The sequence below is a fragment of the Carassius carassius genome, chromosome 27 (genome assembly GCF_963082965.1).
Source record: "Carassius carassius chromosome 27, fCarCar2.1, whole genome shotgun sequence".
Taxonomy (NCBI): domain Eukaryota; kingdom Metazoa; phylum Chordata; class Actinopteri; order Cypriniformes; family Cyprinidae; genus Carassius; species Carassius carassius.
Window position 1 is genome coordinate 28,069,617 of NC_081781.1, and position 136,300 is coordinate 28,205,916.

Consider the following 136,300-nt stretch of genomic DNA (forward strand, 5'->3'; position numbering starts at 1 on the left):
ACGGGGACCGGACGGGGTAAGGGGCTGTCGACAGCATGTGCACAAGGTGAATGATTGAGACGGAAGTGGTACTGCTTGTCGAGCTCGTCCGGCTGTCCACACGAAAATTACATAATGCGGACGGCGCGCGGATGCGGATGGTTAAATTATACTTTGGCCTTTATCAGTGGCACACGAGATGCAATGACAATAATAATAATAATAATAATTTTTTGTTAACTTATACAGTTGAAGCAACTAGATGCAGCACTGCTGCAATGTTCATTCAAAATCGGAAAAAGAGAATGTGGAGAAGATCTTGTTTACGTCATAACTGAAACCAAGCCATTCACACAGAATTCATATTTCACAAATTTTCTACAGAGGGATATCTTCTATCAGCGTGGCACTCACGTCTTGCACGACAGAGCCGCATGTTTAGAAAGCAGATGGGTTAATTTTTTTTCAAAAACATATCTTGAGACTTTATGGTGGGTTTTTCCCCATCCCACTGCTTCTCATGTTTAAATGAAAAACTTACTCTGTGTGTTTGGCTTTCATCCCTTTATATTAAACTATGTATGCACATATGATGCTGTTTGGTTTATAGTTCTTTAAGCTACTGAATTACAATTGGTTTATAAACATATATTTTTTTAAATTATGCACTTTTTTCAAAGTCATATTTTCTAATGCTTTGAATTAACGTGCATTAGTCATATTTTGCCCAGTGCGTCCTCTTGTGGCCTAAGAAGAGAAGCCAAAGGCTTTTCTTCACCCTAACTGAAATTAAATATTATCAAAATTCTAATTATATTCGAATTTAAAAATGAATAATTACATTCAAATTTGGTTTTTCAGCCATTTTGACAGCCCTAGTACATCTTGGCTGGCGAACCGTGGCGTTGAGACAGTATAGCGCATACCTCAGTGTTAGAAGCATCAACCTCCACAATGAATGGGCATTCTGTGTCTGGATGTCAGAGGATTGGGGCAGTGGTGAACAGAGTCTTTAGTTCTTCAAAGGCTAGATGAGACTCTGGGGACCAGCTCAGTCTGTTTGTGTGTCATTTAGTCATGGCAGTCAGAGTGGCAGTGACTGATCTGAAGTTCCTAATAAATTGTCTGTAGACGTTTGCAAACCCCAGGAAATGTTGTAACTTCTTCACCATCTGAGGGTGTCGCCAAATCCAACACTGCCTTGACTTTCTTCTTGTCCATGGCTACTCCCTCCTGACTGATAATGTACCCAAGGAAAGAAGTTCTGGTTTGAATTAAATCACATTTCTCAGCCTTGGCGTAGAGTTGATACTGGATAAGGCATTTCAGCACTGACCTCACATGGACGTGTTCCTCCAGATAATATGAATAGATCAGGATGCGGTCTATGAATACGATTACCCATCTGTTGAGCATGTCCTGGAATATGTCATTCATGAAGAACTGGAAAACTGATGGACCGTTTGCTACGGCGAAGGGGATAACCAAGTACTCATAGTGCCTCCCTCACGAATGCAAATCAGATTGTAAGCATTACGAAAAAATCCAACTCGGTATAGTATGTGGCCCAGCGAAGCTGTTCTAGTGTGGCTGCTCCAGATGAGGCAGGAGAAATGGAGGGCCAAATGAATCCCTTGGAGAGTTCTTTGCAATGTAACACTTATTGACTTCGGATTCAGGTTGGGATAACAGAAATATCTGGCCTTTAGGAGGAGAGGTGCATGGCATAAGATCAATAGCGCAATCGACAAAGTGATGAGTTGGAAGTTGTGATGCTTTATTCTTACTGAAGGTGTTGGTAAGGTCTGAGTATTCTGGGGCCAGAATTATTAGTGTTGGGAGCTGAAGAGAGAGAGGCATTACTGGTTGTTCGCATAACCCTTGACAGGCAAGGTTCTTGACACGTGGCGCACCCTTGAGTGATCTGTCCTTTTCTCTAAGAGATGAGCGGATTGTGTGTCCGTAACCATGGAAGTCAGAGGATGATGGTATGATTGGTGAGAGGATGACGTAGAATCGAATGAGTTCTGAGTGCAGGGCTCCAACATGCAGTTTGACCTCCTCGGTGATGCTAAGAATTCTCCCCTCTCCCAGGGGGCATTCGTCTAGCACCTCCACTGCCAAGGGAGAGTTACAAGGGGTCAATTTCAGTTTATGGTGCTGAGCGAATTCATGTGATATAAAGTTACCCACTGCTCCTGAGTCTAAGAGAGCAGTGGTGGTAATTGCAACGTCATTGACAAGGATTTTAACAGTTAAGTTTATGCTTGATATGGAGGTTGTAATGAGAGATGTCACACTCACCATTCTGGTACTGGATGATGGTCAAACTGGGCAGGAGATTTTCAGGTGACCCGACTGACCACAGTAGAGACACAGTTGATTCTGCCTACAGTGTTCTCGTTCTTCAGGTGTGACGTGAGTGTATCCCAATTGCATGGGTTCAGCTCAACTCATGGCTTCATTGGTGTAACGAAGCATGTTTCGATCTGAGCATTGAGAACGGATCAAATTGTCAATTTGAATGGCCAGATTGATGAACTCACTCAGACTTCTTTCTTCATCTCCGAAACAATAGCTTTAATGTGTCCTCAACCCACACAGTTGCCGACCTCTTTCCTTAAGTCAGGTTTAATAACTGGTCACCCGCGCCTCTCGCCTCGGCTGGGTGTTTGAAACCTCGCTGAAAATTTGGAGAAAGGCTTCGAAGGTGGAGAAGGATGAACCGTCAGTCCTCCATACAGCGGTAGCCCAATCCAATGCTCTCCCATTCAGCAGTGAACAAACAAAAGCAATGCGGCTGGAATCTGTAGGGTATAACAATGGTTGCTGGTTGACAAAGAGCAAACACTGAAGTAAGAAGCCAGACAGAACCTTACCAGGTGAGAGATCAGGGCAGGCGCTATACAGACAAACACAGGTAATAATGCTCAGAAAAGGCAGCCACGGCAAATCAAGACTTCGCAGTGATTCAGCGTTTGGTGACTGCTTATTTGTGTGTGTGTGGTTGTGTAAATGAGGTGCAGGTGTGGAGAGTGATGAGATGTGATTGTAGTCAGGTGTGGTGTGAGTGATCAATCCCAGGCATGAGAGATGATGGGAAATGGAATCCGAATCAGAGTTCATTCATATTTAGGGGATGGTTCCCTCTGGTGGTGAGGAGGAGGCAGTACGGGAACCTCCTCTGTAACAGCATCTCTATTTCTAGAAAAGGTAGTATCCTCACAATTATATTCCTTCTTAGAGAAAAATGGTATCTGTGAGGTTTTCCAGTCAGGATTTAGACCGTATCATAGTACTGAGACTGCTCTCCTTAGAGTTACAAATGACCTGCTCTTATCATCTGATCATGGTTGTATCTCTCTATTAGTGCTATTGGATCTTAGTGCTGCGTTCGATACTATTGACCACAACATTCTTTTGCATAGACTAGAACACTTTGTTGGCATTAATGGAAGTGCATTAGCATGGTTTAAATCGTACTTATATGACCGCCATCAATCCGTAGCAGTGAATGAAGAGGTATCATATCGATCACAAGTGCAGTATGGAGTACCTCAAGGTTGAGTACAAGGGCTGTTACCCTTCACGCTTTACATGTTAGCCTTGGGAGATATCATCAGGAAACATGGTGTTAGCTTTCACTGTTATCCTGATGATACTCAGCTCTATATTTCTTCGCAGCCCGGTGAAACACACTGTTACGTCTCAGGCCCTACTTCAGTGGGAGTGTCTCTTTTGTGTATGTGCCTTGTGTGTTCTCTCTCTCGCCCCCTCTCAAGTGCTGATAAGGACTAAGAGGTGGAGATCAATTAGTGGATGATTCCCTATCCTGATTGGCCCACTACAGGAAATGCTTGGAGACAAAAGGCAGAGCTGAGATGTCTGGATTGTGATCAAGATCAAGATCAAGCATTCTTGGTCTTTACGTCCGACTACAGGTGTACCCATTCAGTGCCGCAAGCATCGATCTCCCACCGAATGCCAGCGAGAGCCTTCCGGCTAGACAACCTTACCTTTTCTATTTACGGCCAGCATAGGCTTACCCGTTCGATGCCATGGGCTCCCACCAGATGCTGACGAGAGCACCCCCAAAATTGATTTTTTTTTTAATTGTGTTTTGGACGGGGACCGGACGGGGTAAGGGGCTGTCGACAGCATGTGCACAAGGTGAATGATTGAGACGGAAGTGGTACTGCTTGTCGAGCTCGTCCGGCTGTCCACACGAAAATTACATAATGCGGACGGCGCGCGGATGCGGATGGTTAAATTATACTTTGGCCTTTATCAGTGGCACACGAGATGCAATGACAATAATAATAATAATAATAATTTTTTGTTAACTTATACAGTTGAAGCAACTAGATGCAGCACTGCTGCAATGTTCATTCAAAATCGGAAAAAGAGAATGTGGAGAAGATCTTGTTTACGTCATAACTGAAACCAAGCCATTCACACAGAATTCATATTTCACAAATTTTCTACAGAGGGATATCTTCTATCAGCGTGGCACTCACGTCTTGCACGACAGAGCCGCATGTTTAGAAAGCAGATGGGTTAATTTTTTTTCAAAAACATATCTTGAGACTTTATGGTGGGTTTTTCCCCATCCCACTGCTTCTCATGTTTAAATGAAAAACTTACTCTGTGTGTTTGGCTTTCATCCCTTTATATTAAACTATGTATGCACATATGATGCTGTTTGGTTTATAGTTCTTTAAGCTACTGAATTACAATTGGTTTATAAACATATATTTTTTTAAATTATGCACTTTTTTCAAAGTCATATTTTCTAATGCTTTGAATTAACGTGCATTAGTCATATTTTGCCCAGTGCGTCCTCTTGTGGCCTAAGAAGAGAAGCCAAAGGCTTTTCTTCACCCTAACTGAAATTAAATATTATCAAAATTCTAATTATATTCGAATTTAAAAATGAATAATTACATTCAAATTTGGTTTTTCAGCCATTTTGACAGCCCTAGTACATCTTGGCTGGCGAACCGTGGCGTTGAGACAGTATAGCGCATACCTCAGTGTTAGAAGCATCAACCTCCACAATGAATGGGCATTCTGTGTCTGGATGTCAGAGGATTGGGGCAGTGGTGAACAGAGTCTTTAGTTCTTCAAAGGCTAGATGAGACTCTGGGGACCAGCTCAGTCTGTTTGTGTGTCATTTAGTCATGGCAGTCAGAGTGGCAGTGACTGATCTGAAGTTCCTAATAAATTGTCTGTAGACGTTTGCAAACCCCAGGAAATGTTGTAACTTCTTCACCATCTGAGGGTGTCGCCAAATCCAACACTGCCTTGACTTTCTTCTTGTCCATGGCTACTCCCTCCTGACTGATAATGTACCCAAGGAAAGAAGTTCTGGTTTGAATTAAATCACATTTCTCAGCCTTGGCGTAGAGTTGATACTGGATAAGGCATTTCAGCACTGACCTCACATGGACGTGTTCCTCCAGATAATATGAATAGATCAGGATGCGGTCTATGAATACGATTACCCATCTGTTGAGCATGTCCTGGAATATGTCATTCATGAAGAACTGGAAAACTGATGGACCGTTTGCTACGGCGAAGGGGATAACCAAGTACTCATAGTGCCTCCCTCACGAATGCAAATCAGATTGTAAGCATTACGAAAAAATCCAACTCGGTATAGTATGTGGCCCAGCGAAGCTGTTCTAGTGTGGCTGCTCCAGATGAGGCAGGAGAAATGGAGGGCCAAATGAATCCCTTGGAGAGTTCTTTGCAATGTAACACTTATTGACTTCGGATTCAGGTTGGGATAACAGAAATATCTGGCCTTTAGGAGGAGAGGTGCATGGCATAAGATCAATAGCGCAATCGACAAAGTGATGAGTTGGAAGTTGTGATGCTTTATTCTTACTGAAGGTGTTGGTAAGGTCTGAGTATTCTGGGGCCAGAATTATTAGTGTTGGGAGCTGAAGAGAGAGAGGCATTACTGGTTGTTCGCATAACCCTTGACAGGCAAGGTTCTTGACACGTGGCGCACCCTTGAGTGATCTGTCCTTTTCTCTAAGAGATGAGCGGATTGTGTGTCCGTAACCATGGAAGTCAGAGGATGATGGTATGATTGGTGAGAGGATGACGTAGAATCGAATGAGTTCTGAGTGCAGGGCTCCAACATGCAGTTTGACCTCCTCGGTGATGCTAAGAATTCTCCCCTCTCCCAGGGGGCATTCGTCTAGCACCTCCACTGCCAAGGGAGAGTTACAAGGGGTCAATTTCAGTTTATGGTGCTGAGCGAATTCATGTGATATAAAGTTACCCACTGCTCCTGAGTCTAAGAGAGCAGTGGTGGTAATTGCAACGTCATTGACAAGGATTTTAACAGTTAAGTTTATGCTTGATATGGAGGTTGTAATGAGAGATGTCACACTCACCATTCTGGTACTGGATGATGGTCAAACTGGGCAGGAGATTTTCAGGTGACCCGACTGACCACAGTAGAGACACAGTTGATTCTGCCTACAGTGTTCTCGTTCTTCAGGTGTGACGTGAGTGTATCCCAATTGCATGGGTTCAGCTCAACTCATGGCTTCATTGGTGTAACGAAGCATGTTTCGATCTGAGCATTGAGAACGGATCAAATTGTCAATTTGAATGGCCAGATTGATGAACTCACTCAGACTTCTTTCTTCATCTCCGAAACAATAGCTTTAATGTGTCCTCAACCCACACAGTTGCCGACCTCTTTCCTTAAGTCAGGTTTAATAACTGGTCACCCGCGCCTCTCGCCTCGGCTGGGTGTTTGAAACCTCGCTGAAAATTTGGAGAAAGGCTTCGAAGGTGGAGAAGGATGAACCGTCAGTCCTCCATACAGCGGTAGCCCAATCCAATGCTCTCCCATTCAGCAGTGAACAAACAAAAGCAATGCGGCTGGAATCTGTAGGGTATAACAATGGTTGCTGGTTGACAAAGAGCAAACACTGAAGTAAGAAGCCAGACAGAACCTTACCAGGTGAGAGATCAGGGCAGGCGCTATACAGACAAACACAGGTAATAATGCTCAGAAAAGGCAGCCACGGCAAATCAAGACTTCGCAGTGATTCAGCGTTTGGTGACTGCTTATTTGTGTGTGTGTGGTTGTGTAAATGAGGTGCAGGTGTGGAGAGTGATGAGATGTGATTGTAGTCAGGTGTGGTGTGAGTGATCAATCCCAGGCATGAGAGATGATGGGAAATGGAATCCGAATCAGAGTTCATTCATATTTAGGGGATGGTTCCCTCTGGTGGTGAGGAGGAGGCAGTACGGGAACCTCCTCTGTAACAGCATCTCTATTTCTAGAAAAGGTAGTATCCTCACAATTATATTCCTTCTTAGAGAAAAATGGTATCTGTGAGGTTTTCCAGTCAGGATTTAGACCGTATCATAGTACTGAGACTGCTCTCCTTAGAGTTACAAATGACCTGCTCTTATCATCTGATCATGGTTGTATCTCTCTATTAGTGCTATTGGATCTTAGTGCTGCGTTCGATACTATTGACCACAACATTCTTTTGCATAGACTAGAACACTTTGTTGGCATTAATGGAAGTGCATTAGCATGGTTTAAATCGTACTTATATGACCGCCATCAATCCGTAGCAGTGAATGAAGAGGTATCATATCGATCACAAGTGCAGTATGGAGTACCTCAAGGTTGAGTACAAGGGCTGTTACCCTTCACGCTTTACATGTTAGCCTTGGGAGATATCATCAGGAAACATGGTGTTAGCTTTCACTGTTATCCTGATGATACTCAGCTCTATATTTCTTCGCAGCCCGGTGAAACACACTGTTACGTCTCAGGCCCTACTTCAGTGGGAGTGTCTCTTTTGTGTATGTGCCTTGTGTGTTCTCTCTCTCGCCCCCTCTCAAGTGCTGATAAGGACTAAGAGGTGGAGATCAATTAGTGGATGATTCCCTATCCTGATTGGCCCACTACAGGAAATGCTTGGAGACAAAAGGCAGAGCTGAGATGTCTGGATTGTGGAGATTTGGAGCGAGAGTACCTTCTGCTTACTTCACTAGTGTTTGTGGTTTGTGGTTTGTGGTTTGTGGGAGAATTTCTATTAGTTCTCTTGTGGGAGGATTTATTCAACCCACATGTGAGTTATTTTCTTTTGTTGTTAGAACCAAGGTTTATTTTGATTGAGTTTGTTTTCTTTAGTTTTCATGGGAAGCTGTTGGGAGGTGATTGCCATTTATTTTGATTATGCTTTTTCTCCTGTTTAAGAACAGTTAGTGTAATCTTTTGTATTTTGTAATTTTTTTTTTTTGCAGGTTAGTTAGGTTGTTTTTGGGAGTTAGTGTGTTCTGTTTGTTATGTTGGCCTGGACCCCTCCGGAAGTTATATTTGCTTCCTTGTGTTTAATAAATTATTTTCTGTTTCCACATTAATTACGCTGTTGTGAGTCAGTAGAGGGAAAAAACTCGCTCCATTTTCCCACCATTTTTTATTACTCCTTCCCATCCCTAGACTGGGGAGGTATGTAATACACACCAATTTAAAAAACTAATGGAATGCATAGTCGATATAAAAAAAACTGGATGACGTAATTTCTTACTGTTAAATTCTGAAAAAAAAACAGAGAACCTAAAAACTCATGTAATAACCTAGAACACTGTCTAAGACTTGATGGCTGCTCTGTCAATTCTTCGTCATCAGTTAGGAACCTAGGTGTGCTATTTGATAGAAATCTTTCCTTTCACGAGTTCACGCTTACATATAATTAGCTGAGGTATGGTATGCGTATTTGGCGTGCTGTCTGGGGAAGGGCTCTGAGCTCGGGAATGGCCCAAACCTAGAGTACCGCCCCTTCCCCTTCTATTTATAAAGTGAACTCGAAGTGAGGAGATGGGGTGGAGGAGGGATGCTGATTAACAGTCAATGGATAGAGGTAAATCAGCGATATTTATATTGTGGGATTGATTACTAGATTGTGGTCCAGCTGTGTTCATTTGGCTAAGTATCTGACACGCTCCTCCCGAACCTTGTTACGAGAACATCATTTCATGAGTTCACGCTTACATATAATTAGCTGAGGTATGGTATGCATATTTGCCGTGCTGTCCGGGGAAGGGCTCCAAGCTCGGGAATTGTCCAAAAAGCAAATGGACAAGAGGACAGCTGCCAGATTAAGAACGCCCCCCAAAATAGCATTGAGTACTGGCAGGGGCTGATTTTATTTTCTGAGAAGTCATCTCATTGGCGGGTCAGAAGAGCCTACGACTTAAGTGTTGGAAGGGTAGGCCCTATCGGCTGCAGGTACTGGACTATGAGGTTAGAGGCACCCGGTCGGTAGGGCTCGAGCCGATGCTCAACGGGAGCTCACAGCGTTGGAACAGTGAGTCCTACCGACTGTTGAGGAGGAGCAGCGTGGTTGTATAGCCCGACCGGTAGGGCCTGAGTTGCCTCGACTGGAATAGGTCACAGTGTCGGCGTACGGGCCCTACTGCCGGCCGTAGGAAGGAAAAGGTAAGGTTACCTAGCCTGGGGGCTCTCACCGACGACCAATGGGAGCACATGCATCGAACGGATACGCCTTGCTGGCTGTAGAGTAGAAAGGTAAAGATGTCTGGCTGGGAGGCTCTCGTCAGCATCTGGTGGGAGCCCATGGCATCGAACGGGTAAGCCTATGCTGGCCGTAAATAGAAAAGGTAAGGTTGTCTAGCCGGAAGGCTCTCGCTGGCATTCGGTGGGAGATCGATGCTTGCGGCACTGAATGGGTACACCTGTAGTCGGACGTAAAGACCAAGAATGCTTGACCAGGAGGGCTCTTGAAGCGTTTGACGAGAGTTCAATATTAGCGCACGGACATGTAAGCGATGCTGTTAGTTGGAGGGAAACATCTACTCGACCGGGACAGCTCTTGCGGCATCTGACGGGATTTAAATACTCATGGCATCAGATGGGTAACTGCGCCAGTAGTTTATCAGAAAAGGCAAGGTTTGCTCGACCGGGAGCAATTTGAGGGGATGCTATGTCTAAAGGGGATGCTATGAGGATTACTTGCTTAGTGGTTTAGCAAATCCAATAAGCTGCTTCTGATAATGTCAGAAAATCTTTGATCGGTTTGCATTCGAAGTTAAGCGTACGACGAAATAGAATTTCCTGTCCTGTCAGTGTACCTCAAATAAGTGCCATGAATTTGGATGCATGGGCATAGCTTAAAGCAGAGGTGATGTAATCCTTTCCCAGCCAAGAGCTTAAGAATTATTATTTTTTTTCCTCTCTCTCTCCATATTGATTGCATGATCATTGTTCTACAGTTGGGAGAGAGAATTCATCAAGAGCCATTGAGGTGATTATGCTTTTAAACTGCAAATTATATGGAGCTGACAGATTGGTTAAGAGTTTCTTATCCCGGAATTTTCAGATTAACCACTCCAGTGGGCTAATGAGAAACCGAGAAGGCGGGGCTTTTTTTGGCCACCTATAGGGGAAATCTGAACAGATTATTTCTGTGAATAGCTGAAACATAATAAAAAAAGGCAACATTTGAGGTCACATTCAAGGACTTATGATTGCTGTAGCATGCCTGTAGTAAAGAATTGTCCAATATTAAAGATGGTGGACACTTGGGTTAAATGTTTAACAAAACGAGGATTAGGTTGTACAGTGGCATGTAGAAACTATTGTCGGGACGTTTGAGCCCTTGAAGACTTTTGATATAATAAGCATGTACATTAGGTTGTTAGCGATGCATTACGTTAAGTATGTTCCATGGAAAAGTATACTTAATTGTTTTTTTTCAAGTGTAGTGTCAAGCAGGTTTTTTTTTCTTTAAAGGCTCTTGCGGCAGCGAGAACTGCTACGGCAGTAGGGAAGGATGGAAAGGGCTCCTGCGGGAGCAACTACTGCTGCGGCAGTAGGGAAAATGCAGAAAAGAGATACGGACACTTATGCGTTAGTGGAGAAATATAGATAGAGGCTCCTGTGGGAGCAGACACCGCTGCGGCAGTGGAGAAAGCACTCGTTAGCTTGTCACTCGTTAGCACTCGTTAGCTTGTCATTAGCGTTTTCATTCGAACCTATCGCTGTTTTCTTTTCTCCTCTCCCTCGCTCCAGTTTTTCACAAGTTCATCAAACAACCGCAGTAAGAATATTTCATCAAGCACGGTGAGTAATGGCTTCTCCCGTCATTGTTACTTGCACCTCTTGCCACATGTACAGTTTATCTATCTCTGTCGCTGATGAGGGATTCACATGTGATAAATGCAGGGAAATAGTTAGGCTGACAGAGAAGATTTCAGAATTAGAGACACGCATCCAAACTTTAATTGAGGACAGTAAGAATGTTAGGGCTCTAGATACGGCTTTGGATGCTTCTAGCTCAGGGATTCCTGTACATTGTTCGGTTCCGGAAACAGAGCCCCAGCAGCAGGGCAACTGGGTGACGGTGAGGCAGCGTAGTCGTGGGTCAAAACACTGCTCTTCTGTTCCGATCAAAACATTAAACAGGTTCTCCCCACTCAGTGATGCACCCACTGAGAAACCTTGATGAAAGTGCTCTAGTTATTGGTGATTCTATTGTACGGAACGTGAATATAGAGACACCAGCCACCATAGTCCAATGTTTACCGGGAGCCAGAGCGCCTGACATCTTGGCAAATTTAAAAGTGCTGGCTAATGCTAAACGTAAATACAGTAAGATTGTTATTCATGCCGGCGCTAATGATGTTCGACTTCGCCAGTCGGAGATCACTAAAAATAACATTAAAGAGGTGTGTGAACTTGCAAGCACGATGTCAGACACTGTAATATGCTCTGGTCCCCTCCCTGCTTACCGTGGTGATGAGATGCATAGCAGATTGTCATCACTCAATGGCTGGATGTCTAAGTGGTGCCCACAGAATAACATAGGTTTCATAGACAATTGGACGAGCTTTTGGGGCAGACCTGACCTGTTTAAAAGAGATGGTCTTCATCCCTCCTGGGATGGCGCCACTCTTCTCTCTAGAAATATGGCAAATAGTCTTAGTGTTTATACTTGACTAACTGGGGCCCAGGTCAGGAAGCAGACAGACTGGCTAAACCGACCGTCTGCTGGCTGCCTCCCGTCACAGAGGTCAGTTAATTCTCAGCACATAGAGACTCTTTCACCTAGATATCACACTATAGAGACTGTGTCTGTTCCCCGAACTAGAAAATACAAAAAACGTCCAAACCAAGTGAAGATTAACAATTTAATTGAGGTTCAACAAATAAAAAACAGAAGCAATATGGATAAACAAATGATAAAGCTTGGCTTATTGAATATCAGATCCCTTTCTACGAAAACACTTTTTGTAAATAATATGATCACTGATCATAATATAGATGTACTCTGTTTGACAGAAACCTGGCTAAAACCTGATGATTACATTATTTTAAATGAGTCCACCCCCCAAGATTACTGTTATAAACATGAGCCACATCTAAAAGGCAAAGGTGGAGGTGTTGCTTCAATTTATAACAACGTTTTCAGGATTTCTCAGAGGGCAGGCTACAAGTATAACTCGTTTGAAGTAATGGTACTTCACATAACATTATCCAAAGAAACAAATGTTAATGATAAATCCCCTGTTATGTTTGTACTGGCTACTGTATACAGGCCACCAGGGCACCATACAGACTTTATTAAAGAGTTTGGTGATTTTACATCCAAGTTAGTTCTGGCTGCAGATAAAGTTTTAATAGTTGGTGATTTTAATATCCATGTTGATAATGAAAACGATGCATTGGGATCAGCATTTATAGACATTCTGAACTCTATTGGTGTTAGACAACACGTTTATAGGACCTACTCATTGTCGAAATCATACTCTAGATTTAATACTGTCACATGGAATTGATGTTGATGGTGTTGAAATTATTCAGCCAAGTGATGATATCTCAGATCATTATTTAGTTCTTTGCAAAATTCATATAGCCAAAATTGTAAATTCTACTTCTTGTTACAAGTATGGAAGAACCATCACTTCTAACACAAAAGACTGCTTTTTAAGTTATCTTCCTGATGTATCCAAATTCCTTAGCATATCCAAAACCTCAGAACAACTTGATGATGTAACAGAAACTATGGACTCTCTCTTTTCTAGCACTTTAAATAAAGTTGCTCCTTTACGCTTAAGGAAGGTTAAGGAAAACAGTTTGACACCATGGTATAATGAGCATACTCGCACCCTAAAGAGAGCAGCCCGAAAAATGTAGCGCAACTGGAGGAAAACAAAACTAGAGGTATTTCGTATTGCTTGGCGGGAAAGTAACCTATCCTACAGAAAAGCATTAAAAACTGCTAGATCAGATTACTTTTCCTCTCTTTTAGAAGAAAACAAACATAACCCCAGGTATTTATTCAATACAGTGGCTAAATTAACGAAAAATAAAGCCTCAACAAGTGTTGACATTTCCCAACACCACAGCAGTAATGACTTTATGAACTACTTTACTTCTAAAATCGATACTATTAGAGATATAATTGCAACCATTCAGCCGTCAGCTACAGTATCACATCAGACAGTGCACTATAGACCCCCTGAGGAACAGTTCCACTCATTCTCTACCATAGGAGAGGAAGAATTGTATAAACTATAAATCATTAAATCATCTAAACCAACAACATGTATGTTAGACCCTATACCATCTAAGCTCCTAAAAGAGGTGCTTCCAGAAGTCATAGATCCTCTTCTGACTATTATTAATTCCTCATTGTCATTAGGATATGTCCCCAAAACCTTCAAACTGGCTGTTATTAAGCCTCTCATCAAAAAACCACAACTTGACCCCAAAGAACTAGTTAATTATAGACCAATCTCGAATCTCCCTTTTCTGTCCAAGATACTAGAAAAGGTGGTATCCACACAATTATATTCCTTCTTAGAGAAAAATGGTATATGTGAGGATTTCCAGTCAGGATTTAGACCGTATCATAGTACTGAGACTGCTCTCCTTAGAGTTACAAACGATCTGCTCTTATCATCTGATCGTGGGTGTATCTCTCTATTAGTTTTATTGGATCTTAGTGCTGCGTTTGACACAATTGACCACAACATTCTTTTGCATAGACTTGAACACTTTGTTGGCATCAGTGGAAGTGCATTAGCATGGTTTAAATCGTACTTATATGACCGCCATCAGTTCGTAGCAGTGAATGAAGATGTATCCTATCGATCACAAGTGCAGTATGGAGTACATCAAGGCTCAGTACTAGGGCCGTTACTCTTCACGCTTTATATGTTACCCTTGGGAGATATCATCAGGAAACATGGTGTTAGCTTTCACTGTTATGCTGATGATACTCAGCTCTATATTTCTTCGCAGCCCGGTGAAACACACCAATTTGAAAAACTAATGGATTGCATAGTCGATATAAAAAACTGGATGACGAGTAATTTCTTACTGCTAAATTCTAAAAAAACAGAGGTGTTAATTATAGGACCTAAAAACTCTGCTTGTAATAACCTAGAACACTGTCTAAGACTTGATGGTTGCTCTGTCAATTCTTCGTCATCAGTTAGGAACCTAGGTGTGCTATTTGATCGCAATCTTTCCTTAGAAAGCCATGTTTCTAGCATTTGTAAAACTGCATTTTTCCATCTCAAAAATATATCTAAATTACGGCCTATGCTCTCAATGTCAAATGCAGAAATGTTAATCCATGCTTTTATGACCTCAAGGTTAGATTATTGTAATGCTTTATTGGGTGGTTGTTCTGCACGATTAGTAAACAAACTACAGCTAGTCCAAAATGCAGCAGCAAGAGTTCTTACTAGAACCAGGAAGTATGACCATATTAGCCCGGTCCTGTCAACACTGCACTGGCTCCCTATCAAGCATCGCATAGATTTTAAAATATTGCTTATTACTTATAAAGCCCTGAATGGTTTAGCACCTCAGTATTTGAATGAGCTCCTTTTACATTATAATCCTCTACGTCCGCTACGTTCTCAAAACTCAGGCAATTTGATAATACCTAGAATATCAAAATCAACTGCAGGCGGCAGATCCTTTTCCTATTTGGCGCCCAAACTCTGGAATAACCTACCTAACATTGTTTGGGAGGCAGACACACTCTTGCAGTTTAAATCTAGATTAAAGACCCATCTCTTTAACCTGGCATACACATAACATACTAATATGCTTTTATTATCCAAATCCGTTAAAGGATTTTTAGGCTGCATTAATTAGGTAAACCGGAACCGGAAACACTTCCCATAACACCCTATGTACTTGCTACATCATTAGAAAAATGGCATCTACGCTAATATTTGTCTGTTTCTCTCTTGTTCCGAGGTCACCGTGGCCACCAGATCCAGTCTGTGTCCAGATCAGAGGGTCACTGCAGTCACCCGGATCCAGTACGTATCCAGACCAGATGCTGGATCAGCACCTAGAAAGGACCTCTACATCCCTGAAAGACAGTGGAGACCAGGACAAATAGAGCCCCAGATACAGATCCCCTGTAAAGACCTTGTCTCAGAGGAGCACCAGGACAAGACCACGGGAAACAGATGATTCTTCTGCACAATCTGACTTTGCTGCAGCCTGGAATTGAACTACTGGTTTCGTCTGGTCAGAGGAGAACTGGCCCCCCAACTGAGCCTGGTTTCTCCCAAGGTTTTTTTCTCCATTCTGTCACCGATGGAGTTTCGGTTCCTTGCCGCTGTCGCCTCTGGCTTGCTTAGTTGGGGACACTTCATCTACAGCGATATTGTTGACTTGATTGCAAATAAATGCACAGACACTAGTTAACTGAACAGAGATGACATAACTGAATCCAATGATGAACTGACTTTAACTATCATTTTTGCATTATTGACACTGTTTTCCTAATGAATGTTGTTCAGTTGCTTTGACGCAATGTATTTTGTTTAAAGCGCTATATAAATAAAGGTGACATTGACATTGACATTGGAGAAATATAGATAGAGGCTCCTGCAGGAGCAGACACTGCTGTGGCAGTGGGGAGATGAAGAAAAGGCTCCTGCGGGAGCATACACTGCTGCGGCAGTGGGGAGATACAGAAAAGGCTCTTGCGGGAGCAGACACTGCTGTGGCAGTGGGGCGATACAGAAAAGGCTCTTGCGGGAGGAGACACTGCTGTGGCAGTGGGGAGATACAGAAAAGGCTCCTGCAGGAGCAGACACTGCTGCGGCAGTGGGGAGATACAGAAAAGGCTCCTGCAGGAGCAGACACTGCTGGGATGGCTGGAGTGAGGATTGGCTGTTATAGATGGATATGGGGATGTTAAAGAGGGTTGGCTATGGTAGATCATTGTTTTGAGTGAACGGGGTATGGGCTGGCGTTAGAGGGGTTGGGTTATGAGGGTTTGGTGAGCTTCTTTAATAAGTAATTGGTCTGACCGCTAATAGGACTTAAGGATGGTTAGGGTGTGGCGGAACATAGAAGTAAATGGGAGCATGAGAGGAGGAGGAGAGATAGCTGCTTGAGCCACTTGTGGAGCTTGCTTCAGCTGCTGTAGTTGTTGGCTGCAGGAAAAGTAGACGTTTTTGTAACAATTGATGGGACAAGCTAAACATAAAAAAAGCCTGGGTGGCCTACTGTGTTGCCAGCTTAGCAATTGGTTACCTGGTTTGACAATTCCTCAAGCCTTGTCCGCATTATTACCTTCCTGCTGGAAAAGCATGTTCCTTTTCAGGAACTTGAGCTGCGTCAAGTGCTTTGGGGAACGTCCCTGACGAGACAGACTCTGAATATCATGTGCAATCTGTCCATCGGAAGGGTGTGACGTCACGGGCGGGGTGACATAGCGACCAGGAAGCTATAAAAGCACGTGCTGTGCAGCTGGCTTAAGCTTCGCATCTGTCAGCAAGCACTCTGTGTGTGCATGTCAAAAGTCTGTCCCGTTGGTCCTATTTATTGTTGTCTGTCCCTTAGCCATTAAAAGATCGCTAAAACAGCTCAATATGCCTAAAGTAAAGCAAAAGGCCAAACATATTAAGGGGCGATTCCAAGCCACGTTATAGATTGTGTGTTCCTCCCTGCCCTCGCTACATCACGAGTGGGGATACACACAGTTTATGCGTGGCTTGCCTGGGATCGAAGCACGCTGAGTCAGCTCTTGAGGGGGCCAACGATTGCCAAAGCGGACGCTTCGATCCCGGAGGGCTCTCTTTGAGGAGGAAGCCTTCACCAGAGTTCCCTGCGGTGCGGCACCCGCTTCTGCCGAGGCAGAACGGCTGCTGCACTCGTGGGGTTCGCAGGTGGATCTGTCAGAGGGAATGGAGATGGACCAGTCCTTATCTCATTCCTCATCTGCCAGATCCGGCGCCCAAACCCTGGGTTCGGAAGCACGCTCGTCGGTTTCTCTCGTCCTCCGAGGAGGTCGATGTGGAGACGGTTGCTGGGGATTCGCCACCCCTGTCGCCCCAGTATGAGGAGCTTTTGGAGGTGGTTAAACGTGCAGTAGATAAATTAAAAATCGAATGGCCTGCTGAAAAACATTCTGAGCCGCAGAGAAGCAAACTAGATGAACGCTTTCTGCGGCCGAGGCAACCACCTCCACGTCGGAGCCTACCTTATTTTCCCGATCTCCACGATGAGATATCGAGATCGTGGAATCACCCCTATTCGACCCGCCTCTTTGGCCCTGATTCACTTTATTATGGCAACGTGATGGGGCTGGGAGAGCGGGGTTATAGAGCGATGCCACGGGTTAAACAGACGCTCGCGGGCTATCTGTCACCCGGATCGGCATCGTCTCTAAAGGCTCCGACATTGCCCACCAAGCCTCTTAGAGTTACATCATCACTGGTGGGCAAAGGTTATGTGGCAACAGGTCAGGCTGGGGCTTGCCTTCATATTATGGCAGTCCTTCAAGCTTATCAAGCTGACCTGCTGGGAGATATCGATGAGGTAGAGGGGATTAAGTCTGAAGATGTCGAAGAACTTAGAAAGACCGATGATCTCTCCCTCCGCGCCACTAAAGAGACCGCTCGCACAATTGGCTGGTCTATGGCAGCCTTAGTGGATGTGGAGAGGCATTTGTGGCTGACCCTGTCAGAGATAAAAGAACGAGACAGGGTCTGCCTCCTGGACGCCCCGCTTCAGCCTTCTGGCCTGTTTGGCGACACAGTCAATACTGTCGTCGACAGGTTCCAGGAGGCACGTAAACAGGCGGCTGCGTTCCAGAATTTCCTCCCTCATCGCTCTCGTGGTACATCTGGGCGAGAGATGACCACGCCACATACCGGCTCCTCATACCGGGAAGCAGAGACAGAGTGTCGCTGCTCGTGCTCCCCCACGACAGGACCGAGGGCCTCAGCGACGCTGTGAGTCGGGGGCTTCCAGGGCTAAGCCCGATTTAAGATCTGTTATTGAAGCCCGGAAGTCCTCGACGAAAAGATCCTGACGCCAGGATCCAGAGGGTAGCCCCTACTGGGGTAGAGCACGGTCCACCTCATTATACGGTGCTCACCTCTCCTCAGTGCCCTCAGGAGGTCGGTCTGCCAACCCTGCCAGAGTTTCAGGGCGCAGCTGGGATGCTCGCCGCCCCTTCGGGGGCCTCTTACACCAGAGGTAAGTCTCGAGAGACTGATTCCCTTAGTAGATTATTTAGCAGCGTGGAAACTACTGCCAAATGTATCTCATTGGGTCCTGCATACAATAGAAAAAGGCTACTGCATTCAGTTCGGTCATCCACCGCCGAAGTTCAACGGGGTTACAACGACAGTAGTCGGCCCCCCGGCAGGCTCTGGTTATGGAACAAGAAGTGAATACCCTATTAAGGAAGGAGGCCATCGAGGTGGTCCCTCCTCTAGAAAGGGAATCCAGGTTTTACAGTTTGTATTTCATAGTTCCAAAGAAGGATGGGGGGTTGCGTCCGATCTTAGACTTACGTCACCTGAACCGCTCAGTTATGCCACTGAAGTTGAAAATGCTCACTGTCAAGCAGGTTGTAGCTCAAATCAGATACGAGGACTGGTTTGTCACAATAGATCTCAAAGACGCATACTTCCATATATCCATCCTTCCACAACACAGGAAGTTTCTGAGTTTCGCTTTCGGGGGCAAAGCTTATCAATATCGAGTACTTCCCTTTGGCCTTGCACTCTCACCCCGCACGTTCACGAAATGTGTAGATGCGGCTCTGGTATCCCTCCGTATGCAGGGCATCCGCATTCTAAATTATATCGACGATTGGTTGATTCTAGCTCAATCATAGCAGATGGCGGTTCGACATCGAGATGTCGTTCTCGCACACATGGGGGAGCTAGGTTTGAGACTAAATGCCAAGAAGAGTGTACTTTCTACAGTTCAGAGAACCACCTATCTAGGCATAGTGTGGAATTCGACCACGATGCAGGCACGTCTGTCTCCTGCTCGGATCGAGTCGATCCTCACATCAGTCGAGTGAGTCAAAGAAGGCCAGTCACTCACTGTCAAACAATTCCAGAGATTGTTAGGGCTGATGGCAGCTGCGTCCAACGTGATACCTTTTGGCCTGCTGTACATGAGACCCCTACAGTGGTGGCTCAAGTCCAAGGGCTTTTCCCCGGGGGGAAATCCACTACGAGTTATCAAGGTCATGCGGCGATGCCTTCGTGCCTTAGACATGTGGAAGAAACCTTGGTTCTTGAATCAGGGCCCGGTGCTGGGAGCTCCTTGTCGCCGTGTAACGCTAGCAACAGATGCGTCCCTCACCGGTTGGGGTGCGGTCATGAGTGGCCACCCTGCCCGCGGTCTGTGGAGTGGTCGCCATCTGACATGGCACATCAATTGCCTAGAGATGCTAGCAGTCTATTGAGCATTGAAACATTTCCTCCCAGACCTGAGAGGTCACCATGTGTTGGTGCGCACCGACAACACATCAGTGGTCTCTTATATCAATCACCAGGGGAGTCTGCGTTCATACCCCTTGTACAAGCTGGCACACCAGATCCTTCTGTGGTCCCAGGGCAAACTCCTCTCGCTCAGAGTAGTGTATATTCCTGGGAGATTGAATGTGGGAGCAGACTTACTGTCGAGGCAGGGGCCGAGGCCCGGGGAATGGAAACTTCACCCCGAGGTGGTGAAGCAGATATGGAGAGTGTTTGGAACAGCCCAGGTGGACCTCTTTGCGACTCATGAGACATCGCAATGTCCCCTCTGGTTCTCCTCTGGGACTGGACGCTATGGTACAGACCTGGCCGAGGCTTCGCCTGTACACATTTCCCCCTATCGCTCTGCTCCCGGGAGTTCTGGCAAGAGTACGCCGGGACGGGGTCCGTCTGTTATTAGTAGCCCCGTTCTGGCCGGGGCCAAGTATGGTTCGCAGATCTATTCTCGCTCCTCGACAGCTCTCCGTGGGAGATACCGATCAGGACAGACCTACTCTCACAGGCGCAGGGCACGATAATTCACCCTCGCCCGGAGCTGTGGAAACTGTGGGTGTGGCCCCTGAGGGGGCACAGCTCATAGAATCCGGTCTCTCAACCGAGGTTGTTGAGACCCTCCTCCAATCCAGAGCTCCCTCTACGAGGAAACTGTACGCCCTGAAGTGGAAACTCTTCACCTCATGGTGCAGAGTCCGCCAGCTTGACCCTGTTAACTGCCCAGTTGGTACAGTTCTGGAGTTTCTACAAGCTAGGCTCTCTGCGGGGTTAACCCACTCCACCTTAAAGGTGTACGTGGTGGCCATAGCTGCTTACCATGTCCTTTCAATGGTCAGTCAGTGGGTAGAAACCCACTAGTAAAGCATTTTTATACCCTCGAGCGGGTTATGTTCTGAAGGTTCCCTCTGTTACACCACAACCTATCGTACTGCAGGCCTTTTGTCCTCCTCCCTTTCGGGAGCCAGACCAGGAAAAGCTAAATTGTATGTGTCCAGTGCGAGCACTGGACGCATACGTCCACAGAGCTGCCCTGTGGAGAAAATCCGACCAATTGCTTGTTTGCCACTGTCCTCCTAAAAAGGGTTCTCCTGCCTCTAAGCAGACCCTTAGTCGTTGGATAGTCGAGGCTATCAACGTCTCCTATGAGTCCTCTGGTCTTCCCCTTTCTTTGGGAGCCAAGGCTCACTCTACTCGGGGTATGGTGGCCTCTAAGGCCTTCTCAGCAGGTGTGTCCCTCTTGGACATCTGCAACGCTGCGGGGTGGTCCACGCCTTCTACATTTGTCAGATTTTAGGACCTTCTGTCCTCTCGCCTTAGCTGTGCTCTTCGGATACACACTAGGCAGGGATTTGGAAGTCTGGCAGCATGGGGGGCCGCCTTCCCGTGGGCTCACCACCTACAGGAGGGACCGTAAGGGGCCGGTGCTTAGACAATCGGGTGGCAGTCGAAGGCGGGGGCCTCGACAGCCCGATCCCTGGACACGGAAACTAGCTCTAGGGACGTGGAACGTCACCTCACTGGCGGGGAAGGAGCCCGAGATTGTGCGTGAGGTAGAGAGGTTCCGACTAGCGATACTCGGGCTTACCTCTACGCACAGCTTGGGCTCTGGAACCACACTCCTCGAGAGAGGATGGACTCTTCACCACTCTGGAGTTGCCCATGGTGAGAGGCGGCGGGCTGGTGTGGGTTTGCTTATAGCCCCCCAGCTCAGCTGCCATGTGTTGGAGTTTACCCCGGTGAACGAGAGGGTCGCTTCCCTGCGCCTTCGGGTCGGGGATAGGTCTCTCACTGTCGTTTGTGCCTACGGGCCGAACGGCAGTGCAGAGTACCCAGCCTTCTTGGAGTCTCTGGGAGGGGTGCTGGAAAGTGCTCCGACTGGGGACTCCGTCGTTTTACTGGGGGACTTCAATGCCCACGTGGGCAACGACAGTGACACCTGGAGGGGCGTGATTGGGAGGAACGGTCCCCCGATCTGAACCCGAGCGGTGTTCAGTTATTGGACTTCTGTGCTAGTTACAGCTTGTCCATAACGAACACCATGTTCAAGCATAAGGGTGTCCATCAGTACACGTGGCACCAGGACACCCTAGGCCGTAGGTAGATGATCGACTTTGTGGTCGTTTCATCCGACCTCCGGCCGTATGTCTTGGACACTCGGGTGAAGAGAGGGGCGGAGCTGTCAACCGATCACCACCTGGTGGTGAGTTGGATCCGATGGCGGGGTAGGAAGCTGGACAGACTCGGCAGACCCAAACGTACTGTGAGGGTCTGCTGGGAACGTTTGGCCGAGTCTCCTGTCAGAGAGATCTTCAACTCCCACCTCCGGCAGAGCTTCGACCGGATCCCGAGGGAGGCTGGAGATATTGAGTCCGAGTGGACCATGTTCTCCACCTCCATTGTCGAAGCGGCCGCTCGGAGCTGTGGCCGTAAGGTTTCCGGTGCCTGTCGAGGCGGCAATCCCCGAACCCGGTGGTGGACACCGGAAGTAAGGGATGCCGTCAAGCTGAAGAAGGAGTCCTATCGGGCCTGGTTGGCTTGTGGGACTCCAGAGGCAGCTGACAGGTACCGGCAGGCCAAGCGGACTACAGCCCGGGTGGTTGTGGAGGCAAAAACTCGGGCCTGGGAGGAGTTCGGTGAGGCCATGGAGAAGGACTATCGGTCAGCCTCGAAGAGATTCTGGCAAACCGTCCGGTGCCTCAGGAGAGGGAAGCAGTGCCCTACCAACGCTGTTTACAGTAGAGGTGGGGAGCTGTTGACTTCAACTGGGGATGTTGTTGGACGGTGGAAGGAATACTTCGAGGATCTCCTCAATCCCGCTGTCACGTCTTCCATTGAGGAACCAGAGGCTGAGGGCTCAGATGTGGACTCGTCCATCACCCAAGCTGAAGTCACCGAGGTAGTCAAGAAACTCCTCGGTGGCAAGGCACCGGGGGTGGATGAGATCCGCCCTGAGTACCTCAAGTCTCTGGATGTTGTGGGGCTGTCTTGGCTGACACGCCTCTGCAGCATCGCGTGGCAGTCGGGGACGGTGCCTCTGGGATGGCAGACCGGGATGGTGGTCCCTCTTTTTAAGAAGGGGGACCGGAGGGTGTGTTCCAACTACAGGGGGATCACACTTCTCAGCCTCCCTGGGAAAGTCTATCCCAGTGTACTGGAGAGAAGAATCCGGCCGATAGTAGAACCTCGGATTCAGGAGGAACAGTGTGGTTTTCGTCCAGGCCAGGCAAGGCGAAGCTCTCGATTTACTGGTCAATCTACGTTCCTACTCTCACCTATGGTCATGAGCTATGGGTCATGACCGAAAGGACAAGATCCCGGATACAGGCGGCCGAAATGTGCTTTCTCCGCAGGGTGGCTGGGCGATCCCTTAGAGATAGGGTGAGAAGCTCAGTCACCCGGGAGGAGCTCAGAGTAGAGCCGCTGCTCCTCCACATCGAGAGGGGTCAGCTGAGGTGGCTCGGGCATCTGTTCCGGATGCCTCCTGGACGCCTTCCCGGGAAGGTGTTCCGGGCGCGTCCCACTGGGAGGAGACCCCGGGGGAGACCTAGGACACGCTGGAGAGACTACGTCTCCCGGCTGGCCTGGGAACGCCTCGGTGTCCCCCCAGAAGAGCTGGAGGAAGTGTCTAGGGAGAGGGAAGTCTGGGGTTCTCTGCTTAGACTGCTGCCCCCGCGACCCGGCCCCGGATAAGCGGTAGAAGATGGATGGATGGATGGATGGATGGATGGATGGCAGCGTGGGCACATCATTCCCCAAAGCGCTTGACACAGCTCGAGTTCCTGAAAAGGAACGTCTCAAGGTTACGTATGTAACCCTGGTTCCTTGAAGGAATGAGACGCTGCGTCTCAGAGCCATACTCCCAGCACCCCTGCCGGCGCTTGCTTCCCTACTCGAAGCTGAAGCCAGCTGCAAGGCATGTGCTTTTATAGCTTCCTGGTCGCTACGTCACCCCGCCCGTGACGTCACGCCCTTCCGATGGACAGATTGCACACGATATTCAGAGTCGGTCTCGTCAGGGACGTTCCCCAAAGCGCTTGATGCAGCATCTCGTTCCTTCAAGGTACCAGGGTTACATACGTAACCTTGAGACGTTTTCCACTCGTTTTGGCCTTCAGGCCTTTTTAAATGGTCTCCAGAGCGGATAAATTTGGAATGCTGTTTTCACGTTGTAGTATGGACTGTGGAAACAGAGGCTTTTGAAAACAATGGAGCATGTTAATCTTGTAAAACATTGTACCAATAGACATGATTATAACAGTAACGATAATTGCAGTTATATGCTATTCACTTTCAGGCGGTTTCTAAAGATATTTACTTTGCATGCTTTTCGTATTACAGTCCTGAAAAGACAACAGAAATTTTACTCACACTTGCTGTCCTGTGGCAAAACACACATTTTATTGAGCTAGTAGCTTTTCTCACTTTACTAGCAATACATTGTATTCTGATGCATTGGAAAGGTCCTCATGTCACCTCTCACACTCAGTGGAAACATTTTTTTAAATTTTATATTAAATTATAAAAAAAAACTAACACTTTTTTCTTACTCAGTCTTCATGGCTCCATGGTCAAATTCTCAAAAATTTGGTTATCCTTCCTTGAGTATGTTAGAACTCTGCAGCTGGATGCAGTCTCTCTTGATTAATTAATCTTAATTAATCTACACTGTACTATTATTGCTCCATTTATTCAGATAAATTGCATGTATATTTTCATCTTAGTAGCACACATGTGTAACTAAGCTACTTGTTATTTATTTATTTATTTATTTACTTAATTATTATTTTTTTTTTGCTTTAATGTTTGTAATATTTTGGTTGTTTTGAAAATTCAATAGATAAATAAAAAAATAGGAAACCATTATTTTAAATATTTTGTAATAATATTTCAAAATATTAATGTTTTGTGTATATATTTTTTATTAATTAAATGCAGGCTTGATGAGCATATAGGATAATTTTTTTCAAAAACATTAAAGATAGTAATTGTGTCCACACTTTTGACCAGTACTTCCGTACGTGTATGAGCATTAACAGTAAATGTGTATAAAAACATACATAGCCTACCGACATGTACACAGTATGTAGTGTGTGTGTGCATTTATTAATCCGTATGTAGGCTATATTTTTATCTTTAAAAAAAAAATGATAATAATACAGGTTTATGCAAAACACTGTAGCCAGCATTGAATTGCTTCCACCATGTTTATTTGTGACCTCATGATGGCTCAGATAGAGCATTCAAATGCCTTCTCCCACTGTTCCAAAGCAACAAACTTGTCCAAACTAAGCACACATTTTAAAATGAATGAAATCATTAATAATGGCATGTACTGATTAGTATCCTAGCATTCATTTAGTGTTGTAATATGTCACCTTTATTTATATAGCGCTTTAAACAAAATACATTGCGTCAAAGCAACTGAACAACATTCATTAGGAAAACAGTGTCAATATATGTCAATATCCACATTATTCTTCAACGTGAAAGTAAGCCTATGGGTGAGACTTACAATTAATTAGATGCTATAGGTAAATAACGAGGAGAATAACAACGTGCAGTAAACAGTAAAACTGTTTTCACTACAAATAATACATTAAAATAATATGATAAGACACACCAACTTTTACTAGTGGCAAAACAAACGGTTTAAAATCATATAGATTTTAAAATCTTACTTATTACTTCTAAAGCCTTGAATGGTTTAGCACCTCAGTATTTGAAGGAGCTCTTGTTAAATTATAGTCCTCCACGTCCGCTATGTTCTCAAAACTCAGGCAATTTGATAATACCAAGCATATCAAAATCAACTGCGGGCGGCAGATCCTTTTCCTATTTGGCGCCTAAACTCTGGATCAATCTACCTAACATTGTTCGGGATTCAGACACACTCTTGCAGTTTAAATCTAGATTAAAGACCCATCTCTTTAACCTGGCTTACACATAACATACTAATATACTTCTAATATCCAAATCTGTTAAATGATTTTTAGGCTGCATTAATTAGGTAAACTGAAACCGGAAACACTTCATATAACAATGTACTTGCTACATCGTTAAAAGAATGGCATCTACGCTAATATTAGTCTGTTTCTCTCTTATTTTGAGGGCACCATAGCCACCAGATCCAGTCTGTATCCAGATCAGAGGGTAGATCGGCACCTAGAAAGGATCTCTACAGCCCTGAGAGACAGCGGAGACCAGGACAACTAGAGCCCCAGATACAGATCCCCTGTAAAGACCTTGTCTCAGACGACCACCAGCACAAGACCACAGGAAACAGATGATTCTTCTGCACAATCTGACTTTGCTACAGCCTGGAATTGAACTACTGGTTTCGTCTGGTCAGAGGAGAACTGACCTCCGACTGAGCCTGGTTTTTCCCAAGGGTTTTTCTCCATTTTGTCACCGATTGAGTTTCGGTTCCTTGCCGCCTTCGCCTCTGGCTTGCTTAGTTGGGGTCACTTCATTTACAGCTTGATTTGACTTGATTGCAAATGATTGCACAGATACTATTTAAACTGAAATGAGATGATGATATAACTGAATTCAATGATGAACTGCCTTTAACTGTCATTTTGCATTATTACATTTACGTTTACATTTATTCATTTAGCAGACGCTTTTATCCAAAGCGACTTACAAATGAGAACAGTGGAAGCAATCAAAAACAACAAAAATAGCAATGATATACATTATGCTCGATAGCGCCACCTATACACTTTCAACATAGCGCGCCTCGAGCTCCGTTTCAAGTACATGTACAAAAATCGGTACACACATGTAACACACCAGTACCTACAAAAAAGTCTCTTGGTACGAAATCCTAATCCCAACAGGAAGTCGGTTATTTTGAAATTTCCCTGCAAAATTGGCGTTGTTTTTGCCATTTTCAGGGGTTGTACTTTAACGAACTCCTCCTAGAGATTTATTCGGATGAACACCAAACTTGGTCAGTGTAATCTAAAGCCATTTGCGATGTTAAATTGCGAAGGACTTGAGGTTTCGTTAAAGGGCGTGTCCATGGCGGCCTGACAAATTTCGATGTTTCGCCATGAAAAAGGAAGTTGCTGTAACTCAGACATACATGTCCAATCTGCCCCAAACTTCACATGTTGGATAAGACTCTTGACCTGAACAGATCTACATGCCAATATTCAGTTATAGTCATAGCGCCACCTATTGGCAACAGGAAGTGAAATATTTTACACTGCGACAAACTACTCCTAGAAATTTTATGACATCAATGTTATTTTTGTGGTCAGTCTAATCTAAAGACCTGTGTGATGTTTAGTTGTGAAGATCTTGAGTTTTCGTTAAAAGGCGTGTCCATGGCGCCGTGACGAAGTTCGATGTGTCGCCATGGGAATAAAAGATGTTATAACTCAGGCATAAAATGTCCGATCTTGCCCAAACTTCACATGTGTGATAAGGGTCCTGGCCTGAACAGATCTGAAAGACAATATTCCATTGGGTGTGGCAAAATGGCTCGATAGCGCCACCTATACACTTTCAACTGAGTGCATATACACTTTCAACGGAGTGCACCTCGAGCTATGTTTCACGTACATGTACAAATATCGGCACACACATGTACCACACCAATATCTACAAAAAAGTCTCTTGGTACGAAATCCGAATCCCAACAGGAAGTCGGTTATTTAGAATTTTCTCTGCAAAACTGGCGTTGTTTTTGCCATTTTCAGGGGTTGTACTTTAACGAACTCCTCCTAGAGATTTATTCAGATCAACATCAAACTTGGCCAGTTAAATCTAAAGGCCTTTGCGATGTTAAATTGCGAAGATCTTGAGGTTTCGTTAAAGTGGATGTCCATGGCAGCCTGACAAATTTCGATGTTTCGCCATGAAAAAGGAAGTTGTTGTAACTTAGACATACAATGTCCAATCTGCCCCAAACTTCACATGTTGGATAAGACTTTTGACCTGAACAGATCTAAATGCCAATATTCAGTTATAGTCATAGCGCCACCTATTGGCAACAGGAAGTGAAATATTTTACACTGCGACAAACTACTCCTAGAAATTTTATGACATCAATGTTATTTTTGTGGTCAGTCTAATCTAAAGACCTGTGTGATGTTTAGTTGTGAAGATCTTGAGTTTTCGTTAAAAGGCGTGTCCATGGCGCCGTGACGAAGTTGGATGTGTCGCCATGGGAATAAAAGATGTTATAACTCAGGCTTAAAATGTCCGATCTTGCCCAAACTTCACATGTGTGATAAGGGTCCTGGCCTGAACAGATCTGAAGGCCAATATTCCATTGGGTGTGGCAAAATGGCTCGATAGCGCCACCTTTACATTTTCAACAGAGTGCATATACACTTTTAACGGAGTGCGCCTCAAGCTATGTTTCACGTACATGTACAAAAATCGGTACACACATGTAACACACCAATATCTACGAAAAAGTCTCTTGGTACAAAATCCGAATCCAAACAGGAAGTCAGTTATTTAGAATTTTCTCTGCAAAATTGGTGTTGTTTTTGGCATTTTCAGGGGTTGTACTTTAACGAACTCCTCCTAGAGATTTATTCAGATCAACATCAAACTTGGTCAGTTAAATCTAAAGGCCTTTGCGAAGTTAAATTGGGAAGATCTTGAGGTTTCGTTAAAGGGAGTGTCCATGGCGGCCTGACAAATTTCGATGTTTCGCCATGAAAAAGGAAGTTGCTGTAACTCAGACATACAATGTCCAATCTGCCCCAAACTTTGAATGTTAGATAAGACTTCTGCCCTTAACAGATCTACATGCCCATATTCAATTATAGTCATAGCGCCACCTGCTGGCAACAGGAAGTGACATATTTTACACTGAGACAAACTACTCCTAAAGATTTTTTGACATTAATGTATTTTTGTGGTCAGTCTAATCTAAAGGCCTGTGTACTGTTAAATTGTGGCAATCTTGAGTTTTTGTTAAAGAGCGTGTCCATGGCAAAAATGACAAAATTTGATGTCTCGCCACAGCAAGAGAAGTTGTTGTAACTCGGGCATAAAATGTTTGATCTTCCCCAAACTTCACATGTTCGATAAGAGTGCAGCCCTGAACACATCTGAAGGCCAATATTCCATTATAGTGATAGCGCCACCTGCTGGCAACAGGAAGATTTGCACATATATGGAATAAACATTGATATATTCTACTTATATTTATGAGTTTAAACGCATATTTCTCACCGTTCACCTATTTACTAGAGCCACTCGCTGCCGGTGAGCCCGGGTGCGAGGGCCCGTTCATCGCTGCTTGCAGCTTTAATTAGGGCCCGAGCACCGATGGTGTGAGGACCCTCTTGGAATTGCTCAGTTTATTATTAGGGCCCGAGCACCGATGGTGTGAGGACCCTCTTGGAATTGCTCCGTATTATTATTATTATTATTATTATTATTATTATTATTATTATTATTATTATTATTATTATTATTCTCTAAGATGAATCGCATTTTTGAGAGCCTAAACATGCTCGAAAAGTCATGAAACTTTGCACACACCTCAGAACTGGCGAAAATTTACGTCTGATATGGGTTTCAGAAGTGGGTGTGGCAAAATGGCTCGACAGCGCCACCTATACACGTTCAACGGTGTGCGCCTCAAGCTACGTTTCACGTACATGTATGAAAATTGGTATACACATGTATCTCTCCAATACCTACAAAAAAGTCTCTTGGAGCAAAATCCGAAACCCAACAGGAAGTCGGTTATTTTTAATATTATGAGCAAATTTTGTGTCATTTTTGTCATTTCCATGCGTTGTATTTTAACGAACTCCTCCTAGAGATTAATTCAGATCAACACCAAAGTTGGTAGGCCTAATCTAAAGGCCTTTGCAATGTTAAATTGCGAAGATTTTGAGTTTTCGTTAAAGGGCGTGTCCGTGGCGGCCTGGCGAATTTCGATGATTCGCCATGAAAAATGAAGTTGCTATAACTCAGACATACAATGTCCAATGTGTCCAAAACTTCACATGTTTAATAAGACTCCTGACCTGAACATATTTACATGCCCATATTCAGTTATAGTCATAGCGCCACCTATAGGCAACAGGAAGTGACATATTTTACACTTCGACAGACTACTCCTAGAAATTTTTTGACATCAATGTCTTTTTTATGGTCAGTATAATCTAAAGGCCTGTGCAATGTTAAATTGTGAAGATCTTGAGTTTTCGTTAAGGGGCGTGTCCATGGCGCCGTGACGAAATTCGATGTGTCGCCATGGGAATAAAAGATGTTATAACTCAGGCATAAAATGTCCGATCTTGCCCAAACTTCACATGTGTGATAAGGGTCCTGGCCTGAACAGATCTGAAGGCCAATATTCCATTAGGTGTGGCAAAATGGCTCGATAGCGCCACCTTTACACTTTCAACTGAGTGCATATACACTTTCAACGGAGTGCGCCTCAAGCTATGTTTCACGTACATGTAAAAAAATTGGTACACACATGTAACACACCAATATCTACGAAAAAGTCTCTTGGTACGAAATCCGAATCCAAACAGGAAGTCAGTTATTTAGAATGTTCTCTGCAAAATTGGTGTTGTTTTTGGCATTTTCAGGGGTTGTACTTTAACTCCTCCTCCTAGAGATTTATTCAGATCACCATCAAACTTGGTCAGTTAAATCTAAAGGCCTTTGCGAAGTTAAATTGGGAAGATCTTGAGATTTCGTTAAAGGGCGTGTCCATGGCAGCCTGACAAATTTTGATGTTTCGCCATGAAAAAGGAAGTTGCTGTAACTCAGACATACAATGTCCAATCTGCCCCAAACTTCACATGTTAGATAAGACTTCTGCCCTTAACAGATCCACATGCCCATATTCACTTATACTCATAGCGCCACCTGCTGGCAACAGGAAGTGGCATATTTTACGCAATTACAAAGTACTCCAAGAAATCTTTTGACATTAATGTATTTTTTTGTGGTCAGTCTAATCTTAAGGCCTGTGCAATGTTAAAATATGGAGATCTTGAGTTTTTGTTAAAGGGTGTGTCCATGGCACCATGACAAAATTTGATGTCTCGCCACAGGAAAAGAAGTTGTTGTAACTCAGGCATAAAATGTCCGATCTTCCCCAAACTTCACATTTGTGATAAGAGTCCTGGCCTGAACACATCTGAAGGCCAATATTCCATTATAATGATAGCGCCACCTGCTGTTAACAAGAAGACTGGCACATATAAATGATTTTGACATATTCCACTTATATTTACGACTTTAAATGCATATATCTCGCCGTTCGCCAATTTACTAAAGCCTCTCGCTGGCGGTGAGCCCGGGTGCGAGGGCCCGTTCATCGCTGCTTGCAGCTTTAATTAGGGCCCGAGCACCGATGGTGTGAGGACCCTCTTGGAATTGCTCCGTTTATTATTATTATTATTATTATTATTATTATTATTATTATTATTATTATTATTATTATTATTCTCTAAGATGAATCGCATTTTTGAGAGCTTAAACATGCTCGAAAAGTCATGAAACTTTGCACACACCTCAGAACTGGCGAAAATTTACGTCTGATATGGGTTTCAGAAGTGGATGTGGCAAAATGGCTCGACAGCGCCACCTATACACGTTCAACAGTGTGCGCCTCGAGCTACGTTTCACGTACATGTATGAAAATTGGTATACACATGTATCTCTCCAATACCTACAAAAAAGTCTCTTGGAGCAAAATCCGAAACCCAACAGGAAGTCGGTTATTTTTAATTTTATGAGCAAATTTTGTGTCATTTTTGTCATTTTCATGCGTTGTATTTTAACGAACTCCTCCTAGAGATTAATTCAGATCAACACCAAAGTTGGTATGCCTAATCTAAAGGCCTTTGCGATGTTAAATTGCGAAGATTTTAAGTTTTCGTTAAAGGGCGTGTCCGTGGCGGCCTGGCGAATTTCGATGATTCGCCATGAAAAATGAAGTTGCTATAACTCAGACATACAATGTCCAATCTGCCCCAAACTTCACATGTTTGATGAGACTCCGAGCCTGAACAGATTGACATGCCCATATTCAGTTATAGTCATAGCGCCACCTATTGGCAACAGGAAGTGACATATTTTACACTGCGACTAACTACTCCTAGAAATTTTATGACATCAATGTCTTTTTTGTGGTCAGTCTAATCTAAAGGCCTGTGTGATGTTAAGTTGTGAAGATCTTGAGTTTTCGTTAAGGGGCGTGTCCATGGCGCCGTGACAAATTTCAAAGTCTCGCCATGGGAATAAAAGATGTTATAACTCAGGCATAAAATGTCCGATCTTCCCCAAACTTCACATGTGTGATAAAAGTCCTGGCCTGAACAGATCTGAAGGCCAATATTCCATCGGGTGTGGCAAAATGGCTCGATAGCGCCACCTATACACTTTCAACGGAGTGCACCTCGAGCTATGTTTCACGTACATGTACAAAAATTGGTACACACATGTAACACACCAATACCTACAAAAAAGTCTCTTGGTACGAAATCCTAATCCCAACAAGAAGTCGGTTATTTTGAATTTTCCCTGCAAAATTGGTGTTGTTTTTGCCATTTTCAGGGGTTGTACTTTAACGAACTCCTCCTAGAGATTTATTCAGATGAACACCAAACTTGGTCAGTGTAATCTACAGCCATTTGCGATGTTAAATTGCGAAGGAATTTAGGTTTCGTTAAAGGGCGTGTCCATGGTGGCCTGACAAATTTCGATGTTTCGCCATGAAAAAGGAAGTTGCTGTTACTCAGACATACAATGTCCAATGTGCCCCAAACTTCTCATGTTGGATAAGACTCTTGACCTGAACAGATCTACATGCCAATATTCAGTTATAGTCATAGCGCCACCTATTGGCAACAGGAAGTGAAATATTTTACACTACGACAAACTACTCCTAGAAATTTTATGACATCAATGTTATTTTTGTGGTCAGTCTAATCTAAAGACCTGTGTGATGTTTAGTTGTGAAGATCTTGAGTTTTCGTTAAAAGGCGTGTCCATGGCGCCGTGACGAAGTTCGATGTGTCGCCATGGGAATAAAATATGTTATAACTCAGGCATAAAATGTCCGATCTTGCCCAAACTTCACATGTGTGATAAGGGTCCTGGCCTGAACAGATCTGAAGGCCAATATTCCATTGGGTGTGGCAAAATGGCTCGATAGCGCCACCTATACACGTTCAACTGAGTGCATATACACTTTCAACGGAGTGCGCCTCAAGCTATGTTTCACGTACATGTACAAAAATCAGTGCACACATGTAACACACCAATACCTACAAAAAAGTCTCTTGGTACGAAATCCGAATCCCAACAGGAAGTCGGTTATTTAGAATTTTCTCTCCAAAATTGGTGTTGTTTTTGCCATTTTTTAGGGGTTGTACTTTAACGAACTCCTCCTAGAGATTTATTCAGATCAACACCAAACTTGGTCCGTGTAATCTAATGCCCTTTGCAATGTTAAATTGCGAAGATCTTGAGGTCTCGTTAAAGGGCATGTCCATGGCGGCCTGGCAAATTTTGATGTTTCGCCATGAAAAAGGAAGCTGCTGTAACTTAGACATACAATGTCCAATCAGCCCCAAACTTCACATGTTAGATAAGACTTCTGCCCTTAACAGATCTACATGCCCATATTCCATTATAGTCATAGCGCCACCTGCTGGCAACAGGAAGATTGGCACATATATGGAATATACTTTGATACATTCCACTTATATTTATGACATTAAATGCATATTTCTCACCATTCACCTATTTACTAAAGCAACTCGCTGGTGGTGAGCCCGGGTGCGAGGGCCCGTTCATCGCTGCTTGCAGCTTTAATTATTCTTCTTCTTCTTCTTCTCCCGAATGAATCGCATTTTTGAGGGCTTAAACGTGCTCAAAAAGTCATGAAACTTTGCACACGTGTCAAACCTGGTGAAAATTTTCGTCTGATATAGGATTCAGAAGAGGGTGTGGCAAAATGGCTCGACAGCGCCACCTATACTAAGAAAATCAACAGCCTTCCAGCTGTGTTTCACGTACATGCACCAAAATTGGCACACATATGTAACACACCAATACCTACAAAAAAAAAACTCTTGGAGCAAAATTCTAAACCCATCAGGAAGTCGGTTATTTTTAATATTATGAGCAAATTTTGTGTAATTTTGGTCATTTCCATGTGTTGTATTTTAACGAACTCCTCCTAGAGATTTCTTCAAATCAACACCAAATTTGGTATGCCTAATCTAAAGGCCTTTGCGATGTTAAATTGCGAAGATCTTGAGTTTTCGTTGAAGGGCGTGTCCGTGGCAGCCTGGCGAATTTCGATGATTCGCCATGAAAAATGAAGTTGCTATAACTCAGACATACAATGTCCAATCTGCCCCAAACTTCACATGTGTGATAAGAGTCCTGGCCTGAACACATTTGTAGGCCAATATTCCATCGGGTGTGGCAAAATGGCTCGATAGCGCCACCTATACACTTTCAACATAGCGCGCCTCGAGCTCCGTTTCACGTACATGTACAAAAATCGGTACACACATGTGTGATAAGAGTCCTGGCCTGAACACATTTGTAGGCCAATATTCCATCGGGTGTGGCAAAATGGCTCGATAGCGCCACCTATACACTTTCAACATAGCGCGCCTCGAGCTCCGTTTCACGTACATGTACAAAAATCGGTACACACATGTAACACACCAATACCTACAAAAAAGTCTCTTGGTACGAAATCCGAAACCCAAAAGAAAGTCGGTTATTTTTAATTTTATGTGCAAATTTTGTGTCATTTTTGTCATTTCCATGCGTTGTATTTTAACGAACTCCTCCTAGAGATTCATTCAGATCAACACCAAAGTTCGTATGCCTAATCTAAAGGCCTTTGCGATGTTAAATTGCGAAGGACTTGAGGTTTCGTTAAAGGGCGTGTCCATGGCGGCCTGACAAATATCAATGTTTCGCCATGAAAAAGGAAGTTGCTGTAACTCAGACATACAATGTCCAATCTGCCCCAAACTTCACATGTTGGATAAGACTCTTGACCTGAACAGATCTACATGCCAATATTCAGTTATAGTCATAGCGCCACCTATTGGCAACAGGAAGGGAAATATTTTACACTGCGACAAACTACTCCTAGAAATTTTATGTCATCAATGTTATTTTTGTGGTCAGTCTAATCTAAAGACCTGTGTGATGTTTAGTTGAGAAGATCTTGAGTTTTCGTTAAAAGGCGTGTCCATGGTGCCGTGACAAAGTTCGATGTGTCGCCATGGGAATAAAAGATGTTATAACTCAGGCATAAAATGTCCGATCTTGCCCAAACTTCACATGTGTGATAAGGGTCCTGGCCTGAACAGATCTGAAGGCCAATATTCCATTGGGTGTGGCAAAATGGCTCGATAGCGCCACCTATACACTTTCAACTGAGTGCATATACACTTTCAACGGAGTGCACCTCGAGCTATGTTTCACGTACATGTACAAAAATCGGTACACACATGTACCACACCAATATCTACAAAAAAGTCTCTTGGTACGAAATCCGAATCCCAACAGGAAGTCGGTTATTTAGAATTTTCTCTGCAAAATTGGCGTTGTTTTTGCCATTTTCAGGGGTTGTACTTTAACAAACTCCTCCTAGAGATTTATTCAGATCAACATCAAACTTGGCCAGTTAAATCTAAAGGCCTTTGTGATGTTAAATTGCGAAGATCTTGAGGTTTTGTTAAAGTGCATGTCCATGGCGGCCTGACAAATTTCGATGTTTCGCCATGAAAAAGGAAGTTGTTGTAACTTAGACATACAATGTCCAATCTGCCCCAAACTTCACATGTTGGATAAGACTTTTGACCTGAACAGATCTAAATGCCAATATTCAGTTATAGCCATAGCGCCACCTGCTGGCAACAGGAAGTGACATGTTTTACGTTGTAACAAACTACTCCTAGAAATTTAATGACATCAACATTTTATTTTGGTCAGTCTAATCTAAAGGTCTTTGCAATGTTAAATTGTGGAGATCTTGAATTTTTGTTTAAGGGCGTGTCCATGGCGCTGTGACAAAATTTGATGTCTCGCCACAGCAAGAGAAGTTGTTGTAACTCAGGCATAAAATGTTCAATCTTCCCCAAACTTCACATGATTGATAAGAGTCCTGGCCTGAACACATCTGAAGGCCAATATTCCATTATAATGATAGCGCCACCTGCTGGCAATATGAAGATTGGCACAAATTAATGACTTTGACATATTGCAATTATGTTTATGACATGAAATGCATATTTCTCACCGTTCATCTTTTTACTAAATCAACACGCTGGGGGTGAGCCCGGGTGCGAGGGCCCGTTCATCGCTGCTTGCAGCTTTAATTTATTTCTGTGATGCAAAGCTGAATTTCTAGGATCATTATCACATGATCCTTTAGAAATCATTCTAATATGATGATTCATTATCAAAGTTGGAAACAGTTCTGCTGCTTAATATTTTTTCAGAACATGTGATACTTTTTTAGGATACTTTGATGAATAAATGTAAAAAAAAGAAGCTATGTTTTTAAAATATAAATATTTTGTAATAACAATATACACTGGTCAGTAATTTGGGGTCAGTAATTTTTTTTTATTTTATTTTTTTTAAATAAAATCAATACTTTTATTCAGCAAGGGTGTGTTAAATTGATAAAAAGTGATAGTAAAGAAAATTATTAGAATATATATTATTAGAATTATTTTTTTATTTTGAATAAATGCAGTTCTTTTTAACCTTTTAATCATCAAATATATTAGACAGCAGAACTGCTTCCAACACTCATAATAAATCAGAATATTAGAATGATTTCTAAATGATCATGTGATAGACTGGATGTTACATGTGACACTGAAGGCTGGAGTAATGATGCTGAAAATTCAGCTTTGCATCACAGGAATACATTATTTTTTTAAAGTATATTCAAATAGAAAACTATTATTTTAAGTTGTAATAATATTTCACAATATTACTGTTTTTTCTATATTTTTGATCAAATAAATGCAGGCTTGATGAGCAGAAGAAACTTCTTTCAAAAACATTAAAAAAAGTAATGTTTCCAAACTTCTGGTCTGTACTGTATAAATATATATATACATACACATACATATACACACAATTGCATATTGTGTAACATATGAAAAGAAAATAGAATATAAAAAGATTAGAAAGGTAGATATATTTTTTTAAGAATAGAATTAGAATACTGAGTGTTAAAATTAGAGGGTCAAATAAAGATGGAAGAGATGTGTTTTAAGCCGATTCTTGAAGATGGCTAAGGACTCAGCTGCCCGGATTTAGTTGGGGAGGTCATTCCACCAGGAGGGAACATTTAATTTAAAATTCTGTTAAAGTTACTTTTTGTTTCTAGAGGGCACATAAGTCTGAAGTAACAAATTTAGGTAAATGGGAGCAGAGCCAGTGGTAGTTTTGTAGGCAAACATCAATGCCTTGAATTTTATACAAGCAATTGGCTATTGGAAGCCAGTGGAAATTGATGAACAGAGGTGTGACGTGTATTCTTTTTGGCTCATTAAATATTAATCTTGCTGCTGCGTTCTAGATTAATTGTAAAGGTTTGATAGAATTGGCTGGAAGACCTGCCAATAGGGCATTGCAATAGTCCAGCCTGGACAGAACAAGAGCTTGAACAAGGAGTTGTGCAGCATGTTCCGAAAGAACAACGTCTGGAAGACTACTTTTAATGTTCTTTGTAAGTTTGCACCTCAAAGAGCCAATATGCTAGTAATATGCATACTAATAAGCATCTAGTTAATAGTAAGAATTGGTCACTAAAGTGATTAGAAAAACAAAAACAAACAAACGAAAAACATTACAGAAGGCTCTTTATAACTGTTAGAAATGTCCGATTCTGTCATCTCCAGTTGCTAAAGGATGTGTTCCTACAGTAGTTGCTATGGAAACTCTACTTTCCTGCCACTAATGTTACTTTATCAGTGTTGCATCAACAAGAATGCAGTTGTTCCAAATACCAGCATATTTGACTCTAGGGATAAGTAATGCCGTTTTGTAATGCCTCTGATTCTTAACTACCTGTGTTTGAACACCTCCTGGAGTTAGTGTGAAAAAAAGACGGATTATTAAATAAAAATAAGACTAATAGTTCAAAGTTCATTGTTCCTTTACATGGACAGAACTTAACGTAACGTAACTTGACAGAACAGACTAAATATGACTGTATTAAAGGTTTGGCTGTTTGGACTGAGAGAAGCACCTGGCCCTAAGTTAACTTCCGGTCTGTGTTGTGTATATCGGTCTGGCTAGCGGTGCCATCTACAAACGCAGTTAAAGTTAAGGTGATGAGTAGACTGAGGTTGGGCTCAGAAGGTTGTGTTGTGGGATGTGTTGCCCATACATTTATTTATTTGTGGAGACTCGCCATGATTTTAAAACTGATCCATTTTACAAAAGGCTTTGTTGAATAAACATGAGCATGTACTTCACGTTTAATAATTAGAATATTAATAATTCCTTACATTTATATGATTAAATATCAAAACGAGGCATAGGTGTTTTTATAACACTGTATTTCTGAAGGAAGACTTTGTTTACAGTTGTTACTGGGGAAGCCTCTATTTCTCGCGCTTTAAAGCATCTCCTCCTGGCAAAGAATGAATTTGCATTTTCATTAAGTCCGCCTGATTTACGCAGTAAACATATTTTGTTTGTTATAAAAAAAAGATCTACTCTAGAGAAACTTGGCTGTTGTTATTGATTCGATTTCAAAGTCTACTGGAAGTTAAGTTAGGGCCACAAAAGTGCAGATGAGCATTAACGTTTGTTTATGCTGCTGCCGTTGAAACCGTCTACAGGTTTGGAACAACATGAGGGTAAGTAAATCATAGTGGTGGGTATAGATTAATTTTTTTAATCTACATTAAAATGGCTCATTTGAGTTCTACCAAAGGCATTCAGAATATGTGTGCTACCCAAATAAAATAATGACTAAAAGTAAGTCTTTGAGACCAGGGGCTCATCTCCTGTTTCCAAAATGCATCACAAAGTGCTTGAGAAAGCTGTAAACTAATTCCACACTGCACAAGGTGCAAACAACCTTACGCCTGTTTCACACATACTCCGTCTGCAGTGCGTATAAATTTCGAATTTTTTTAACGCACCCATGTTAACGGATTCCAGTGTTCACGCGGTTGCGGTCCGTCAGTGCGTTCCAGGAGGGTTGCGTCTGCAGCATTGCAGCGATCGTTCACGTACCGAGTAGCAGACTGTAAACACGTCCTGTGTGAAAGCACAATGAGTATGAGTCCGTGCTGCTTCTGCACCACATACATAACGGACACGGACTGCATATACACTGCAGACGGATTATGTGTGAAACAGGCATGCGTCTTGTCGAGGTTTCCATTGGGAAGCTTCTTAGAAAAAAAAAAAATTCCCTGAAGCAAACCCGGCGGGCTTCAGCTGCATCCATGTTAGCAAGTCACGTTTGATGTGGTAATTTCACAGTAGGCACACACAGGTTTAAAGACTCCTTTTCGCCCCGTAAAGTGCAATTCGGTTAGGCATACATCCGCGCTAAAATATCAAGGTGAAAGTCATCATAGCTCACCTAGTATAGACCCAGCTCTCCACCCAACTTTGAGAATAGATTAACGGCAATATTTTTTTTTATTGCCCGATTTTTTTTATTAGTCTCCCGTTAACGCAGCATGTTAACGCCAATAACGGCCCACCACTAGTAAATAATGACTTTATATTTTTGAATGAACTGATCCTTTAACATTTATAATACTAACAAAGATTAAACATGTTTATATACATTTAAGCTTCAGTGATAATATATAGTGTTATTAAATGTACATACATTTCATATATATATATATATATGATATGATAATGACCGTTGAAATGCATTGTCACAGTTTTGTGAAAAGTTATCATTCACAGTAGAGTGACGAGTAGAGTGACTTCATGGAGACACGTTCTGAACAGAATTTCTAAATTGCCTAAATTTAACCAGTTGTTGATTGTTTGCGCTGTGCCGATAGGAATATTTAGAAATCCTGTGCAGAACATGTCCACGGGAACTGGCACGTCTGGTAACCTTTAAATCAAAGGTGATCTCGAACAATCATAATACTGAATCCACCATCTTGTCCGACAAACAAATCAGACAGGAGCAGATTAACTTTGGTGGTCTTAAACTTGATAAACATTTTATGTATAGACTTCTTTCCATGGTTGAAATAAAATATGTTCTTATGTTCATTAATGTTTATTTCGTGCTCTAAGTAAATATGAAAAGATGATCGGTTCATGTGTGCAACTTGTCAATACAGCCATCTGGTCACAATTTATTGTATAACATAATTACAAAATTTGAAAGCAGAGACTTTGTTTCTTCAGTTTCTTATTACTAACAGTACTAATTATTAACATTTGAGATGGACCTGATCACAAGACACAGCTATACAGTATAGCCTAGTTCAAAACAGTGTGGGCAAATAGATGAAGAAACACATTAAGACATTTAGAAAAACAGACATTCACTTACTTCCCTTCCTCCACACACAGATCTCACAGAGCATGAGACACACAAACGAGCCAAAATGCGTTACTTTTCTGAACATTAAACATCATTATAATTTATTATAATTTATTCACCTGTTTCTTGTGGTTTCTCATTAAACTTATAAAAGTAAAAAGTGTAAATTACATTTCTAATGTCATAGTTTTTTAAAGGCAGAGCACATTGTACTGCAGTCTTCCCCATCTGTGCAACTGGAATTTCAATCTGGTAAGTGTCTTCTGCTAGTTAGTGAAGCATTCAAAAACTAAACTGATAAATAACAGAGAGGAGATTAAAATAATAGCAGATTTGACTAATTTTAAATCAATATTAAAAACTATTAAAGTTGAAAAATTTACTTCAGAGAGGTATTTGCGAACGGTCAGAAAATGACAGTTTTTGGGCTGAACTATCAACTACTTATGTTTAACTACTTCTGCAGATGGGTTGAAAAAAAAAGAATACTTAGTAATAATAGCACCAGTAGGGCCTAATATAATAGTATATTAGTAGATTAGTAAAAGTTCATTGTTCATTTGCAAATGTAACATATCAGGACAGACTAAATATGGCTGTGTTAAAGATTTGATTGTTTGAATTTTGTTGGGACAGCTGAATGAAAGACTTATGGGTTTGGAACTGTATGCGGGTGAGAACGAATTTTCTTTTTTTGGCTAAAAGACTTGACTAAAAGAATCTTATAAAAATGTAGGCTAGCCTACTTTTCTTGTTTTGTGACTGGACAACACACATTTTAATTAGACATTTAGTTACAAATTTGGTGATTAGAACTGGCTTGGGGAAGTTGTTTTTTCTTGGAAAACAAGAGACCATACGACGCTGAGGTTGTAAATGATGGTCCTGTGCGTCGGAGTCAGGTATCCAATTAGTAGTCATTTAAATGACAATGAAACGATCTTATTCTTCGTGTGTTAGCAGGGCTGATTTTGAGAGTCGGGAGAAAAAATGTGATGGTTCAGAAATCAAACCTGTTCAAACCTACTACTTTCAGTTACCATTAAGATCCCGACCACTCTCGCGCGTCTTGCGTCACTGGAGTCTGTGATCTGGAGGAGGCGCGATTCGGTTCACTCTGCTTTCACTCAATCAACAAGCTGTGCGTTTTCCGAGAGGTTCTGGCAGGTTAACGGCAGAAAAAAACAATCCTATCACTGATGAGAAGAAATGGAGTTGGGGAAATTGAACCGAGCCTCTGCAACCACACGGTAACGCGAGCGTCGATGAGGAAAGGACTAAATAAGTAAGTTACATAAACAGAAACACAGCCGGCTTTAGGCTACATCAGATGTGTTTTATTATGCGCGCGCGCGCGTGTGTGTGTGTGTGTGTGTGTGAGAGAGAGAGAAGACAGGGTGCGCATGAGGTTTCGATTTGACATAATCGTTTTTCAAGTAAATACAGGAATAAACGACATCCTAGATGAATATTAAAAGATCGACGTACCCGTGAATAATTTCCCTTGATCAAAAGGCAGAGCGGTCACATGGGTGAAGAAAGAGAGAGAAAACCTGCAGCCTACAGAAATGGTTCATAAATTATCAATGTGTTGCGTATAACGAACTGCGGAATACATGCAGGTGCTCGTATCATAAAATGTAATATCACCGTAATATTTCTTATGTTAATTTGAAGAACTGTTTATAGTATTTAAATTATTAGGATATGACTGAATAAAGATCAGATGTTTTGATCAAATGTATCTTTTAATAGACATATTTAAAAAAAAATGGTGCAGCTCGTTTTAAAATTGTGATTTGTGTAAATATTGTCATTATTTACAATATGAATTGCAGTTATTAAAAACATTAAATGATTGTTAAGGTTTCAGTACAAAATAGGCATATAAATCATACAATCGACAGCATTTGTTAATTGTTGATTATTTGTTAATGTTGAATACCAAAAATTTGACCTTATCCCTCCTTCAAAAGAATTGAAAAATAAAATGTAAAGCTTATATATCAATAAAAGCACTTGTGTATTATTTAGTGTATACAGTTGTTTTATCATAATTTTTACAGTTAAATGTTTAAGGCATATCTCTGTCAAGGCATTGGATCTGGAAATAATAAATATGTTACTACTAGATTAATCATGTTATAATCCACAATATTTTAAACTTTGGCTTTTTTAGTAAAACAGTGTATCTTTCAAAATGTAAAAATCACACCATAACTTTAAGTGCTTCACTATATCCCATATTCTTGCATTTTTTTCTGGTAATCTCAGCATTATGTCACACATGCAGTAAATTCATCTTAACTTGTACTGACCCCGGAGGGTTACTTTTACAATTACTAAAATCTAAACTCTGTTGTACTACCTGGTCAGATTGTGAGTTTGGAGGGGGCACACATAACCTAGTGCATCATCATCCACCATGAATGTGTGTTAGCCAAGGGAGAATACTGTATGATGTAAATCTCATTTTAAGAATGAAAACACACCATTTAAAACTGTTCAATAATATTTAGGTTTATAAGCCCACTGCCTAAAATTTATTAAAGGTTATTTAAAATGGTAAATTTAAGATGTTATTGTTACATTTAAATGCTTAACTCAAAAATGAAAACGCACTTGTTTTTTGCATGGCATATGCTGCAAGTGTGTTACAAGCTCTGGGTGCATGAAGAAGATCTGTAAAGTTACAAAGACTAAAGTTAAGCTACGCCCCCCTTAAATGGCTCATTCAAACACGCCTCCACGTCTATGTCACTATGTGGAAATATTTGTGTAATGCCGCCCAAATGTTCATGCAAAGAAAGAAGGCGTGGTTTCAGTAACTGCAGTTAGTGTTGAAGAAGTCATGTCAGGGAGATGCTGTATGTATCTAAACGAAAGCAAAACCACTTTCTTTGGCCTTCTGAAAGTAGATGCATTTAGGAACCTTTAAGATTACTTGCAACAGAACAGCAACTCATTTTATGGACTGGATTCGTGAACCTAGGAGAGGAGGTCATTCTGACTTTGCTACGACAATCTGGCACTTCTGAATCAGCTACTGTTTGTATATATATATCAGTATGTTTTGTTATTAGTTTAAGTATTTGCTGTTGAATGTTCCAATGCAGAGTTTTGCGAGTTGTGTGTGTGTGAGAGAGAGAGACAGGGTTACACAGTGGAGTCAGCTGTCTTAACTGTCCGTGGCTTGTGTTCTGCAAACACATACGAGCTTCATCAATGTGTCTGTCAGGTGACTCTGTTACACTTACGGTTTGAACTGATGGTAAAACTAAGGACAGTATTAACTGTCTTTACATTTATTTTGAAAGATGAAGCTTGCGTTTATGGAAAGGGTTGCTTGCGGTGTTCAGCCAATCCCAATCCACTGGGTCAGCTGGCCAGTCAGAGCAGACTGCTCTTGCAGAAGAAGGGACTTTGTAAAAAATTATGCGTTTGAGAGGGGGGGGGGGATTGAGGACCTACAATAATGTACAGTATTTGAAAAATAATGTTTTTTGAACATTAAAGCATGTTAACATATTCTGTTACACCAAATACACACACAAAAAAAGATCTTTGCTTCATTTTTTTAAAATGCATTATTTTTCACATAATTTATACCTTTATTCTAGGGCTGTGATGTGGACCAAAAAAAACAAACTATTGTGATTTCTTTAATCAATTTTGCTATTTCGCTTTTAATAACGATTTTGACACACACAGATATGCTTTACTGTCATAAATGCATTCAGTGTGAATTTGAAACATATTTCCAAAAGAAACCCATTTAGAGCTTTATCAGAAAGTTGTAACATGTCTCTAGAACAGACATAAGTCTATAAAGCGATTTAGAAATTGTGCACACTCAAATCATGATTTTATTGCGATTTCAAATAATCGTACAGCCCTACTTTACTCCACACCGCATTTTGTAACTTTTCCGATAAATGCACTGCTCATTTCATTCATCTATGAAGCCCTTCCCTCAGAAATAGGCGATGGGCTCTGATTGGTTTGCTAGTCCAGTGTATTGTGATTGGCTAAACTGCCTCCAGTGCATGTCTAAATGTCCCACTGCTCACCTCAGCAGCACGTGATTGTGCTCCAGTTGTGTATTGTAAACAACGGCGTTGTCAATATTGCTTATCAATTTGAGCCCGAAAGAGATGCAGAGAATATTTGTTAAGAGGATCACACAAAACCTGTGTGCAGCATCGTCTCGCCCCCTTTGTTGCATGTTCCCAGGGGCGGGGTTTGTGATGTCACAAACCCAGGAAGTAACTCATTTTAGTCCCTATGAGCTGTTTTTGTAGGCATTAAACTGCCACAATTTTAAAAGACAATATCTTCATTTGCATTGAACTTTCAGTGCCACAACTTTGCAGTTATTGTTAATACTCAAACAGCATGGATGACAACAAGGCTGTGAGAGACTGACTTACAGACTTTACAATGACAAGCCCTGTATAAATATCCTAGATCACAAGTATTTTCAAATCTCACAACTTTTAAAATTTTAAAGTTTCTGCCGACTGAAAGTCTTTTAAAGACAGCTGAAGAACTGGAATGTTGTTAAATAACAGTGCAATCAACTGTACTTCATTACAGCTTCATTTCAGTCCTGTAAAAAATACAATATTGGGCTTCTTTGACAAAGGTCTCAGTTTCTCTTCTCAGTATACTAGAGAAGACTGATATATATTGCATTGAAATAAAGGGATAGTTTACACAAATATTGAATTTTATCATTATTTTTACCCACCTTGACCTCATATGGAGAGTCCAAACTAACCTTTTGCTACACAAGCCAATGGTTGATGACTTGAGAAAATTTACTGGCCATAAATATTTTTAGCGGCCATGGAACTGTATTTAGTATAACTTGATATTTTTTATTGGCAATATCACAATTTTATATACTTACCAATGATGATTGTGACTCATAATTGATGCTTGGTGAGTGATAATTTCTTTCTTTAGTGGAAACATTTACTTTACATATAAGTAAATTTTTTACAAGTCTTTTTATGGTCTTTAACAAGTTGCAAAGAAAAGTGAGAAAAGAGGCACCTTTGACATGGACGATACATATTTTCCCACAGATTCTGAGGCTTTGACCTGTACACTCTTAAAAGCATCACTTTTTTAAAGTATTAAACTGCATACAATTGCCTTGAGTCTCAGTAATGAGAGCCTGCCTACACAAAGAAGCCTTAAAACATTTCTTTGTTTTGTGTGTCCATCGCAAACACCAAATGACTTCTCCACTTACAGATCAGAACCCACCCTGCAAACATACCTGCACTGGACCTTTACAGGCCCACGTAGGGCTAGCCTAAGGTCCCCCAGCAGGCTGCCAGCACAGGTCCCCTGAGAATTAGCTAATTCGCAAAATGTTGGCCCTTTAGCACTGGCCCTGCACTGGCAGCCCTCACTTAGCCCTCAGGAAACCCACACAGGGACCACACTATTTATCTATAACAGGGGTTCTCAACCTTGGTCCTGGAGATCTACCTTTCTGCGGATTTCTGTTCCAACCCTGATCAAACACACCTGAACCAACTACTGTAATTAGGATCTAAAGTTTAGAGTTGGTATTTAAAGGGATTTCAAAACAATGGGTTTATTAAATACAAAATAGAAAACAAATAAATTCAGGTTATTACAGCAACATATAATTAAAAAATTGAAATACACAAAGGTACAAAAAACAAAAGAAAGTGCATGCAAAGCAATGTAAGATTGTAAGATTTCGTCATGTGAAATTTCATGTGTGCGAAAGTCTTATCTGTATCACAAACACTGTCAGAAGCTGAAGTTGGCTGATAGCAAATTAATAATCCAACCTCTTGTAATGAAAACATCCCACAGCTCTCAAACACCAGACTCTTCCTAACCAGTAACAGTCAAAAATAGTCCAGACTATGGTCCCACATTGAAAATAACTTTTAAATCCATATTCAAACTGGACCATGATGTGGAAACCTCACTAAAAAAGAGTCCTTCTAAAATGCATACAAATACACTATCTTAAACTATAAGCATCAATCCAAACATAGGCCATGCATACATGTACCATCTCTGCAAAATACATAAGCAATGTACACTTTTAAACAGAAAAAATAACAGCTCCTTTAGACTGGGCTTGAAATGACTCATTTCCCACCAAGGACACAGCACAATCTGTTCAGCAGGTGACCCACTCTGGCTACTGCTGATTGTTATTGCTAATAGGGATGCACGATCATGATTTTTCATGTCCGATTCCGATACCGATTTTTTTACAAGCAGACTGTCCGATACCGATTTCCGATTTTTAAGCAACAAACAAGAAAGAAGGAAAGTGTGCATAAACAAGATGTTTATTTGGTATATAATAGGCCAAACTGCCTTTTGGCTATTGAAAACAATAACCTTAACCATCTGAAATTAACAGCAGTAACTGCACAGTAAGTAGCTTACATTCAATACAAACATAGATGGTACAAACATCAGCAATTAGCTTTTGTTTTTGAATTGTGTTGACACTACAGAGAACTGGCCTTAAATTAAAAGATTAACTGTAACCATGTGAAATTAAAGGCAATACCTGCATAGTTCTACAATCCAAACAACAAAATCAACACACATTCCATAAGATGTTTCTTAATCAGCGTTCAGTATTTGTTTTAGTTTTTAAATTTGCTTTAAAAAAAAAAAGTCTTTACCAGTGAGACTAAATAAAAGTATGCTATATAAATACATTATTCCAAAATGTTAAAATCAAATAATGTTAGTGCGAATAAAACAAAGATGCAAAAACTATTTCATTCATCCAAAAAAAAATAAAATTAGGGTAATGATTCACATCTATATTTTTACTTGAGCCAATGAAAAATAAATAATTCATTGTCTCAAGTAAAAATATATAGATGTGAATCATTACCCTAAAAAAATGTAATTGGATGAATGAAACACTTTTTTTGAGTGTGCTACAGCAGGTGATTTTTAAATCAAATTAAGTCGATGTAATTTTAAGGTAAAATAAAAATAATCATCCTATACAGAACTGACGTTTACTTCTGGCTTTTTAAATGTGTATGCAAGTTCTACTTTACAAAAAAAAAAAAAACATTTCAGTTTTGTCACAGTTTAGTCCATTTCGTTTCTCATCCAACACGTGAGAAGTTGATCTGAACATCTCCTCACGGTCTACACGTGTTCAGGGCGCGGACCGGTACAGTATACGCTCGCGCAGCTTCAGTGAGCAGAAAAGGGACTCTTATTTGTGCGCCAGTAGACCAACGGCTGATCGCTTCCTGCTATCTGTGCCTCAGACGTGTAGCTCTGCACTTCCAGTGCTGAACGGCTGCCCGTGTCCTGCGCTCAGATTTCGAAATACTTCCTCACAAATGACATAGCGAACCATTACAATGTAGTCTGTGCACACGGGTGCACTTCAGGAAAAAATCGGACGAAAAAAGACCAAAAACCGGCCGATTGCCGATCGCGTATTTTAATCAAAAACCAGCCGGTTCTGATTTATGGCCAGTCAACCGGTGCATCCCTAATTGTTAACTCCCTGTACCCACATGATTTTACTTAAGGAAACCCAAAACACCCTAGCACCCCTAGTGGTAAGGAAAAAAACTGCCCACAAAGTACTTATTAACAGGCTCATGTCTGTTAAACCTCAAATATGGCTCATGAGATCCACTTTCCTGCAGAGTTTAGCTCCAACTGTGATCAAACTCACCCACCTGTTTTTTTGATGATGATGTGACATACAGCCAAGTATGGTGACCCATACTCAGAATTCATGCTCTGCATTCAACCCATCCAAAGTGCACACACACAGCAGTGAACACAAACACACTGTGAATACACACCCGGAGCAGTGGGCAGCCATTTTGAAATGATCCTGAAGACATGCTCGGGTGTGTGTGACTAAGGTCAGAACTTAACTCTGGAGGAAAATAGATCTCGTGAGCCAGATTTGACTACACCTGGTCTATATGAAACGACAGGTTCTGAAAAGGTCTCTTTTGGTTTTAGCCATTACAGTTCAATTGAGTGGCTAAAGAATGTCCAGTCAATGTTTGTATTCTCCTATTTGCATTATAGGGCTGCCTACACAAAACCTACATGGGCCCAAAGGATACAAAAGTTTATTTGGGCCCAAATGGGCTGGCCCACACTGGGCCATCATGGGGTTCATGTGGGCAGTCCACTAGAGTGAGCACAAAGCTGTGGGCCCCGCCTGGGCAAGCCCACAAGGACATGTTTGCAGAGCAGCTGATGATCTTTTAACCAGGACTATGACTGCATCACAACTCACCAAAAAGCTGTGGATTTCAATCATAGTCCTGGGGACCCACTGCTCTGCACATTTTCTAGATCTCTCTTATCAGACACACTAAGTTTAGTTTGGAGTTTTCGATTAATGAGCTGATTATCTAAATTTTAATCAGAAGGGAAACAAATGTGCAGAGCCTGATTGAAAGTCCCTACTTTAAAGCACATCTCCTGCAAGCATTCTCAACCTGAAGCACAGCAGAACTTACTAGTTTTGCTAGCCACGTTAATTATATATATATATATATATATATATATATATCGAGAGAGAGAGAGAGAGAGAGAGAGATTAAATTATACTTTGTCAATATACAAAGTACAAGTACAGAGCTAGTGAAAAGTACAGAGTAAGTCAAGCTATGATTTACAGAATGTACAGTGGAGTTGCTATATACAATTACAGGAACCACAGGAAACAGATGATTCTTCTGCACAATATGACTTTGCTGCAGCCTGGAATTGAACTGCTGGTTTCGTCTGGCCAGAGGAGAACTGTCCCCCCGACTGAGCTTTGTTTCTCAGATGGTTTTTTCTCCATTCTTTCACAGATGGAGTTTTGATTCCTTGCTGCTTACGCCTATGGCTTGCTTAGTTGGGGACATTTCATTTACCGCGATATCGTTGACTTGATTGCAAATGATTGCACAGATACTATTAAAACTGAACAGAGCTGCATGATGACATCACTGAATTCAATGATGAACTGCCTTTAACTGTCATTTTGCATTACTGACACACTGTTTTCCTAATTAATGTTGTTCAGTTGCTTTGACACAATCTGTTTTGTTTAAAGCACTATATAAAGGTGACTTGACAATATTAAGGAGAGAATGTACAGAATATAACTAGGAACGCAATGTAGGATTATATGCACATTATGAACCACAGCAACGTAAGAACAGTGGTAATAAAAATGGTTGAGTGTACAATAGTATTGTTAAACAATGTATTCTATGCAAAATATCAGTAGTGCAATAATACTTTTATACTTTTAGTGCAAATTCGTGTATGTAAAGTACTGTGACCAGTGCAGTAAGAGAGCAGATGCATGTTCGATTGGTGTTGGGGAGTTCAGATGGGTCATGGTCTCAGGGAAGAAGCTCTTCTTGAGCCTACTATTGCGAGAGCGTAGGCTCCTGTAACGCCTGCCAGATGGAAGGAGGTTAAAAAGTCCATGGTTAGGGTGTGAGGCATCCTTGATGATGTTCCTTGCCCTGCCCAGGCAGCGCTTGTGATAAATGTACTCAATGGTAGTTAGCTGGGTGACGGTGATCCGTAGGCTCCTGTAACGCCTGCCAGATGGAAGGAGGTTAAAAAGTCCATGGTTAGGGTGTGAGGCATCCTTGATGATGTTCCTTGCCCTGCCCAGGCAGCGCTTGTGATAAATGTACTCAATGGTAGTTAGCTGGGTGACAGTGATCCGTAGGCTCCTGTAACGCCTGCCAGATGGAAGGAGGTTAAAAAGTCCATGGTTAGGGTGTGAGGCATCCTTGATGATGTTCCTTGCCCTGCCCAGGCAGCGCTTGTGATAAATGTACTCAATGGTAGTTAGCTGGGTGACGGTGATCCGTTGAGCAGTTTTCACTACCCGCAGGAGTGCTTTGCGTCAGATATGGAGCAATTGCTGTACCACACTGTGACAAGATGGGCAGGGCCGAGAGCCATGGGAATGGAGCGAGGCCGGTGAAGCTAATGAGAATGCTTGACACCTGCGCCACTCACTGGTCTCGAGTCCCACAGAGGAGCTCTGGAAGGATAAAAGGAGGAGTGTCGACAGTGTTGGATCAGAGAAGACCAGGCCTGGATTTTAATTTTTGACTCTGTTCTGTTTCGTGTTTTATTTTATTGTTAGAATTTCTGATGATTTTCATATGAGGTGCCAGCCTGGTAGCTACTCCAGACAACTTTTCCACATAATATACATGTACATACATAAATGCTCATTTTAATATACCTGCCATACATTGTCAATTTGTATATTGTCAATCCTTACCCACCTATTTGTATTTTTTTGTATTTTTTATTCCTTATTGTGTTTTTTGTTCTGTCGCTGTTATGTTGCACTGCGGAGCTCTGTCACGAAAACAAATTCCTCGTATGTGTGAACATACCTGGCAATAAAGCTCATTCTGATTCTGATTCTGATTTTTAATCATTTAAAACAAATCGTCCCAAAGGAATCTAATAAAATATTTTATCAACTCATAGGACCCCTATCATATCCTTTTTATTTTGCTGTATTATGTTATCTATTCCAATGACCCTTAATCGACCAGCTAAGCAGGTGAAACAACATATATTCAAATTTTCATGAAATACATCTCAAATTCATAATGTCTTCTGAATACAGTAGTGCAATACATTCAAAGATATCATAAGTACAACCATTCCAAACATATTTCAACATAATTTAGTTCTTGCATTTCTGTAGCTGAAGGGTAGCAAGGTTTTAACTTCGACACATGCACAACACGACCACCTTCTCCAGTATCCTCAAATACATTTGTATAATTGAGAGATCCCTTTTTCTGTACAAATCCTATACGGACCTTGCCATTTAGGGCTAAGTTTAGCAGAAAATTAATTTTCTGCATTAGAATAAGGATGTGTTCAGCATAATTTCTTTTCTAACGTCTTTTGGCTTCGTATATATTTTTACTAACAAACTCCTGCATTCTACTCAGCTTATCTGCTTGAGCATAGAGTGAAGAGTCGGGAATAAATTCTCCCTTGGCTGTAACAAAACATCCAGAGGACCCCGCAGAGGTCTATTCAATTTCAACTCAACTGGTGTTACACTCAGTGACTCAGAAACAGTGGAATTTAAGGAAAACTGCCTTAACTCATTTAAGTCTTTATCTCAATGTTTGGGGAAACATTCCACCTTTTACTTCGAAAAGAGCTGAAACAAACTGAGAACCTTGAACGGACAGTATATAGTCAGGTTCTCCCCATCTAGTTAAGATATCCTTTGTCATGACCCGAACAATTGCCTCGGATGTGGCCTGTCGAATGGGAATAACTCCAGCCAACATGTGTAATAATCTACAAACACTAAAAGGTATATATTACATTTAGAACTCCACAGAAAGGGGCCCATGATATCAACTAACATTTCCCAGGATTTATGTACCTCAGTTTGTAATAACTTCACTGCCAATTTTCGTCCTTCAGGCTTTTACAGCTGACACTGCTGACAAGAACGAACATAGTACACAATATCAGAATTCATTTTGGGCCAATATATAAGAGTCTGCAGCCTTTTTTACATTTTAAAACATCCTAGATTTCCAGCTACTTGATCTTAATGGAAGTTCTGAAGGAGTTTAGGACAAAGAGAAGTAGGAATGTAAATCTGATAAATAGTTTTTTGGGGTAATTTATTCACTCTATAGACCTTAACTTCCATGACAATAAATGTAGTTGTAGCATTTACAAAAATAGGTTATCCAGTATCCATGATGGTCATACAAAGTTATTGGATTTCTGGATCACATTGTTGAACTTTCCATATCTCCTCAACAGAGATTTGCAAGTCATGGGATATGTGATTCTGGTTTGACAGCACAGTAGCACAGGTTGGTAAGGAAAATCGAGGAGTTTCTACAGGAGCTTGGGATAGAGCATCTGGAATGGTGTTATACTTCCCTTTTCTATATTCAATAGCAAAACTGAATTCTTGAAGTCTCAGAGCCTATTGAATCAACTGTATACAAGGCGTTTGAGTTCTGAATACCCAGAAAAGAAGGTCTGATCAGTGAAACTGTGAAGTGTCTCCATTCCAAATAGTACCTCCATTTCTCAATGGCCCAAACAACAGGCAAACACTCTTTTTCAGTCGTGGAGTAGTTCCTCTCAGCTATATTTAAACTACGAACTTCTTATTTTCCAAATCCCACTTGTTGTACAAGTACTGCCTTCAACATAACATCAATATTATCCATATATACAGTGAAAGGAAGATTTGCATTTGGATGTCCCAAGATGGGTGGAGATACAAAATGTTTCGTCAGGGCTTCTTAAGATTCTTGCCATTTTTCACTCCACACAAACATACTAACTTTTCATTTAGGGCATTTAGGGGCTCTGTAATGTGAGTTGGGCACAAAACGGTGAAACCAACCTGTGATTCCAAGAAATCTTTTGAGTTCTTTCAGAGAATTGGGTGTAGGAAATTCAGCCTCCACTCCTGCTGATGGAACTATTTGTCCAAGAAATTTTAAGGAAGTACGAAAAAATTACTCTCTTGCATGTTAACAGTAATATTTGCACCTCGAAGCTTGTCCAGGACATTTGCACATCTTGAAAATGCAGTTCAATGCTAATGATGTCATACAAGTTCAAAAAACAGATGGTGCCACAAAGTTCTCCAAGAACTTGTTCCATCATCCTTTGAAAGGTTGCAGGAGCATTCTTTAGTCCAAAGGCATATCATTGAACTGAAATAGTCATAGTGGACACACAAATCAATTTTGTCTTTGCTTTATTCATCCTTAAGAATCTGCCTGTATCCACTATTTAAGTCGAAAAAAAACGGCTGCTCCAGCCAATGATTCCAGGATTTCTTGAATACTCAGTAATGGATAAGCATTTGTTTGAGAAACAAAGTTTAATTTCCAGATAATCAACACAAAATCTAAATCTAAGATTTTTTTTTGGGTATCATAACCACATGAGCTGCCTTTTTCTTAATAGGCATTTCTTGTGTCAGAAAACTCTTATAAGCACATTAGTGCATCCCAATTTTGTAGTGCAAACATCAACAGGTAAAGTACAAGATCTGATGTGAAGTATAATTTCTACCTCCACCCATCCAAGGTTGTCTGGCACCACCATCAGCTAAGTATAAAGATCCTTTTTTCCACAGATTATCATTTAACAAGGTATACAAGGAACCAGTGTCAATGAAAGCCCCACCTTTCCATTTACCAATGTATATCGGAACAATCAGCTGTTGGGGAATGGCAATCCTGCATTAGATTTTTTCTTGGAGGGTTCCCCTTTAGAAGAATGCGAATGAGTCAGAGTACTCACAGTAGGAAGTTCTGGTCTTTTCTGGATATTATGACCAAAGGAGGAATGAGTTGCTTTGTCATTGTTTCTATTTTTATTAAAAGAGACAATTAGAGGACATGTAGCAGGGGAGTGAGCACTTTTACAATGCCAGCAAAGCACAGTGGCAGAGGAATTGGAAGCACTTGGTTGTGAAGGATTATGATAAACTGTAGAGGTATGCTGAGTCTCTCCTTTGTATATAGTTTCTCTGGTTGACTCTGTCCTTTTTTAATTTTTTGGGCCCAACTGACAACCAACAAGTTCATCCACTGTACCCACACTGCTACTTCTTAGTTGACTAGCCATTCAAGGATTTATGTTCTTCAAAATCATCTTTATAATCTCCTGTTCCTCAAAGTCAGGTTTCCAACATTTACAAAGCAATCAATACAAATAAGAAAAATCACACTTACTCTCTCCTTCACCTTGTACTTCACCTCGGCCAACTCATCTTCGTAATCCTCAGACAAGGAAGCAGTTCGAAACTGCTACTCAAATTCATCCCAGGTGGTTATTTCCAATTATGCCACATCCCAACAATCTCGAGCTGTCCCATGCAAAACGTTCTTGAGGGTAACAAAGATCTCATCCTAAATAATAGGTTGTAAAGCGAGATAATCATTCCACTTTTCCAAATACAGCAAAGGATCAGCTGTATCTTCTATTCTACAAAAGGAAGGAAACTCCAATGTAATAGGACTTCCCCAAGAGATCTTGTTTTTTGTACCTTCATGTAAGAAAAGATCATTAGGTGACGAGATCTTTTTTAGCAACATTCTGTTGAGTGGACTGTAATCTGTGAGGATTAAGAATAGCTCCTGATTGAATAAAATCCATAGGAGGAGGAAAAGTAGTTTGAACAGAGGCATCACCAAAATAAGTAGAGGGAAGTGATTGGGTTTTCATGGACTGAACTACTTGGATGCTTTTATCCACTTGTTTTGTGAGATAAGATATTTCTGTTTCCAAATGATGTACAGTCTGCCTTAATAGTCATAACAGCATTAATATCTTTCAGCACTTCAGAATGTAGCTACTTTACCCACCAGTTTATGGTTGCAGTTACTTGATTCTGCAAATGTTCAACATGTTTTATTGATGATTTATTATTATTATTATTATTATTATTTGTCACAACCTGAACTAACTCCAATTGTTTTTCATTCACAAGGGTAGAGTTTTGAGGTGGACTCTTTCAATTTATCTTTACATTTCATGTAATGTGAGGAAATATACCCAGATCGAGCGCCAACCTCCCGCTCTCTCTCGTGAGGCCAATAAGGAAGTGACTAAAACTGCAATTCATCGACTGGCCGCTTGAGGCTGGCTGCAAAAGGGAGTCAGTCCCACAGACTCCCCATGTTAAAATGCCCAACTTTACAGCAGAAAAAAATCATGTTTACAGCCTGGTGCAAAAAATTATTTTGGTCTAAATAGCTAATTTTGCCCTTCATGACAACTGTGAGGGTGGTGAATTTTTTTATAACTCATCCGTTTAAATTATATTAAGAAAGTTCTGCATAATTAAGGGCATGGCCCCTTGAGTGACAGGTGGATTGCTGCTGCTGACACTGCCGTCGCGCTAGGTGGGCGTGGCTTCAGCAAGTAGCTGCCACCTGTTTGCCCATTTTTGATTATCCGGGAGAGTCGCGCGGTGACGTGCTGCCAAGATGGCGATGGCCCGCTTCGCACACTTTAAGCTTCAAAAACACACTTAAAGAGTCTACGGGTGACGTCACGGACACTACATCCATGTTTTTATACAGTCTATGACCCAGATGCTTCATCATCATCAAACAGCAATTAATCCCCCAATTTAGAATCTAATTCTTTAGCATCGAACTATCATGTGAAACGGTACTGTGTCTCGTGACACCGGGAATTTTTCATTCTGCTCTAACAATGACATCCCATCCCGATAATGAATATTTAAAGGGGAATGACTTCTTTTATTGGCAGAGTTCATCACATGAAATTCTCTAACATTTTTATTTAAAATTTTTGCCGGTTCCTGCCTCCTCCTTCCTGACCTGCAAACAGTGTTACACACACTAAGATGCAGTTTGTAAATATGCTCTCAATGGTCCAGTGGTAGAATTCCAAAAGGATCCTGGAACTTTCTTAAGGCTCTGTAAGAATTAAAGGTGCTACTGTGCCTTTTTGACCAGTGTGGAGGTGTTAAGGGACCAGGTGGGGTCATCAGAGATGTGGATGCCAAGGAACTTGACTCTCAGAACACGCTCCATTATAGCTCCATTGAGGTAGATGGGGGTGTGTACATGACTCCTAGTCTGCCTCAAGTCTACAATGATCTCCTTTGTCTTCTGGTTTTTTAGTTCCAGATTTCTTTATGGCACACCACTCAACTAGGTGCTGCACCTCATCCCTGTAGGCTGAGTCATCATCATCTTTGATCAGACCTACCACCGTGGTGTCATCTGAGAATTTGATTATGGTGTTGCCATAAACAGGAACACAATCATGGGTGAATAAGGAGTACAGAAGAGGGTACAGTATGCATCCCTGTGGAACATCGGTGATCAGAGTGATGATGGAGGAGGAGAGGTTTTCTAACTTAACAGCCTGGGGTCTGTTAGTCAGAAAATCTAGAATCCAGTTGCAGAGGGATGTGATGATTCCAAGCTGGCTGAGCTTGTAGATCAGCTAGGAAGGGATTACAGTGTTAAATGCAGAACTGAAATCAACAAACAGCATTCTCACATGTGTATTTTGACTGTCCAGGCGGTTGAGGGCCATAGAGATGGTGTCCTCTGTTGACCTATTGTGGTGATAGGCAAACTGGAATGGGTCTAGTGTAGCAGGGAGACAAGATTTTAAATGGGATACAATCAGTCTCTCAAAGCACTTGGCAATGATGGGGGTGAGCACGACAGGATGGAAGTCATTAAGGGCAGAGGCAGTGGAGTGCTTTGGTACTGGCACAATCTTGGAGGTTTTGAAACTAGTGGGGATAGTTGCCTGGGCCAGGGACAGATTGAAAATGTCTGTAAAGACCTCAGCCAGCTGCTCCGCACAGGCTTTAAGCACACACGACCAGGTATTCTGTCAGGGCCAGCTACCTTCTTTGCATTCACCTAACACATAGTTGAGTAAACATCTGAGGTGGAGAGTGTGAGGGGCAGTTCATTGGGTGGAAGCTCAGCTTTGAGGGAAACCTTATTATTTGAATCAAAATGAGCATAACAGTGATTGAGCTCATCAGGGAGATAGCCAGAGCTGGAGGGAAGCACAGTGCTGGGTATTTTGTAGTCTGTGATAGTTTGTATGCCTTGCCACATATGCTGGGGGTCCAAAGAATTGAAGTGCTTTTCAGTCCTCTTTTTGTGTATGAGTTTGGCCTGGCAGATACCCTTTCTCAAGCTGGCTCTGACTGAGCCTCCCGGTCTCTGCAGGATGTGAACGTCTGTGTTCATCCAGTGCTTCTGATTGGGGAAAAGTTATTTTTTTGTGTGTGGTCGCTCTGCCCACACACCAGTTGATGTGCTCCAAAACAGATTTGGTGTAGGTGTCAATGTCGATCTGAGAGTTTGTGGTGGCCTGGGAAGAAAATTCACTCCAGTCTGTGTGCTGAAATTGATGTTGAAGAGTGGAGACAGCACCTTGCAGCCAGATTTTGACAGTTCACATTTGTATATACATGGTCCAATGTTTTATATCTCTTTGTGGTGCAGGAGAAATTTTGATGAAATTTAGGGAGAACAGATCTTAAAGTTCAGTGCTTAAAGTCTCCAGCAACATTAAAGGCCCCATCCGGGTGCAAGGTTTGTAATTTGTTAATAGCAACCCAACGATGTTTCATAGCCATGTTAGCATTAGCGTACAGCGGTACATAAACTGCAGCAGCAGTAACACACAATGCAAGTAAACTCACGTGGTAGGTAGAATGGGCTGCAGTTGATATTCAGGAACTCTAGATCAGCAGAACAGTAGGTACCAACAATGACAGAGTCTGTACACTATGATTTGTTTACATAAATGCATACTCCACCACCCTTGTTTTTTTAGAGGTTGCTGCTACTCTGTCAGTCCTGAAGAAAGAGTATCCATCCATATGCACCATACTGTTTGGGACATTGTTACAGAGCCATGTTTCAGTGAAAAACATAACATTGCAGTCCATAAACCATTTCTGTGTGAGGGTCCAGATCTTTAGTTCGTCCTGCTTGTTCATTAGAGAGCGTACATTGGCAAAGAAAATGCTGGTTAGAGCTGTCCGGTGTGAGTTTAGCCTTTGCACACAGGCCTCCATGTTTTCCTTTTCTTTGTTTACAATCTCAATGCCGAACACTTCTGGTCGGTGTGCGTGATCTGCGTGATCTGCTTGTCTGCGGTGATCTCTGTAGCTCCGGCGGGAGTTCACTGAAGTCGAAAGAATAATCCAAAACTATGTTGGAACTCCATTTGTTGATATCCAAATGTGACTTTGTACTACTGTACTTGTAGTTCGCATAACAGAATCAAGTGAAGACGCAGGAAATAACCAGGTAAATTAACACTATTTTACAGAAATCGGGTAAGATGCTGAGCCTTGCGATGCACCTGTGCTGCCATCTTGTGATAAGTATGAAGGAGGACTTGTCTCTGAGTGGTTTCAGGGCTTTTCAGAACATCAGTATCTTTATATTAAGTATCTTTACATACAGTAACTTTATCCTTAAGAATGGTTGTACTAGTAAATTTAATCCCCACATAACTGATGCTGGGAAGAAACAAACACATTCTGCTGACTGTAAAGCACTGTAATGACAGAAGTGTTGGTTATTATAATTGCCAAACTAAATGAGTTTTCTGCAAGGAAATTGAGAAAAATAATTAATTTCAGAGACATAAATAAATATTTTTATTTTGTATAGCCAGTGGGACATAAAGTAAAAATAAATAAATAAATAATGATGACGCTGAGGCCAAATGGAAAAATATGAACATATTATTATTATTATTATTATTATTAGGGGTTCAAGTGCATAGTGCTGAAACCCTATTGTAATTTTTTAAGATTTTCAAAGATCACAATCCTGACATAAAATTGATCAGGCAGACCTAACCATAAGGTGTAGAGACTTTAAACTATGAGGGATGGTAGTTCCCATACTGTCTATAACGTCACTAAAGCATGCCCTGATTGATCATTCCTAAACCACTCTTTGCAGAATCCTTGACTCAAGACAAATAAAACCCATAACAGATTTGATTCAATGCAATTTTTCAATTCAATTCAAGTTTATTTGTATAGCGCTTTTTACAATACAAATCGTTACAAAGCAACTTTACAGAAAATTATGTTTCTACAATATTTAGTAGTAGCTTATAAGTGGTGACTGTCAGTTTGTGTACGCATGACAGGATTTTTAGAAAAATTAATACAAGACGTATTCAGCCAGACGATGAACATTATTAATATTATTAATAATTATTATATGATGCAATCACACTTGTAGCAATATTTGTTAGTTCTGTTTGTTGATTCAGGGTTAGCATCATCTGAGGTCCTCTGAGGGTCAGCATAATCTCTTCTCAGGTGTTCTGGATCCAGACTGGAGCTTGTGTAAATCCTAGTTACGCAAAACATAGAAACAAATAGAGACATCATTAGCATAGCTGCTGATCCAACAAAGTAAAATTAATTAGTTTAACCCAAGCTAAAGAATAAGAATGCACATTTGATCAGATGCAACTACACTCACAATTTAAGAGTTACATTATTCGAATGCTTGGCGAAAGAGATGCGTTTTTAATCTGGATTTAAACAGAGAGAGTGTGTCTGAACCCCGAACATTATCAGGAAGGCTATTCCAGAGTTTGGGAGCCAAATGTGAGAAAGCTCTACCTCCTTTAGTGGACTTTGCTATCCTAGGAACTACTAAAAGTCCAGCGTTTTGTGACCTTAGGGAGCGTGATGGATTGTAACGTGGTATAAGGCTAGTTAGGTACGAAGGAGCAAAACAATTTAGGGCCTTATAGGTAAGTAATGATAATTTGTAACTGATACAGAACTTAATAGGTAGCCAGTGCAGAGACTGTAAAATTGGGGTAATATGATCATATTTTCTTGACCTTGTAAGGACTCTAGCTGCTGCATTTTGGTCTACCTGTAGCTTGTTTATTGAAGAAGCAGGACAACCACCTAGAAGTGCATTACAATAGTCCAGTCTAGAGGTCATAAATGCATGAACTAGCTTTTCTGCATCAGAAACAGATAACATGTTTTGTAGCTTGCCAATGTTTCTAAGATGGAAGAATGCAGTTTTTGTATCATGGGAAATATGATTTTCAAAAGACAAGCTGCTGTCTAATATAACACCCAGATTTTTGACTGTAGTGGAAGTAGCAGTACATCCGTCTAGTTGCAGATTGTAATCTACAAGATTCTGTGTAGTGTTTTTTGGTCCAATAATTAATATCTCTGTCTTATCCGAATTTAATTGGAGAAAATTATTTGTCATCCAATCTTTTACATTTTTAACACACTCTGTTAGCTTAGATAATTTAGAAGTTTCATCTGGTCTCGTTGAGATATATAGCTGAGTATCATCAGCATAACAGTGTAAGCTAATTCCGTATTTTCTAATAATATTACCAAGGGGCAACATGTATATTGAAATAAGAAGGGGACCTAGGACGGATCCTTGTGGCACTCCATATTTTACTGATGATAAATGAGATGACTCCCCATTTAAGTAAACAAAATGGTAGCGATCGGTAGGATTTAAACCATCTTAGATGATGACTGTCATCCTGGCAACATTCATTGTTGGCTATTTTGATTTTTTTTTTAAACCTACCTTTTGCCCAATTGGAACCAAAACAGTGCATACATTCTCTGGAGAGTGAATATAAATAATTATTAAACAAAAATTTCAACCCACCGTTGCAAAGAGACACCAAAACGTTCAAAAGAAATGGGGCCACTTTTTCTAAAATGGCTATATAACTCTTGAACAGAAAGAGATGTTTACACCGAACTTGATACACATATGAAAGACCTCAATTTGAGTCATGTGACAAAAACAAAAAACAAAAAAATGTGGAGTTTGGCCAGTGTACGCTACATACATGCTGTTTTTTGTTTTTGACCCAAACCAGACAAATTAGAGATTAGATCGGGAGTATGTTTGAAACATGTGGAGCCGAATTCCACAGAACAGCTCAAGACAACAGGATATTGTAAATCAATTCCTAGCACCACAAGTCAGAAGCAAGTCCACTAACCACCCCACTATTTCAAAGAACAGCTTTCAACATTAACACCATTAGAACAATAATTGACAATTTCAATTCGGAAAATAGATTGTCAAATTTGGGTTATCCAGATTGATGGTCAAAGAGATGCACAGCATGGCCATCACATGTAAACCCATGATAGTAATCATGATCACAAGATCTTTGGAATGATCCCCCCCACCTCATCCAGAAGAAAAGAACCAGACTGAAATTCCTGTAAGTGGACCTTTTAACTTCTGGTCTCCACAGAATGAATGTCCTTATGTCAAAGAATGGCACATAAATCGTCTTTTACAGATATACTGTAGATGCACCAAAATGAACAAAAAATATATAGGAATATCAGTCCATATCAGTGCTTAACTCCATATCATATATGTGACCCACACATTTTACTATCAGGATTCTAATCACTCATTGTATATGTCTTTTTAATAACTTTTGCTGTGTCTCGGAGTCTGACCTCGAGTGCCCATCTGAAACTTCAAACAGCACACAACTCTGTGTCTTCAGACGACGCCCAACCACGGGCTTCCAAACACGTCATTTCAATGACTACTGAACTTCTAGCCAATCAGCAACCTTGAGGGAAGTCGTGGCCTAGTGGTTAGAGAGTATGACTCTAGTTCCCGGACCAGCAATACCATGACTTAGGTGCCTTTGAGCAAGGCACTGAACCCCCAACTGCTCCCCGGGTGCCGCAGCATAAATGGCTGCCCACTGCTTCGGGTGTGTGTTCACAGTTTGTGTGTGCTCACATTCATTTACGGATATGCGCTGCGCAATGTCTTCACACATGGACCAGTGTGACATGGCCATTCTCTTCTGCTCTCAACAGAGGCAGTCACATTTCTCTCCTCTTCTCCCTGACTTCCTTGCTTCGCCTGTTCTTTGTCTCGTCTACTGTGTGAGAATCTCTCTGCACTGCTCTCCTTAACTGGACTATGGATTTGATAAATTGGTCTCTCAACGCAATTGACACCATCTTCTCTACGAGAAGCTTGGGTTCGGGGGAACCTGACTGCCCTGCTGGAACGTTTGCAGCTGGCTACACGATGGACACGTGGGCGAATTGACGGGTCGTGTGTCTGGCGGCTCTTTCCGTGGAGGACATTGAAGACATCTGCCTATTCGAAACCATGATAACAGGTCTTCTGCTGATTGGATTAGGGTTTGCCCTGGGTTATCGAAAAATTAAGAAGAACAGTTGGAACAGCTGTCCAATGCCTCGCAAGGCTACCCGTCATGATTGAAGCAGTGGGCAGAGCGTTCAGCATTGAGACTGAGACTTTTAGCCGCAATATGGATAGCATCACGAAAAAGCTCACGGCTTTGGAAAGGAAATTGGAGAATTTTGAGACCAAAATGGACAATGAACAATCATAGTGACGGTGAAATGTAATGCAGCTACTAGACCAAACAACTGGTATCTTATCTTCTTTCGGCTTTATCAGCGCTGGCCTTGGCTAGTTGGAACAACAAATTTCTCCCTGGGAGCCCTGCAGCCAGACCTTTCTCGCATTCCTCGCCCCCCTTCACAGACACCTGTTGATTGTTGACTCTGTCTAGGACCTAACCAAGGCTGTCTCCATGGCAACTTGCTGTGATGCTGTATAATCTGCGGACTGAGGTACCTAGAGAGAATCGCAACTCTCCAGGACTACAAATATACGAACTCTTACACATATACAGATATGCATTCACCCCCCCAACCTCCATCCCTCGCCTTCGCCGCTATGGTCTATGACCAGCGCTGTAATAGCTGCTGGACCGGATGGCTGTTTGCCTGCGCTGGATTACCTCGACCCACCAATTTCCATCCCCAGTTGCAAGTCGTGTGTTTATGGTGTATTGATTATGTGCTTTTGTGCTGAGGTGTTTTTCCGGTTCTCACACTATGCTCCCATAGGAGCGCAGTCTGGGTGTTGTTTTTTTTCTCCTCTCTTTCCTAATGTTTTGCTGTTATCTCTTCCCCTGTCTGCTGTATTTCGTTGCCTTGTGACCACATGTGCAATGACAATAAAGTTGAATCTAATCTTATCTAATCTAATCTAATAATATACCTCTGTAAATAAATACAATTTAAATTCACGTCTCACACACTTCAATGCACTTTTGAATGGAACACATACGTTCACTTCGAACTGGAATCATGGCAGAACATCCTGTGATGTCCACTTCGCAGGACACTTACATTCAATTAGAACAAATTTCCACACAGTCAAATTATAATTATTAAATTATTTTGCATCCTCCACATAGTATTTTATGTTTCATCTGGTACTGAGGATGTCTCTTATTTAGATATATTTAATCGCAGCAAGCGCACTGCTACCCGACACATTGGTAGGTCTACAATACTAGCCTAATATAAGTTCACACAGACTTATCGCCATGTTATTTTATAGTGGATGACTTACTGTCAACGCGCTATGGTATTAAAACGGTCCTGATGCACCATTTCCCCTGGTTTGGAGTGTGATGTTCAGATCCTAGCACTTCTGTCAGTTCGGTTTCGGTTCAGTGCCAGGGGTTCAGACATTCATGCTACATGTTTTGCCTTTGTTGTGAGAACACATAATAAGTGTTCATTCTCTCACCATGCAGTCTTGTCTCATGCCTTTTTGTTTTCTTGTGTCGTGTTTGGTTTAGCATATGGCTTGTGAGTGGTCTCATTGACCATGTGTTATTGTGTTTGTTTTATGTGAACAGATGGCTTTTTGTTTGTTTCTAAATGCAATGTGTTTTTCTCTCTATTGTTGAACTCTCTTGTTACCTGATCATTTGATAATTTGTCCACTTGTCATCACTGTTATCCTCACTGTTTGGTTTCCTATTTATCCTTCCCTTGTGTTTTCAGTCCTGTGAGAATTTGTTGTCTTTAACACCCTTGTGTCCAGGTTCCTGCCCCATTCTTTTGGGATAGTTTTGTTTCTTTTTTAGAAATGTAATAAAACATATTATTGCTCTGTACTTGAGTCCTCACCTCATCCCTTAGCTCAAACCTGACAGTAAGAGCCTACTTGTGTAAATGGAATGTTTCTGGACATTGAAATGGACGCAAAAAGAAGAAAGTTCACAAAGAGTTTTAATAAAAAGGGGAAACAAAGCTACACATTACCATGAACAACATCAAACATAGAACAAAGAGAGGCTAAAATTCATAGACAAGTTAATCAAAAGGAACTGAAAAAACAGAATCATATGGAATATAACTGTGACAACATTGGCATCAGATGATGAAGAGTTTTGTTGTTATGGTACTCGGTTGCCAACCATTCCGTATTAGCTGTGACGTCCCATATATATGGCTTAATTTATGTGTCCCGTGCGATTTCTTTCTGACAGAGCAAAACAGAATGTTGTGTCTGAAAGTTACTCTGTAAATTGTTGTTTATTGTACATTTGCAATAATGAAAAAGATGCATTGGGATCAGCATTTATTGACATTCTGAACTCTATTGGGGTTAGACAACACGTTTCAGGACCTACTCATTGTCGAAATCATACTCTAGATTTAATACTGTCACATGGAATTGATGTTTGATAGTGTTGAAATTATGCAGCCAAGTGATGATATCTCAGATCATTATTTAGTTTTGTGCAAACTTCATATAGCCAAAATTGTCAATTCTACTTCTTGTTACAAGTATGGAAGAACAATCACTTCTACCGCAAAAGACTGCTTTTTAAGTTATCTTCCTGATGTATCCAAATTCCTTAGCATATCCAAAACCTCAGAACAACTTGATAATGTAACAGAAACTATGGACTCTCTCTTTTCTAGCACTTTAAATACAGTTGCTCCTCTACGCTTAAGGAAGGTTAAGGAAAACAGTTTGACACCATGGTATAATGAACATACTCGCACCCTAAAAAGAGCAGCCTGAAAAATGGAGCGCAGCTGGAGGAAACAAAACTAGAATATTTCGTATTGCTTGGCGGGAAAGTAACCTATCCTACAGAAAAGCATTAAAAACTGCTAGATCCGATTACTTTTCTTCTCTTTTAGAAGAAAACAAACATAACCCCAGGTATTTATTCAATACAGTGGCTAAATTAACGAAAAATAAAGCCTCAACAAGTGTTGACTTTTCCCAACACCACAGCAGTAATGACTTTTACACATTTTAGGTTTATTATTTATCTATCCCAAATGTCCGGTTATATTGAATTGATGCCATGGGCTCATTTTACTTATTATTTTCATCTTTTTCATCTTTCGGTCAATCTACGTTCCTACTCTCACCTATGGTCATGAGCTTTGGGTCATGACCGAAAGGACAAGATCCCGGATACAGGCGGCCGAAATGAGCTTTCTCCGCAGGGTGGCTGGGCGATCCCTTAGAGATAGGGTGAGAAGCTCAGTCACCCGGGAGGAGCTCAGAGTAGAGCCGCTGCTCCTCCACATCGAGAGGGGTCAGCTGAGGTGGCTCGTGCATCTGTTCCGGATGCCTCCTGGACGCCTTCCCGGGAAGGTGTTCCGGGCGCGTCCCACTGGGAGGAGACCACGGGGAAGACCTAGGACACGCTGGAGAGACTATGTCTCCCGGCTGGCCTGGGAACGCCTCGGTGTCCCCCCAGAAGAGCTGGAGGAAGTGTCTAGGGAGAGGGAAGTCTGGGGTTCTCTGCTTAGACTGCTGCCCCCGCGACCCGGCCCCGGATAAGCGGAAGAAGATGTATGTATGTATGTAATTTTCATCTTTAAAATAAGAATTTGATTTATTTTCATTGTTGAATGTAACATTTACTGGCCTGTCTGATCCTGGGCTGGGTTTCCATTTTAAACCAAAGGATTATGGAAAACAGCCCTGTTCAGTTTATGACAATTTATGTTGTAAAAGAAAGAAAGAAAGAAAACACGTTTTCACTGGAGAAGCTTTGCCTTCTGTTATAGACCCAAACAGGGCCATACCATAGCCCAGTCAGGTGTGCCGTGGAAAATCCAAACTCTCTATTATATTATTGTTTTAAATCACTGACATTGGTCTTCGTTGTGTCTGTCTGAGGGTTTTACAAATATGTAACCAATGAAAAGCATTCAAAAGAGATTGTCAAACTGTCAGGGAAACCTTGTAACTTCATCCCACCTCCATTCAGAACGAAGTGCCGTGAAGCACACAGCTTGGTGACAGATCTCAGTTTGTTCGCAATGCAAGGGTTAATAATCACTGATGTTTGAATTAGTACAGTGTCTTGAATTGATGTTGATAGTGTTGAAATTATGCAGCCAAGTGATGATATCTCAGATCATTATTTAGTTTTGTGCAAACTTCATATAGCCAAAATTGTCAATTCTACTTCTTGTTACAAGTATGGAAGAACCATCACTTCTACCGCAAAAGACTGCTTTTTAAGTTATCTTCCTGATGTATCCAAATTCCTTAGCCTATCCAAAACCTCAGAACAACTTGATAATGTAACAGAAACTATGGACTCTCTCTTTTCTAGCACTTTAAATACAGTTGCTCCTCTACGCTTAAGGAAGGTTAAGGAAAACAGTTTGACACCATGGTATAATGAACATACTCGCACCCTAAAAAGAGCAGCCCGAAAAATCGAGCGCAGCTGGAGGAAACAAAACTAGAATATTTCGTATTGCTTGGCGGAAAAGTAACCTATCCTACAGAAAAGCATTAAAAACTGCTAGATCCGATTACTTTTCTTCTCTTTTAGAAGAAAAAAAACATAACCCCAGGTATTTATTCAATACAGTGGCTAAATTAACGAAAAATAAAGCCTCAACAAGTGTTGACTTTTCCCAACACCACAGCAGTAATGACTTTATGAACTACTTTACTTCTAAAATCGATACTATTAGAGATAAAATTGCAACCATTCAGCCGTCAGCTACAGTATCGCATCAGACAGTTCACTATAGACCCCCTGAGGAACAGTTCCACTCATTCTCTACTATAGGAGAGGAAGAATTGTATAAACTTGTTAAATCATCTAAACCAACAACATGTATGTTAGACCCTATACCATCTAAGCTCCTAAAAGAGGTGCTTTCAGAAGTCATAGATCCTCTTCTGACTTTTATTAATTCGTCAATGTCATTAGGATATGTCCCCAAAATCTTCAAACTGGCTGTTATTAAGCCTCTCATCAAAAAACCACAACTTGACCCCAAAGAACTAGTTAATTATAGACCAATCTCGAATCTGCCTTTTCTGTCCAAGATACTAGAAAAGGTGGTATCCTCACAATTATATTCCTTCTTAGAAAAAAAATGGTATATGTGAGGATTTCCAGTCAGGATTTAGACCGTATCATAGTACTGAGACTGCTCTCCTTAGAGTTACAAATGATCTACTCTTATCATCTGATCGTGGGTGAATTTCTCTATTAGTTTTATTGGATCTTAGTGCTGCGTTTGACACAATTGACCACAACATTCTTTTACATAGACTTGAACACTTTGTTGGCATTAATGGAAGTGCATTAGCATGGTTTAAATCATACTTATATGACCGCCATCAGTTCGTAGCAGTGAATGAAGATGTATCATATCGATCACAAGTGCAGTATGGATTACCTCAAGGCTCAGTACTAGGGCCGCTACTCTTCACACTTTATATGCTACCCTTGGGAGATATCATCAGGAAACATGGTGTTAGCTTTCACTGTTATGCTGATGATACTCAACTCTATATTTCTTCGCAGCCCGGTGAAACACACCAATTTGAAAAACTAATGGAATGCATAGTCGATATAAAAAACTGGATGACGAGTAATTTCTTACTGCTAAATTCTGAAAAAAACAGAGGTGTTAAGAGCTAAAAACTCTGCTTGTAATAACCTAGAACACTGTCTTAGACTTGATGGTTGCTCTGTCAATTCTTCGTCATCAGTTAGGAACCTAGGTGTGCTATTTGATCGCAATCTTTCCTTAGAAATCCATGTTTCTAGCATTTGTAAAACTGCATTTTTCCATCTCAAAAATATATCTAAATTACGGCCTATGCTCTCAATGTCAAATGCAAAAATGTTAATCCATGCATTTATGACCTCAAGTTTAGATTATTGTAATGCTTTATTGGGTGGTTGTTCTGCACGCTTAGTAAACAAACTACAGCTAGTCCAAAATGCAGCAGAAAGAGTTCTTACTAGAACCAGGAAGTATGATCATATTAGCCCGGTCCTGTCAACACTGCACTGGCTCCCTATCAAACATCGTATAGATTTTAAAATATTGCTTATTAGTTATAAAGCCCTGAATGGTTTAGCACCTCAGTATTTGAATGAGCTCCTTTTACATTATAATCCTCTACGTCCGCTACGTTCTCAAAACTCAATTTGATAATACCTAGAATATCAAAATCAACTGTGGGCGGCAAATCCTTTTCCTATTTGGCGCCTAAACTCTGGAATAACCTACCTAACATTGTTCGGGAGGCAGACACACTCTTGCAGTTTAAATCTAGATTAAAGACCCATCTCTTTAACCTGGCTTACACATAACATACTAATATGCTTTTAATATCCAAATCCGTTAAAGGATTTTTAGGCTGCATTAATTAGGTAAACCGGAACCCGGAACACTTCACATAACACCCTATGTACTTGCTACATCATTAGAAGAATGGCATCTACGCTAATATTTGTCTGTTTCTCTCTTATTCCGAGGTCACCGTAGCCACCAGATCCAGTCTGTATCCAGATCAGAGGGTCACTGCAGTCACCCGGATCCAGTACGTATCCAGACCAGATGGTGGATCAGCACCTAGAAAGGACCTCTACTGCCCTGAAAGACAGCAGAGACCAGGGCAACTAGAGCCCCAGATACAGATCCCCTGTAAAGACCTTGTCTCAGAGGACCTCCAGGACTAGACCACGGGAAACAGATGATTCTTCTGCACAATCTGACTTTGCTGCAGCCTGGAATTGAACTACTGGTTTCGTCTGGTCAGAGGAGAACTGGCCCCCCAACTGAGCCTGGTTTCTCCCAAGGTTTTTTTCTCCATTCTGTCACCGATGGAGTTTCGGTTCCTTGTTGCTGTCGCCTCTGGCTTGCTTAGTTGGGGTCACTTCATCTACAGCGATATCGTTGACTTGATTGCAAATAAATGCACAGACACTATTTAACTGAACAGAGATGACATCACTGAATTCAATGAGGAACTGCCTTTAACTATCATTTTGCATTATTGACACACTGTTTTTTCTAATGAATGTTGTTCAATTGCTTTGACGCAATGTATTTTGTTTAAAGCGCTATATAAATAAAGGTGACTTGACTTGATTTGCGATTGTGCAGATATTTATTAAAAAAAAACTCTTGTTTGTGTGATAGGCTAAGTATACCATAGGCATATCTATGTTATGAAAACAAAAACTTTATTTAACTTTACTTAAAATAATTTTAATAACATTTCTTCCACACTATGTGTAATGGCAGTAAGATGAGAGAGAGTGCTCAAAACTCATCAGATGATTGCATAATTTAGTGGAACATTCATATGGTAATATACCATCATCCTCTGTAAAGACATGAGGTGTGAACATTTGAGAATTTGTCATTATCTTTTTAAATGTGTCAATGAGAAGCATGGCAGAATCTATTGATGCAGCATTAGTCCGGCCATGCCTGTATGAGACCTCCCTTGTCCCGTTTCTTGACAGCTAACCTCTGACTGATACAACAGCAACAGTGCTGACTTGAGAATGACCACAGACACCTGTCATCATCCAATCACAGCCACCCTTATGCCGAATACATTAAGTAAATCAGGAAATGCAACATAACTGTTCAAGGAAGGCTGAGGAATCCTGCCAGCTGGTCGCTTCTGCCTCACAGCAAGTGGTGCTCGCGCTAAGACTAATTCCGTCCTTGTTTTGACTTCAATAAATCAGTTTTGGCAGTTTTTCTTATTATTATTTGAGTCCCAATAAGATGGAAAATAGCAGTAAATGAATTTTCTGATATCTCTTTATGGTTTTGCCCTTTAACAAATACTTTTTTACTTTTTTTTGTTATTTTATTATTATTATCTATTTTTATAGATTATTATAGATTTTTTTATAGTTTCATAAAAGCATAAAGTAAAGTTCATGATTAATTTTATTTGTTTAACACAGTCAGATGTTAGAAATGCAGTTAGCACATTAATTCAGTTTGGCATTACAGATTTATTCTGTGCAATTTTTTGAAATTAAATAAGAGGACACATAAAAATTTTGTTTATCAGTGGACTACTGATCACTATGGACTACTGATGTAAATATAATTTTATATTATGCCTTTCTTTCTTTCTTTCTTTCTTTCTTTTTCTTTCTTCTTTCTTTCTTCTGTTTGGTAGTGGCTGCTCCCGACCTCCTTGATCCTAAAACAGCCACTCACAACTCCAAACCACGCCTGTCGTTCTCAGCTCAGCCTGTGTTGCTGAAGTCTCCGGATGACTTTGAGCCTCGTGTGACTGTTATGCGCTGGAAAACAGTGCTGAGCGTCTTCCTGCTGGTGGTACTGTACTTGATCGTCGGAGCAACTGTGTTTAAAGAGCTGGAGCAGCCCCATGAGATGTCCCAGAAACTGGCCATCCTGGTGGAAAAACTGGAATTCCTTGAGCAGCATCCATGTGTCAACTCATCAGACCTGGAAAACTTAGTGAAGGTGAAACAGCTAACAGGCACACAAACTAATTATTGGACAAAACACATTTTGGGCTACTTGAGTTACACATTTTAGGTTTATTATTTATCTATCCCAAATGTCCTGTTATATTGAATTGATGCCATGGGCTCATTTTACTTATTATTTTCATCTTTAAAATAAGAATTTGATTTATTTTCATTGTTGAATGTAACATTTACTGGCCTGTCTGATCCTGGGCTGGGTTTCCATTTTAAACTAAAGGATTATGGAAAACAGCCCTGTTCAGTTTATGACAATTTATGTTGTAAAAGAAAGAAAGAAAGAAAACACTTTTTCACTGGAGAAGCTTTGCCTTCTGTTATAGACCCAAACAGGGCCATACCATAGCCCAGTCAGGTGTGCCGTGGAAAATTCAAACTCTCTATTATATTATTGTTTTAAATCACTGACATTGGTCTTCGTTGTGTCTGTCTGAAGGTTTTACAAATATGTAACCAATGAAAAGCATTCAAAAGAGATTGTCAAACTGTCAGGGAAACCTTGTAACTTCATCCCACCTCCATTCAGAACGAAGTGCCGTGAAGCACACAGCTTGGTGACAGATCTCAGTTTGTTCGCAATGCAAGGGTTAATAATCACTGATGTTTGAATTATTACAGTGTCTTCTTCACTAAAACACTATGTCTCGTAAAGGCTAATGGTTTGTGTGTGTGTGTGTGTGTTTGAAGTGCAGAGAATAGCTTTTGCAGTCTAGTTGTAGCCTATATAGGCTATTTTGTAGGCTACATTTTAAATATCCTGTGCATATAATGCTTCATCATCTATATCATGAGATTTTGGCCAAGTGTATTAAACAAGAAAAACGAAGCGACCATATACAGTAGAAACAATATATGTTTTAACCTGTAAGTTGATGAAAGCATAGGCTATAATGTGATGCACTTGCTGCCTCAGATGCGGCCGTTATAATGACAGACAAAACACAGATCTCCGTCATTCGCTGGTCAAAAACATTAACTCCATTTGAGCTTGATTTTCATAACATGTTTTTTTTTTTTTTTAATGCTTAGTAATTTATGACACTGCCATACCCTATGGTTTTGTAAAACCCCACCACTGGGCCCAAAAATTAAAACATGGAGAAGTATGGTGGAAGGAAGAACATGGCTGAAGCTTTTTCCCCCTTCCAAAATGGTGAAGTTGGACATTTGGAAATATTCTGGATTCCAAAGAAATGCAAGTGGATTATTGGTTGAAGAAAATTCCACTTTGTGTAAGACACTTGGATAGAAAGTGGCACTGAAACAAAGGATAACTTCAAACTTTTTTGCTAGAATTGAAATTAAATGAATTTACAATCGTAAGAGGGGGTTTCTCCTCAACCACCACCAATGTGCAGCATCCACCTGAATGATACAATGGCAGCTACAGTACAATGGCAGCAGTGCAGTCACCACAAACCAGCTACAGGTGGAGAGGAGAGAGAAAGACACAATTCAATGCAAGGGGATTATAAGGAGGCCATGATTGAAATGGGCCAGTGGAGGGAATTTGGCCAGGACACTCAGGCTATACCCCTACACTTTAAAAAAAGTGCCATGGGATATTTTAGTGATCACAGAGAGTCAGGAATTTGATTTAACATCTCATCCGAAGGACGGTCTTTACAATTATCCAGTACAAATCAGGACGATAAATTTTCCACGAATCTATTTTCCACCTATTTAAATACTATATAGACATGGCTCTTAGAAACAATTCAATGAGTGACTACTAAGACGCAAAAATAAAGTAAAATGTAAATGTAATCTGCAGCTTGATTGCATGTACAGCGGCTGAAGATAGTTAAAACTCAACTAACTGTGCTAAAGTTTGCGTTTTGCATTTAAAATACTGTAAATCAGCTAATACTAAGTTGTGTAATTAATAATGGCAGTGTGGCAGAGAAATGATATCAATATCAAGTTCAAGTTCAGTGTACATGACACTGAATTAACTGTTTTATTTGTAAATATGTAGGTAATGCTATATTATATTTATACTATCCATGACAAAATGCAAAACAATACTGTTGTCGTACTGATAAAAAACAATTATTTGGGTAATAATCTGTAATTAAGTAATATCTGTAATGACACTTTAAATATCAAGACATTTATCTAATGTGTGTTTGGCTCAGGGCTGGACAATATGACCAAAATTTATATCACAATATATTTCTACATTTCGGTCGATATGATATAATTCCAATATCAATATGAACACTATTAAAAAAGCCTCATAAAAACTGCCAAGATTGCCCACAACAGATGTCTGTTATACAAACTTATGAAAAATGAATTCAAGTCTATGACACCTCATTTAAAACCAAATAATATTTTAGAAAAAATAAAAAATTAAATAAGTTAATGTTCAGCTTTTTTGTATTTAGCCTTTATACAAACAATAAATGTGAAATTGCTGTCAAATAATCGTCTCAGTCTCACCTAATTAATATGAAAACTTCAAACTATAGGCTAATATACAATACCAGTCAAAAGGTTTTGAACAGTAAGATTTTAAATGTTTTTAAAAACTCTTCTGCTCACCATGTCACACACCTGGACTCATTTTGTGTGTTTTTTGTCCCTGTTAATTAAGTCATGCCATCCACCTGTGTTTTCCCAATTATCCTTTGTATAAAAGCCTTGTCCTTTCAGTTCTGTTTTGTCGGGTCTACTCGTCTACTTGTTACTCGTCTACTCGTCTACTTGTCTACTTGTCTACTTGTCCACTTGTTACCTGTTACTTGCCACTTGCCACCTGTTATTTGCTTCTTACCTTGCCTATGTTTTATTTAATAAATCCTTGTTTCGTTTATCCCTCAGCTCCGTGTTCCTTCCAGCAGCGTAAGCCGTGACAGAAGACCCGACCCAAAAAGTTAAAAAAACTGCGTGTTTTCCCTCCGTTTTGTTTTCCGTTTTTTCACAGTCTTTTTCTTTCCGTAGTGTGTAATGGATCCCCTCTATCGCCCCGAATACCTCCTCCTCCTGCTGGAGCAGGAGGGACTTTCTCTCGAGGACCATACGAGACGGTTTCTCTTCCTAGCTAATGCCACCAGCTACCCGGACCACGCGCTTGTCGCCCGAAGATGGTCCTCGGGAGGATTTCGCCGCCTTTATAGAGTGGAATCTGGTGAGAAATGGGTCACCTCTCACGGTCGGCCCAATGGAGGATCTCGCCAGGTCCACTCTGGACCCAGAGCCCAGCGTACAATCTCCCCACGGTACGAGGCATAAGCCCGAGCCCACCGATGACGGAGAGCCAGAGAGCAACCCGTCAGACCAGGTGCGAGAGCCGGCGACACTGCCCACCACGAGGAAGCATAATGTGGAGCGCCAAATGGGTCAAAATGAGGGGGTTTCCAATGCACCTATGCCAGATCCTCTGTTAAGCCCAGGACGGGCTCCTGATCCTCCTGTAATCCCAGGACGGGCTCCTGATCCTCTGTTAAGCCCAGGAAGGGCTCCTGATTCCCCGTTAAGCCCAGGGCGGGCTCCTGTTCCCCCGTTAAGCCCAGGACGGGCTCCTGATCCTCCTTTAAGCCCAGGACGGGCTCCTGATCCTCCGTTAAGCCCAGGACGGGCTCCTGATCTTCCGTTAAGCCCAGGACGGGCTCCTGATCCTCCTGTAAGCCCAGGACGGGCTCCTGATCCTCTGTTAAGCCCAGGAAGGGCTCCTGATCTTCCGTTAAGCCCAGGACGGGCTCCTGTTCCCCCGTTAAGCCCAGGACGGGCCCCTGATCCTCCTGTAAGCCCAGGACGGGCTCCTGATCCTCTGTTAAGCCCAGGAAGGGCTCCTGTTCCCCCGTTAAGCCCAGGACGGGCTCCTGATCCTCCTTTAAGCCCAGGACGGGCTCCTGATCCTCCTTTAAGCCCAGGACGGGCTCCTGATCCTCCTTTAAGCCCAGGACGGGCTCCTGATCCTCCTTTAAGCCCAGGACGGGCTCCTGATCCTCCGTTAAGCCCAGGACGGGCTCCTGATTCCCTGTTAAGCCCAGGACGGGCTCCTGTTCCCCCGTTAAGCCCAGGACGGGCTCCTGTTCCCCCGTTAAGCCCAGGACGGGCTCCTGATCCTCTGTTAAGCCCAGGACGGGTCCCTGATCCCCCGTTAAGCCCAGGACGGGCCCCTGATCCCCCGTTAAGCCCAGGACGGGCTCCTGATCCCCCGTTAAGCCCAGGACGGGCTCCTGAACCCCCGTTAAGCCCAGGACGGGCTCCTGATCCTCCGTTAAGCCCAGGAAGGGCTCCAGCCCCAGAGCTTACTCCAATGCCTGCTCCTCCAAAATTCCCACCCTCCCACCCACTCCTGCCTCCTCCTCCGCTGTCGTCTGGCTGCCCCTCTGCTCGCCCTCAGCCTACCATCATTGTGGTGCGAGCTCAGCGGGACCGCCATCCTCCAGCGACGCCTTGGTCGGCGTCTCCCTCACCTCCGCCTCCAGCCTCTGAGGCCTGGACTCCGCCTCGGCCCGTTGACCCGTCGGCTCCACCATAGCTCCTAGCTCCTTCCTCTCCACCGTGGCCCGGCAGTCCGCAGGCTCTGCCTGGCTCCCTCGTCCCTCCGGCTCCGCCTTGGTCTGGCGTCGTCCATCCTATGCCTCGGGACTCCACTCCTCCGGCTTCGCCTCATCCCTCCGTCCCTCCGGCTCCGTCAGGCTCCTTCATCCCCTCGGCTACACCTCAGTCCTCGGTCACTCTGGCCTCACCGCGGCCTTCCGGATCCACATCGCCGCGTCAGTCACCAGAGCCATCAGTTCCGCCTAGGACCTCCGGCTCCTCCCCGTCACCCTGGCTCTTCGGCTCTCCGTCTCCGCCTCGGGCTCCTCCTCCACTTGCTCCGTTGCCGTGGGTCGAGTCCCTGGAGTCGGTGACCATTCCTCCTCCATGGCTCCTTCCTCCGTCGGCCCCACCTTGGGCCGTTATGGATGTGGCCTGGGTCCTGCTGGGTACCTCCTGCTTCAGATCCTTCCTGTCTCCTCCCTGGCTCCTCCCTCCGTCATCTCCTCCCTGGCTCCTCCCTCCGTCATCTCCTCCCTGGCTCCTTCCTCTGTGGTCCCTGTCTGCTGGCCTCCCTTTGTTGTTTCTACGGTGCGAGGACGCACCTACCGGGAGGGGGGAGTACTGTCACACACCTGGACTCATTTTGTGTGTTTTTTGTCCCTGTTAATTAAGTCATGCCATCCACCTGTGTTTTCCCAATTATCCTTTGTATAAAAGCCTTGTCCTTTCAGTTCTGTTTTGTCGGGTCTACTCGTCTACTTGTTACTCGTCTACTTGTCTACTTGTCCACTTGTTACCTGCTACTTGCCACTTGCCACCTGTTATTTGCTTCTTACCTTGCCTATGTTTTATTTAATAAATCCTTGTTTCATTTATCCCTTGGCTCCGTGTTCCTTCCAGCAGCGTAAGCCGTGACACACCAAGCCTGCTTTTATTTGATCCAAAATACAGCAAGAACAGTAACATTTGAAATATTTTTACTATTTAAAATAACTGTTTTATATTTGAAAATATTTTAAAATGTAATTTATTCCTGTGATTTCAAATATATATTTTAGTATCATTACTCCAGTCACACGATCCTTCGAAAACATTCTTATATTATAATTTGCTACTCATTAATAATTTATTATTATGTTGAAAACAGCTGAGTTGAATTGTTCAGGTTTCTTTGATGAACAGAAAGTTCAGAAGAACAGAATTTATCTTAAATATAAATTGTAACATTATAAATGTCTTTATCATCACTTTTGAGCAATCCAATTTTGAGCATCCTTGCTAAATAAAAAATATATATAATTTCTTTCCAAAAAAAATAAGAAAAGGAAGAAATCACTCCAAGCCTTCAAGCTTTTGAATGGAATAGTGTATAATGTTACAAAAGGTAAAAAAAATTTACTCAACTGTTTTAAATATTAATAATCACCAAATCAGCATATCAAAATGATTTCTGGGTCATGTGACACTGAAGACTGAAGTAAAGACGCTGAAAATTCAGTTTTGATCTCGGGAATCAATTATATTGTAGTTATTTAAAATAATTTAAAATTAAACTGTTTTTGCTGTACTTTGGATCAAGTAAATGCAGGCTTGGTGAGCAGAATAATTATAAAAAATAAAAATAAAAACTTTATATGCATATAGTGCTGGTTAATCTTTGGCTGAAGTCAGTGATCAGCCAAGGATCAAAGAAGCATTCCAGCATCAGGCTGCATATGAATCCTAATCTAACTGAGTCAAAGAAATCAGTCAGACCATAGCAAATTGCATTGCTAAGGACATGATGGAAAACTGATGGAAACTACAGTTCCACTTTTCAAATTTCCCACACAGAAGTATAGCCAAACATAACAGTCTAAAAGTTTAAAAAGGTGTGGCCTAATGAAAATGGTATGCAGCTACCACTGATCTGTGGACCAGCAGTAGAGGCATTGATCCATGCATAAGCTTCATAATTCACTACCTCAAAGATTGAAAACTTCAGTCAAATTGACTTGGAGACAGAAACGCATTGCAGGAGGGACATCAACAAAATCATCACAAAATCCTTGAGATAATCTTTTATGGCTTCAGAGTGCAGAGTAAGACTGTAAGCATGATGCCGGTGCTAGGTACCATGGAGTCTCAGCCACGGTCCGTTGGCTTAATGTCTGATGCATATGGGACACAAAAGTGGAAACACTTCAGAAGTGTCGAAGTCGTCATCTGATTGGTTGAATTAGACAGGATTTCTGGGAGATGTGTGTGTCACATGTCGCATGTTCCATCTGGAAACAAAGATACCGTGGCGCCAAACCTCCTCACGAAAGAAGAAAGCCATAGTGTTAACAACTGTGAAGACAAGCGCTTATCAGAATCAACTAAATACTGGATTTTCATAAATATAAAAAATTCGCAGCAAAATAGTTTTACTTTACACACGGTCTGTTATTGTGGCAACAATCTGTGATTGGTTGTTTGACATGTCAGTCAAACAGCCTCATGGGTGGGCCTTGGTCAATGAGCAAACCAGCAAAGCCTATCGTCCACTGAAAGGAAGTGCCAAAGCTCGGCCACCCTGTTTAGGAAAACATATCCACAAGGCAACAGAGGAAGAATAAAAGGCTGAAGGTAGCAGCACCCTGGAGACAAAGGCAGAAGCTATACCTTTCCTGTGCCATCAATAAAATGAGTCAAATGCATGCACTGATTGAGATGAAGTGGTGGTATTTGCATACTGAAGAACTACGGCTCAGTTCCTCTGAATGCCTGAAAGAAGTGTTCCCTCAGAGAGTGTATTTAGTTCCAGTGAAAAAGTTATTAAACTTTTATTAAGAGGACAACTCTGAAATCTGCAACGTTTTTTTTTTTTATGATCAGAAAAGACCCCAAGATAAAAATCAGCAAATATCATGTTATGAAATATTTCATATTTTCACATGCCTACAATGATCACATTCAATGACAGCAACATTTACTGGAAATGTATACTGGAAATGTGTGGATGCTTCCACAATTGCTCCTAAGACAAGGTCCCTCGTCCTCGCATTTACCTTTGCCCAAATTATCTTCATCAGAGTGGCACTTTATGTGACATTGTATTGGCCTTTCCCTCTTTGATGCTGAGAGACAGGTAACTAGATTCAATAAAGAAACTCTCCATTTATAGCAATGCAAAAAACACCCACAATGTCTGTGCTGAATGTAATTTGCAAATTATAATTGTGGGTCGATTCTGAGTACAGTATTTAGAGGAAGCAGCAGTGCCATTTCAGGGGTGATTGCACTTGCTTAAACAAGTCTGTGGGTGGCTAGTATAATATGAGTATTTTGCTTGTGCTAAAATAAAAAAAAATAAAAAAACGTTAATTGTTCCTCTGATAGATACAACAGGCAATTCTACTGTGGCTTTTTTGTAGCTATTTTCATTGGACTTCAGACATCAGTGTGCAAGGAAAAGGGGATAAGATAAGTCATTTATGTCTTTAGGTGTTTCCTTTATACAGCACTTGGGTTTAAGTCTTATTTCCCTTTGTTGAGTCTAAGAAAGCTCACAGATCTGTCCGTGTTCTAGTCACACACAAACCTCACAGACGTTTCAGTCCTTGCTTAAGTGTGCTGCTGATTGCTACTTGAAACAGTGCACCTGAGGCTCTTTGCCATTCAGATAATAGATCACATTTGTCACAGTGGAGCTCTCTGTGACCCTGATCACCTCCATCATCCAGCAGTGTACCTAACGGCTCAATCACAGATCTCAATCTTTCTTTCTTTCTTTCTTTCTTGCTTTCTTGCTTTCTTGCTTTCACATAAGCTAGCATTGACTGCAAGAGGCTTTACTTTCCATGATGCTGGTGAAGTGATCGATGAAGAGATAATTACAAGAGATAGGTGTAAATATGTATAAAAAATAAGGTCATTATTTTTGTAATTTCAATTGATGCAAGTAGTCTGTTAATCATTAAATATTTTAATATCTCATACACTGAGGCAGAAACAGTTTTACTTTGTGTGTCAACATATGAATATTTTTGGAATTTGTGTAATAATAGAAACCTTTTTCTCTTATCACAGCAAGTGGTGTCAGCGTTACGAGCAGGAGTGAACCCTTCAGGAAACTCATCCAATCAGAGCAGTTTATGGGATCTTAGCAACTCCTTCTTCTTCGCTGGAACAGTTATTACAACCATAGGTAGTAAAAGACACATACAGTACATGAGCCATCACACTGTCTACTACTTATCTTTTTTGACTTTATCCATTGTTTCTGTTTAAGGCTCATAAGAACAGTGATTGTTCTCAATATGTATGTTAAAACTGCCGGAGTAAACCAAGAGGCTGCAATCTGAAGTCAATTTGAGTTTTTTTTAAGAACACTGTGATGATGTCAAGCAGTGGATGCAAGCAGACAGATGGAGCCGAGTCTGCTCAAAAGCATTAACAGTTAAAAAATGTTACATTTATGTCAGAGAAATAGATTGTTTATTGCCCACAGCGGAAGAGCAGCTAACAGATTGCCTAGCACATGCATGGCAATTATACATGCACTTTATAAAGCACTCAACTTTCTTGGAAAAGAATGCTGTTATCCTCTGGACTCATCTTTCTCCTCTTCTTCAAGTGCTTTTAGTGACGAGATTGGGGTATTTTTGTACCTGATGTTATATGATGATCTTCTTTAGCACTATTCATTTCAATTCTTATAATCGAACGTCGGAAATTTCGTGATTTATTTTTAGATGTGATGTGGTTGCATGCATCACATACACATATGTCTAATAAATGGGTATAAATATTATTTAGTTTATTACAAAAACATAATTTAAAAAGACTTCCCATGAATTTATAGAAGTGGCCGATAAAAACAAACCCATGAAAATGAGCAGTAAAATCTAGACTGATGCTGATGTCAAAAATGGCCAGTCTTAGCATTTTTTGTTATTTTTACCTCTCCTTACTAAATTAATTTTTTTCATTGGATACTATCCATAGTGAAAGTTTCAGCATGCAGAAGACCAGTGTGGAAATGGTAGCTCAGGTAGGCCAAAAAACACATGAGCAGCAGCACTGGTATAATACAATATCAGCAATCACAGTCATTTGGACGGGATTTGATTTCTCAGAAGACCATTGAGTTTTTGCCCGAAAAACTGTAGGTAATTTGGCTCTGGATTTTTTACAGAGGTTGTATAAGAAAAACACAGACTTGGCAAATTTGTATGGGATTTAAATCACAAAGTGGGTCTGTAAGACACAAATTTCTCTAATGTTCCCGTCCGAATAGGGATTTTGGCTGAACAGTCTTACAAACCCACACAAGGATATATCCAGGACAGAACAGGCAGGAGCACATGTAGGGGCATAAAAGACCAGACCAGGGAACACAGGACAGACTGGGACTAAAGTAGGGGTGCTAATGAGGGACAGACAGGTGAGGAGAATCAACTAATGAAGAAACAGGTGTACTGACTAACATAATCAGACATGGGGAAAAACTGGGTCACAGAACACACGAGGAATGAAAACAACAAAAACAGTCCAGGGGTGTGACATTACTGCTCATGCAGGGGACAGCTGAAAACTGATCATATTTAAGGTATCTTATGAACATTTACAGTAAAGACAAAGTGAGCAAAAGCACTGCAGCATGACAACTCTGTCTGGAACCCATAACGTCAAGCAAGCAGTGTTTGATTTAGTCTTATAGTTTTTGAAAGAATATATTGTAAAATTCAATAAATTGCACACTATAAAAGGTCCATGAACTGGACTGAATGTTGGCATTTTTGGCTATATTTCATGAACTGAGTGTCATAGAAAGACTCGTCAGCTCATGCTCTTGAGAGCCCACATCCACTTATGTATTCCTACCTATTTTTTCCTGTCATCATATCATATTTGAGTTCTTTAAAATATTCTGTTTCCAAGTATGATGGCTGTAGTACAGCACACAGCGATGGAGTAAAATAACAAACATAGTCTTAAAGGGATAGTTCACCCAAAAATGAAATTCTGTCATTAATTACTCATCCTCATGTTGTTCCAAACCCATAAGACATTCATTTTTGGGAAGTCGTGGCCTAATGGTTAGAGAGTCAGACTCCCAATCGAAAGGTTGTGAGTTCGAGCCTCGGGCCGGCAGGAATTGTGGGTGGGGCAGTGCATGTACAGTTCTCTCTCCACCTGCAATACCATGACTTAGGTGCCCTTGAGCAAGGCACTGAACCCCCAACTGCTCCCCGGGTGCCGCAGCATAAATGGCTGCCCACTGCTCCGGGTGTGTGTTCTCAGTGTGTGTGTGTGTTATCACTGCTCTGTGTGTGTGTGTGTGCACTTTGGATGGGTTAAAAGCAGAGCATGAATTCTGAGTATGGGTCCCCATACTTGGCTGAATGTCACTTCACTTTTTCTATGGAACACACATTAAGATATTTTTGATGCATTCTAAGTGCTCTCTCACCATCCCTAGACAGCAATGTTATTAACACAATCAACATCCAGAAACATAGTAAGGAGATTGGTAAAATAATCAATGTGACATCAGGAGTTCAACCGTCATTTGCTAAGCTACGAGAATACTTTTTGTATGCAAAGAAAACAGAAATAACCACTTTATTCAACAATTAGTCTCCTCTGCATCACCCTGGAGCCATTTTGGAGATTATCCATTGAACGATAACAGTGTATGGTGTTCTGTGTCTGCAGCAATGTACACGGTTACATCATTTATGCTTTGATTTGAATGAAAACAACATTTCCACCAGGAGCAGCTGACACCGAACTGCATACTTTGTTTACGTTCAGTGGATACTCACCAAAATGGCACTAAGGTGACTATCCCTTTAAATAAATCCACAAAGAACTCTCAGGAGATTGTAGGAGAAACGTAACCACTTCCAACATTCAAACACAAAGGAAATTGGAAACAGAACATGTGTGAACTAACTAGGAACTAAGGAGACTAACTAGCAAAGGGAACTCAGGACGGAAAAACATGACAGAGCAAAGAAAACTCAACCAAAAAAGAACATAACCCTGACAGCACGTTGTTGCTGTGGTTTTATTATTTACTTTAATAAATATTATAATTAAATTAGTTAATACTTAATAATTCAAATATATTATTTTGAAACTATTACTAAACTATGATATTCTCTTCAATTAAAATATAGACATTTAAATAATTAATAGAATTATGTAGTGTAATTCAGATGTATTATTAAATGTAAAAATAAATAAATACAACACAATATAAATATTTGGTTTAGTGTTTTACATTACCCAAAACTGACAATTGACAGTTGAGATATTTATTGTACCCCGGGGTGTTTCTTTCCTCAAGTAGGCAGTCCTCTTATCCCAGTAGTTTGGCAGGATTGCTTCCTTTTTGTGATTTTTAGTTTAATTAACAAATGTTTTGATTTATGCCCCCTTATAATATATTGGATGAAATATCATCCAGTACATGCCAGTCATTTCTAAATATCCAGTCAAAATCATTCAAAATCTTTTGGAATTTTGTGAATGACAATCTGTTGTCTATAATCCTTTAGAGAAACACAATGTACTCATGAGACGCAGATTCTCTGAATGCATGCATAGTTGTGGTGTTCATACTGCTGTACTCAATCACAAGTAAAATGGAAATTTTTTGCACATGATTGACTTTTAAGTAAGGTATAGTGTACGTCCAGTGGGTTGTTATTGCAAAATAGACCCCAACTCTAAATGGAGGGTCTTGCATCACCTTGAATTATTCTGCCATCATCCTGCATATAATATGGCTACTTATCACATATCACTTATCACATAAGTAAAAGAAAAAGTTCCTAACAAACTGCTTTGAGTTTAGACAAAGTTCAGACAAGGCAGATATTTAAGGTGTAATGTACAGTTGTATCATTATTTACACAGCTTATCATCACATTAATAACATAAAACATAAAATGTTATTTGATAAAAAGACACTTTAAAATCTTACCCATTTATTATCTTAAATGTATATAAAACATTCAGGCTTTGGAGATTTTCTTTGTGTGTGTTTCATCACTTCTTTTATTGCACAATTTAGATTTTAATCATCACATCTCACCTTATCTCATCAAGTTACATGATTGCAATAAACAGCTTGTGTGTGTGTGTGTGTGTGTGTGTGTGTGTGTGTGTGTGTGTGTGTGTGTGTGTGTGTGTGTGTGTGCGTCTGCATGCATGCATGTGTGTATTAAACTAAATACAACCACTCAATAGGTAACAACAGTTTGTACAAGTCATTTGTCAAATAATTTTTGAGTACTTATTATTATTTTCCTTTTTTCACTCCAGGATTTGGGAATATCTCACCTCACACAGAGGGTGGACGCATCTTCTGTATTATCTATGCCCTGTTGGGAATTCCTCTGTTTGGGTTCTTGCTGGCAGGAGTGGGAGATCAGCTTGGAACAATCTTCGGAAAGGCAATTGCTAAAGTGGAGGGAATGATTGATGTGAGTTAAAGCAGATTTTACATTGATATTAAGTATTAGCTCAGTCAGTACAAAACTTTAAACATTATTTAAACAAAAATAAACATTTTACATTTATGTAATTTACATCACTCATTAAATAATTGACATCAGAAATAAGTACAAATAATTCCTCACTGTGAAGTTACAAGTATTTTCTCGTTATAAACAAACTAGGCTCATTGGAAATGTATATACGTATACACGTGCCTCTAAATACATTTCTGCTGAATAATAATAAAAAAACATATCTTTATGTATCACTGTAGTTTCCATCTGAAATAAAAACACTAGAGGCAGTAAAACTGTGTGTTTTGATTAATAAAGGCAAATTTTCACACAATTACTTACAGCATATTGTTATGACTTCAAAACAAATGTAACATCCTTCACAATTTGAAAACTAATACTTTTAAATGTTGCCGTCACATATACAGCTTCAAATGCATGAGTGTTCTAATTTAGGCCCAATCCTAATTCTACCCCTTAGCCCTTCCTCTTTCCCCTACCCCTCCATTTTGCGCGTTCACGTGAAGGGGTATGGATGTCTCGATTCTCATTTGGTTGAAGGGGGAGGGGTACGGGTAGGGGAAGGGCCAGACAGCCCTTTAAACTAAGATTATTCAGGACCACACTTCAAATGAAGTGGTATGAATTATCTCGGCAACATGGCTGTCTGAGCGAACAAAAAGACACATAAATGTAAGATATTTTGGCATTAATAAAGATTTTAATGAAAAGAAATCTTTTTTTTTCCATGTCTGATCAGGGCGATAACCATTGTAGACATTGAGGGGGGCTAGTTCCCCCAATTATTAGAAATCGCTAAACCCTTTTCTCAAATATTGCAAATTAAATAGAGAAAGAGAGAGAGATGAAATTGCATGTATGCGCCTCTGTGCGTTTATCTTTTTAGAGTGAGTTTACTTAAAAACAGTTTACTTTATCCTCACGTTGCTGGAAAATATAATGTATAGAATAGAATTGGGATTGGGCCTTAGTAGGTTTGCTTGGTAGCTCACTTGCACTTGAGTAATGAAGAGCTCCGGCACGAACTCTGTATAAACTACAGTTTGACGAAACAGCTCAAATCTGCATAAGGAAGTTAAAATAGCACAGCTGCACCAACAAATGCATTTTGTATATCATTTTTGCATTTCACTATCAGGTTGGTTTAGAGTTGGGTTTGGTGTAGGGGATATTTCCTACATGATAGAGCATTAACTTTAGCGACACTCCCCGGATATTTCAATTCTGAACAGCCGCAATATTTACCTCAAGCAGTGTAATAAAAGCGCAGCAATTGGTTATTACCTGCAAAGTTTAGCTCCAAGTCTGATCAACCACACATGGACCATATAATTGAGATCGTCATGAGCACATGATAAATTCCAGACAGCCGTGTTGGAGCAGGACTGGAACTGAACTCTGCAGGTACACTGCCAAAATACCCCAAAATTAATTAAAATATTATAATTGAAATAAAGTGCAAAAAACTTTAACAGAAATTTTACTTTTTTTACTAAAAAACAAATTCCCAAATTATTATTATAAAACACCTTAACTGTAACAACAACAAACAAAAACAGTAAAATGCCTACCAACAACATGTACCAATTTAAAATAACATTTTAATTAAAAAAATTAATTTAAACAGAAAAACAGACCTGTTCACTGTAAAACATGAATCTCTAGCTGTAAACCAGAAACAGCATGCATGAAACAATATAACTACACAGTTACTGTATGTGAATAAAATAACATGCACCATAACCTCAACAGTTCCTATTCCTCTGCATGACAGACAAAGCTTCTCATTCTCTCATTGTCTTGATAATGTCTTGCAATGTGACCAGCTTTTCCATATGCATAACAAAGAGTAACACCTTCTGAATTTACTCTTTCTAATCTCTTTGGTCTCTGATGGAAACCATTAGATAATCTAGAACATTCTCTCCTGCCAAAGGCAGCGACTGGATGTCTAGATTCTGAAGCTTTCATTTGACTTCTTGCATTGAAATTCTGTCATTTTGGAAATGATTTGCTCAAATTGTGTATTTACTACATGCATAGCAATGGTTTCTCACATGTGTGAACTACTCTGTGCAATTAATGCAGACTTAAACGTGAGGTTTTGTTTAGTTGCATTTGGCAAACCACTGTAACAGCTGAATATTTGTCCATTGTCACCTCAGTTATCTTTCTCAAGTTAACCAAATTAGTCCCAGCAAGTTTAAGTAGAGAATCTTTCCTTGCGCCTTTGTCTGCTCTTTTGTCACGAACTTCCGGTGAGGGAGAGCACTAGTTAATGAGCGAGGAATGCAGATCATAAGAAGTCTACAAGCATTGTCATCTGACACACTATAAACATCCACTACCTTCTCCAGTTTTGACAAAAACTCTACAGGATCCATGTTATCAGGGTCAAAAGTACCCACTGCTGTAACAAGACTTTGAAAGTCCGTAAAATACAATTGTCTAACAGTTTGGCCATTTTCATTTCTTTGATCAAGAACTCTCTTATTTCCATTCTGTCTTGTTCGCACTGGTGCTATAATTCAGAATCATCTGAAGAATTATGTTGTTGACTAAAGGCTTCCTTGCAGTTATTCTCGTCATATTCATAATTGGATTGGGTATGTACCAACTGTCTAGCTGTCCCTTCATTCAAACATGACATAGCCGCTGACTTGAGAATTTAACAACTTGTTTTCTGTTTTCATTTCTTCTAATCTTTTCTTAGTTACCATGTTTGTCCTTTTTTGCTTTTATGCATTTTGGGACATTTTTTTAATTGAGACATAGCCCACTCGTAGGGGTCATCTGCCTTCTCTATCCCATCAAACATTCCTACTGTGCCTTGCTTAGCGATGTATTTAACTACCAGCGTTTCCATTTTCACAATCTTATTAAAGTTGTGTTCAGCAATTCAATATGCTTCTTTTCCTTCACTGACTGAACATTATCATGTTACTTTAAGATACCTGTTAGTCAAATTATTCACAGCTCCTGTGATTTGGATGCAAATTAATAAAACAGCCACACTACGTCGGGCCTCTAAACCAAAGTTTTCACATCGCACACTCCATCGGGGCTTACACTTCACTACACTAAACCATTAAAAAAATTAACACTGTCACAGTACGTTAGACAAAACCACACTACTTCAGGTTTTAATTTATATTATTAAAAGTTTATTTAGCCACAGTACGTCGGGCAAATCAACACTGCTTTTGGGCTTTAAACTTCACAGAGTCACAATGCGTCAGACTCACTACACTAAAACACAAAACAGTTATGAAATCATTCTGAGACCAGACTGCTTCGGGTCAATTCAGTTACTTTTTTTTAAATTTCATCAGAAATATCACAACTTCACAGTCAGTTTCAATTATGTTAGAAACTTACAACTCTGTTTCAGTTACATTAGAAACAGTAGGTCTGATACAACTCTGCTAACATACTACGTCGGGCTGATTCAATTACTTTAGAATCTTTACAGAATTATAACAGACCAACACCACGTTTCAATTACTTTAGAAACTTTAAACTTAAGTGCTTTGCTTCAGTTACTCAAGAAACAATGATTCCAGTACTATGCTACCACACTTCATCGGGCTGATTCAGTTTTGTTAGAATCTTAAACAGAATTTGTATAGAATAGGGTTAAGAACTCCTCCTGCTAATACTGACTAAACCAAATGATCTTGTCCTTAAATTTTCTTTTCTAGATTTTTTAATCAAGGGGGTTACCTGACAAAGATAACACAGATGAAAGAAACCACTTTTTTTACCTTTACTTGCTTTTTTTTGGAAATCCCTCCTGGCTGGCTCGCCAATAAAAGAAAAAGTGATGAGGACATTGAAGATCTCGATGAAGATGTTTATTGCAGCATAGCAGAGACAAAGTACAATAGGTGGAAAACCAGAATGGACAATAACACCACGTGTACCACCACCGCAGGGGAGCAGTTTTAACTGCAAGTCAGTCGCATGTTAAAATCATTTGCGAAAATGCCGCCAGGTGGCACAAAGGGATGGATTGCAAACTGACTGTAATTGTTAAATGTTGGTTTGTAAACAGAGATGAAAGGTTGAAGTAAAAAATAAATAAATAAAATAAAATGAAAAAATCCTTCAGGTTCCATATGCAGAGTGAAATGAGAACGGTCCAGCATTCATAAATAATTCTTATTAACTCTTCTATTATACTTGATTTTTCAAACTGCTAACACTTTGCAGTCTTGAATTATGCCTTTACTGTGTGACCAAAAATGGAGTATTATCTGTTTCAGCTGATTGATTATGCTGGTGCCTCATATTCATTGGAAACAGCCATTCACCTTGCCATTCGACATGAGCAGTGGTCCACATTGTCATATTTTTGCTCATTATGATTTTATTTTACCTAGTGAATAATAGTTAAGCTTCAAATGGGCAAAATCACGAATATGGAAATGTTTGAATTTGTCCCGAATGAGAGCGGTAATACCAACCTTACCTAATGTTTCGCTTTAAATTATTATTTTATTTAGCTATAAATAAATATAATTATTTTTTTTTTAGCTAAGCCTGTATTATTATCATAAATTGCAACTATATTTATCCATTAAAATTATATATTTTTAATTCTTGTTCTGGTCTGATAGTTAAATGTAAAGGATTTGTTGTAAAGTGAGGGGAACTAAAAATATTCTGTTACATTGTTACATGTACATGTTACATGTACATTATTATTAGGCCTGCCGTTATTATTTCTGAATGGAATAAAATCCGACTTATACATGACATATATTTTTTCCTCTCAAAAACAATAGATTTTTAGCATGTGTTTTTTTTAAATGCAGCAAACGAAAATATGAGATTAATCGGTTCAAATGTGTTACTGTGGGTTAACAAATTTCCATTATAGTATACTTAGCAACAGAGTCTGGGCATAATCTAGGCTATGTTATTAAAAAAATGGTGAGTTTTGTGTATGTTTTTATCAAATTTTTTTCCCCCATTGCATCAGAAAATTACTTTAAGAAACAAAAAAATCATATATAATCCTTGAGATTTTAAAGTCAGTTTAATAGTGTTGAGATTCAGGTTGAATCTAGTATTAAAAAGAGCTTTAAATTGCAAAAATTATTTCTATGAATTAAAGTAGCCTAAATTAAATATATGTTATTATGACTTTTCATCATATCTTTTTTACAGCGATAATGAGCTGTATTCGTTTTCCATTTCAGAAACCAAGCACCCACTGTTTCTTTTGTAAATCTATAATTCGCTCACGTATCTCCTACAATTGAGGGTTTTTTTTTTTTTTTTGAGGAAGGTGCCACTGTCAGGGGATTCAAAAGATAATTACATTATCATTAGGGTTTCCAATTAACTTCAGAAATGGAAAATAAGGACTAATTGTGATTCTTTCTCTTTTATTCTTTAAGAAAATAGTGTTTATTCTTTAAGAAAATAAGGGACAGAATAAGGGGCGATCCTTTTTAGGCCTGCAATAATCTACCTGCAGTTAAAAAGTTATAAGAAATAATCATATTTGTTTTGCTTTACACATTTATGTACAGTTCTAAAAAAAAAGATTAATGTCATAAAAAATGTCATCAGCCTGAGTAAATTTTACCATTATAGAATTTAGGAGGTGAAAATACTGTGATATTACAAATGGCATGGAATTTTAAAGCATAACAATTGAAGGTCTATGAAAAGTTAGTCAATAAAGCATTTTTTTTTCAAACGATGGCACTTAAAGTTTTGAACTAATATATTATTTCAACCATTTAGCCTTGGAATAAATAAAATCCATACTTTTCAATGAAAGAACGCTTAGAGAGTATAGGTTGCTTCTGGTGTTTGGATTTGTACTTCAATTTTTTTCTCTCTCTCTATTAAACAGAATTAACTTACAATGAAATACTTCTTCTTTCAGGTAGACTGAATGTTTTCCTGCATTGCTTAATGTTGTGCTCACGATAAATAATTTGCATTCGCCCAAACTGGTTTTGTAAAATCAAAACTTGCAGATGGTGAACCGGGGTGGAGTTAGCGCAAGTCAGCGAGTTAGCGGGAGCAGCTGACAGAGGATTCAGATTGGCCTTAAAACCATCCTCAAATGCCTACGTTCACAAATAACAATGATTTTCACAAAAAGAATGATTAATTATCAATTGAGAATTTGTTATTATTATGGTCTAGTGAAAATAATAATATTGGCATGCAAGAAAATAATGAATAAAAACAGTAGGGCTGCTGTGAGTGCAAACAACATATTTCAAGCCAGTAACATGACAACACACTGTTCCTCGCAGCTAAATATAGACCGAATTCAGTCCTGCTGGAGGGGGTTGGGGTTTGAGGGTAGATCTGTATAGCTTGTGGTTGTTAATATAAAGGTGTGAATCTTTTGCTCTTTATATTGACATTGTCTTAAGAGGGTTTAAAACTTGCAGAGCAGGTTTCGGCAAAATAGGACAAATGCCTTGTTTGGTTTGGCTTTTGGCATTTTTGCAAATGCATACAGAGTATTACATACATTACAATATAATATGTTTTTTTTTCTCAGGAGACTTGAGGTGTCTCTGAGAGAGAGAGAGAGAGAGAGAGACAAAGAAACTGGTGAAAGAGATGCGCATCTGCCAAAGAGTCCAAAACATTTGTTCTTAATGTATTTGTTGCTTTGTAGCTACTATTTTCAGTTTTGCACTGTTTTAATTGTTCGCGGCAATGCTGCAGTCGTTTTGTAAAACAAAATGTAATGTTTTACATACAAATGTAAAAATATATTGCAGTTATAAGAAACTGTCCCAAGACATCATGTAGGCCTAATTATATTTAGTTTCATTACTGGGCAATTCTTTACTGATGAGTCATTCACAGTCAAAACCTGGGGCCGGATTCACGAAAATCTTCTCAGAATTTATGCAAACGCGTATAAAATGCTTTAAAAACTTTAACGGAGAAGTCTAGAGGATAGTTAATAGGTCTGCACCCCACGTAAGATTTTTCTTGTTACTAGTAGCCTAGTCGTTCATTTAAATCATTATTCAACTAATACACGCCTTTAAAGAGAAATGCAACCTTCACAGATTACATAATGCTTTTGTTTTTAGTTGGTTCATTTCAAAGTAGAGATTTCAAGCACCCACTGTTTCTTTTGTAAATCTATAATTCGCTCACGTATCTCCTACAATTGAGGGTTTTTTTTTTTTTTTGAGGAAGGTGCCACTGTCAGGGGATTCAAAAGATAATTACATTATCATTAGGGTTTCCAATTAACTTCAGAAATGGAAAATAAGGACTAATTGTGACTCTTTCTCTTTTATTCTTTAAGAAAATAGTGTTTATTCTTTAAGAAAATAAGGGACAGAATAAGGGGCGACCGTTTTTAGGCCTGCAATAATCTACCTGCAGTTAAAAAGTTATAAGAAATAATCATATTTGTTTTGCTTTACACATTTATGTACAGTTCTAAAAAAAAAAGATTAATGTCATAAAAAATGTCATCAGCCTGAGTAAATTTTACCATTATAGAATTTAGGAGGTGAAAATACTGTGATATTACAAATGGCATGGAATTTTAAAGCATAACAATTGAAGGTCTATGAAAAGTTAGTCAATAAAGCATTTTTTTTTCAAACAATGGCACTTAAAGTTTTGAACTAATATATTATTTCAACCATTTAGCCTTGGAATAAATAAAATCCATACTTTTCAATGAAAAAACGCTTAGAGAGTATAGGTTGCTTCTGGTGTTTGGATTTGTACTTCAATTTTTTTCTCTCTCGCTATTAAACAGAATTAACTTACAATGAAATACTTCTTCTTTCAGGTAGACTGAATGTTTTCCTGCATTGCTAAATGTTGTGCTCACGATAAATAATTTGCATTCGCCCAAACTGGTTTTGTAAAATCAAAACTTGCAGATGGTGAACCGGGGTGGAGTTAGCGCAAGTCAGCGAGTTAGCGGGAGCAGCTGACAGAGGATTCAGATTGGTCTTAAAACCATCCTCAAATGCCTACGTTCACAAATAACAATGATTTTCACAAAAAGAATGATTAATTATCAATTGAGAATTTGTTATTATTATGGTCTAGTGAAAATAATAATATTGGCATGCAAGAAAATAATGAATAAAAACAGTAGGGCTGCTGTGAGTGCAAACAACATATTTCAAGCCAGTAACATGACAACACACTGTTCCTCGCAGCTAAATATAGACCGAATTCAGTCCTGCTGGAGGGGGTTGGGGTTTGAGGGTAGATCTGTATAGCTTGTGGTTGTTAATATAAAGGTGTGAAACTTTTTGCTCTTTATATTGACATTGTCTTAAGAGGGTTTAAAACTTGCAGAGCAGGTTTCGGCAAAATAGGACAAATGCCTTGTTTGGTTTGGCTTTTGGCATTTTTGCAAATGCATACAGAGTATTACATACATTACAATATAATATGTTTTTTTTCTCAGGAGAATTGAGGTGTCTCTGAGAGAGAGACAAAGAAACTGGTGAAAGAGATGCGCATCTGCCAAAGAGTCCAAAACATTTGTTCTTAATGTATTTGTTGCTTTGTAGCTACTATTTTCAGTTTTGCACTGTTTTAATTGTTCGCGGCAATGCTGCAGTCGTTTTGTAAAACAAAATGTAATGTTTTACATACAAATGTAAAAATATATTGCAGTTATAAGAAACTGTCCCGAGACATCATGTAGGCCTAATTATATTTAGTTGCATTACTGGGCAATTCTTTACTGATGAGACATTCACAGTCAAAACCTGGGGCCGGATTCACGAAAATCTTCTCAGAATTTATGCAAACGCGTATAAAATGCTTTAAAAACTTTAACGGAGAAGTCTAGAGGATAGTTAATAGGTCTGCACCCCAGGTAAGATTTTTCTTGTTACTAGTAGCCTAGTCGTTCATTTAAATCATTATTCAACTAATACACGCCTTTAAAGAGAAATGCAACCTTCACAGATTACATAATGCTTTTGTTTTTAGTTGGTTCATTTCAAAGTAGACATTTCAAGCTGTCTTTAAATATATTTATCATGTATGTGAGACACCCCAATTTTAAGTTATTTAATTATCAGGAGAAAATCCAAGTGATCGAGAGGGTGCCTCCCTGTCATGCATGCGCATTAATAATTTTCACACAAACACTTGAATATGACTAATAATAGAGTACATTTCTTTTGGATACGGGATCCGCGTTAAAAAAGAATCTTCAAAAGTCTACAACGAGACAGATGCAGTTATATATAACCTGTAAATTGAAGGCTATTTGACGTTTTAAAATGATCTTAATGCCGATGTTGCTCCAATTCGTTGATCATTGTTTGTTCTTGATCAAGATTAAAGGGATGCATGACTCTTATAAACTTGTTTTAATAAATCTATTTTGCATTAAATAATAAAGATATAAAGCAGGTTAAGATAAATATTATTGTACAAATAATTATAAAATGCTATAGACTGCAAATAAGACGGAAGTTTCATATTTTGCATGTGCATTACAAAGTAAATAGTTTTTACATACAATTATTCAAAATAGAATAAAACAAGATGTGTAATGAAGATAAAATATGTAGACAAATAAGAATAAATGCTGCGCGTCGCACACAGCATCATGTGTGCCACAGCAAATCTTGAACTCTGATATTTTAAGGAAAATAATACACACCTGCATTTAAATGCAGCTGGTATTTTTATTTTTTTTACTTAAATTGTATGAAAGCAAGTAAAGAAGACTCCCTTTTAAAATCACTGAAGTTGTCAATTAATGAAGCTCTTTTTTACATTGTGTGCATTTTGTTGATTATAATGAGAGAACCTAATTTATTCTTCCATTTATTCTTAATTCTTCCATTCTTTAGCGTTTCAATGATTTAGCTAAATCATACAGGTTTAATTTATTCATTTCTTGTTTTAATTCGGCCTATATTATACAGTGCCTCACATTTTACTAAAATAAAGGAAACAATTTATAAAACACGCAACAATCAGTGTACAGACAGATATCTTTTTCCCAAGAAGTTATCTATCAAAATAAAGGACAGGTAACAAATAACAAAGTAGTGGGTGACAAAAATGCATCCTGTTTTGTTAATATTTTGTTTATATTTTAAAATATAAATAAAAAAATCTATTTGTGACAAATATAGGCCTAATATGTGAGAATATTGACATTTTGGCTACCACTTTTAATGCTTCGATGCACAGTAAACCACCATTTCTTTAGGATAATATAACACATAGTTCATATTATATAAATAATACTGCACACCTATTAAATGTTTTAAATCTAAAATACAGTGTTATACTGTGTAGCTTAGAGAAAATATAAGCATAGGCTCATAGGCTTGACATTTATCCTGATTGAATTAGTTCTAAGAAACGCACATAACTTCATAAGTACTAAACTTTCATCTGTGAATATTCAATATTTTAACTACAGTTTTCCCCGACTGCAGCTGCCAAATGTAACGCATCAGCTAGGCAAAGTTGACGGCTATTTGCGAAAATGTGCTTTGATGCGCTTGTTTGATAACTTGTTGTTAAAGTGCCACTCAGCGGTCAAAAGCTGCAAATGCACTTTGCAGACGAGGCAGCAGACGCGTCGGCAAAATGCTCATTTTGGTTGGCCACCTTATATACATGTTGCACCTTGGGTTCAATGGAGTTAGAATGAACCCTGAACATCCTAAGTTCAAACCTTTTATCCATTTTCAGTTTACTACCCTTCATGTAAATGGAGTTGCTCCAGTTGTAACAGCTGTAGTCTATATGTTAATTAAGTTCAGACACCCCTTTGTCTGAGGTGGTTCTCAGTGTCCCACTCTACAATTGGTCACCATTTGCTCAGGATGTCATCATCCCAAATGGTCTACGAACAACATAACTGCTGACTTTCTTCTTCTCTATAATAATTGAGCCATTTTGGGAAATGAGCATGATCAAACATATTGAGGAGTGGAAGCTGGGTCGAGGCAGACTATAATTTCTTACAGCTTGGTCATAATAATTTAGTAAGTTCCTGATTTTTTATTTATTTTTCTAGGATATTTGACTTCAATCTTATGGATTTTGTTTGGCAGCCGCTGCTGTCAGTCATTTGAACATTTTTATTTTTATTTTTTACGATTTGTTTAGGCAGGCAGTTCTCGTTCCCAGCATGCTTTGCATAGGACTGGATAAGGAGAATAAATGTTGATATGAAGTGATTTATTTGTTTTCACTGGGAAAGGGAAATACCTGTTAGTGTTAAATGTTGTTATGTTTAAAAGAGTTTCTATAATGTTGAAGTTTTTGTAGTTACAATTGTTTTTGTGGTTACTTTTTTTTGGCTGCCAGCCATTTAAAAGATTTTTATTTATTTTTTACTGTTTAATTATAGATTTTGTAATTTTACATAAATTATGTAATTTAAGAGAAAAGAAGAATCTTTGTATAAAAATACAGTACTAGTTCTGTATAAAAATGTGAATGACTTTAGTATTATATTTTTAATGTCATAATACTTCAAATAACAGCCAAAATGTCTGTGTTGTGACATCCTCCGTATTCCTCCATAGAGAAATAGAAATATTTGATTGTGAGACTTAATAAAAATGCACAAAAGTACATGAAGATTGGTGACAAACCAAAAATCAGTTGAAACATGATTGCGGTAGAAGTCCGAAGGTATGAATGAGCCATAGTACCATTAATCAGAGCCACAGTGGCCATCCTTCTAACATAATGATACGGGCGGCATGGTACTTGCACAATCTCACTCTGAAAAACAGCTCAGGATTATTAAATGGAAATCAGAAATTCTGTGACTGCTCAGACAGTCCTAAGGACATTCCATTTATTACCAGATATTCCTTATGTCTTACCTATTTCCGTTCCTTTTGGAGATTTATAAAGTGCATGAGCTACCTGTATATGTCACATCACATACTCAATTGTCACGTAACTGCTGCTGTGTTAGAATGCAGAGCAGAGCAAAGGAGTGAGGAGACGTAGGAGAATTTTACTAAATTTAATAATCAAAAGGAAACAGGAAAACATGTAGCAAAGGTAGACATTAAAAATTACAAAGACAAAGGTAGACAAATTATAGCAAAGGTAGACATTAAAAATTACAGACAAGGGAAAACAGAACAGGCTAGAACTCAAATAGGACAGATAACGAGGGGCAGACAGGTGAGGAGGATAACTAATAATGAAAAACACCTGGAACTAATAGATCTAAATGAGGACAGTAACAGGAAGGACCAAATAAGGACAAACAGGAACTAAACGGGAACATACACGAGAGTTTAATACTGCAGAGCATCCCAGTCTTTTATCCGTGCTCTGTCCCAGCTGATAAAGTCATTTTCAGCTTTTCTATGCTTTCTCTCTGTTGACTTCCTGTTTGTACAGCATGATCAAAGACAGCACAGATGGATGCACACTGTCGTCACTAAGTGCTCTTGCTGATCGTTGATCAAACATGTTCCACTTAATTAATTGTATTTTCATTTGGCCTGTTCTGGAAAGCCATTTCATTAAAACAGGTCACATTTATCAAAGCGGACACTTCAATTAGATAGTTGATAGATTTTTCATTTAATTCCTTACACAATAACTACTGAATATTAAACTATTAAAATATTAAAACAGTGAGACAGAGAATGAGAACCATCAGAAATATAAATGAAATATATATCGCTGATTGAAATATGTGACAAAACCTGTCCCACAATTTAATCTGCTGTTGCTTTTTTAAAATACCTGTTTAAACTAACACACTTTAAAATGAATAACACATGATAACTAGAGTGTTCTTAACACAAATGTTCCATTTCGTCTTCTTTTCATTTAATTAAAAATCATGACATTATATTTTAATTACTCCCTCTAACTCCCCCATTCTGAAAGCATAATGCAGTATATATTAAATATGTATTTAACTTGGGGCACTGCATGCTGAGGGTCCTTAGTATTCAATATTTCATCTTGCCTCATTTTTACAATTATGTTTATAAATATCTAGTGGTTTTGACAAGGTTTTGACAGCAACAGGCATTTGTAGTCTTGAATCTGAATATCCTCCGTATTCTGTATTTCACCTGATATGAATTCAGTAATGTCATATAGGGCTGCCATGATTATAAGTGGGTTCTATTAGTAGCTAGCAGCATCAGGATAACAGAATGCATAATGCATATGGAAAACCTGCTGATGTCAAAGTAGTTATGTTGACATTTCATTTGGCCAGTGAACAGTAAACCAGTCAATGGTATGCTTAGTCATACTGAAAAAAATACTTGTCTTTAGGCAAAACAAAGCCTGCCAGGGTTTTGACAAATATTCAGCCAGTGGGTCTCACACTAAATGTACCTTACTACATTTTTACCATTAATTTGTGGTATAAGTATGGATATGGTCGAACCTCAGAGATAGGCCTTTCGCAAGTTAGGGTTAACTTGTGGGTTAGGTGCTGTCTTGACACAGAAATGATATGATGGAAACCTGTCACATACATATGCAGGAGTCCGATGTACAGTAAAGCATACTGACAACTGAAAATGAGTCCGTGGCAGTGATGCCAGTGTGAAATGCTAAATTAACAAGGTCTGCACTTCACTATACTTAGGGACCTTAAATCTTAAAAAAAATATTATAAAATAAGCTCAAAAGGCACACTTTATCTCTTGCTGACTAGAAATGCATGATTGTGAGTGCAGAACTGGCATTACCAGATATTCTTCTGCTAATGAGAAAGACCAATCAGAGTGGCCAATCAGAGATTGATACTTAGATTGAGAGGTATGCAGATTAGTCAGCTCCGAAAACTCCAGCATTGTTAGACACTCACTTCATGGACTGAGATGTTTTTCTTGGAAGCCAGGGCTAGAATATATGACAAGCCATGTTCCCAAAATGAAAACACAACACAAAAAAGTTTATATGTATTCTGTTAATCAACCTCAATCATTATCACAATATCAAGAACAATAATCGACAACAATATTTTTTGTCATTATTGCACCCATATTAATGTTTTTAAACGTATAATTAAGATATCATTTTAAACAGTGAATTAATATTTCTAACAGTTTAAAGTACTGTATTTTGATTGAGTGGGGAAAACAAACATACCTTCTTATACTATTTGTCCAGATATGTAGAGATTCTACACAGAAACACTACAGGTATATCCTCAGAATGCATGGTTAAGAGTAGGCAAAGAATCTTTTGCACAACCTGGAGGTGGTAATTACAGACTGTGGACCTAAGTTTGTTTCACACACAATTAGAACAGTTTAATACGACCACAACAAAGTCGAGCTTACCTCTGGAGCATGGCTTTTCTTCATGCTCTACACACCAAAACCCAGGGAGGATGGATCACATATAACTAGACTTGCAAGAAGGCACCAGGCAGTGAATTACAATTCATCACATCACATTAAAGCTGCATCGTATTTGGTACAGACAGAGAGGGGTACTGCAAAGATACAGAAAGCATTTCCATGCCATTTACAAACCTCCTGATCGACTGAACTTATTATGAATTTAAATTAAATGGAACTACAACGGGGCGGTGTCTGGAGAAAATAATAAGAACATTATTTTGTGTATTTGGTGTAATGCCATGTGTTTATATGGTTTAAGGTTAAAAAAATACATTATTTTCCACATGATGTACATTATTGTTTCTCCTCTATGCCCCGCCTTCTGAAACACGTCGATTTTTACAAAGCTTAGCATTTTGAAAAGCAAGTTGTGCTCTGATTGGCCACCTATCCAGTGCATTGTGATTGGCCGAATGCCTCAAGCGTGTGACGGAAATGTTACGCCCAATGAGATAAGACAAAACCAATAAGAACCCATTATATATGAGGCATTCGTTGCATCCAGTGGGGACATAATTACAGATTATAAAGCTTTATAATGTGTCTTAACATGTTGCGTTGCATAGCATGCTGCATAAACAAAAAACCATGTCTTCATTTGTGAATCGGGAAACGACAAACAACAAGCTCTAACAGTTTCTCTACACTGCCCCACTTTATAGAAACAGACTTCGGCATTGTAGACTACTCTCACAGGAAACAGTCCTCATCCTCCGTAAAATGTGCTTCACACATCTGAATACTTAGGTTGAACTGTTCTGGAACAGTGTTGTAAATACAACTTAACCACTGATTTCTAGTTGTGTCCTCTTTTGGAAGACCAAACAAAGTAGTAGCTTAGCATTCACAACGAAACACAGCATCTCCACAACATGGCAGCGGAGGCTGTTTGTGTGAACATTTGGACAGCATTATGCAAATATTCCCACATCGTGATTTAGACATGTGGGCACATGTTTAAACAAGGCGTTTTAGGGGGGAGTAGTTGACTTTTAACTTTTATAAAGAATATCTCTTTAGATTTGAGATTTTAGTATTTGCAACTTTACTGATCTTCTTTGTGCACCACAAGCTTGTAACACTCCAAAGAGAAAGGAAAATTTTAAATCGAATCATATGATCCCTTTAACAATCTTGACAATAATGTGTTGTGAAGAAAAAAAAAGAGTTCAAGTTGCATGAATTGATGCACTGAAAACAAAATAATGTTGAGTTACAGCTGCCACAAGTTAAAGTGAATGCATTACATAGACAAAAGGGAGGTGTAAAGATAGGTACTGTAATACACAGAATGCAGAAACGAGGTAGCAAACGAAAGAGAGAGGAAGGAAAGAATAAACTGTGATCTGGGGAGATGCACACAGGTGCCGGGAGACCTGCTTAATATCATTGCAGAAATAATAACAACCAGCTCCATGTAAAATGAAACCACATTTATCTCATTAGCTAAAAGATGTCTGGAGTCTTTGTCTCGTGTGAGTTAATGGTTTTTCTCAAAAGTGTTTTCCATTATGCGTAAAGTGTTTTTAAATGTGCAGTGTGTAAAATTTAGAGGCATCTTGCGGTGAGGTTACGAACTGCAACCAATGGCTCAGTCCCCGCTCACCCCTACCTTTAGAGAGCTACGGTGGCCAATTCAGGACTAAGATGTCAATGGTAAAGACAGCAGAGAGCAATGAGATTTCTTTCCAAAGGTAAATTAAGGAATTATATTAACTAAATTATTCAATAAATCATTCTGAATATTAATGTACTTGTTAATCATTGTGTCAGTTTTTTATTCGCAAGAACAACAAAGGGACGAAACGAGCTCTGTAGAGCAGTTTGTCCATTTAGGACTATTGTACAAACATGGTGGCGGACCCGCAGTGTATGTATCTGTAGCTATAAATTGCTCAATCTAAGGTAATAAAAACATAACGGCTTACTGATAGGTCAGTTCTGCTACTGGAGGTCCACCTTCCTGCATCGTTTAGCTCCAACACACCTGCCTGGAAGTTTCTAATGATGCTTGATTAGATGGGTCTTCACAGCAATGCCATAGAAGAACCATTTTTGGTTCCACAAAGAATCATTCAGTCAAAGGTTCTTTAAAGAACAATCTATTTCTCATTTGATTTGTGGCAACATCCTTTCACAGAGAGTCATCATGGCAAAATATACTAGTTTTCTCTAAGTATATTCTCTGGATTCTGCATATGTATATTTATTCATTCATCATTCCATCTGTGGATGCCTGCATCTTTCCATCCATGATTTTTTCTCTCCTCAGAAGTGGAATGTGAGTCAAACCAAGATCCGTGTGATTTCTACCGTTCTTTTCATTTTGTTTGGTTGTCTCCTCTTCGTCACCCTGCCGGCCATCATATTCAAACACATTGAGGGCTGGAGTGCACTGGAGTCCATCTACTTTGTCGTCATTACCTTGACAACCATCGGCTTTGGAGATTTTGTCGCGGGCGAGGGTGAGCGACGCCAGCATGAAGAGAACAGTGGTGAGCATAAACGAGACACACATTCATGTGATTAGTAGTTTGCAAAATGGATTATAGCATCTTGCTTGTTTGTTCAGGTGGTTCTGAGTTGGAGTACCTGGACTACTACAAGCCCCTGGTGTGGTTCTGGATCCTGATTGGTTTAGCATACTTCGCTGCTGTTCTCAGTATGATTGGAGACTGGTTTCGTGTCATATCCAAGAAAACAAAAGAGGAGGTATGTTCTCATTTGAAGGAATAAATTATGCAATCTTTAAACAATAGCTGCACCTACAAATCTATGCAAGATTTAAAACCAACAACCCATTTACAGGGTTAGTTTACCCCACAATAAAAATTCTGTCATAATTTACTCACACTCATGTTGTTCCAAACCCAATGCAATCAAATGTACAGTATGCACTTTGATCAATATTGATATGTGAATAAAACCCTAAACTAACTATCATATAATGCACTCATATATCTTCAAAAAACTTGGATTAAACCTCTGGATTCATACAGATAACCTTTTTTTCAATAGCCCATTTCAGTATTATTAAATATTAGATATGTCATCTTATTTAATATTTGTTTTATCCAAGCACTATAAAAATAGTTTGTATCAAATAAAGAGAAGTAAAAAGAAAAAAATAAATCATCCAACCAACATCTGTCTCCAGTTCTCCTAGCAACTATCAGAGTTTGGTTCCTTAAGTATGTCATAACTCACCGTAATGTTGCTCCAAACCAGTTTGTTGTGTTTTCAGTTTTATTCTCTCCAATAGCAGATGGTCATGTCTGTCAAAAAAGTTTCATTATAATCCATAGACTTATAGGCACAATATGTAAGATTTTTTTTATATTAATATATCCAAAACCCACTAGAACATTGTTATATGTTTTGCTGACTTGTGTACGTATGTTTTCCCAAATGTTTCGAAGAATGAGGTCCAAGGTGATTTTGGGGCCCTTGAAATGTTTTGACAAGCCCTAACACTTGTCCTTATTTCAGCTACTTTCAACATACTTTTGGTCAACATGTAATTTTAATTTTTTTTTTTTTTTTTTTTTTTTGTATTCAGCCCAAACTGTGCTACAATAATATGTGAGCAAGATTGATCTACATGTTTGTATGTATATATATATATATTATGCGTGTGTAGTAAGTTTTGGGTAAAACAATGTAGCTGAAATAAGGCCATAAAACCCATACTGAATAGTACTGAATAAGACTCTTGAGTAATCGGTCTTGTACTCTAGAATATTTACAACAACATTATGTAAAAATCCTTCTGCTTGCTCATTCACAAAGAAACAATATATTGATTTAAATTTTGTAAGAGATGTTTTGTGATAGACAAGCTTAATGCGAGGGAGTGAAAATGGCCATAAATCTTTAGTGATTCACACCTGAGAGACAAAGATAACAGAATGTGAGATTTAGAAAAATTGCTTTTTAAATTATTTGCATTTTATTTAAAACACAGTATAATCAAAACTTACATAATGAAGGTCAAAACATAATTATTGAGCACACTGATCTAACCACAGAGATGTGAACAGACTGAGTTTTTCCTGGAAACAGATTTGGTTCAACAAGTGAAACAAGTAAGTCATACATGATATTTAAGTGTTTGCTGCTACGCTCCCTGGATCCAAAGAAAAAATAACCATAATCAGTAGTCAAGGAGCTTGTTTAACCATAGAATATCTGTGTAGTTGAACAACTGATGCTGGTACAGCGCTCTTAGAAGAAAACGGTTTGAAGAATTCAGCAGGTTTCATCTGTGATGCATGTATCTGCTCACTAAAAAACAAACAAACAACCAAAAAAAAAAGAGAAAAAAATTGTGAGCATATTATAATACATATAATATCAGGAGCATCTGTATATGTATATAAAGATTTTGTAGTCATAGACTCAAGCATGATGTACTATCATAAAAAAAGGACATTTTATATCTGAGAACCTAATTATTAACTTATTATTGTTTAACAGTTATAAAAATGCAACAGAGTATTAATAATAAACATGGTCTAATCATTCTTAGACTCGTAGCATTTATCACGTGACACGTGTACACTCATATTACTTTTATATAGGCTATTGTTTTATATTATATAGAGCATGAAAATAGAGCATTTTCAGTTCTTTTCTCTGCTATCATTAAAATCTGCAAGTGGTGGCGCCGGCGCCAATGACATCATAACCCCTCGATTCTTCGATTTTTGTAGAAAGCATGGAAATACCAAAGACGCTTTAATATGTTGTGTGTTTTATTAGACAGGTGACGACTACACAGAGTAGCATTGTAACATAACTTTCAAACGTATCTAGTATGATTTTTCTCCACATACGCATGACCAGAAGGATAATAAAAGCTCCGCTGCTTTCGAGCCGTGTGTCGCACTCGTTCAGCAGCCTTGTTTCATTTCGACAGCTTTCAGCATCACCCTGCTTCATTCGACTACGTTAATAAATCATTAACAAATCCATGAACATGATTTCTGCCTGAGTCGCGTCGGATTGTAGCAGCTGTGGGGATGAAGAACAACAACTTCCATGATTCCACACACAGTCACCAAATTACGCCTTTGTTTCTTTGTTTTGTTTTGAATGTGTGCCCTCTAGCGGCGAAAAAAAAAATACATATTGTGCCTTTAATTTATATATTCTATGTATTCCAAATGTCATTCTTATTCCACAAATTGAAAATGAAACATTGTGTTCATTAAGACATTAGAGAACATATTTTTTGGTTGGTTTCAACTTGGTTATATTTGTCTAAATTTGCCATTTTAACATTTGTACTTGCAAATAATGATTAAATTTCACAAAGACAACCATATGCTCTCAGAAAACTTGGCATGAGTCACACAGACAACTTTTATGAAGTTTGTTTTGTTTCGTTTGTTTTCGTTTTTTGGAGCATGTGGTTTGGTTGCAATAAAGTGTTATCATATGGAAATAGAGCTACATAAAGCTCCTTTAAAAAGTCACTTCAAAAATTTTCATTAGAACAGCATGAGTAAATAATGGCAGAATATTTAGTGCACTAAACCAAAAACAATATTTTGTTATATCAATCTATTTCTTTTGGGCATATAGGTAGGAGAATTTCGAGCTCATGCCGCTGAATGGACTGCTAATGTGTCTGCTGAGTTTAAAGAGACACGCCGGCGATTGAGTGTCGACATTTACGACAAATTCCAGCGTGCTGCATCTATCAAGCGCAAACTGTCTGCTGAAATGAACCTTAGCCCACCTGTCAATCCTCAGATGACACCAGGGAAACGTGCACATTCAGTTAACCTTGGAGATGAGAGAGAGATGTATCCCTACACGCTTGCGAGAAACGGAAGCTTATTCCTCAACGGTCTCATCCCGGATTATGCTGACCATCGGGATATCACTAAAACACAAACAAAATGAACTGGAATTAAAGATGTTCACTGTGAAAAGTTCAGGTGGTTCTGTGGAAAGATAAGATTTTCAGAAAAAAGAATACAATGACAGAAAAAATAAGGGGGCAAAATAAAGACTTCACATTTTATATAAAGAAAATATGCCCTAACTTTTAGTGTGGACAAAAATCATTGTTTTCCATTAACAGCCATGCAGAAGTAGCCATGTCTTCTGATTAATAATTTTGTTAGCCACGTATAACAAGTTTTTTAAATTTGTATGATTACACATCAACATAATGTAGATGTTTCACAAGCTTTCTGTGGCAAGGCTCTACAAGGCATGACAGTCTTTTTGCTGCAAGAATGGGCTAAGATAGACAGCCGAGCAACTGCGATTGAAATAAAAGGGAATGCTAATGGAGAGCTCTCTTGAGCACACTACAAGACTATATCTACAAAGCCTGACTTTTGGTTCTGCCAGCTTAATGAAGTCACAACCAGAAGAGACACAGTCGACAGGTAGGTGTACCTGACTAAAGCAGTCCTGCTGTCAGTCATGTCAAAATGATCATATTTATGAGATGAGCACACATGAACATCACCACAATGTCTTAATTCCCAGTGACAGAGACTTCTTTAAGGACAGTTTTTACCCTCCTAAGAAAAAAGGATCACACATTGGCTGCTGGCTGGTTTTATTTTATTTATTTAATTATTTTTAGATCTTATAGGTGATAAATTCTGTTTCACAATTATTTGTACACTCTCAAAAAAAGGTACAAAAGGGATCACTGGGGCAATACCCTTTCAAAAGGTACTGATATCATATTGTTATATTTATACTTGACTTGCTAAAATGTACATTTAAGCTAATTAAATACACCCTTTAGGGGTTAATAAGGAAACACTGTGTATCCCTATAAGCCACTATATACTACACAAATTTGACTCGACTTAATGCATACAGTCAAAGACACCCATTACTCTTTTAAACGTTTTATGGTCTCACTCATTTAATTTGTGTGTGTGTGTGTTTGTTCAATATTGTTGATGATACATAGATTTCACTCAAAATAATTAAAAACAATGTCTCTGCCTTACAGTCCTTCCCAATGATTTCCTATGATTCACCTTTGACCACAGGCAGCCAATGTGTGCCTTTTTTATGACCACTCATCAAATTGAAGGCTTCTCTGTCTCTCTCTCTCTCTCTCTCTCTCTCTCTCTCTCCCACTCTCCCCAGATTGTGTATTTATAAAAAGTAACCAAGTTTTGGTCTTGAGGAAAAAAATGACTGAAAAGCTTTTGGGGCTAATGCAGCCACTGAATGTGTTGAATTGTGACTTGAGGTCTGAAGTGGACTCGAAGGCAGCAGAAGTATCTGAGCACAGGGTGCTGAAGTGTAGGGGGTCACTGTGGAGGCAGGTATAAAAGTGTTCTTCATGGAACATATTGCTCCAAATATAATCAACAAAGTTTTTAACACTGCAAGTATTTGTTTGTGCAGTGCTGCTTCAGTTGAACCATTCCCATTTTTGATGTGCTGCATGACATTTCCTGTGTCCTTGCTATTCGCTTAAGTCATGCTGTTTCTGAGGCCAAGCTGCTACTTCAGGTCAAGTCAGAACACTCTCAACAGCTGTTTATGCTTTTAAAAATTCACAGCGTACACTACAGTCTGTGGATTCATGGCACCTAGGAAACATGCTTTTTAACAATTCACAAAACATTAATCACTGTTGAGCCATTTGAGATTTTATTATGGAGATAAAGGTTAGGGTCATAACTTACACCGTGGGTGTATTTTAGGACCATTTATTGTTTGGTTATGGGATCTGAAGCATTGTTTGGACCCAAAACGATGCATGGCATCAGACTTAAGTGCATGGGAGAAGAGCATGAATGTTTGGTTCCATGTGGATTTAACCTTCTCTCTTTTTAACATTATTCAGATACTCATTATGGTGTTCTCAAATAGCCCTTACAAAATCAGCTTTACCATACAAAGCAATGCATTGCACTGAAAATTAAGTAGGATACAAAATATAATTTTACAGTTGCTGATATATATCCTCAACTCGAGCTGATCCATGGCTAGTAGGCAGCTTCAACATATGCAGATTAGACAAGCTCAAACCATTGACCTTTTCCCATGCAGACACGGTGAAGAAGGATATGAGGAGAGTAATTGGATTTCAGTGGGAGAACATACCTTTTCACTGCTCCTTATCCTTATGTTTTGTGTTTAATTGGGAACAGGTACCTTCAGTTCATGGTTAATTATTGTTTCCCATAGCAACACTGACAGGCTCACAGAAGGCCATCCAGTATGTAATCCACTAAAGCTGTTTTGATATAATGAGAGAACACATTTAAAATAGTAAGCTACAGTTGAATGCTTTATTTCATGTGAATCATTTTAGCCAACATAAACTACCACTCAAAAGATGGTACTTTTTACTTTTGGTCATCTTTGGTGTCAGATATTTCTGCTGCCCTGGTCTAAAAATCACCTTCTGCAATCCTGACCATGTTGTATGTCATGTATTTAAATGGAAATTTACTTTGGTAACACTTTATTTTAAGGTGTGCTTGTTACACAATACATGTACAGTACTTATTATTATAATAATTATAAATTATGCATAACTTCATGCAAGTAGCCCAAAGCCAAACCTTAATCCTAACCCTAACTATACAAAAAGTACATGTAGTTAATTAATATAACTCAGTAATTAAATGTATAAACACACTGTAAGAAGGACACCTTGAAATAAAGTGTACCGACCTTTTGAATCTGATTACATAAAACAGATTAAATGTTATTAGTGACCACTAGAAACAATCACATCTACTCTTACTGAACCTACTGGATTTTTTTCATGATCGTTCATTGCATACCATATTGTTGTTCTGATGCCTCAGTTGAATGTAACTGTACTGTTCTGCTAAGCGAGCGCTGCAGTCTCTATCATCCACATCGCCGGGCTGAGACGGAGAGATGCAGTTGCCATGGAGATCTGAGACACGCTTTGAGCCATAGCTCCACTCTGCTGCACTTACACTTACAGATGAGATGTGTCCTCAGATGATTTACTCTGAAGGAGGCAGGAACTGATGTTTCTCTCGTAGTAGACTCGCAGCTGAAAGCATTCACGACTGATGTTTATAAATGAATTGTGCTTTTTTTTCACTGTCTTGAAGGCAACTAAACTGCCCTTTTCTTGTACAGGACAGCTCTGGCTGAACATAATGTACTGATTTCAATATGATTGCGATATTTAATCCTATTCTGTTTCATATCTGCTTAGTTAACAACACAAAGAAAGAAGCAATTAAGATCTTCAGGCTGTTTTTTAACTGTGTGTGAACCAGATTCTGTGATTGACGATTTCATTTACTGTATATCGTAGTCATAGAGCTGCATCACAATTGATTTCTGAAGGCTTTTGAGAGCCTCATTTTTATGAAACTGGTTGCGAGTTTGAGACGGTTGTAACCCTCACAGTCACAATGATGATCACAGTGAGCTTTTTCAGGCGTCAAAAGGTGAAGAGCAGAGGTAAGACAAAGAGTTACCATAACAAAATGACGCGAAACTGAGTTAGAAGCATTTATGTTCCTGTTCTTGGATGGAGTTTGTTTCAGACTGAATCTTTTATTAACCAGATGTACATCGAGTTTCTCTATAAGCACAGATTCTTTGTGAAATCTACCATACTGTATGTGAGCATGCAAATTCTGCAGTTCAAATTGTTTAGCATTTTGTAATAATGCAAAGGTCAAATGTTTAAATAATAATCATAGTTGACAAATGATTGTTAGTATATTGGTGCTCTGCATCTTTAAGCCAAAACGGGGAGTAAAGCTGATAATTAGTGTGATTGTAAACTGCACCAGCCTTTTTCAAATAAACTGGATCACATACATTAGGTGTGTTTTCAATGGCTGTTCTGTAGCAATAAATGGGAGATAATGGTTGTGTGAAAGTTTTTGAATGCATCATTTTGCGTATGGCCAAGTCACTGCAGCACTGATATATGTTAATACTATGATTACAATAAAGCTTGATCTAAAATCCAGATAATCACTTGTATCTTCCCTATATATGTCATCATATTGCCCAGAACCTAAAACTTACCCCGTGGTAAATTATAGACATATGTGACTTTTTATAAAGATGCTGTTAATGACTTGACCTAAAGCTTACAGATAACACTATTCTTTAAAGGTACCATAACAGCAATATTTCTGCTGCAGTGATGGAACAAATAAAGTTCTGACTTTTTCAGTCCTTTTAAAAAGATATTTGAGAATGTTTTAATTATATTCCCCATTTGATGCCTAAAAAATAATAAAACCACAAACGCATACATTTGAATTAAATATTAATAATTAAATTTAATTAAATTAAAAACAAATAACATTCATTGGGTTGCATTAAAAACTATAAAAAATAAAAGTCTGAACATCCATGTAACATAATATATTAACATTTCAAAATTTCTGCTCATTAAAATGGCATAAAGTTGGCAATTTATGAGCTCTTATTGAAGTCATTTTTACTTACTCTCTGTGAAAGTCCTATGAAAAGAGTCACAAAATTAGCTTATCTTCCCTTAAGATAGTCAAGTGTAAGGTACTGTAAGTAGGTAAGTTTATCAAATGGAGTATATTTCTGAGTACATAACTCAGGAAGTAAAGATATCTTATAGATATCAGAGACCTCAAGACTGCTCAGAAATCACAGTCCCAGCATGAAGATTCCTCCTCTGCTTGGGTCTTATCATAAGGAAAACGGTCAAAGTTTATATTGCAAGGGCACTGTAAACCAAAGAAAACACAATCAATGAAACAAAATTTGTTACTTGGTGGCTTTTCAAGTTTTTAAAATTTGTCCAAATTCATCCATTAGCCTCATTCGATCATTAAAAATATATTTAAGGGAGTAAAGTTGTGGAAATAGTTGGTGCCTCCAGCTGCCCCATTCTTAATTTATGCCAGTTTATGCTGTTAAGCCACCTGGGAAATAATTGAGAGAAAATGTCAATACACAAATTACAGTCAACACAGTCGCACAAAAAAATACAAATAAAAAGTTCCAAAGGTATATTTATAACAATAGGCAACAATACATTGTATGGATAAAAAAAAGGATTTTAGGATATAAATATTTATATAATAGGATATAAAGATCATGTTACATGAAGACTTTTTTTGTAAATTTCCTACTGCAAATATATGGAAACTAATAATTTTGATTAGTAATATGCTTCGCCGAGCACTTCATTTACACAACTTTAAAGGCCATTTTCTCATAATTGCACCCCGCCCCCCCACATACCCCATTAGATTCCAAATTTTCAAATAGTTGTATCATGGACAAATATTGTCCGATCCAAACAAACCATACATCAATGGAAAGTTTAATTATTCAGTTTCCAGATATAGTCTATAGTGTTTATACTTGACTAAACACTGGCTGGCTAAACCGACCCTCTGCTAGCTGCCTCACGTCACAGAGGTCAGCTAATTCTCAGCACATAGAGACTCTTTCACATAGATATCACACTATAGAGACTGTGTCTGTTCCCCGAACTAGAAAATACAAAAAACTTCCAAACCAAGTTAAGATTAACAAATTAATTGAGGTTCAACAAATAAAAAACAGATGCAATATGGATAAACAAATGATAAAGCTTGCTTATTGAATATCAGATCCCTTTCTACGAAAACACTTTTTGTAAATAATATGATCACTGATCATAATCTAGATGTCTCTGTTTGACAGAAACCTGGCTAAAACCTGATGATTACATTATTTTAAATGAGTCCACCCCCCAAGATTACTGTTATAAACATGAACTACGTCTAAAAGGCAAAGGGGGAGGTGTTGCTTTAATTTATAACAACGTTTTCAGGATTTCTCAGAGGGCAGGCTTCAAGTATAACTCATTTGAAGTAATGGTGCTTCATATAACATTATCCAGAGAAACAAATTTTAATGATAAATCCCCTGTTATGTTTGTACTGGCTACTGTATACAGGCCACCAGGGCACCATACAGACTTTAAAGAGTTTGGTGATTTTACATCTAAGGAAAATCACCTGCAGATAAAGTTTTAATAGTTGGTGATTTTAATATCCATGTTGATAATGAAAAAGATGCATTGGGATCAGCATTTATAGAAATTCTGAACTCTATTGGGGATAGACAACACGTTTCAGGACCTACTCATTGTCGAAATCATACTCTAGATTTAATACTGTCACATGGAATTGATGTTGATGGTGTTGAAATTATGCAGCCAAGTGATGATATCTTAGATCATTATTTAGTTTTGTGCAAACTTCATATAGCCAGAATTGGAAATTCTACTTCTTGTTACAAGTATGGAAGAACCATCACTTCTACCACAAAAGACTGCTTTTTAAGTTATCTTCCTGATGTATCCAAATTCCTTAGCATATCCAAAACCTCAGAACAACTTGATGATGTAACATAAACTATGGACTCTCTCTTTTCTAGCACTTTAAATAAAGTTGCTCCTTTACGCTTAAGGAAGGTTAAGGAAAACAGTCTACAGAAAAGCATTAAAAGCTGCAAGATCCGATTACTTTTCTTCTCTTTTAGAAGAAAACAAACATAACCCCAGGTATTTATTCAATACAGTGGCTAAATTAATGAAAAATAAAGCCTCAACAAGTGTTGACATTTCCCAACACTACAGCAGTAATGACTTTATGAACTACTTTACTTCTAAAATCGATACTATTAGAGATAAAATTGCAACCATTCAGCCATCAGCTACAGTATCACATCAGACAGTGCACTATAGACCCCCTGAGGAACAGTTCCACTCATTCTCTACTATAGGAGAGGAAAAATTGTATAAACTTATTAAATCATCTAAACCAACAACATGTATGTTAGACCCTATACCATCTAAGCTCCTAAAAGAGGTGCTTTCAGAAGTCATAGATCCTCTTCTGACTATTATTAATTCCTCATTGTCATTAGGATATGTCCCCAAAACCTTCAAACTGGCTGTTATTAAGCCTCTCATCAAAAAACCACAACTTGACCCCAAAGAACTAGTTGATTATAGACCAATCTCGAATCTCCCTTTTCTGTCCAAGATACTAGAAAAGGTGGTACCTCACAATTATATTCCTTCTTAGAGAAAAATGGTATATGTGAGGATTTCCAGTCAGGATTTAGACCGTATCATAGTACTGAGACTGCTCTCCTTAGAGTTACAAATGATCTGCTCTTATCATCTGATCGTGGTTGTATCTCTATATTAGTTTTATTGGATCTTAGTGCTGCGTTTGACACAATTGACCACAACATTATTTTGCATAGACTTGAACACTTTGTTGGCATTAATGGAAGTGCATTAGCATGGTTTAAATCGTACTTATATGACCGCCATCAGTTCGTAGCAGTGAATGAAGATGTATCCTATCGATCACAAGTGCAGTATGGAGTACCTCAAGGCTCAGAACTAGGGCCGCTACTCTTCACACTTTATATGTTACCCTTGGGAGATATCATCAGGAAACATGGTGTTAGCTTTCACTGTTATGCTGATGATACTCAGCTCTATATTTCTTCACGGCCCGGTGAAACACACCAATTTGAAAAACTAATGGAATGCATAGTCGATATAAAAAACTGGATGACGAGTAATTTCTTACTGCTAAATTCTGAAAAAACAGAGGTGTTAATTATAGGACCTAAAAACTCTGCTTGTAATAACATAGAACACTGTCTAAGACTTGATGGTTGCTCTGTCAATTCTTCATCATCAGTTAGGAACCTAGGTGTGCTATTTGATCGCAATCTTTCCTTAGAAAGCCACGTTTCTAGCATTTGTAAAACTGCTTTTTTTCATCTCAAAAATATATCTAAATTACGGCCTATGCTCTCAATGTCAAATGCAGAAATGTTAATCCATGCATTTATGACCTCAAGGTTAGATTATTGTAATACTTTATTGGGTGGTTGCAGCAGCAAGAGTTCTTACTAGAACCGGGAAGTATGACCATATTAGCCCAGTCCTGTCAACACTGCACTGGCTCCCTATCAAACATCGTATAGATTTTAAAATATTGCTTATTACTTATAAAGCCCTGAATGGTTTAGCACCTCAGTATTTGAATGAGCTCCTTTTACATTATAATCCTCTACGTCCGCTACGTTCTCAAAACTCAGGCAATTTTATAATACCTAGAATATCAAAATCAACTGCGGGCGGCAGATCCTTTTCCTATTTGGCACCTAAACTCTGGAATAACCTACCTAACATTGTTCGGGAGGCAGACAAACTCTTGTAGTTTAAATCTAGATTAAAGACCCATCTCTTTAACCTGGCTTACACATAACATACTAATATGCTTTTAATATCCAAATCCGTTAGGATTTTTAGGCTGCATTAATTAGGTAAACCGGAACCGGGAACACTTCCCATAACACCCTGTGTACTTGCTACATCATTAGAAGAATGGCATCTACGCTAATATTTGTCTGATTCTCTCTTATTCCGAGGTCAACGTAGCCACCAGATCCAGTCTGTATCCAGATCAGAGGGTCACTGCAGTCACCCGGATCCAGTACGTATCCAGACCAGATGGTGGATCAGCACCTAGAAAGGACCTCTACATCCCTGAAAGACAGCGGAGACCAGGACAACTAGAGCCCCAGATACAGATCCCCTGTAAAGACCTTGTCTCAGAGTACCACCAGGACAAGACCACAGGAAACAGATGATTCTTCTGGACAATCTGACTTTGCTGCAGCCTGGAATTGAACTACTGGTTTCGTCTGGTCAGAGGAGAACTGGCCCCCCAACTGAGCCTGGTTTTTTTCTCCATTCTGTCACAGATGGAGTTTCGGTTCCTTGCCGCTGTCGCCTCTGGCTTACTTAGTTGGGGTTACTTCATCTACAGCGATATCGTTGACTTGATTGCAAATAAATGCACAGACACTATTTAACTGAACAGAGATGACATCACTGAATTCAATGATGAACTGCCTTTAACTGTCATTTTGCATTATTGACACACTGTTTTCCTAATGAATGTTGTTCAGTTGCTTTGACGCAATGTATTTTGTTTAAAGCGCTATATAAATAAAGGTGACTTGACTTGACTTGATGTATAAATCTCAATTTCGAAAAAAATAGACCCTTATGACTGGTTTTGTGGTCCATGGTCACATGCGATTTTGGGGTGTTCCTCTATTCACATTCAAAATACAGTATTCTTATGTAAAATTATTTACTAACTTTTAAAGTTATTTTGGAAATGATAATTGCTACTGCATTTTATCACATTTGAAATTTACTGAACTTCATGCATTAATGTGAACTGTGACAGAACAAAGTGATAATACTACACATTAGTGCCATAGCATGCACATATGCATACAGTGCAACAGGTAAAAAAAATACATTAACATAACAAATATGACTTAGCATTTCTGGAAATAAATGATTTTAACCGTGTTAGCTTGTTACCTCCTGTATATATACAGCCCTGGTGTTTCAATGTAATGTCCTGTGTTCCTTGTCATTTGTTTTCTTTGTTTCTTTGATTGGATCCTCTGCTCTGCTCTGCTATGCCTGCAGATTACAGATTCTTCCAGTTTGTAAAACATCAGCCTTCACCCAATTTAACTTATTTGATAAAAAGAAAATAATCGTAATAGCAAATAAATAAATCACTGTTGCCACAGGTGTGGATTACATGAAAAAACCTTATTAGCTGCCCACAAGTAGCTCATAGATTAGAACAGCAAGTGACCAGACGTCAGCAGTACAGTCATGGCCATGCTTCTGAATGATCTCTAGAGGGATGTACTCAGGAGCACCGAAACAGAAATGTCTTCTCACCCTGAGAAAGCTCTTTTGCAATAACAATAAAAAAGAGCATCTTTTAGTGGCCGTAGTAAACTGTCACAGTGAGAAATTATCACAGTTTTATTAACCTCTATAATTGTTCTATTTGCTGAAAGTCGAAAAACAGTTCCTTGTTTAAATACATCACAGTTGCATCACATTAAAAAATAAGGTATACGTGTTATAGACACTATAGCAGTATAAGACAGGAGAAGCAGGGAAAAGGGAATTTCATTTGTTTTACCAATTTGACATACAGTATCTTTTGTAGTCCAGCGTGAGGTTTTCTGTTTCAGGTCTCTATACAGGACCCCTTTGTTATGGAGATACAGTATGCAAAGGCTTCAACCACAAGGCTCAATTCTTGCACCGCTCTTGTTTAGCCTGTATATGCTTCCACTAAGTCAAATAATGAGAAAGAACCAAATTGCCTATCACAGCTATGCTGATGATACCCAGATTTACCTAGCCTTATCTCCAAATGACTACAGCCCCATTGACTCCCTCTGCCAATGCATTGATGAAATTAATAGTTGGATGTGCCAGAACTATCTTCAGTTAAATAAGGAAAAAACTGAAGTCATTGCATTTGGAAACAAAGATGAAGTTTTCAAGGTGAATGCATACCTTGACTCTAGGGGTCAAACAACTAAAAATCAAGTCAGGAATCTTGTGTAATCAGGTGTGATTCTGGAGACAGACCTTAGTTTCAGTAGTCATGTCAAAGCAGTAACTAAATCAGCATACTATCATTTAAAAAACATTGCAAGAATTAGATGTTTTGTTTCCAGCCAAGACTTGGAGAAACTTGTTCATGCCTTTATCACCAGCAGGGTGGACTATTGTAATGGGCTCCTCACCGGCCTTCCCAAAAAGACCATTAGAGAGCTGCAGCTCATCCAGAACGCTGCTGCCAGGATTCTGACTAGAACCAGAAAATCTGAGCATATCACACCAGTCCTCAGGTCCTTACACTGGCTTCCAGTTACATTTAGAATTGATTTTAAAGTACTTTTACTCGTATATAAGTCACTAAATGACCTAGGAGCGAAATACATTGCAGATATGCTCACTGAATATAAACCTAACAGAGCACTCAGATCATTAGGATCGAGTCAGTTAGAAATACCAAGGGTTCACACAAAACAAGGGGAGTCCTCCTTTAGTTACTATGCCGCCCGCAGTTGGAATCAGCTTCCAGAAGAGATCAGATGTGCTAAAACACTAGTCACATTTAAATCTAGACTCAAAACTCATCTGTTTAGATGTGCATTTATTGAATGAGCACTGTGCAATGTCCGAACTGATTGCAATATATTTTCACAGTTTTTTTATTTTATTTTATTATTTTATGTAAAATCATTTTCTAACTGTTTTTAAATGTTTTAATTATTTTAAAAGTTTTAAATTGCTTGTTTTATTTTTGTTATTATTTTTCTTCATGATAATTTTTACTTTCTTTTATGTAAAGCACTTTTAATTACCATTGTGTACGAAATGTGCTATATAAATAAACTTGCCTTGCCTTGCCACACACGCTGTTATGAACACGACTATATTCTCCTCAAAGTGCCTTCTGCAACATGACGACACATGCGCCCACATTCACACATTCAGACAGCACTAATTAGAGAAATACATATCTGATAGCAAATGAATTCTAATTAATGGTCTACCATATTATGCAAGAGAGAGGACACCAATGCGTTATGCATTTTCCAAGATGTTCTGAGTGGTTGTTAATGCATTGTTATGTGGTTGCTAGGGTTTTCCTGCTAGTTTCTATGCAATGCACCAACACAGCAACAGCAGTTGTCATAAAGATGCTTGCCTTAGCAAACAACACTGAATCATTTGTGAATGTCTTACGCCTTTTTCAGCTTGTTCCAGATTTCCCCACCAGAACAAAGCTCCATGATCATATAGACGTATGCAGCCTGATCAATACCAGAAAAGTCCAACAGGTATTTCATATGTGAACGTCTTGAGCAAAATAAGATATGATTATAGGTTAGGTAGGCCAGCTGCATTAACCTGAAAATGAAGTCACATTGGATCGCCTGGACAATTTCCTTTTCTAGAAGAATTTTTCCTACTTTTTTGCAACAGCATACTGTTTACTGATCTTCTTCGTGTCAAAGGGCATTATTTGCCGCAAGGTAAATAAACAACCCATCATCATTAATCTGGCCCAATTAAAAGCACTCAGAAAACCCTTTGTCTATACTCTCCTCTCATACCAGCTCCACTTTTCCAAATGCCCCGACTCCAAGAGTGACAGGCTCTCCTTGAGAACTTCCCTCCTGGTACAGTACAGGGACGAGATCTTTCAGCTTTGGAGAGGTTTCTGGCCTGGAGACAGCAATACTTATAATATATAATTCAACAGAAATCACAACATATTATATAATTCATATTATAACTCAGGCTGTAGACAGGCTGTATGCTTAGAAAAACCCAGATTCATACAAACTCAGGCTTAGAAAGATGCCAGTGAACAATTATAGAAAACTACACTATAATACACTAATCCTGTACATCATGTATTCCCTACAGTATGTCTAACAGTTTGAATTTAATATGGAGATTCATTTTAGTATCTACACTATTGTTCAAAGATTCAGGATCAGTTTAGATTTTCATATGTTTTTGAAAGAAAGGTCTTATGTTCACCAAGGTCGCATTTATTTGATCAGAAATACAGTATAAAAACAGTAAAATATATTTTATAATGTAATTTATTCTGATGCGAAGCTGAATTTTCAGCATCATTACTTCAGTCTTTATTGTCACATGATCACTCAGAAATCATTGTAATGTGCTGATTTTTTTCTAATATGCTTAATTATTATTGCAGTTTTCTGCAAACCATGATATAGTGTATTTTTTTAAGGATTCTTTGCTGAACAGAACATTTGAAGAAAAGGCATTTATTTGAAATAGACATATAACATTATAAATGTCTTTCTTTATCAGTGTTACATATCTGGACTCAGTTTGTGTGTTTTTGCCCCTGTGACCCAGTTTCTGTCTTCCGTGTTTGGTTTGATTAGTTTCCAGGTGTGTCTCTTCATCTCCCCATGTGTTCCATGTCCCTGTTAATTTAGTCATGCCATCCACCTGTGTTTCCCCATTATCCCATCTACTTAATCCTTGTCCTTTGAGTTCAGTGTTGTCGGGTCTACTTACTACTCACTAACCAGTGACTACCAACTTACGTGTGTCTACCTCTGTAATGACAGGTAATGACCAAGAGGTGTCATTGTTGGACTGGTAATGATCTAGAGAAAATATACAGAGCTGAAGAGGAGAGACAGTTTTGTTTTCAGTTGTTGTTCACGCTGAAAAGCTAATAAACCGAACACAGAGAGAACTCACGAGTGATCGTCTTTAAAGTATTAATAGATGCCTGTTAAGGATATATACAGGCGTTACATGGTGTCAGAATAAGCTGTGTGTCGGTACCCTTATAGAAGCCATGGCGAAGTTTAGCCCACCGAGCGAGTTTAAGTTTGAGAGCCCAACCGAATGGCCAGAGTGGAAACAGAGATTTTGCCGCTATCGGTTAGCCACAAAGTTAAACAAAGATGATGGCGAGACTCAAGTAAGTTCGCTGATCTACGCGATGGGCAGTGAAGCTGAAAAGATATTCAGTTCATTTGAGTTTGCAGAGGAAGATGACAAGAAGAAATTTGAAGTGGTCATAAAAAAATTTGACGACTACTTTATTCCACGACGCAACATCATACACGAGCGCGCATGTTTCTACCAACGGAGTCAGCAATCCGGAGAAACGGCAGAAATGTACATTAGGACATTATATGAGTTAGCAGAGCACTGTCAATTCGGGACTACAAGAGATGAACATATAAGGGATCGTCTTGTGGTGGGAATAGCAGACAAGGAACTTTCACGCCAGTTCCAGCTCAAAGCAGACCTGACGCTGACTCAAGTGATTGAAAGTGTGCGTCAGACAGAGGCAATAACGCGGCAGGTTAATCTTCAAACCAATCGACCAGACGCTCAGCTGGACAATGTAAATGCTGTCAAAGGGAAGGTTGGACAGTACAGGAAAAAGTTTCAGCGAAGTGAGAACAACAGCCATGGACCCAACACAAAAGAGGAGTGTGGGAGGTGCGGTAAGCCACAACATTCTGATGAAAGGCATTGTCCTGCATTAAAAAGCAAGTGTAATAAGTGTCACAAAAGAGGACATTGGGAGCGTAAATGTCATTCTAAAGCAGTGAGAGAAGTCACAAGCGAACAGCCTGGGCAGACATACTTCCTAGGAGCAGTGGATAAGGAAGATAATGTTGATACATGGACTGTAGGCTTACCTGTAAATAATGTGGTAGTAACCTTTAAAATTGATACAGGAGCCGACGCTACCATTATCGATAGAAATACATTTAAAAAGATGACTCCTAAAATAAAACTAGAACCTCCAGACACACGTTTTGTTAGCCCAGGAGGCGATCTCAGCTGCATAGGCATGTTCCAGGGTACCACCAGCTATAAAGAGAGAAAGTACTCCCTAAAGGTGTATGTGACAGATGGAAAAAGCTGTTTACTGGGCCGCGAGGAGGCAGTGGAAATGGGACTAGTGAAGAGGATGGATGAGGTTGGTGGTGTGTTTGGATCAAGCGGATTATTGAAAACAGAGCCAGTCAGAATAGCCCTGCGCGATGATGCCCAGCCATATGCAGTGCCGACAGCCAGGCGGATACCCTTGCCACTAGTACCACTGGTAAAAAAGGAACTGCAGCGCTTGGAGGAGGAGGGAATAATTGAAAAAGTAACACAGCCGACAGAGTGGTGCGCTGCTATGGTCCCGGTGCTTAAACCCAATAAGAAGGAGGTCCGCATCTGTGCAGATCTCAGGAAATTGAACAGAGCGGTGAAACGGGAGAAGTATGTCCTGCCCACAGTAGAGGAAATAATGCCAAAGTTAGCTGGTTCAAAAGTGTTTACGTCACTGGACGCAGCAAGTGGATTTTATCAGATCCCTCTACACGAGGAGAGCAGGATGCTCACCACTTTTATTACTCCGTTTGGGAGATATGCTTTCCGCCGTCTTCCTTTTGGAATAACAAGTGCTCCCGAAATTTTCCAGAGAAAAATGTCAGAAACTCTGGCTGGCCTGGAAGGGACAGAGATCTTTATGGATGATATTTTGATTCATGCAGAGACAGAGGAGCAACATGACCGACGACTGGCCGAGGTGTTAAAGGTCATTGAAGCAGCTGGACTCAAGTTAAACCAGGCAAAGTGTAAGTTCAAGCAGAGACAGGTTCGCTTTTTGGGTCATCTAATCGACGAGTCAGGTGTCAGGGCAGACCCAAATAAAGTCGCGGGGATAGGAAACTTTCCACAGCCACAAAATGCTACTGAGCTCAAAAGATTCTTAGGAATGGTTAATTATTTAGCCAAGTTCATTCCAGAGTTATCAACAGTGGCCCACCCACTGTACGAACTACTGAAAGGAGACAAGGAGTGGATGTGGGGACCTGCTCAGTGCGAAGCGTTCAGGGACCTAAAGACTGCACTAGCCACAGCTCCGGTACTTACCTTCTACGACGCCAACAAGCCCACCATAGTGTTAGCAGACGCCAGCAGCTACGGGCTGGGCGGCGTTCTTCTCCAGCAGCACGGAGATAACTGGAAGCCCGTGGCTTACTGCTCAAGACGATTAAGTGACGCGGAGAAAAGGTATGCACAAATCGAGAAGGAGTGCCTGGCTAGCGTGTGGTCCTGTGAACGGTTTGATAAATACCTCTATGGACTTGATGGCTTTAGACTGGTTACTGATCACAAACCATTGGTACCTCTCATGAACAGTAAAGACTTAGACTGTGTCCCAATCAGGTGCCAGAGGCTATTAATGAGATTAATGCGCTTCAATGCCATAGCTGAACATGCACCAGGCAAAACATTAGCAGTGGCGGATGCACTGTCTAGGAGCCCAGAGCCATGCTGTGGGGATGGGGTCTGTCATGTGGAGGTGGCAGCACACATCGAGGCTGTCATGAGTCAGGTCCCAGCCACACCTCACCGGATGGCAGAGCTAAGACAGCACACTGAAAAGGATAGTCAGCTCCAGACGGTCATAGGCTTCATCCGGAAAGGATGGCCTGATTATGCTGCAAAGGTGCCTGAGGTAGTCAAAGACTTCTACCAAGTGAGAGGAGAACTATCTGAGATAGATGGTTTGGTCATTAGAGGCAACCGCATTGTCATTCCAACAGAAATGAGGAAGGTCATCTTAGAGAGAATCCATGATGGACACCAAGGCCTGGTAAAGTGCAGAGAAAGAGCTTATCAATCTGTATGGTGGCCTGGAATGTCTGATGAGATAGTAAAAACAGTACAGCAGTGTACATTTTGCAGAGAAAATATAAACACACAGAGGAAGGAGCCGTTAATACCCAGCGAGCTGCCCTGTAGGCCATGGCAGAAAGTGGCTATAGACCTGTGTGAGAGTAAGAAGCAAAACTACTTAGTACTATCAGATTATTACTCTAGATACCTGGAGATTTTGAATCTCCCTACAACCACTACTAGCCAAGTTATAGCAAAGCTGAAAGCCACATTTGCTCGTTTTGGCATTCCGGAAGTGATAGTGAGCGATAATGGGCCCCAGCTATCTTCAGCAGAGATGAGGGAGTTTAGCAAGAAATATGGCTTCGTTCATGTAACTTCCAGCCCACACTACCCTCAAAGTAATGGGCAGGCAGAGAGGGCAGTTCAGATAGCGAAATCTATCCTGAGACAGCAGGACCCTCTCCTTGCCCTGATGGTGTACAGAGCCACACCCACTTCGTCGACAGGAGTCAGTCCTGCTGAACTGCTAATGGGAAGGAAAATCAGGACCACCTTGCCCACCCTGCAGGACAATCTGAAACCGAACTGGCCTAATGAGGATGTGATCAGACAGGCTGACGCTGCAGCTAAGCAAAGGCAAGCCTATTACTATAACTGCAGGAACGGAGTAAGGACTCTACCCCCACTGAACCCGGGGGATCAGGTGCTAACAAAGTTGGATGGACAGAAACAGTGGACAATGCCTGCGGCCGTGCGCAGCTCCAGTTCTACTCCAAGGTCCTATATCGTGGAGACGGCACGAGGGGACCGTTACAGGAGGAACCGGCGACACCTGCAGGGCATACCAAAAACATTCACACCTGCCACTGAGAGCCCTGACCAGTTTGTTCCTGAAAACAGGAATACTGTGGACACACACAGTGGTGAGACACTAAACACTCCCACACCCACCCAAGGGACTGTGACCATTACTCGCTCTGGTAGAGTGAGCAAAAGCCCAGACAAACTGGACTTGTGATTATGGACTTTGGGTTGGAGGAGGGGGAGGGTAAATCCCATCAAGAAAATGGGGTGTATGGACTTTGAAAACAAAATGTTCTGAGTTATTGCAAAGGAAATGTACTGTTAGTTGTAAGAACAGTAGTAATGTTTATTTTCATTAGACACCGTTGAGGTGGGAAGATAACAAGACAGTTGTGTTTTACAAAACAAAATATTGTTAAGCCAGAGAGATGTTATTGCTTAACCGTTCATGTTAACTAAGAAGGGCAACATCTTTTAGGGGGGAGATGTAATGACAGGTAATGACCAAGAGGTGTCATTGTTGGACTGGTAATGATCTAGAGAAAATATACAGAGCTGAAGAGGAGAGACAGTTTTGTTTTCAGTTGTTGTTCACGCTGAAAAGCTAATAAACCGAACACAGAGAGAACTCACGAGTGATCGTCTTTAAAGTATTAATAGATGCCTGTTAAGGATATATACAGGCGTTACATACCTCTGTGCTCCATGTGTTGGATTTAATAAAAACCTTATTTCGTGTATCATCGGCTCCGTGTTCCTTCCGGCAGCGTAAACGGTAACAATCAGTTTAATGAACTGAATAATCAACATAAACAAAACATAATAAAACTATTCATTTCTTTAAATGATAGTGATCACAAACTTTTAAACAGTAGTCTATATATGAAACAAGCTTAATATATGACTGTGAGTTTGTGCTCTGTCCTCAGAAAACACCACTGATCTGTGTTTGCAAAATGATTTTCTGATGGCTTTTCCCCCTTGACGATATTATATAAAGGTGCTGGTCATATAATTAGAATATCATCAAAAAGATGATTTATTTCACTAATTCAGTTCAAAAAGTGAATATTATGTATATTATTTTCATTCATTACACACAGACTGATATATTTCAAATGTTTATTTCTTTTAATTTTGATGATTATAACTAATAACTAAGGAAAATCCCAAATTCAGTATCTCAGAAAATTTGAATATAACATAAGACCAATACAAAGAAAGGATTTTTAGAAATCTTGGCCAACTAAAAAGTATAAAAATGAAAAGTATGAGCGTGTACAGCACTCAATACTTAGTTGAGGCTCCTTTTGCCTGAATTACTGCAGCAATGCGGCGTGGCATGGAGTTGATCAGTCTGTGGCACTGCTCAGGTGTTATGAGAGCCCAGGTTGCTCTGATAGTGGCCTTCAGCTCTTCTGCATTCTTGGATCTGTCATATCACATCTTCCTCTTCACAATACCCCATAGATTTAGGACCATAGGTCAGGCGAGTTTGCTGGCCAATTAAGAACAGGGGTACCATGGTCCTTAAACAAGGTACTGGAAGCTTTGGCACTGTGTGCAGGTGCCAAGTCCTGTTGGAAAATGAAATCAGCAGCAGGAAGCATGAAGTGCTCTAAAACTTCCTGGTATACAGCTGTGTTGACCTTGGACCTCAGAAAACACAGTGGACCAACACCAGCAGATGACATGGCACCCCAAACCATCACGGACTGTGGAAACTTTACACTGGACCTCATGCAACATGGATTGTGTGCCTCTACTTTCTTCCTCCACCCTGATTTCCAAAGGAAATGCTAACTTTACTTTCATCAGAGAACATAACTTTGGATCACTCAGCAGCAGTCCAGTCCTTTTTGAAGCGAGACTGTTCTGACTCTGTCTGTTGTTCAAGAGTGGCTTTAAACAAGGAATCCGATAGCTGAAACCCATGTCTTGCATACGTCTGTGTGTGGTGATTCTTGAAGCACTGACTCCAGCTGCAGTCCACTCTTTGTGAATCTCCCCAACATTTTTGAATGGGTTTTGTTTCACAATCCTCTCCAGGTGCGGTTACCCCTATTGCTTGTACACTTTTTTTCTACCACATCTTTTCCTTCCCTTCGCCTCTCTATTAATGTGCTTGGACACAGAGCTCTGTGTAATGTATTGACTGACTATTGCAGTAGTGAGGTTCCTTTAAGAGGCTAAGAGCCTGGGGAGGGCGGGGCTGTTCTGGGGAATGTGTGTTTTTTGGCCAGTGTGTTTAGTGGGAGTTGGCCGAGCTAGATGTATGTCGATGTTGCCTTGATGCGGTGCCCGAGGCCGCTCCCGATGCGGTGCCTGAGACCGGTCTAGAGTCAGGGCTCGTTCCTGTTGACCTTCCAGAGTCGAGTCAGGTTCCAGTTGACCCTCCAGAGTCGAGTCAGATGTTTGTGGACCCTCCAGAGTCAGGGTTAGTTACCGTTGACCCTCTAGAGTTAGGGCTAGCTCCTGTTGATCATCCAGAATCGAGTCATGTTCCAGTTGTTCCTCTTGAATCAAGTCGTGTTCCTGTTGACCCTCCAGAGTCGAGTCAAGTTCCTGTTGACCTTCCAGAGTCGAGTCAGGTGACTGTTGAATTTTCAGAGTTGAGTGAGGTTCCGGTTGACCTTCCAGAGGCTAGTCAGGTGCTTGTGGACCCTCCAGATTCAGGGCTAGTCACCGTTGACCTTCCAGAGTCAGGGCTAGTCACCGATGACCCTCCAGAGTCAGGACTAGTCACCGATGACCTTCCAGAGTCAGGGCTAATCACCGATGACCATCCAGAGTCAGGGCCAGTCACTGATGACCTTCCAGAGCCAGGTCTAGGCACCATGGACTTTCCAGAGACAAGGCTAGTCATCGTGGACCTTTCTAAGTCAGGTCAAGTCACTTGGGGGCCTTCTGCTCCGCCCTGTTGGACTCCGGCATCGACCACAGGGGCGTGGTGGTCATCTGCTCCGCCCTGGGGGGCTTCCACTCTGACCACACGGACATGGTGGTCTTCTGCTCCGCCCTGGGGGGCGCTTGCCCTGACTACACGGTTGGGGTGGTCTGCCAGCCCAGAGCCACAGCACAAGATGGCTGCCAGCCCAGAGCCACAGCACAAGATGGCCGCCAGCCCAGCGCCACAGCACAAGATGGCCGCCAGCCCAGTGCCACAGCACAAGATGGCCGCCAGCTTGGAGCCACAGCACAAGATGGCCGACTCAACGCCTGAGTCTCCAGACAAGGTGTCACCGACTCGCCATCATAGAGGGCGGAGGAGGAGGAGACAGGCGTCAACCATTCCTCAAAGCCCAGAGGACGTTCCCGAGGCGGTGCCCGATGCTGTTCTGGAGGCTGAGGCGGTGCCGATGTTGTTCTGGAGGCCGAGGCGGTGCCCGATGCTGTTCCGGAGGCCGAGGCGGTGCCCGATGCTGTTCCGGAGGCCGAGGCGGTACCCAATGCCGAGGCGGTGCCCGATGCTGTTCTGGAGGCCGAGGCGGTGCCCGATGCTGTTCCGGAGGCCGATGCGGTGCCCGATGCTGTTCCGGAGGCCGAGGCAGTGCCCGATGCCGAGGCGGTGCCCGATGCTATTCCGGAGGCCGAGGCGGTGCCCGATGCTGTTCCGGAGGCTGATGCGGTGCCCGATGCCAAGGCGGTGCCCGATGCTGTTCCGGAGGCCGAGGCGGTGCTCGATGCTTTTCCGGAGGCCGAGGCGGTGCCCGATGCTGTTCCGGAGGCCGAGGCGGTGCCCGATGCTGTTCCGGAGGCCGAGGCGGTGCCCGATGCTGTTCCGGAGGCCAAGGCGGTGCCCGATGCTGTTCCGGAGGCCGAGGCGGTGCCCGATGCTGTTCCGGAGGCAGAGGCGGTGCCCGTTCCCGATGCGGTGCCCGAGGCCGCTCCCGATGCGGTGCCCGAGACCGGTCTAGAGTCAGGGCTAGTTCCTGTTGACCTTCCAGAGTCGAGTCAGGTTCCAGTTGACCCTCCAGAGTCGAGTCAGATGTTTGTGGACCCTCCAGAGTCAGGGTTAGTTACCATTGACCCTCTAGAGTTAGGGCAAGCTCCTGTTGATCATCCAGAATCGAGTCATGTTCCAGTTGTTCCTCTTGAATCAAGTCGTGTTCCTGTTGACCCTCCAGAGTCGAGTCAAGTTCCTGTTGACCTTCCAGAGTCGAGTCAGGTGACTTTTGAATTTTCAGAGTTGAGTGAGGTTCCGGTTGACCTTCCAGAGGCTAGTCGGCTGCTTGTGGACCCTCCAGATTCAGGGCTAGTCACCGTTGACCTTCCAGAGTCAGGGCTAGTCACCGATGACCCTCCAGAGTCAGGACTAGTCACCGATGACCTTCCAGAGTCAGGGCTAATCACCGATGACCATCCAGAGTCAGGGCCAGTCACTGATGACCTTCCAGAGCCAGGGCTAGGCACCATGGACTTTCCAGAGACAAGGCTAGTCATCGTGGACCTTTCAGAGTCAGGTCAAGTCACTTGGTGGCCTTCTGCTCCGCCCTGTTGGACTCCGGCATCGACCACAGGGGCGTGGTGGTCATCTGCTCCGCCCTGGGGGGCTTCCGCTCTGACCACACGGACATGGTGGTCTTCTGCTTCGCCCTGGGGGGCGCTTGCCCTGACTACACGGTTGTGGTGGTCTTCCGCTCCGCCCTGGGGGACTCTGGCGTCGACCACGAGGACGTGGCGGTCCTCTGCTCCGCCCTGGGGGGCTTCCGCTCTGACCACGCGGACGTGGTGGTCCTCTGCTCTGCCCTGGGGGGCTTCCGTACTGACCACACGGACGTGGTGGTCTTCTGCTCCCCCGTGGGGGGCTTCCGCTCTGACCACACGGACATGGTGGTCTTCTGCTCCGCCCTGGGGGGCGTTTGCCCTGACTACACGGTTGTGGTGGTCTTCCGCTCCACCCTGGAGGACTCTGGCCTTGACCACAAGGGTGTGGTGGTCTTCTGCTCCGCCCTGGGGGGCTTCATGTTGTTTTTTCCTTTTGTTTTTGTGTTAATGTCTGTCCCTGTTCCTTTCTGTTAGTCTGGCCCTCCGTCCCTCCCCCTGAACCTCCTCCGGTCCTCCTCCCTCCTGGTCTTTCTGTGTTGTGTTTACATTCTGGTGCCTGTTCCCCATGTTTTTCTTTTCTTTGCTTTGCGACCCCAGCTGGATGAGGAGTTGGACAAATTGGTGGCTCAAGGAATTTTTGAACCTGTTCGCCATGCAAAGTGGGCCACACCCATAGTGACTGTTGCAAAAAAAGATGGGGCTCTGAGGATTTGCGGGGATTATCGCTGTACAGTGAATACAGCTGTTAAGCCTGATGTGTACCCCTTACCCACAGCATCTGAACTGTTCTCGAAGCTAGCTGGAGGAATAGTTTTCACTAAACTTGATTTGAAACAAGCTTATCAGCAGCTCCCAGTGGATGATGACACAGCAGACATACTGACTATTAACACTCACCGTGGGCTTTTCCGGGCTCGACGCTTGCAATTTGAGGTGTCAACAGCTGTTTCAATATTTCAAAGATTTATGGACAATTTAATCGCAGGAATTCCAGGAGTCCAACCAAACCTGGATGACATCCTGATTTCGGGCAAAAACATGGAAGAACATAATGCACGGCTACAGGCCGTACTGAAGTGCTTTGCTGAAGCTGGAATGCGACAAAAAAAAGAGAAAAGCATTTTTGCTGCTACTCAAGTGGAGTTTTTGGGGTTTAGAGTGGATAAAGATGGCATCAAGCCAACCCGTGAAAGAGTGGAAGCTATCCAAAATGCTCCGCCTCCACAGAACAAAACAGAACTTCAGGCATTTTTGGGGTTGCTTAACTTTTACAGCTGCTTCCTTCCCAATAAAGCCACTGTCCTAGAACCCCTGCATCGCCTTCTAGACCAGTCTGGTACTTGGCAGTGGGGAGCAAAGCACAAGATGGCATATGCTGAGGCAAAATAATTGCTGCAGATGGATAACTTGCTGGTGCACTATGATGAAATTAAGCCCCTGGCAGTGGTTTGTGATGCCTTGCCCTATGGGCTTGGGGCTTTATTGTTCCACGTGGAACGTGATGGTCAGGAGAGGCCCATTTGCTTAGCTTCCAGAACAATGACCACCACTGAGCGAAATTATGCCCAAATTGATAAGGAAGCATTGGAGGTGGTGTTTGCAGTCAGAAAATTTCACCAGTATCTCGCAGGCCGCCATTTCATGATTTTTACAGACCACAAACCCCTGCTGGGACTCCTGCACCATACCAAGCCCATGCCTGCCATCCTTTCACCACGAATGCTACGTTGGAGTTTGATTGTTGGTGCCTACGACTATGAACTGTGCTACAGACCAGGCAAACAAATGGGCAATGCTGACGCCCTGAGTCGTTTACCTTTGCCGGCATCTGATGCTGTTACACCACCACCATTGGAAGTGTTGCTACTTGAAATGGTGCCAGAAGCACCCATGCATGCTGAGCGAATCGCTAACCTTACACTCAAGGACTCTCTCTTAGCACGAGTAATGCGCTGGGTGCTACATGGGTGGCCGGCTGATGTGATGGATAGCCGTTTCAAGCCATTCCTTTTGCGCCGCCATGAACTCTCTGCACATAAGAACTGTTTGCTATGGGGAAGCCGTGTGGTTTTTACTTGCTTGGCGAGGAGGGAAATACTGGCTATGTTGCATGATGCGCACCCGGGCATTGTACGCATGAAGGGACTCGCAAGGAGTTATGTGTGGTGGCCGGGCATGGACCGAGACATTGAGGAGACTGTTAAAGCATGTGGAACCTGTCAGATGTCACGTCATGCACCTCCTAAGGCAAAGGTGCACCCATGGGAGTGGACGACAAAAAAATGGTCCCGGCTGCATGTTGACTTTGCAGGCCCTTTTCAAGGCAAAATATTCCTCATAGTGGTCGATGCACATAGCAAGTGGCTGGAGGTCTCTCTGATGAGTTCCATGTCTTCATCAGCTGTCATCAACACACTGAGACTACTTTTTGCAACACATGGTTTGCCCGACGTCATAGTGTCAGATAATGGTGCTTCGTTCACCTCTGCAGAATTCCAAGCGTTTGCCGAGCGCAACAGCATTCGCCATGTGACTACAGCACCTTATCACCCAAGCTCAAATGGTCAAGCTGAACGCATGGTGCAGACAACCAAGGAGGCCCTGTCTCGCATCACCAAGGGCGAGTGGCAGACCAGGCTCGCTCGCTTCCTGTTGTCACAGCATGTCACACCCAATTCATCAACTGGGAAAAGTCCTGCCGAGTTGCTCATGAATCGGCAACTCACCACTGACCTGGATCATCTGCATCCTGATCATAATGGTGATATGCTTTGCAGACAGGAGCTGAATGCTGAAAAATGCCCTGGCACCGTCAGAGAGTTTAGACCTAAGGACTTGGTGTACATGAGAAGCTACAACAGAGATTCTAAGTGGATGCCTGGATCACTGGATCATTGTAGATCACAGGTCCCCTGTCATACAAGGTCAGAGCGGGTGATGGACAAATGCACAGACGACATGTTGATCAACTGATGGACAGTACGGCACCCTTGTCTGACCAATCAAGGCCTGAGCCAGACGGCTACATTGTCCATCCACCTGAGTCCCCAGGGACTGAAATGCTTGAGTTACAACCGCCTGCATTAGATGTGGGAAACCCTGATGTTGACCTTACCGAAGCTGGAGTTGAGTGCATGTCTGATTGCCCTCATTCTCGGAGGTACCCTGTAAGATTTGCAGACTTTGTGGACTGGGGAAAAGGGGTGTAATGTATTGACTGACTATTGCAGTAGTGAGGTTCCTTTAAGAGGCTAAGAGCCTGGGGAGGGCGGGGCTGTTTTGGGGAATGTGTGTTTTTTGGCCAGTGTGTTTAGTGGGAGTTGGCCGAGCTAGATGTATGTCGTTGTTGCCTTGTTCAGTAAAAGTTCACAAGACTACGAACGTCTCCTCATATTATTCAAGTATCTTACACTCTGTATACAGCCAGCCTCTTTTGCAATGACCTTTTGTGTCTTGCCCTCCTTGTGCAAGGTGTCAATGGTCGTCTTTTGGACAACTGTCAAGTCAGCAGTCTTCCCCTTGATTGTGTAGCCTACAGAACTAGACTGAGAGACCATTTAAAGGCCTTTGCAGGTGTTTTGAGTTAATTAGCTGATTAGCGTGTGGCACCTTATCTTCAATATTGAACCTTTTCACAATATTCTAATTTTCTGAGATACTGAATTTGGGATTTTCCTTAGTTTTCAGTTATAATCATCAAAATAAAAAGAAATAAACATTTGAAATATATCAGTCTGTGTTCAATGAATGAATATAATATACAAGTTTCACTTTTTGAATGAAATTAGTGAAATAAATCAACTTTTTGATGATATTCTAATTATATGACCAGCACCTGTATGTGATTGCATCTGAAATATTGTCATCACTGACATCAAACTCACTCTTTATCAATGGCTGTCCTGAGGATCTCTCTGCATCAAACACAATAGAAGATTTGAGGCCAAAAGATGCTTTACATAGCTTCTTTACAGCTGAATCAACATTCAGTATGTCTTAATTTTACACAAAGCTGGTATATTTTCTTCTCTTCTATATTTTCTAACAAGTTCTTGGATGAGACATCCGTCATTTACAAGATTCATGAGTCTGAGCTCAGACATTTAATCATTTAGCAGACAAGCTATTTACTATTTATAAGAGAAAAATCACTTCCTCCATTGAATGAATTATCTTTCTGCGCATCTGTTAGGGCTTTCAAAGTGCGAGCCCTGATGGAAACAATTAAAAACCACACAACTCACTCAGCAATAATACACTAATATATACAAACAGTGAGAACCCAAAGCACACAACATGTAAAGCATCTGATATTTTACTAATACAGGCCAGTTAAGTGGTGCCAGAATGTCTTACGTTTTTAGGAAACCCATGAGTTGCTCTCTTTTCTTCTTGAATTTGTTGGTCATGATGCTTTGATTTGTTTGTCTCTCAATACACCATAACTTCACCATAGTGATGGCTGTGGGAAAAACAGCATCAAAATGTTTATTTACCAGACCAGCAGAGGGCGACCCAAATCAGCCATCACTCCAAAATAATAGAAAATATCATGAAATTCACTACAGTATGTACTGACTTTGGAGGACGTTCTGCTGTTTTGTTCACATTAATGCATGTTTCTTTTCTAAAGTGTTTTAACCTTTTAACAACTGAGCACCAATAATAATTGATAATAACTGTGCGCTAAATTACAGTATTGTTCAGAATATAAGACACTTCCCCTCATTTTTTTTTCAAGATGTAAGCTTTTTGAAGAGCAAATCTTGTCTTTTAAACATTTTCATAATACATATTTTTATTTTTATTTTATTGTTTTGTATTGATAGTATGGGTATTTCTGGTATGTATCAACAATCACATTTAACATTAAAACTTCACAGCATACCATAAAAATAAGCTGTAGTCCATCTGAATTTGATAACAATTAGGCAGTCCATCTCATAGTGAAAACCATGTAGCCAGGGTTGCCAGGTCTGTGAAGCAATACCAGCCCATTTGCTATTCAAAACCATCCCAAAATTTCACTAGAAGCCCATAGACTTGGCAACAGTCAATGTAGCCTAAAAAATTAAATAAACAGAAGTTAAATCATATTGTAGTCTAGTGTTAATTTCGTCACCTATTTTTAATTTAGTCTTAGTCTTAGTCTTGTGCCAAATGTCCTTGTTAGTTTTAGTCATATTTAGTCATTCACATATCTTTTTTTGTCAGTCAAGTTTTAGTCGACTAAAAGTCTCGTCATTTTAGTCTAGTTTTAGTCAAAAGAAAACTCAAGGTATCTTAGTCGACTAAAAGTCTTTTAATTTTAGTCTAGTTTTAGTCAAAACATTTTAGTGTTTTTTTTAAATAACACATTATTACTGATAAACATTTCAGTAAAAAAAGTGTTTCACATATCTCAAACATTGGTTAAATGTCATAATTACCTGACAAAATACACTTGTTGAATGATTTTTGTTGGATGCAAATGTTAAATGTGTCTGGTTTTCAAATTCTGATTTAGGAGACACATTCACAAATGATTAACCTGATCACAATTTTTATAATACACAATACTTTATTGATACTGCTTTCAATCGTAATGCAAAGACCGGTCATCGGGACATAAGCTGTCATATACAATAAAAGAGCCTGCGCAGCAACAGGAAATATAATTTAACACAAAAAGCCTGCCTAGACGGTGGACTTGCGCTCAGGAATTTTTTTTATTTTGTATTTTTTGAGCGGCGTGTGGACAAATTCTTTTTACGCACACACTATTTTATTTCTTGATAACAGACCGCTGCTAACTATAACACACAAATATCGAGCATCTTCCTTCGACCTAGCATGTCGTCGTCGCTCGCTCATCACTCGTGTTCGCTTTGGGTGTTGTGTGTTCAGCAGTTTTGTGTTGCAGCCACAGGCTGGCAGCGACAGGAGTATGAGACCTGTAACTTGAGCAACAGCGCGAAGCCGCAAACTCGTTCTGAATTTTTAAAGGCGTAACAGTTGATGAAAAAGCAGAGATGATTGATTGTAGACGAAAATGAAGAGAGATTTTATCTTAGTTTTTATTTTATGCAAAACATTTTCGTCTCGTCTTTTTTCGTCAACAATAATGCATGTTAATTTAGTCTTAGTCAGCGTTTTTGGACAGTGGTGCATCGTCTCGTCTTAGTCATGAAAAAAAAGGTTGTTGACGAACATATTTCGTCTCGTCTCGTCTGACGAAATTAACACTATTGTAGTCTTGAAATCAGACTGAGAGAGAGAGAAGGGGAAAAAACATTAGCGCAGTCTAAACTGGCCTCACTTGGCTCGTCAGATCATCATGTCATTCATTAGTCTATTCCTCTGCCTCTCCTGCTCTGGCTCCAGCGGCTCGTCTCACAGAAGGTCATCCTCGCTCCCATCCAAAGCATCTGAGATGCAGCATCTTTTGATGATGCTCTCCGGGGGCACTGCAGCCCATGCCTGGAGGATCTGATCACAGAGCAGCCTCACCGCAGGCTTCTGGATTTTTCCAGATGGTGTGAGTGTGTGATTGCCAGACAGTAGCATCGCTGAATGGCTTATTCACCATACATACGAGCTGACTTGACATGCCCCTGGTTTGATCACGAGGTCACCGTTCATTGCCTGCATTTGAGTTTTGACAGGTGATGTCACATTCAATTCAATTCAATTCAAGTTTATTTGTATAGCGCTTTTTACAATACAAATCGTTACAAAGCAACTTTACAGAAAATTATGTTTCTACAATATTTAGTAGTAGCTTATGGTGGTGACTGTCAGTTTGTGCACATTTGACAGGATTTTTAGAAAAAATTAATACAAGACGTAGTCAGCTAGACAATGAACATTATTAATTAATAACTATTATATGATGCAGTCACACATGTAGCAATAATTGTTAGTTCTGTTTGTTAATTCAGGGTTAGCATCATCTGAGGTCCTCTGAGGGTCAGCATCATCTCTTCTCAGGTGTTCTGGATCCAGACTGGAGCTTGTGTAAATCCTAGTGGCAAAACATAGAAACTAAATAGAGACATCATTAGCATAGCTGCTGATCCAACAAAGTAAAATTTGTTTAACCCAAGCTAATGAATAAAAATGCGCATTTGATCAGATGCAACTACACTCACAATTTAAGAGATACATTATTCGAATGCTTGGCGAAAGAGATGCGTTTTTAATCTAGATTTAAACAGAGAGAGTGTGTCTGAACCCCGAACATTATCAGGAAGGCTATTCCAGGGTTTGGGAGCCAAATGTGAGAAAGCTCTACCTCCTTTAGTGGACTTTGCTATCCTAGGAACTACCAAAAGTCCAGCGTTTTGTGACCTTAGGGTGCGTGATGGGTTGTAGCGTGGTATAAGGCTAGTTAGGTACGCAGAGCTAAACCATTTAGGGCCTTATAGGTAAGTAATGATAATTTGTAACTGATATGGAACTTAATAGGTAGCCAGTGCAGAGACTGTAAAATTGGGGTAATATGATCATATTTTCTTGACCTGGTAAGGACTCTAGCTGCTGCATTTTGGACTACCTGTAGCTTGTTTATTGAAGATGCAGGTTATAACCACCTAGAAGTGCATTACAATAGTCCAGTCTAGAGGTCATGAAAGCATGAACTAGCTTTTCTGCATCAGAAACAGATAACATGTTTCGTAGCTTGGCAATGTTTCTAAGATGGAAGAATGCAGTTTTTGTATCATGGGAAATATGATTTTCAAAAGACAAGCTGCTGTCTAATATAACACCCAGATTTTTGACTGTAGAGGAAGTAACAGTACATCTGTCTAGTTGCAGATTGTAATCTACAAGATTCTGTGTAGTGTTTTTTGGTCCAATAATTAATATCTCTGTCTTATCCGAATTTAATTGGAGAAAATTATTTGTCATCCAATCTTTTACATTTTTAACACACTCTGTCAGCTTAGATAATTGGGAAGTTTCATCTGGTCTCGTTGAAATATATAGCTGAGTATCATCAGCATAACAGTGGAAGCTAATTCCGTATTTTCTAATAATATTACCAAGGGGCAACATGTATATTGAAAATAGAAGGACTCTTTCAGTAATTTAGTGGGTACAGGATCTAATAAACATGTCGTTGGTTTAGATACAGTGATAAGTTTATTTATCTCTTCCTGTCCTATATTTGTAAAGCACTGCAGTTTATCTTTGGGTGCGATGGATGAAACTGAAGTGTTAGACGCTGTAGAATCTACATTCGCTATTGTATTTCTAATGTTATCTATTTTATCAGTGAAGAAAATCATAAAATCATTACTATTTAACGTTGGTGGAATATTTGAATCAGGTGGCGTCTGGTAATTTGTTAATTTAGCCACTGTGCTAAATAAAAACCTTGGATTGTTTTGGGTTTTTTCTATGAGTTTGTGTATATGCTCTGCCCCAGCAGTTTTTAGTGCCTGTCTATAGCTAGACATACTGTTTTTCCATGCAATTCTAAAAACTTCCAAGTTAGTTTTTCTCCATTTGTGTTCAAGACTACGAGTTACTTTCTTGAGAGAGTGAGTATTACTGTTATACCATGGCACAGTACGTTTTTCTCTAACCTTTTTCAATTTGATGGGGGCAACAGCTTCTAATGTATTAGAGAAAATAGTGCCCATGTTGTCAGTCATTTTGTCTAGTTCATGTGTATTATTGGATACAAATAGCAGTTGAGATAGATCAGGCAGGTTATTTGCGAATCTTTCTTTGCGTGATTTGCGTTTATCACCATGAGCTTAAAGTTTGCATCATAAACAGTCCTCAGTTGCTGGTTCACTTGCTTGACTTCTAAACTGCTGTGTTCGGGACTGTCACCCACCATCATGTACTGTAAATTAGTTTAGAGGGCCAGCTTGCTTCAGTCCTGTGGGGAACATCTCTGGCGCCACCTATTGTTGCAGGTGTGTTGTTGATGGAAAAGTCTCGGCCCTGATTTTTCAATCCCATTTCTTTCAGCTTTATTTCCATGAAAAATCTCCGTTGTCAGACAAAAATCTCACTGGATAATTACAATTAATGGTAAAATGAATGTAAACTGATATTTCCTACTGAAACACTACAGCAAAAGATAGAAAAAACTGACCATTTTTGTTCTAATAATTTTGGCCACCAATGTATATGGCACTGAAGACTGGGAAAATAGCTGCTGAAGAATTCAGCTTTACCATCACCGGAATAAAGTACACTTTTAAAACTTAATAATATCTCACAATAATATTATTTTTGCTGCATTTTTATCAAACAAATGCAGGCTTTTTTCAAGCATAAAAGGCTTCTTTTGAAAACATCATCAAAAAGTCATATAATATTTATATGGCAGAAATAGTAATGGTGGTATGTTAACTCTGTTATCTCTTCTTATACTGTACATACACACCAGCGACAATGTAGAGACTGTCTCCCTCTGTACCCTCTCTGATGATGTCCTCACCAGGCCGACAGTCCAGAACCTTCACCATCATACCGAGGAAGTCCTTCTTATGAATGGCCTTCACGATCTGAATCTTCTCAATGATGGCCAGACTCATAGAAACAAAGCATATAACCTTTGGGGCTAGTAAAACAAAAGCATTTATTAAGTCAAGTTGAGAGACAGTGAAAATCTGATTTTTTTGCATAGCCAGATATTAATCAGATTTGGAAATTTTTTTTTTTTTTTTTTTTTTAAATATGATTCAAACCACATATGGAGGTGGCTTGAGATGCGATTCCAGTCAGATTTTTACTATGCGTCTGAGTCTGGATGCTGTGGTTTCTCAAATCAGATTTAAATAGTGTTTTCGACACACGATGATCATTTCAGTGTTGTAAATGCCTGAAGTATTCGTACAGTATCCAAACAAAGCTGAAGCCAGCTGTGACCACAGCATGTAACATCACAATACAGCGACGTCCTCCATCACAAGTTTGTCTTGTATGACAGAGAGTGCTGCACTGCGACTCGTCCTCCACTCCTCCCATCTGTTCTCAATCACTGGACTTCTGATCATACTCACCTGTTACCACTTACCTAGTTCTGAACTATATTTAAACACCACTTCCCCATACTCAGGTGTATATTTTCATCTGTATTGAGTGAGTAGAAGACCTAATCTGCCATATTTATGTCCTGTTACCCACAACCTGTGAAACAGAAAGATGATTCCTTTCAGTTAAGTGGCAGGTCTCCTTACTCTGTTTATATTTCTGTTTGGTTCTTGCCTCAGACGTTTGTCGTTTACATGGTGTATCCTATCTTCTGTGTCTGATCCTCACCCGTGTGACAGAAGACCAGAGCACGATGGATTCAAACAGAGCTGCCTCATCCAGTCCTCCTGACACTATTGATGAACGAGTTCAACAATGTCAACAAACGCTCCTTCCATCAACACGCACCGATAACGCTCCTCCTTCTACCACTTCTCACCCCGCGTACGCCAGTCCCAATGTCCACCCACTGTCTCCAGCAGGCTCGGCTGAGGACTGCAGCAGCTTCCTTCTCCTGTGCTCTCTCATCTTTGAGATGTAGCCACATTCAAGTCTGGCATTTGTCTCTCTCTCTCTCTCTCTCTCTCTCTCTCTCTCCATTAACCAGCTGTTTCCTTCTGAAACATTCAGATAGTTGACATTGATAATGTTAAGAATGGAGGGGGGGGGGGTTAGTTTGGCATTCAGACTTGTAATTTAGCTTTATCTAGATTTAACTGCATTTGCTCTTGAACGTTCCATTCCTTCTGTCAGAAGTAACAAAAGATCAACCGTATTGTTACATTTGTAAAGAACAGAAGCATTTAAAATATTTCTGAGCCTTTTTAAGTGATCGAAATACTGCAAATTTTTAAATAAATGAATAAATATATTCCAAAAACTCTAGTCACTGGTTCTTCGCAGTTGT

The 136,300-nt window shown here is 40.3% G+C and overlaps 1 protein-coding gene across 3 annotated transcripts; it reads left to right on the top strand.

Moving 5' to 3' along the window:
• Nucleotides 1–41,443: 41,443 nt before the first annotated feature.
• Nucleotides 41,444–106,900, top strand: kcnk2b (potassium channel, subfamily K, member 2b). 3 transcript variants are annotated; one of them, XR_009424228.1, is made up of 8 exons: nt 41,444–41,624; nt 70,261–70,571; nt 79,145–79,262; nt 83,393–83,553; nt 100,231–100,453; nt 100,531–100,670; nt 103,545–104,362; nt 106,797–106,900. XR_009424228.1 is itself a non-coding variant. In XM_059513311.1 (7 exons), coding segments are annotated over exons 1-7 (1,278 nt in total). In that variant the 5' UTR covers nt 41,444–41,623; the 3' UTR covers nt 103,869–105,122. The 3 variants fall into 3 exon arrangements, 1 of the variants encoding a protein (XP_059369294.1); XR_009424229.1 differs by lacking the exon at nt 106,797–106,900 and adding an exon at nt 105,087–105,122; XM_059513311.1 differs by lacking the exon at nt 106,797–106,900 and having other exon boundaries at nt 103,545–105,122.
• The last annotated feature ends 29,400 nt before the right edge of the window (nt 106,901–136,300 follow it).

Bases quoted from the DNA above. Each gene is read 5' to 3' on its own strand.
- kcnk2b (XM_059513311.1), top strand. The intron at 70,572-79,144 runs GTGAAACAGCTA...CTCTTATCACAG, and splicing joins ACCTGGAAAACTTAGTGAAG to CAAGTGGTGTCAGCGTTACG. The intron at 100,671-103,544 runs GTATGTTCTCAT...TTGGGCATATAG, and splicing joins CCAAGAAAACAAAAGAGGAG to GTAGGAGAATTTCGAGCTCA.